General features: G+C 42.5%; 6 protein-coding genes and 1 pseudogene across 10 annotated transcripts; 4 read left to right on the top strand and 3 right to left on the bottom strand.

Annotated features, from left to right (window-relative positions):
• The first annotated feature begins 10,048 nt into the window (after positions 1 to 10,048).
• LOC106607530 (peptide YY) lies at positions 10,049 to 13,973 on the top strand. Its single transcript, XM_014204561.3, has 4 exons — positions 10,049 to 10,175; positions 11,049 to 11,236; positions 13,166 to 13,246; positions 13,531 to 13,973. Exons 2-4 carry the CDS (start codon positions 11,049 to 11,051, stop codon positions 13,553 to 13,555), a joined length of 294 nt encoding a protein of 97 aa, XP_014060036.1. The 5' UTR covers positions 10,049 to 10,175; the 3' UTR covers positions 13,556 to 13,973.
• A 1,049-nt stretch (positions 13,974 to 15,022) lies between these two features.
• On the top strand, positions 15,023 to 53,742 carry LOC106607467 (MAGUK p55 subfamily member 2). The gene is made up of 13 exons (XM_014204447.3): positions 15,023 to 15,168; positions 36,487 to 36,544; positions 39,311 to 39,414; positions 41,978 to 42,130; positions 42,333 to 42,488; positions 42,822 to 43,049; positions 46,100 to 46,231; positions 46,417 to 46,522; positions 49,735 to 49,806; positions 49,956 to 50,117; positions 50,364 to 50,566; positions 50,697 to 50,825; positions 51,908 to 53,742. Exons 2-13 carry the CDS (start codon positions 36,514 to 36,516, stop codon positions 52,082 to 52,084), a joined length of 1,653 nt encoding a protein of 550 aa, XP_014059922.1. The 5' UTR covers positions 15,023 to 15,168; positions 36,487 to 36,513; the 3' UTR covers positions 52,085 to 53,742.
• A 129-nt stretch (positions 53,743 to 53,871) lies between these two features.
• LOC106607466 (all-trans-retinol 13,14-reductase) lies at positions 53,872 to 59,985 on the top strand. Its single transcript, XM_014204446.2, has 11 exons — positions 53,872 to 54,813; positions 55,529 to 55,711; positions 56,088 to 56,329; positions 56,480 to 56,675; positions 56,966 to 57,163; positions 57,325 to 57,444; positions 57,594 to 57,732; positions 58,304 to 58,413; positions 58,765 to 58,931; positions 59,251 to 59,410; positions 59,666 to 59,985. Exons 1-11 carry the CDS (start codon positions 54,648 to 54,650, stop codon positions 59,818 to 59,820), a joined length of 1,836 nt encoding a protein of 611 aa, XP_014059921.1. The 5' UTR covers positions 53,872 to 54,647; the 3' UTR covers positions 59,821 to 59,985.
• Positions 59,986 to 64,168: 4,183 nt separating this feature from the next.
• LOC106607465 (ABI gene family member 3) lies at positions 64,169 to 80,439 on the bottom strand. Of its 5 annotated transcripts, none has more exons than XM_014204443.3 (15): positions 80,173 to 80,439; positions 79,830 to 80,045; positions 76,289 to 76,459; positions 73,301 to 73,480; positions 72,518 to 72,579; positions 71,802 to 71,900; positions 71,269 to 71,579; positions 70,658 to 70,783; positions 70,183 to 70,314; positions 69,658 to 69,753; positions 69,109 to 69,237; positions 67,064 to 68,939; positions 65,777 to 65,842; positions 65,404 to 65,632; positions 64,169 to 65,237 (listed from the first exon to the last, which is right to left on the bottom strand). In XM_014204443.3, the coding sequence occupies exons 1-12, from the start codon at positions 80,320 to 80,322 to the stop codon at positions 68,773 to 68,775; spliced, it is 1,839 nt and encodes a 612-aa protein (XP_014059918.1). In that variant the 5' UTR covers positions 80,323 to 80,439; the 3' UTR covers positions 64,169 to 65,237; positions 65,404 to 65,632; positions 65,777 to 65,842; positions 67,064 to 68,772. The 5 variants fall into 5 exon arrangements, with proteins under 5 accessions (XP_014059918.1, XP_014059917.1, XP_045576588.1 ...); XM_014204442.3 differs by having other exon boundaries at positions 71,802 to 71,903; XM_045720632.2 differs by lacking the exon at positions 80,173 to 80,439 and having other exon boundaries at positions 71,802 to 71,903; positions 79,830 to 80,161.
• A 222-nt stretch (positions 80,440 to 80,661) lies between these two features.
• Positions 80,662 to 94,371, bottom strand: LOC106607411 (uncharacterized). Its single transcript, XM_082976152.1, has 8 exons — positions 94,354 to 94,371; positions 93,792 to 93,875; positions 85,067 to 85,154; positions 84,847 to 84,938; positions 82,657 to 82,664; positions 82,056 to 82,202; positions 81,750 to 81,888; positions 80,662 to 81,379 (listed from the first exon to the last, which is right to left on the bottom strand). The coding sequence occupies exons 1-8, from the start codon at positions 94,369 to 94,371 to the stop codon at positions 81,314 to 81,316; spliced, it is 642 nt and encodes a 213-aa protein (XP_082832278.1). The 3' UTR covers positions 80,662 to 81,313.
• Positions 94,372 to 94,374: 3 nt separating this feature from the next.
• LOC106607409 (integrin alpha-3-like) lies at positions 94,375 to 113,286 on the bottom strand (annotated as a pseudogene).
• Positions 113,287 to 116,143: 2,857 nt separating this feature from the next.
• Positions 116,144 to 117,251, top strand: LOC106607408 (interferon tau-9). The gene is made up of 5 exons (XM_014204335.3): positions 116,144 to 116,287; positions 116,503 to 116,574; positions 116,663 to 116,812; positions 116,940 to 117,029; positions 117,177 to 117,251. The coding sequence occupies exons 1-5, from the start codon at positions 116,144 to 116,146 to the stop codon at positions 117,249 to 117,251; spliced, it is 531 nt and encodes a 176-aa protein (XP_014059810.3).
• Positions 117,252 to 138,518: the final 21,267 nt, after the last annotated feature.

The following is a 138,518-nucleotide window of genomic DNA, read 5'->3' on the forward strand; positions in this document are numbered from 1 at the left end:
TTACATTAAGGAAGCATGAAGTCGAGTATTTTTCTTGCTTGTAGGCCCATGCTATGATAGCTTTTTTGGTGCATTTTTACAGCACATAGAAACTTACTTTTTTGGGATTGATTAAATGAGGCAATAATAATCACATGTAAGAATGACAGCTTTTTCTTGTTATCTCCAATAGCGGAAAGGTTCTCTGCTAGTCTGTTTAATACTTCCATTTGTAATGACCTTTTACCAATGTCCCGTTTGACATCACCATGAACAGCAAGCAACCTGTCAAAACAGTCAGACGCAGCTAGACGCAGCCTATCGTCTATCACACCGTCAGCCATGCCTGACATATCCTCGGCGCTGCTAAATACTTCCAAGCGCCAGAGATGGAGAACAAATGTACTATCAAATATCATCGGGAATCAGATTGGCACTGGTCCCTCTATTAATGTATGTCATATTGTTGTCTTTACGGTCTGGTTTTGACAGGAGCGGTTCCATTCTGTCTGGCCCACTCTTTGCTCAGTGCGTGGCTAGTGTAGGGCCCAGTCGTGGCAGCCTCCGATCTGATGCCCACTGCTAGTTATCCTAATGTTGCTTTAACAGTATTTTCCCTTCCATTAGAGGGGAAGACTAAGAGGGTTACACCACCTGGCCCTGTTCACTGCTGAGCTGGCACTAGCCTGGTTATGTAATGCTGCTTCGGCTGCTGGAGGAGAGGGTGTTTGCTTAATTAAGAGTCTGTAAACCACAGGCTCCTCCACCAACCACAGGCTCCCTCTAGGAAACCCTTGGTTTGACTTGGCCCTGATTTGGACAATTATGAGTTGGAGCAGTCTGCCCAGATGGTGTACCTAAAGACTCCTTTCTGAAGGCACTTACGTACAGAACAGAGATTCTACCAACTACCCAGTTGGCTCTGCTTCCCAAATATACGTAGCAACTCTGAGAACTCCCTCCATTCCAAATTGTTCTAGAAGCTGGTAAGCACAGTCTTAAGCATGGGTCTTTTTCAAATTCGACTTATCACAACTCTATACACGACACAGTGGGGTGACAAAGATGGAAGGGTAGAAATCAAACACAAGCACACGTCAACACGACCACCACCATCATGCATACAGATTACATGCATGATGCAGTACTACCTGCCCACATCAAGTTCCCGGCTGTGATTATGAAAGTGTGGAGGTTGGAAGGTTGGGTCAGTACTGCTGGGCTGGTTAGTGCACAGGCAGCAGGTGCTAAAGGCAACTGAGACCCTTGGAGAGGGGGGAGAGCTGTCAGCTCTGATCAAAAACCAGACTGGATCCGTAGCAGTCTCATGATGCCTCTCTCTCTCTGCACCACCCCCGCTTGAAGTCTGGACAGGGCGGATAGTGGGCTCTGAACCGTCCCTCTAAGGTGAACCTTCAACGCAGTCGGCAAGGTGTGAGCTGGGGATGCCAATTCGGGCCAGCAAGTAAAGCTACTGGGAACAATCACTGAGGCGTACAAAATAAGCATTGTGCATCACTGTTTGATCCAGACAAATCATTCTTCTGGGCAATTGAATCACCATTTGAAAAAAAAAAAAAATTGTTCTGAAGTAATCCCTGTACAAGAAAACCTGGCAACTGTTTTTAGGTAAGAGGATGATTATTTAAATAATGCGTACAACCCTGTCATTTCAACCCTTCAACCTTTCAATTCATACCTCATCAATAAAAGCTATTTCAAATTACAGCAACTTATCAGTGAAAATTCACCAACTCAATACCAGCTGCAACCGAAACCAGATGTAAATAATCACTTAAAGGGATAGTTCACCCATATTACAAAATGTCATTGCTTCCTTACCCTGTAAGCAGTCTATGGACAAGGTATGACAGCAATCCATGCTTTGGTTTAGTTTCCACATGCTAACGTTTTAGCATTTGTGGCACAAATCCCATGGAAGTCATGGTACTTATTATATTACCATTTTTCACACATCATGTCCAATGTTAAAGACTGCTTACAGGGTAAGGAAACCGTTATGTTATTTAGTCATTTGGGTGAACTATCCCTTTAACATATTCAAGGCAATTTGTCTCTAATCTCCATCCTGTCTCTCTGAGGAGTCAAGTCTATATTTCACTCCAAGGCCTTTGACTACTGATTCTCTGTGGTCACTAAAGATCCCATGGCACTTATTGTAAGAGTAGAGGTGTTGACCCCGGTGTCCTGGCTAAATTCCCATCTGGCCCTCACGCCATCATCTCCACTTGATCATCCCCAGATTCCAATTGGCTCATTCATCCTCCCTCCTCTCCCCTGTAACTATTCCCCAGGTCGCTGCTGTAAATGAAACTGTGTTTTCAGTCAACCTGGTAAAATAATGGTTACATTTAAATAAATGCAATCATTGAATGGAGTTAAGTTAAATAGAAATTATTCAACACGTCATGGTTGGAATTGAGCAGTGTAGGCTAAGGGTCATCCGTATACAGAGTGACTACATATCCCATCCCATAGTGAGCATCAGACGCACCTAGAATAGCTCCGGAACATTTACTCAGCCCAAGAGTTGCTCGCTAGAAATCACAAACATCCCCCCCCTTCTCAGTGATCTCAATTGTAATTGCCCTTTCGGAAACACATTAGCTCAAGACTTGTTTGAGGAAGGAACTGAGGCGCATAGCCTTGTCCAAACAGCCTCTATACACATGTAGAGCTTCCGTACACACACACACACACACTGCGGCAGACAGGAGTGCTGTCCTGTGTTTGCTCATACATATAGATCGGAGTGGCGACATGTAATCTTGGCTTGGAAGAAGTAGGAGAGTCCTACGTGTGTTGATGATATGATGATGGGGGGGGGGGGGGGGGAGCGTATAGGTCATAGTGTTGTGGGGGGGACAGATATGGACACCCTAGCCTTGCAGCTGGCATGCAACAGAACGATCTTCACAATGAGAGTCTGTTTCAGCTGGTCTTGTGTCCGTATAGTAGAATTGTAAATTCCACACACATCTCTCTCTCTCTCTCTCTCTCTCTCTCTCTCTCTCTCTCTCTCTCTCTCTCTCTCTCTCTCTCACTCTCACTCTCTCTCTCTCTCTCTCACTCTCTCTCTCTCTCTCTCACTCTCTCTCTCTCTCACATACACACACATACATACACACACATACACACATACACACATACACACACATATCCTCTGGGAGTGTCTTGGATAATTTATTCAGGCCTGCCCTCTCTCTGATGGAAGGTGTGGTGTGGTGTGTCGCTGTACTGCCTGGGAGACCATGCAACAGTGGGCCAGGTGTGTCCGTCCGTCTGTCTGTTTGTCCCCAGGCATGCCAGGTGTGTGTGTGCTCTTGTGTGTGTGGGCCAGCCAACGGTATCTGTCTAGGGGTGTCTGTCTGCAGGCGTCCTGGCCAACAGCTGGGTCTGGCTGACTGACAGTGTGTGTCTACACAAAGCTGATTCACCACCACTCAGTGGTTTAGGGGCCACTGCTAACACACAGGTGCGCACGGACGCGCACGGACACACACACGCATGCACGCACACACACACACACACACACACACACACACACACACACACACACACACACACACACACACAGCTTAAATAAATGGAATAAAGGCCCAGTGCAGTCAAAAAAACGTGATGTCCTGTGTTTTATATATATGAGGTTGGAATAATACTGTGAAATTGTTAACATTATGATAATGCCCTTTTAGTTTAAGAGCTGTTCTGAAATTGCAGCCTGTTTTTTTGGGATGGAGTTTTGGCCTGTATTGGTATATAAGTTAATAGACCAATAAGAAAGAGAGTTCCAAACATCTCTGCCAATAACAAATAGTTTCCAGTTTTCCCCTCCCCATTCAGACCACTCCAAGACAGCCCTAGCAACATTTTTGCTTGAGAAATTGCTATTTGCTAAGAAGCTATTTTTGTTTACCATTTTAATTTAAAACAATCACAATAAGGTACTTAATCGTTATGCAGAAATGATTTGATATTGAGAGTCAGAGAGAGGCAAGGATAATGGGATTTGTATGGTGATGAGATGTCTGTATTTTCATACTCACTTTCCAGGAAAGATGGATCCCTGGTGCTGACAAAGGCCGTGTTGCCCACTAGAAAACATACCCTTACATTCTATTTTATATAGAATGATTTTCCTTTTCGAAGAATCGCATGGAAACTACCCTGCAAACAAAAATGAGTAGTTAGAACGTCCCCAGAACATCAATATTGTCATCGATTAAAGATTTTTTACACTATTTTAGCTGAACAGTGCACCACTTACCTTAATTAAGTGATAATGCCCGAGAAGCCGGTGTTTGGAGGATTTGGCACGGGTGTTGTTAGGCCCGAGACCAAGTTGAGGGCCGGCAAACCGTGCCAATATATCCTCCAAACACCGGCTTAGAGGGTCACGGCTAATTTTTGTTTGCAGGGAAGTTCCCTAGAGACTGTCACGCAACATCCTAATGACTAGTAAAATGAACATTTGAGAACGTCCTGAAAAGTCCTGACATGGTCCTCCGTGACGTCCTGGTAACTAGGGAACTAGACAAAGGTTCCCCAGAGAATGTTCCATTGGGACTATCATGCGACAACCCCTTTACCATCATGAAACGTCCCCTTGTGGTCATTGAATGTCCCACGGATAGCGTCCTTATAGGCAAGTAATTGAAAGTGGTGGAAAGAGTTGGTAAAAATGTAATTTCCTGCAAAAGCAGGGGCCATGTAACAGTTCTTTCCCTGAAGATTATTATAATAACAAATACATAAATAAATGACATTGCTGTAGAATTACTGACTAGGATACAATTGCACAATATTGCTTTATCTCATCAACTTATTCATAATTGCTTTAACATGTCTACATTTTACGCTTCATAACTGAATTCATACCTCCAATATGATATGCGAGAATTCTCTTCTCTTAATAACCAGTTAGTATCAATTTTCTAACCGTAACAAATGTACTTTATAAGAATCGAGCTCTCCTCCCTTCATCACTAATGACAATCTCATGTTCCAGCGGTAGGTTGGGTTTAGAGTTGGATTTTCTCAAGGTATTGTGTTGACTAATGTCTCTAGTAAGTAATCAGTTTGTCAACTGAGGTAAGTGTCTGATTTCACCAGATGCTGGAATTGCTGTTTTTATACACACAAGCTCAATGAAAGTTGTAGGGAAAAAATACGTTGAAATCATTGTTATTCAAGCAATTTATGTGACACGGTGGACATGCCATCTTATGTCTAGTAAGACACATTGATAACTCTTAAGGGTAGTAATATTGACTGTATGCCACTGTGAAGACTTCATAACATTTTTGACACTCCAGAGTCAGAGGTAATACTACTCTTAGGGTGACATTTCAAAGCATGGGAATTTACAGTAATCTGCGGAATACATCTGTTCTTTTAGTGTGTGTGTGTGTGCTCACTGATTAGATTATTCCCAACGTCATGATGCAGTTGTTGCTAATGGTAACGCTATGCGGATTAGATTGCTCTATAACTCTTAAAATGAGACACAGCTATATAACAGCACGTACACCAAAATCATTAACGGAATCCGTTTCGCTCGCTTTTAAGAGAGAACAACTTGACACTTGATGACTTTGAGATACAAGCAATTAGTACCTAATTGGATCTTCATTTGCAAGTCACTTGCCACATAATAAGGAAAATAAGAAGAGGCGGATTCCTTCTCTCTTTCTCTCTCGTTTCTCTATCTCGCATTCTCCTCCCGATCATATTTGGCTGCTTTCCTTCCATCTCTCATTGAGTTAAACCGTAAACAGTGGAATATTGAGACGGAGGTTAGGCTGGTGTTAGTTCTTTGGGGCCTTGTGACTAGCTCACACCACAAGGAGTTGTGAGGGACGTGGTGTGTGTGTGTGTAATGATAGATGTCCTCAGGGCGGAGGAGGATTAGTATGGATGAGAAAGCCACTGACGCCTCATGTGGAGCCACGTCAGACGCTTTGGGCGTCTTTTGGGGAGAGGGCATGAGCCCTGAAGTTATTTTGAGCCATTTGACGTCCAACGGGCTATGGCCGGGTGGGGTGAGTTGAGTGAATCAACAACAACAGAAAGGGGAGAGAACGGTCATAGTCAATCAAGAGGAAGTGTCAAATAGGGGAGCGGGGCAGAGAGCGGAAGGGAGGAAAGGAGGGTAGAGCCTCTGGGCCCTTAGAGATACAACTGCTGTTATTTGATTCAGTGTCATACACTGATTGACTAACACTCATATGGATTTTTTCACTGGAATAAAACCTGGCCTCTGGCTTATTTCAAATAGGCCAAATAATCATTCTCATTGCTAACGTGTGTATTCATTTAGTTGTGTGTTGACGGCATTTTAAATACTTAGCCCATGGTGATGATTTCACACATCTCTGCTCATATTCAGACATACCTATGCATTGTAAAAGCATTTCTTTGTACAAATATAGCCCTCTACACCTGCGATAAAATCTATGAGTTGTATAGTCCTAGTCCCCCCTTGATTCACACTGACCTGAGTAAGTTAAGGTGTGCGTCTCTTGACTGGTCCGATAATTACTCACTCGTAGTCTCAGACAGTAATTGATGGAAGACATTGATTCGGCCCGGACGGCAAACAGTCTGTGTTTTATAATCCTGTGGAAAACTGTGTTTGATTTCTGATTCACCCGACTCCCACGTCTTCTCCTCTCCAAATCACCTGCAAATCATTTAGAGAGCCATTAGTTATCGTGAACTGAGAAAAGGGAACAATAAATATCCAATTATTAACCCTCTTACAGGATGTGGAATCTAATGAAGTCTAATTATAGCTCATTGAGGATATGTTGTTATAACACGTAGCAGCTAGATTACTGTCAATAATAAAATGAACTTGATTATTTCTGTTAATAAAAGACGGATATAAAACATAGGTAGCCCTATACAAAGTGTTGCCCATATGGAAAGCGTAGCTCATATGGAAAGTGCAGCCTATTTCTCTTAATCATATCACAATCAACTTTTAACAGTTGAATGTCGGCACATATATACAAATATATGTATATTAACTTTTTTTCTGAAATATGTTATCAAAATATGCAAATTATGCAATGGCTTGTTAAATGTGCACATACAGTGGCAAGAAAAAGTATGTGAACCCTTTGGAATTATCTGGATTTCTACATGAATTGGTCATAAAATTAGATCTGATCTTCATCAACAGACAAACAGAGTGTGCTTAAACTAATAACACACATTTTATTTTATTTTACTCGTCTATATTGAATACATCATTTAAACATTCACAGTGTAGGTTGGAAGAAGTATGTGAACCCCTAGGCTAATGACTTCTCCAAAACCTAATTGGAGTCAGGAGTCAGCGAATGTGGAGTCCAATTAATAAGACGAGATTGGAGATGTTGGTTAGAGTTTCCCTGCCCTTTAGAAAAACACTCACAAAATGTGAGTTTGCTATTCACAAGAAGCATTGCCTGATGTGAACCACACCTCGAACAAATGAGATCTCAGAAGACCCAAGATTAAGAAATGTTGACTTGCATAAAGCTGGAAAGGGTTACAAAAGTATCTCTAAAAGCCTTGATGTTTATCAGTCCACGGTAAGATAAATTGTCTATAAATGGAGAAAGTTCAGCACTGTTGCTACTCTCCCTAGGAGTGGCCGTCCTGCAAAGATGACTGCAAGAGCACAGCGCAGAATGCTCAATGAGGTTAAGAAGAATCCTAGAGTGTCAGCTAAAGACTTACAGAAATCTCTGGAACATGCTAACATCTCTGTTGACGAGTCTATGATACGTAAAACACTAAACAAGAATGGTGTTCATGGGAGGACACCACGGGAAAAAAACACTGCTGTCCAAAAAAACAGTGCTGCACGTCTGAAGTTCACAAAAGAGAATCTGAATGTTCCACAGCACTACTGGCAAAATATTATGTGGACAGATTAAACTAAAGTTGAGTTGTTTAGAAGGAACACACAACACTATGTGTGGAGAAAAAAAGGCACAGCACACCAACATCAAAACCTCACCCCAACTGTAAAATACGGTGGAGGGAGCATCATGGTTTGGAGCTGCTTTGCTGCCTCAGGGCCTGGATAGCTTACTATCATCAACGGAAAAATGAATTCCCAAGTTTATCAAGACATTTTGCAGGAGAATGTAAGGCTATCTGTCCGCCAATTGACGCTCAACAGAAGTTGGGTGATGCAACAGGACAACGACCCAAAACACAGAAGTAAACCAACAACAGAATGGCTTCAACAGAAGAAAATACACCTTCTGTAATGGCCCAGTCAGAGTCCTGACCTCAACCCGATTGAGATGCTGTGGCATGATCTCAAGAGAGCGGTTCACACCAGACATCCCAAGAATATTGCTGAACTGAAACAGTTTTGTAAAGAGGAATGGTCCATAATTCCTCCTGACAGTTGTGCAAGTCTGATCCGCAACTACAGAAAACATTTGGTTGAGGTTATTGCTGCCAAAGGACGGTCAACCAGTTATTAAATCCAAGGGTTCACATACTTTTCCCACACTGCACTGTGAATGTTTAAACGGTGTGTTCAATAAAGACATGAAAATAATTGTTTGTGTGTTATTATTTTAAGCAGACCGTGTTTGCCTATTGTTGTGACTTAGATGAAGACCAGATCAAATTTGATGACCAATTTATGCAGAAGTACAGGTAATTCCAAAGGGTTCACATACTTTTTCTTGCCACTGTATTTGCAAACTGCGCAAATACAATTTTCTGGACACCGAATGAAGTCAGCCTAAATATTTTTGTTTCATTTTGTTAAGACACTACAGGACCAGACTTGTCCAGAGCAGATTGTGGATAAATACTTTTACAATTTTTCCATCTGTAAAATACTAAAGATATATATTGAAAATGCAGTTTTGGCATTTTTTTTTCACATAAAATGTTGTCTGGAATAAAAAATGTACAAGTCTCTCTGGGCCAGTCTGAGGAATATATCGAAGGATAACCACATACAATTTGGTGAAGGCAGATGCTTCTGAAACTGAGAAAATGTGTTGGCCTGTGGGAAGAGTCTGACTTTCAAGAAATGGCATTTAAAGACAAGTACACACCACTGAATTAAGACTACCAAAGGCCAAAAGCCTATTTAGACACAACCACCATTTCTTCAAAGTTACTAAACGTAGTCCATTTTGTAACATTCTCTATGAAATGGGCTTAGCAATGATGTGCAATTCAATGTAGTTAGCCTCGAAATTATTGACACATGCCCATTTTATGTGGTTAAAATTCATTCAAATGTGAATGGCAGTAGTATGATAAACTATAGAAAAGATACATTTTCATCAAGTTTTTTTACATTTTAAATTTTACTTTTTGAAAATACTAATATTAATGAACCAAAATACCAACAAATCTCAAAATTGACAGGTAGATGCAACATTTTCATTTCAGCCTGTGGTGCTTGGCTTTAAGGGCATTACCGTACCAATAGGAATTTGACCGCCACCTGGTGGTTATTGGATTAGGCTACTCCACCACACACTCTAATTGGTACATTTCACTTTCTGACCTATAGGGAGTTTTATCCCATGTAAATAATACTAATAGGCAATATTAATTTAGCCTACTGATCAGTGTAATCTTTATATGTCGAGGAACGGCCCTATATGTTGCTGCTGTTTTAACCAAGATATCCATTGGAAATTGTGAAAGAATGAGTAAAGGCCTAATGATGATCGATATTTAGCCTGTTTGTAGCTTATTACCATTTAACTATGTTTGACATCGTCCATCCAAATTGTTTGACAGCATTCCATTGGTTTGTCAATGTCAATAGGACAGGTGTGATCCAAATTGCCCCAATGTCCTTATAGCATACGTCAGCGATTCCAATTGCGTTTCCCCACATAGGAACATTCGACTAGGGTGATGGATTAATAACAAATTATGTTAATCATCAGTTGACGTCGGTATTATGCCCCCATCCTCCTAACCATCACATCACAGCCACCCGTCCCACCTCGTTGACGAGGCGACGATGGGTATATAAACCCCCTTGTGTTGGAGTGAAACAAAAGACCAGCGATTTGCTGCAAAGACACCAGTTCAAAAAGGAACATTGCGGAAGCCAAGCAATAGAATCCACACTGCTGGACGCAGACACCACCTGTCTTAACTACCTGTAGCTCACGTCAAGTCTTCTCAAAGTAAGTAGAACTTCTAGTCTTGTGCATTTGAAATGTTTGCTAGTTTGCTAGTTTGGCTTGTATTACCTTTAAGATTACATTTATTTTTATATTTGGACATTAAAAAAATGAGAAGTTATTTGTGCAGTTCGTAATTTAAAAAATGTGAATGGTCCGATCACCTACAGCATTGATCTGCATGTTGCAACCTACAGTTAGAATTGTTTCCCCAACTGGAGTTGTTTGAAAATGCTAGAAAATACTAGAAAAGGCTTTTCAGAACCATGGACAGCTACGGGGCGAAAGTTGCGCAAATGAAATTTGGATAAAGTCGTGATTTCTGAAGGCACAACATGCATTCCTATAACAGTTGCAAATATTTGACAGTAGCATAATAAATCATGGTCATGTTGAATAGCCTACTATTTTGCCAATGATTGGTGAATTATAGCGAAAACATGCTTCAAAGGGGAAATATAATATAATTGGTAAGCTTTTATCAATTCTTTCTGCTGTTTTAATGGCTGCTTGTTCCCTTTCAAACTCATTCCTATTACTTTATCGATAATTATTTAGATGTGAGTTCGAATTAGTCATCAAACATGGAGAATTAGCTTGTACTGTAACTTCCTCTCAATACGCATTCAGTAGCCTACAAAAAAATCAGATTTCATTCAAGAATAATGCAGGATCGAAATGATCTATTACTAACAGGTGGACATCATTGCGCCCGATGTTAGCCTTCTAAAACATGTTTTTATTAGGATGCCTGCTCATCTATGAAATTGGTGTAATATTGATTGGTAGGCTATTTTGGCTATATTATTGAGCTCGGTTGAGGCTTTGTTAAATGTTAAAATCGCGTGCTCCCTAACCCCATTCTCCTGACCACAGATGGCCGTTATGCTGAAACCCTGGACCGTCTTGGTCGCCTTGGTGTTGTGCGTGCTGGTGTGTCTCGGGACTTTCGTGGACGCTTACCCACCTAAACCTGAGAACCCCGGAGAAGACGCGCCTCCCGAAGAGCTGGCCAAATACTACACCGCGCTCAGACACTACATCAATCTCATCACGAGACAGAGGTAAGCAGACCGTGCGCGTGCCACACGGCAGCTTTTGCTTTTTAAATGATATTTCTTCCTGGTCCTAACATCATGGGAAATGTTATCTATTAAGTTATAAACCACATACCTCGTTTTTTTTATGGCAAATGGAGCTGTTTTTCATTTTATTCCAGTCTAGGTTATGTCGTCTACTGTGACAGTGGCCCCTAATTCTTCTGCTCTTATATTTGCCTCAAGCTCTCAATGTTCCATACACCATGATATATATTTTCAACATTTTATTACAGGGCACTCTCAAAAAGCTTTAGGCCCTCCATATAAATAATGTCATAGCAATAAAACCGGTGAAGACAGACCCATGTGAAGTCTCCAAATCGAGTTATGGACCTCTGTGTGCTGGCAGGTTCCCTATAACATATTCTATATTGATATGGTGATGTCTGGGTTGAATAGGTGGTCTCTGTCTTATGCTGATATGGCACTGAATCAGGCACACCTGATATTATTCATGATATTCAAATAGGCCATTGATCTTTGAGAAAATATATCCAACCCTCTAACATTCAATTTAGAGGGGAAAATGTTTACTCTTTTGTAATCCATTATCATACAGCATCCACATTTAAGTTTTCATAATATCACAATGGCCTGGATGATAACCAATAATATAGTGGAATAGTGTAGATCAGAACTACATAGTCCAAGAGGATGACACTTAGTGGAGAATGTTCTTCTTGTCTCTCATAATAACACATTGAACTACATTTGACATTTTAGTCATTTAGCAGACACTCTTTTCAGAGTGACTTCCAGGTGCAATTCGGGTTAAGTGCCTTGCTCAAGAGCACACAGGCAGATTTTTTACCTAGCCCGCTTGGGGGTTCAAACTAGTGACCTTTCAGTTACTGGCCCAACTCCCTTAACCGTTATGCTACCTGCCGCCAAATATGAATGATCAATGGGAAATGCTAATTTGGACATTAGAGAAGCTTTGCCTGCTGCAAGAGCACTGATTTTCCTGCAATCAGAAATATATAACAGTAATATTGTCTTCTGCATCCTCACAAAGTGGTTTCTAAGTGGAGAGATGAGTGCATGGTCTGATGATGACGATTCTCTTTTACACCTTGTTACATCTGGCTGTCTATGGAGCAGGTGTGATTGCCTCGGTCGCTTTCTTAGAAGGCTGGCTGATCATGCTTACCTCCGCTTCACTGGTATCGCTGTGGAGTGCCTAGTGGGGTGGAATTGGAGTGTAAAATTGCACAGCCATTATGAATGCCAGGTTAGGTGGCATGATGGGAATGTGAACATCTTCCACTCAAAAAGTTTTCCCCACAGAGGAAGCAATTCCAGCCAAATCCCGCTGAGATATTCAACTTCCAATTTACATTTCAAAGAGAAATTGATCATTTGTACAGACATTATCTGCGCAGGGAGTGCTCATACAAACAACAGACAAACACACAGGAAAGGAAAACTATTCGATTTTGCCTGAATAATCCAAGCATAGTTTCTCAGTCTATTACCTACCTTACGACAGAGAACTACATTATCATGCCATTTAAAACCCTCAATATCTTTGGTAGTTGAGCAAGAAAGGCCTCGAACAGCCTCTTTTCAGAGGAAAGGAGCTCTGACTCACTATAGGTTCTAATTGGCCGTGTCTGGCGACTCCAGTGTCTGTAGCAGTTTGTGGGCTGACATGCTCAAGTTTCACACATACGCATAATTACATCACCCCTCTCCCATTACACACACCTCGGACAGCTACCTTGGCACCTTTAGACACAATCAGACAGCAAAATGTTCTACCTGTCATTGAGAAGTAGGATCCTCCCGCAGTATGCTTAGAGTGGAGTGGAAGTTTGACGGTCTCTCTCTCTCTCTCTCTCTTTCTCTCTCTCTCTCTCTCCCTCTCGTTCTTTCTTCCTTTATTTTTTCTAGGTATGGAAAGAGGTCCACCCAGGAGGGAGTGATGTCAGAGTTGCTGTTCGGCAACAATGCAGAGAGAGACCAGAGATCAAGGTCAGTCCATCAAAGATATAAAAAATGGACAATGCCATTTCAACGGAAGGTGCAAATACTGATATCTCTTTGTTTCTGGGGTTATTTCAATAGGGTAGTGTCAAAGAATGGCCACTTTATCAGCTACAGCCACCTACTGTACAGAAAAAGACTGGCATGCACAACTTTTAGTAGGTCTGTCTTTGGGTAGCCCAGGAGTAAACCAAAGGTTAATTTCCACAGGACTCATTGTTCTCGCCTCTCTCTGTCTCCCTCGCTCCCTCTTTCCTCTGTTCCATCTCCAGATATGACGACTCCTACATGTGGTGATTCCTCTTCCTCATTGGGCATTCTCTCCAGGTGTCCACCAATACCTGGAGAGGCCGACCAGTGCCTCCCACAACCGCCACCCCCTCTGACCCCTGACCCCTGACCACAACCAATGACCATCACAGGACCTTAAGACAACGTAAAATCAACCTTATATACCTAACCCTCCTTTCCCCTCTTACTCTCTCTCTCAGACTTCTCTCTCTCTCTCACTCGAAGTCTCTGCCTCACTTCTTCACACGAAGACAATTGTACATAATGAATAATTGAATTAAGATATAAAATTAAAAATATATAATGATTTGATGAAATCATATGTGTAACCACTGCTGTATGTCTTAACAGAGAATGATCTTTTATGGTTGGTACTGTATAAATGCTTTGTGTGTGATTAAAGTTTGATGGATGACTATGGCAAGAGAGATTATTGTGTCTCATTCGTTCTTACAGTCAAAATGATTGTGGCGTTTTAAAAGGATCTCTTGGAGTAAAATAATGTATTGATGAGCAGAAGACATTCATTCTAGTTGAAAATGGATAACATCCTCGGTGAGGACTTTCCCAACCATGTCACTATAAGGCTATGGGTGACTTCTACTAGACGGCCTGAAAATCAGACATCTGTTGTGTCTGGTGCAAGTACTGGACATCAGGCTATGTAAATGCTGCCTTACCATGATGTCTCCTCTTGATAAATATGCAGTGGTAATACTTCTCTTCGTCCAGTAGATGTCACTCCTGTAAGGCAGGTACTTGACAGGAACAGGAGTGTGGAGTGAATACGATGTGAACGCTGATTGAATGAGCAAACACAGATTTTCTGAAATACATATATTATAATGGAGTACATATAGTTTAATCAGCCCACATATTATATTCTTGTATACATAATATAAGTATAATCATCTACTTAGTATAATTGAATGAGTTGCATGAGTCAAGGGGCATATGGAATTCTAGCATTTTTGATAGATTGACATCTTGACGATTCAGTTCCATTAAAGCAACAATATGTAAGATTTCCATTTGCTCATTTGCCTTTTCAACGAATGGAATAGCCATGATTTCAGAGGAATGTGACTCATAGATGCCCTGTCTTACCTTATCATAACCAAAGCAATATGGACCCATTACGCCATTCTATATGATACTTTTATGCTCTGCACAACTTAAGAGTGTGGCTTTAACCCAAACAAATGTGTATTTGTTCCTAAATGTGAATAGGAATATTCCTTGGAAGAATTAAGGACCACACACAGATCATGTGATGAAAATCATGTAAATCCATGACATGTAATGGTAGTCAATTATTTGTATGAAGAATATTTGTGTGTTCTCGACTTGTAGGCCTAACTATATTTCTTTGTTATTGTAAAAACATGAAATGGGTGTGCAGTAATTATTTGTTTACTAGCTTAGAAAGACTGTTAAAAAGACATGGACAGGATTTCTATTCTACACAACCGCCATATGTAGTTGGTGGGGCACACATTGAGTTAAGAAGTGCGTTGCCCGTTTAAATCTCCATCGCGACGACTTGGTTTGACAATCCGTAGAGGTTCAGAGATCTCAAATTAAACGGAGACAACGACGCGACCACCGAAACGGAACAGGTTAGTGCAGTCCGGTTATGTAGAATTGCGGTTTTATTTTTTTAAATCATACGATATATTTTCAGTGGAATGCATGACAGATGGTCTATTTGATTTTAGGTGTTTTTCGTTGTGCTTTGTGCTTTGTATGCATGTGTGGGCATCATGCTGTCAAGCAGTAGATGATTCCGATAATGTAGATACAGAGTCAGGCAAATACTCAAATGGTGCCATCAAGACATAGCCTAACCGAACCCAATTTCTATTAATACCTACATAATTGTGTTTCGCATTGATTTTATTTTATTAAATTATGTATGCGTGTCTCTGTGTCTCGGTTGCAGACACCCAGCGTTAGATGTGCACATGTGGTCGTGAGCTATCGGCTACGCACCAAAGATAACGTTTCTCTTCAGTAATTTAATTCAATCTAAATACACACTAATATGAAGACTGTCTTTTCGGTAGTGGAGAAATATCATTCGTGAATAGTGTGGTATAGTGGTGCATGCTGCAAGCAAAACAATACAATGCGCCCCCTACACTCACTCAAACACTTACGCACGCACACCACCTGCACACGCAGACTTTTGGCAAGGTACAGTAGGATCCTAATATCACACATGTCATGTAGGCTATAAGACGCACCTAACCATACTCTCTCTCTTTCTCTCCATCTGGGGTGTGGAGGAGATTGCTCAGGTGTAAGAATCAGACCTTTGGAACATTGCGTTTTCTGGTTTGTATCCTGTAGGTTGAAGCACAAAAGTGAAAGTGGACTGTCCTGATTATAAAGTTATTACACTATTATAGAACTCAAAATTCAAAAGGAACTCGCACATCTGAGCAATCTTTTTTTTTTGCAGGTGCATGGTAACAGTTGAACAAGATGAAGGAGAAAGGAAACCGCACACTGCTCTTGATAGTATCACAGATATTTAATAAGCTTACGTATCGGTCTCACCGCCTTCGTCAGAGCTTTATTGAGTTTGAAAAAAATCACTATTATAGACTTGCCATGACATAAATCCAATTTCACTTTCCCGATTAAAGTAAAACCATGTGATTAGCTCAAAGCCAATCATATAATTGTGTGGTGGCAGTGAAAAATTATATTTCTTTTGAAAATATGTCGGCGAGCAATTGATAGTAAAGACTTATTAGTAATTTGAATAATGGAATTGAAGAGATCAATCTCTTAAAATGAAACATCCCTTTTTCTATAGCTTCCTCTCTCACAACTGAGTCTTTGGAACAAACCACAAAATGCAAAGTGACTGGCTAACACACTGTGTTGATAGGAGCCAAACACACACCACAGTCTTTAGAGAGAGGGAGACAGATATTGTGACACAAGCAGATGGGGCATGTAGCCTATCTCTTAGGGGGTGGGGGTGGGGGTGGATGAGAGTGGGGCAGGGAGGGATGGGGGGGGGGGGGGGGCACAATGAGGGGAGCAGATGGAGTTCACATCAGCGTGTGATCTCGTTAGTGCCTGGACATGGTGTCTTTAGCACAATAGGCCACAGCATGACGTGTGTATGTAGTAGGGGAGAGAGGGAGGGAAAGAGGAAGGAGAGAGGGATGGAGAGAGAGAAGAGAGAGGGATAATGAGATGGATGGAGAGAGGGAGAGAGAGAGGGGGGATGGGAGAGAGGTAGGGAGAGAAGTGGAGAGGGATGGGAGAGAGATGGGAGGAAGAAAAGGATGGAGAGAGGAATGGGAGGGTGTGAGGAGGTGGGGGGATGAGAGAGAAGGATGGAGAGAGAAGAGAGAATATGCACTACCCATTATGAGGTAGGAGAAAGGGATAGAGAAAGGCAAAGGGATGGCGGGATGGAGAAGAATGGAAAGAGGATATTAACTACCCAAGTGGACTGCCTGCCCTATGGTTCGTAACCCCCCAATATGAGTCAACATGAGGAGGGAGGTGATGAAGGAAACCTCCCTAGGGATCTGTGTGTTATTGCTGAGCTTGCATATTATCTACCACCGGCTAGGAGCACTGTGGCAGGTGATGTGGTAGCAAGGTTACAATTTAGTAGTAGAGCTACTGAGCTGGTTTAGTAGGGGAATAATGTACAGTAAGCAGGATCTCTTTATGCCAAGAGATAAAATAGGTACAATAGTAGAAAAAGCAAGTGGATGTTTTGGGTGCTCTCTAAAGTTTTTTTAGGTTATTTTCCATCCAATTGATGATAGCACAGGGGGAAAACGAAATCAGTTCAACGCAGATGAACAGTGGAGAGAGAAACGGCTTCGTTACACCATGCTGACTGGCAGAGAATCAACCTCAGAGTGCAGGCTCTGCTGCTATCATTGATTCTATGGGCATTTTCTGCCCCAGATATCCTCCAGACACCACAACTTCCTAACTACTGTCTGTCTCAAGACAAGAGGATGAGTGGAACTAGCTATAGCATTAGCCTGTAATAAGCTAATTATGGCTCCTTCGTTCATTTGTATTTTATTTTAGGTCGTAGATCAGCTTTAATATTGCCGATAGATTGTGGCTTCCACCAATGTAAATGTCTGCATCATTTCCAATCACCCATATTTTTGTTAGTAAATATATATAGTGTATATAAATGATACATACATATACAGTATATACATTTTTATATATTTTAATGTATTATTTTCCCATAACTCTACCATCCCTCCCCTAATTGGAGTAAACTAATGGACAATTAGGCTTCTACTTCCAGCTTATACATACTATATACATTTTACAGATACAGTACATTTTACAATAGTTATCTTTTGTTTGTTTTTAGTCCCATCCTTCAGCTCCACTCAACCCCACCCATTTATCTCTGAACAACATCCAGTTTCTATTTACCAAAAAGTTCTGAACCTTTCTATTCTCATGGATTCTACATATTGTAAATTAAAGATATACATTTCTGCTAAGAGTTTTACAGATAGAGTACATTTTACAATAGTTATCTTTTTATAGTTACTTTTTACACATAACCTTTATTTAACTAGGCAAGTCAGTTAAGAACAAATTATTATTTATAACAACGGCCTAGGAACAGTGGGTTAACTGCCTTGTTCAGGGGCAGAACGACAGATTTTTTCCTTGTCAGCTGGGGGATTCAATCTAGCAACCTTTTGGTCACTGGCCCAACACTCTAACCACTAGGCTACCTGCCGCCCCAAAAGTGCTGTACTATTTGCAGAGTTAGCGCCAGGTAAATGTTGCAATTCTTCAGCCATTCAGCCATTCCTGAAACTGCGACCAAAAACTAGCTACATATGGACAGTACCAAAACAAATTAGCTAATTACTCTGTCTCTTCACAGCAATATATCTATCTATCTATCTATCTATCTATCTATCTATCTATCTATCTATCTATCTATCTATCTATCTATCTATCTATCTATCTATCTATCTATCTATCTATCTATCTATCTATCTATCTATCTATCTATCTATCTATCTATCTATCTATCTATCTATCTATCTATCTATCTATCTATCTATCTATATATACATTCTATTAGTTGCAAGAATTTTGTATAATAATTTATATTGAAAAAAGTTTTGAATCCAGCGCTGTTTTGTGTATCAGTTCATAAACCATGTGCCATGGAACTGGTAGATCGAAAATCTCTTCCCAAGTATTTTGCAATCTATATGGCACCTTCATTAGCCATAGCCATTTGGGAGGATATGTTACATTAGAAAACAAAAAATATATTGTTACTGGCCTGCACCCATGTTCAAATAAGCTACATCTCTTCTAGTTATTGTTTGTCTAATTAATGTAACGGTTACTGCTTTGCTAAGGGCTCAAATACATGATTAAAATATAAAAGCTACACTTTTTATATTATTTCATACTGTTTGGCAGAATCATAATTCAGCATACAAGTCATCAATATTAGATGCCATTGTATCTGCCAAGTTATGGTACAAAATCATGTAAAGGGCATTCTGCCATGGAAATTGCTGACTACACATAATAATCTAATGCAAATGCAGAAGAAATATCCGCACACACAGACTTGCTCCTAAAAAGGGACATTTTATTTAAATAATTTGAGCATGGCTTAGGTCAGACATTCCAACCGTTGCTTAATTTTTGTGTTAGATTCATCTTCCCCCATGTATACACTCTTCGGTGACATTTTGTGCATAAAAGCCAAACAAGCCACCACATCTATAAGCGGCTTTATGGATTGATTAACCATATTGCCCCTAGATGTCTCTAGATGTACTCTCTCTCTATCTCCACCTTCTCCTTCTTACACAATGCCTAGCCTCGCAGCAGAGTGAATGTGCATTAAAGGGGAGGGGTACAAAGCGGTACATCCCATTGGTTGCCTACCTCTCTGTAGGTATCCAGGGACGTATAGTGGCTTGCAAAAGTATTCATCCCCCTTGGCATTTTTCCTATTTTGTTGCCTTACAACCTGGAATAAAAAAAATATATTTTTTTGTGGGTTTGCCTCATTTGATTTACACAACATGCATATCACTTTGAAGATGCTAAATATTTTTTATTGTGAAACAAACAAAAAACAAGACCAAAAAAATGAAAACTTGAGCGTGCATAAGTATTTACCCCCCCAAAGTCAATACTTTGTAGAGCCACCTTTTGCAGCAAATACAGCTGCAAGTCTCTTGGAATATGTCTCTATAATCTTGGCACATCTAGCCACTGGGATTTTTGCCCATTCTTCAAAGCAAAATTATTTTTGGATTGGATCAATTGGATTGAAGTCTGGGATTTGACTAGGCCATTCCAAGACAATTAAATGTTTCCCCTTTAACCACTCGAGTGTTGCTTTAGCAGTATGCTCAGGGTCATTGTCCTGCTGGAAGGTGAACCTTCGTCCCAGTCTCAAATCTCTGGAAAACTGAAACAGATTTCACTCAAGAATTTCTCTTTATTTAGCGCCATCCATCATTCCTTCAATTCTGACCAGTTTCCCAGTCCCTGCCGATGAAAAACATCCCCACAGCACGATGCTGCCACCACCATGCTTCACTGTGGGGATGGTGTTCTCGGGGTTATGGGAGGTGTTGGGTTTGTGCCAGACATAGCGTTTTCCTTGATGGCCAAAAAGCTCAATTTTAGTCTCATCTGACCAGAGTACCTTCTTCCATATGTTTGGGGAGTCTCCCACATGCCTTTTGGCGAACACCAAACGTGTTTGCTTATTTTTTTCTTTAAGCAATGGCTTTTTTCTGGCCTCTCTTCTGTAAAGCCCAGCTCTGTGGAGTGTACAGCTGAAAGTGGTCCTATGGACAGATACTCCAATCTCCGCTGTGGAGCTTTGCAGCTCCTTCAGGGTTATCTTTCGTCTCTTTGTTGCCTCTCTGATTAATGCCCTCCTTGCCTGGTCCGTGAGTTTTGGTGGGCGGCCCTCTCTTGGCAGGTTTGTTGTGGTGCCATATTCTTTCCATTTTTTAATAATGGATTTAATGGTGCTCCGTGGGATGTTCAAAGTTTTGGATATTTTTTTTATAACCCAACCTTGATCTGCTCTTCTTCAAAACTTTGTCTCTGACCTGTTTGGAGAGCTCCTTGGTCTTCATAGTGCCCCTTGCTTAGTTGTGTTGCAGACTCTGGGGCCTTTCAGAACAGGTGTATATATACTGAGATCATGTAACAGATCATGTGACACTTAAATTGCACACAGGTGGACTTTATTTAACAAATTATGTGACTTCTGAAGGTAATTGGTTGCACCAGATCTTATTTAGGGGCTTCATAGCAAAGGGGGTGAATACATATGCACGCACCACTTTTCCGTTGAAATGTTTGTATAATTTTGTGAAACAAGTAATTTTTTTCATTTCACTTCACCAATTTGGACTATTTTGTGTATGTCCATTACATGAAATACAAATAAAAATCTATGAAATTGCAGGTTGTAATGCAACAAAATAGGAAAAACGCCAAGGGGGGTGAATACTTTTGCAAGGCACTGTATGAGATGGACTGCCTCCTTTCTTCCGCGTCAGCCAGTTGCTATGACAATGTGCTAGTACAGTCTGCAGCCGCCATAGTGACCAGTAATGATGCTTAGGGAAAGGGATCGGGATTAATCTAAGCTCCCACACACACACACACACACACACACACACACACACACACACACACACACACACACACACACACACACACACACACACACACACACACACACACACCACACACACACACACACACACACACACACTGTTCCATCATTCCACCACTCATGCCAATGTTATAGGTGGGGAAACAAAGCAGCCTTCCAGCCTCCTCAGCTGGCCGCCCATAAAAAGGAAAAGGTGATTATGCCCTAACGGGAGCTAGGACTGTCTGACCACAGATCTATCGGTCGATAGCCTTAGGAGATGTGTTATACAGCAGCTCTGTCTATCAGTCAGAGTGTGTGCAAATAAAGCCGACCAGATCGACCACACTCAGACCTTGGTGTGAGAATAGCATCATGGGGGACCTGTGGTTTCTGGCATACTGTATATTTTATTGGACTGGACCTCTGTGTGTATGTCTGTGTGTGTGTGCATGTGTGTGTGTGTATGCTTGCGTGCATGTGTGTGTGTGTATGCTTGCGTGCATATGTACACTGTACATACATGCATGCATCTGTGTGTGTGTCTGCTGTGGCTCTGCCTACAGTGGGGCTATTTTCAACCCTAGCTTATTAGAAAAGACCAGCGGACAGAGAGGAAAGGAGAGCTGCTGTCTTACTATGGGATGGATGTAAGGTAGCCATCGCCATCGGCAGCCAAGCTCACACATGGAAGTTGGATCACCATTACATCTAATGAAATATTTCACAGGACAGATACTGTATGGCTGGATTCACTGATACAGGACATATATGTCTTCTTACCATTTTACAGATACAGTATATTTTCTTTTATGACTGTTTTGACAAATCATACATTTCTTCTGAAATGAAATGTTATTTGAAGATGAGCAATGACAATTTCACTCCTTATCACATTCATTAGTTGTGTCCATCTAATCAAATGTAATTGGTGTCACTGTCTATTTTAAATCAAACCAACTGTCTATTTTAAATCAAACCAACTGTCAACTGTCATTACTTTGGGAAAATATGCCTCAACAAAGTTTTGTGGGGGTAATAGGTAGGCCTAAAGCCACTCGTCACCGGTGTTGTGTAATGGGTCTGCTGTTGGTCAGTGTGTTGTTGTTGACCACATGACTGCCCTCTGACAAGACCTGTAACGCAAAGGGACTGGGACATGTGGATTTGCAGGCTGGGATGTGTTAACAGGCTACCTGAGTTCAAGGGTCACTAATTAAAAATGTTTCAGCAGCAATGGTTCTCTATTTTGACTTTAGATCAGCAGTACGAGAGAAGAAACATTTGTGGTCAGGAGAGTTTGTGGTCGTCATACCGATTCCTTTGTTTGTCGCTAAATCTTTTGCTTGCGGCTACACACATTTTATGCTTTCCCTTATGTTCAAAGTAGCCTGAATCCTAACTACAGGGATTTTGTCACAATTAACTTGAAAGTTAAGCTAATGTAAATCCTTACTTTGTTTGTCCTTGACTGTAATTGTAGAGGGGTCCTTAGGGTTTCCTGGTCGGCGATTGTGAGAGACAAACGGGTCTGAGTTCCAGAGCTTTTAAACTGTGTTGTGGTTCATGCCGTTTCAATGGCTTGAATGAAAAAGTAAATGTTGCCAAAGTGAAGTGATGCACATAACAATTATGAAAACAACAGCGACAAGAATAAGAGTAGTATCTATAATAGTAAAGAAAAATTATATATATATAATTTTTATATATATATATATATATATATATATAATTTTTTATATATATATACATTTTTTGTTTGTTTTGTAAATTAAACAAATACATATCCAATACAGAAGTGTAATAACTGTAATAATGGTAGAAGCAGGTGTAATCTATGTGAGTCATTCAAGAGTCACTCCTCATGTCTTACTGCCTGTCTTGTTGCCTCAGAAGAGTCTGTCAATGAGGGGAATCTGGCCGATATCTTTCTAGCAGACGTTATCAAAACACTTTGAAGCAGCAAAATGGCTTCTTACAGCAAGTGTGTTGGTAGAGTACATTCGTCTGCCTGATTTGTCTGTCTGCCGCCTCAGGCTCGTATTATTGTTTGCTTAAGTAGGATTTTCTGCTCTTTATTCTGCTCCTTTAATTTTACTCTCGCTCCCTTTAATTTTACTCTCTCATGCACTCTCTCCTCTTGCTGTATGTATGTCTCACTCTCACCCTCTCTGTCTCTATTTCTCGCTCTATCTGTCTTCCCTCCCTCTCTGTCTCCTTTTTGTCTCTTTCACTCTGTCTCCCTCTCCTTCCTTGTCTTGTTTCTTCTTAATGTCCCACTCTTTTCTCTCTCTCTCTCTCTCTCTCTCTCTCTCTCTCTCTCTCTGTCTCTCTCTCTCTCTCTCTCTCTCCTAAAACATTTCCTTTCAGAATTCAACATATACAGGAACTCTGTGCATGGTTTTCTCCTCTTCGGGAGGTGAGACAGTGTTTTGGTGGGGTGGTGCTGAAGTGGGGTGGGGCCGCTGCTCTCTCTTTTTGTTCTCCTTTATTGCCCCTACCTCTCCATTCTTACCATACATTGAGCCTGTTGTCATGGATACCATGAATTAGCTACACCAGAAGCCCACTCTGTCTGTGACGGCGCAGGCCTTCTCTCTTGTTCATGTCTCCTTATATTGTCTTGTGAGAATAGATACCCGCACGCCATCGAAGGGTTAGAAGAAATCCAAAACAAAGGCTGAGATTAGAGATCTTCACGTTCCAAAATGGAACTGGGGCTTTCCCACCGAGCCTGGCATGCATAAATAAAACCTGTTTATATACAGATCCATTCTGAACGGACCCAAGGACTATTAGGCCCGTTTCGTATAGACCTGGTTGGATCCAGACCCGGTCCGATTTGATCCGAGGAAAGCTACTTAATTAACCAGAGCTGATAAAGCACGTGGGAGAGGAGGGAGAGAGAGGTGCTACTCTAGCAGGCGGGAGAGAGGGCGTACTGTGTGAGCAAGTGGAACGGGAGCAGGGAGGGAGAGAGAGACAGCAACCAACCAAACCGACTCGCGCTATAGTAGACTAATAGCTGCCATAACTAGGTTATTTATCATCAAATATGATTACGTAGTACCTGTCTTGACTGCATCAAACCGGGAGAAGTTAGTTAAGCTAGCTAACGTTAAGCTAGCTATCTCCTAATTTTTGCTCCACATGGAGGCTATGACTGTAGCCTATTGCTGCTTTGATGACTTATGATTGGCCAACAACAACAACAAGCTACCTGCTCGGTTCCTGGATCAGGCCTCGGGTATTCAGGTACAAGTAGATTCATGAAGACCTTTAGCTAATATGCAAAAATATGGACAAGACAAAAGATTTAAGTGCTTTTGAACGGGGTATGGTAGTAGGTGCCAGAACTGCAACACTGCTGGATTTTTTACTCTCAGCAGTTTACCGTGTGTGTCAAGAATGGTCCACCACCCAAAGGACATCCAGCCAACTTGACACAACTGTGGGAAGCGTTGGAGTCAGCATCGGCCAGCATCCCTGTGGAACGCTTTCGACACCTTGTAGAGTCCATGCCCAACGAATTGATGCTGTTCTGAGGGCAAAACAGGGTGCAACTCAATGTTAGGAAGGTGCTCCTAATGTTTTGTACACTCAGTGTATATAAGTCAAGGAAACATCAGTGCTTATTGGTCGTCCATCGTTCAAACTTGAATATAATCTGCTGATGGGAAAACAGCGCTCCCTGCTGGTGAATATTATACTAAGAAAAATGCCCAAATGCACCTGTTGGATTCTATGCTGGTATAAATGTGTATCGTTACTGTACATTAGAGGTCTTTATGGATCCCCCTATACCCGAAAACCTGAGACCCGATCTGGGACCGAGCGGGTTCGGATCCAGAATTCTAAATAATGTCCCGGGTCTGGGTCGGATCTGATATGATTGTCGGGTCTCGGTTATGTGTAATTTTAACTGACTTGTCCAGAAGGACCCATACAGATCCGAACACAACTACTGTAGTAAAGACAAAGAGAAATTGCGTAATTTATGCTGCTGCGCTTTGCTTTTCATGAGAGTGGCGCATGTTGCTTGTGGTTGTTGGCCAATCATAAGTCATCAAAGCGTCAATAGGCTACAGTCATGGAGTCTTTATGTGGGGCAAAAGTCAGGAGATACCTAATCAATGGAAGATGGAATTAAAATTACGGAGTTAAAGGAGCAGGATAGGCTACAACGACCAAGAGCCAACAGATAGGCTGCTACTTTACAGTGGCTTGCGAAAGTATTCACCCCCCTTGGCATTTTTCCTATTTTGTTGCCTTACAACCTGGAATTAAAATAGATTTTGGGGGGTTTGTATCATTTGATGTGCACAACATGCCTACCCCTTTGAAGATGCAAAATATGTTTTATTGTGAAACAAACAAGAAATAAGACCAAAAAAATGGAAAACTTGAGCGTGCATAACTAATTCACCCCCCCAAAGTCAATACTTTGTTGAGCCACCTTTTGCAGCAATTACAGCTGCAAGTCTCTTGGAATCTGTCTCTATAATCTTGGCACATCTAGCCACTGGGATTTTTGCCCATTCTTCAAGGCAAAACTGCACCAGCTCCTTCAAGTTAGATGGGTTCCTGCTGATGTACAGCAATCTTTAAGTCATACCACAGATTCTCAATTGGATTAAGGTCTGGGATTTGACTAGGCCATTCCAAGACATTTAAATATTTCCCCTTAAACCACTCGAGTGTTGCTTTAGCAGTATGCTTAGGGTCATTGTCCTGCTGGATGGTGAACCTCCGTCCCAGTCTCAAATCTCTGGAAAACTGAAACAGGTTTCCCTCAAGAATTTCTCTTTATTTAGCGCCATCCATCATTCCTTCAATTATGACCAGTTTCCCAGTCCCTGCCGATGAAAAACATCCCCACAGCATGATGCTGCCACCACCATGCTTCACTGTGGGGATGGTGTTCTCGGGGTGATGGGAGGTGTTGGGTTTTTGCCAGACATAGCGTTTTCCTTGATGGCCAAAAAGCTCAATTTTAGTCTCATCTGACCAGAGTACCTTCTTCCATATGTTTGGGGGGTCTCCCACATGCCTTTTGGCGAACACCAAACGTGTTTGCTTATTTTTTTCTTTAAGCAATGGCTTTTTTCTGGCCACTCTTTTGTAAAGCCCAGCTCTGTGGAGTGTACAGCTTAAAGTGGTCCTATGGACAGATACTCCAATCTCCGCTGTGGAGCTTTGCAGCTCCTTCAGGGTTATCTTTGGTCTCTTTGTTGCCTCTCTGATTAATGTCCTCCTTGCCTGGTCCATGAGTTTTGGTGGGTGGCCCTCTCTTGGCAGGTTTGTTGTGGTGCCTTATTCTTTACATTTTTTAATAATGGATTTAATGGTGCTCCATGCTCCGTGTTCAAAGTTTCGGATATTTTTTTATAACCCAACCCTTTTTATTTTTTTTATTTCACATTTATTTAACCAGGTAGGCCAGTTGAGAACAAGTTCTCATTTACAACTGCAACCTGGCCAAGATTAAACATGGAATAAACAAACGTACAGTCAATAACACAATAGACAAAGTCTATATACAGTGTGTGCAAATGGCGTGAGGAGGTAAGGCAACAAATAGGCCATAGTAGTGAAGTAATTACAATTTAGCAAATTAACACTTGAGTGATAGATGTGAAGATGATGATGTCCAAGTAGAAATACTGGTGTGCAAAAGAGCAAAAAAGTAAATAAAAACAAAATGGGGATGAGGTAGGTAGATTGGATGGGCTATTTACAGATGGGCTGTGTACAGCTGCAGCGATCGGTTAGCTCCTCAGAAAGCTGATGCTTAAAGTTAGTGAGGGAGATATAAGTCTTCAATTTCAGCGATTTTTACAATTCGTTCCAGTCATTGGCAGCAGAAAACTGGAAGGAAAGGCGGCCAAAGGAGGTGTTGGCTTTGGGGATGACCAGTGAAATATACCTGCTGGAGCGCCTGCTACGGGTGGGTGTTGTTATGGTGACCAGTGAGCTGAGATAAGGCGGAGATTTACCTAGCAAAGACTTATAGATGACCTGGAGCCAGTGGGTCTGGCGACGAATATGTAGCGAGGGCCAGCAGACGAGAGCATACAGGTCGCAGTGGTGGGTGTTATGGGGCTTTGGTGACAAAACGGATGGCACTGTGATAGACTACATCCAATTTGCTTAGTAGTGTTGGAGGCTATTTTGTAAATGACATTGCCGAAGTCGAGGATCGGTAGGATAGTCAGTTTTACGAGGGTATGTTTGGCAGCATGAGTGAAGGAGGCTTTGTTGTGAAATAGGAAGCCGATTCTAGATTTAATTTTGGATTGGAGATGTTTAATATGAGTCTGGAAGGAGAGTTTCCAGTCTTGCCAGACACCTACGTATTTGTAGTTGTCCACATATTCTAAGTCAGAACCGTCCAGGGTAGTGATGCTAGTCGGGCGGGCGGATGCGGGCAGCGATCGGTTGAAAAGCATGCATTTAGTTTTACTAGAGTTTAAGAGCAGTTGGAGGCCACGGAAGGAGTGTTGTATGGCATTGAAGCTCGTCTAGAGGTTAGTTAACACAGTGTCCAAAGAAGGGCCAGATGTATACAGAATGGTGTCGTCTGCGTAGAGGTGGATCAGGGAGTCACCCACAGCAAGAGCGACATCATTGATATATACAGAGTACAGAGTCAGCCCGAGAATTGCACCCTGTGGTACCCCCATAGAGACTGCCAGAGGTCCTGACAACAGGCCCTCCGATTTGACATACTGAACTCTATCTGAGAAGTAGTAGGTGAACCAGGCTAGGCAGTCATTTGAGAAAGCAAGGCTGTTGAGTCTGCCAATAAGAATGTGGTGATTGACTTCCGGAAATGGCGAAGCTCTAACAAGACGCATCTGCGTAGCATCCTCGAACTTTCGAACAATTTTAAGCCATTTTGACACGGTTTACCTGTTCGTTCATAGTGAGTTAGAAGTTAAAACATCTATTGTGTCGCCAAAGCAAAGGATGCCCAATATGTCAAAGCCTCAGACAAAGCATGGAAAAATGCTCCTCTCTGACAGCCCTTCTTCGGCCTCGGCAGATGATAGCTCGGAAGAAGCACCAGCCTGGTTCAGAATGGAGATGGAGAAGGGTATAACAAAAATCCAAGAGACACTTTCTGAACGCCTCAGCAAAATTGATGTACTGGTCGATTAACTCCACGAAGACCAGAAAGTCACAAAGGGACGAGTGACAAAGTTAGAAAAAGACCATGCTGACCACCAGGCTGCCATCCTGGACGTCCATGTGGAAGTGGACCAAAAATACAAGAAGTTGGAAGATGCCATCTCTAAACTCGAGGACATATTTATTACAAAAATGTCCAATGGCGCTCGAATTTGAGACTTCAAGGTTTCCAGGAGGCCATGGAGGGAAAAGACGCGATCTCCTTTCTACAGGAATGAATTCCCAAAATTCTGGATCTACCCCCTCCCACCCACCCACTGGAGATCGAGATGGCCCATCGGAGGCGGCTGCCTGGCCATGTTGCACCCAGGGCATTTGTCATTAAATTTCTACAGTACCAGGACACTGTTCGCATCCTCTCTGCTGCCCGAGCAAAGGGAGAGCTCAAGTACGGAGATGCCAGAATCATGATCTTTCTGGATCTTTCTCCAATACTACACAAGAGTTCTGCATCAGGCTGGCTTGGCATACGGCCTGCGCTAGCCAGCGACTTTGAGGATCGAAACCAAGAATGATGAGCGCACATTTGACTCTGTGAAAATGGTTGAAACATACATGAGGAAAGAACTTCCAGACTTGTTCACGTCTACTACACCCCGAGGAACTCTCTTTTGAACTTGGATACAATGGATAGTGAACTGTTAGCACATGAAGAAACAACAAAATGACTCATATGATCGACTGGCTGGCTGGCTGGCCAGATGGCTAGCGTGATAATGACTGGCGAGGTAAAGTTGGATCATAGCTAATGTTGGCTGTGCTATTTAGCCAGCACGCTAAGTTTACAAGGGTGTAGCTATAGCTACTATACATCCACACTATACCAGGTAGTTACATTTTTGCTGTATACTTTTATTTTACGCAGAGAGGTCCAGTCAGGTTTGGTTAAATAGTTATGTGGGTTTTGACTGGGTTTCAAGTCAGATGGCTAGCGACATATGTTGTTAATATTACTTCAGGGAATTTTAGCTACTATTACATTTGCTGGCTTGTTTATTGTTAGAGATGTATGCTAGCGTTAATGATACCGAGGCAGGGATAAGCTGCACACTGGCTGGCCGCCTAATTGCCAGCTAGCTGATAGCTTTACAGTTGTGTATGTGCGTACATGTGTGTATATATAATATTATTGGGGGGGAGGGTGAACTCAGGAGGATGGTGATTGTTTAACTACTTGTCCCAGTTTTATATTTGAGAGATGATAGTTATCGTCTGGTAAAGGTTTTCATTTATAGCTGTACTGTACATTTATAGCTTGATGTCTTTTTTCCTGACCTGCTGTGGTCATCGCTTTTGTCGCCGCGCGGCACAGGTTTCAGGGCGCATTGGGGAATGCCGATTGGTTGACATTTGGGTGTGCGGGTAGGCTCTGTTGGTGACTATGAACGCACCTGAGGTTTTTGTTGTTGTTGTTGTTGAGACATGCTCAAGTGGGGCTAAATAGTCCGGTCATTATTGTTGTAATCAAATTGTATTTTGTTACTTGACTAACAATATTTGTCATGCTACAAGGAACAGTCAATGTATTTCTAATTCCATATGCATATCATTTAGAATTAACCTAATTTGAGCGATGCTATGCATAGCAGGTACATCTAGCTTAAAGACTAGCGTCTAAGGATATGGGTTCTTTAACTCCCTCAGTTGGGGAGGGGGTTGGGTGGGTTTGTGGTAGGGTCAGGGTATTAGCTCACAAGATGTTAACTACTTTATACTTTCATAATTTCATTTTGTACAAGTTGTATACACTCAATGCAATTTTGTTTCTTTCCTTTTCCCTATTTCTTATTTTCTTTAAAGATGTCGGCACCTAAGAACTATACATTTATGACACTTAACATTAGGGGTTCTAAATGCCCAGTCAAGCGCAAACGCATTCTGAATTATCTAAAGCAGCATAAGGTTGATATAGCTCTTCTTTAGGAGACACACCTGACTGACTCTGAGCATGATAAACTGAAGAGAGAGTGGGTGGGTCAAGTGTACTATTCATCTTTCACCTCTCGGGCAAGAGGGGTGGCCATACTCATAAATAAGTATTGCCCCTTTCAGATACAATCTCATATTAAAGACAAAGGGGGTAGGTTTGTGATCATTCAAGGTTTCATTAACACTGAGCTTATTACCATTGTGAATGTGTATGGGCCTAACCATGATGATCCTAAATTTTACGAAGACATCCTTTTGAAGTTAACGTGCCCATCAGAGATCATAATGGCAGGGGATTTTAACTTGGTACTGGACCCTTCCAGTGATAGATCTTCCTCTAATAGTATCAACCTCACACAGGCAGCTAAAATGTTAAAGGCAGAAATGAAACATTTTGGACTTGTAGACTTATGAAGATTTCACAACCAAAAGGTTAAAGAATACTCATTTTACTCCCCTGTCCATAACAGTTACTTTAGAATTGACTTATTTCTTATTCCTGCAGCCAAGGGAAGTTTAACTACTGGGTGTAAGTACTTACGAAGATGTATATCAGATCATTCTGCCCTGCTGGCTTCAGTACCAGTCAGTAGAGCACAGCCAAGAAGATGGAGGTTTGGCACATACTTACTAAATAATCCCACATTTGTAACATTTCTGAACACTCATATAGACATGTTTTTTAGCACCAATAACAACTCTGCCTCCCCCCTAATTTTATGGGATGTATAAGATGTATAAGGCTCGAGTAGATTCGTTAGAGAATGAAATTAGAGATCTGGAAAATGAACATGTTGTAACATTTGACGACTCAACTCTTGTCACAAGTATCTTCGTCTTCTGACGATAATGCGAAATCGTCATCAGAAAAGGTAGACCAATACGCAGCAGGTGTGCAGTTGTTCATTTTGAACATTTAATTAAATCAACACGAATACAAAAACAACAAACAAGAAAATGAACGATAAACTGACAGTCTGCAAAGCATAGGCTCAACACAGAACAATCACCCACAAAAAAACACAAAAAACACACCCTAATATATGGGACTCTCAATCAAAGGCAGATAGACAACACCTGCCTTCAACTGAGAGTCCCAACCCCAATTAACCAAACATAGAAACACACACACCAGACTAACCATAGAATACAAACACATAGACCATCAACCAAAAACCCGGAAATACTAAATCAAACACCCTTTACACAAACACACCACCCCGAACCACATAAAACAAATACCCTCTGCCACGTCCTGACCAAACTACAAAACAATTAACCTTATACTGCCCAGGACGTGACAACTCTACAAAAATTAGACTCAAAGCGATTGGAATATAACACCCTGATGACCCATAAAGCGGAAAATGCTCTTAGGAGAACAAAACAAAACTACTACGAACATGGAGATAAAGCAGGAAAGTTGCTTGCTTGGCAGATAAGACGAGAGGATGCTAGTAGAGTTATTAGCTCTATTAAGCTACCCAATAACACAGTTGTTCACAGTCCTGAGGAAATTCATCTAGTCTTCAGGGAGTTTTATGAAACATTATACAAGTCTGAAGGGGATGTCCCTGCCACAATGCATGAGTTTTTGAACAAACTCAATTTACAAACTTTAACTGATGAGGATAGAGAGCACTTGGAGAAAGAGATTACCTCAGAGGAAATTAGGGAATCCATTTTCAACACTGCTGGTGTAAAAAATCACCAGGGTTAGACGGATTCCCTATTGAATTCTATCGATCCTTTTTACCCAAACTAATTGAGCCTCTTTGCAGTATGTTTAATTATGCCATAGAGACAGAAAAGCTCCCAGACACACTTGAACAGGCACTGATCACAGTTTTGTTAAAACCTGGGAAAGATCCTCTGCTTTGTGGGTCGTACAGACCAATATCTCTATTGAAAACTTCATACAAGAATCTTGCGAAACTCATAGCTCTTAGACTGGATAAGGTTCTTCCGGACATGGTTGATATGGACCAAACAGGCTTTGTAAGAAACCTCTCATCTCCTGATAATATCAGAAGATTATTTAATATTATGCATTATTTAGAGAATGACCAAGAATCTGTAGTGGCGGCTTCATTAGATGCGGAAAAAGCTTTTGACCGTATAGACTTGAACAACCTGTTTGAAGTTTTACAGAGGATGAATATTGGATCTCAGTGTGTTGGTCTGATTAGATTCCTGTACAAATGTCCGGTAGCTCAGATCCTGACTAATGAAAACATTTCCTCACAGTTCTCCCTATCACGTGGCACAAGACAGGGTTGTCCCGCTAGTCCGCTCCTTTTTTCTTTGGCTATAGAGCCACTGGCAGAAGCTTTAAGATCTCGTCCATCCATCCATGGTGTTCGTATAGGTGGGCGTGAACATCTGGTCTCGCTATATGCCGATGACATTTCGCTTTACCTTGCTAAACCAGAAATTTCACTCCGAACATTAGTTGACATCCTGAAAGAATATGGGATCTTTTCAGGATATAAAATAAACCTATCGAAGAGTATAATTATGCCTTTTAACGGGGCAGCTATGCAGAACCCAATGTTAGACCAGCCGTTTTCTTGGAAACCACAGAAAATGATATCTTGGATTGCAAATTCCTTCTGAAATTATTAAGACATATCAACTGAACTATACTCCACTTCTCAAAAAGGTTGGGGAAGAATTGGATAGATGGCGGGATTTACCAATTTCCCTTATTGGGCAGGTAAATTGTGTAAAGATGAATATATTACCAACATTCTTGTACCTTTTGTCACGATCACTGTCTTCAAACTCCCTATCGTAAATAAGCGCAGCGTGCATGGAATTCCACATCCTTTAATGAAGTGAAACCAAACAACAATACAGAAGGGAAACGAAACATGACGTACTGGGCTGCTCACTGGCAGCTACACAAAAACAAGATCCCACAATCACAGGTGGGAAAAGGGCCTAACTATGATCCCCAATCAGAGACAATGATAGACAGCTGCCTCTGATTGGGGACCATACCCGGCCAAACAAAGAAATAAGAAAACTAGATTGCCCACCCAAATCACACCCTGACCTGACCAAATAGAGAAATAGAAAGGCTCTCTATGGTCAGGGCGTGACACCTTTTTCAAACCTTGCCCTTTCCTATTCCCAAAGTTTTTTTCAAACAACTTAATAGGAAGGTTTCTTCATTTCTGTGGAAAGGGAAACCCCCCCAGAGTGAAACTCACAACTTTATGCAAACCATACTCAGAAGGAGGACATACTCTACCTGACTTCCTGTCGTATTACTGGGCATCTCAGTTAAAGGCTGTGTGGGTATGGCAAGATACAAGTTCACCCTCTTGGAGACAGATAGAGGAGGAGTGTCTGACCCCTGCTACATTGGCATCTATACCTTATATTAGCCCACCTAAAGCTTTGCTAGGTCTCATAAACAAGCTTTTCATTAAAAACACTTTAAATATATGGATTGAAGTCTGTAAACAAACAGAAGGGCTTAGATCTATATATGAACAAACACCTTTCTATAATAACCCCATCTTACCTAAAGCCCTGAGAGATGGTATTACATTTTCTTGGTTCAACAAAGGAATTAAAACATTTGGTAATCTCTAAAGAGAAGGTGAACACTATCCTTTCAACAACGGGCATCTCATTTTCAATTACCTCAAACTCATTTCTTCAAGTACCTACAGGTTAGGCGTTATATTGCCACTCAGAAGGGAGGTAGGATTCAGCCCATGAGTAAACCTGTAACTGATAAACTGTGGCTGGAAAGGAAAGGGGTAAAAGGTTTAATTTCTTACATGTACTCTGGGCTTCAAGCTCTGTTGGGGAATGATGAACCTCTGAAAGCTTGCATGAAGTGACATGATGACCTTGGTCTCATTGTTGAGGATGAGAAATGGGGAAAGCTCTTTTTAGATGCTCAGCGTCTTTCACTTAACACAAGGCACAAGTTGATGCAATTCAATATTTTACATAGGGTCTATTTTATACCAGAGAGAATGTAAAAGATCAATTCTAAATATTCAACATTTTGCCCAAGGTGTAAAATGGGAGTGGGCACACTTATGCATATGTTTTTGTCCTGCCCTGAACTAAGCAATTATTGGAAAGACATTATTCAGATCTTATCACAGGTCACTAATATGACGGTACCACTAGATCCTTCCCATATTCTTCTTGGAGATGATTCTGTTATACCAGTTAATATTTGTAGCAAAACCAGATTAATTAAATTGGCAGCCATTGCAGCCAATAAATACACAGCTATTATATGGAAGAGTGACACTGCGCCAAGCAAGCAGATGTGGCTAAAATAACTAACTTCCTATATTCTATCTGAAAAAATAACATACAATTTACGTAATAAACCATTTGAATTTACTGATGTCTGGGGGGACTTTCAGCAGTTTCTAGCTGCCTCATTACTACCTTCTTCATTAATTTATTATTATTATTTGTTTTTGTGTTGAATAATTTATTTTCTAGCATGGAATGTGAAAGTCATTCTGTTTCTTTTTTTGTTGTTAATCAGTGAAGCGATTACCGGTAGAGGGGAGGGAGGGGGGTGTTCCTGTGTTGGGGAGGGAAGGGTTTTGCACGATGTGCCCCCATGTAGCATGGTGTTTTGTGTAGGTGGAAGGAATAACGGGGCTTTATCTGTGTCATATTTTTCTGATTGTTAAATTGTAAAAAAAGAAATGCCAATAAATATATTGTACAAAAATAATAATAATAATAATAATACGGTGTCGAACGCCTTGGCCAGGTCGATGAAGACGGCTGCACAGTACTGTCTTTTATTGATGGCGGTTATGATATCGTTTAGTACCTTGAGCGTGGCTGAGATGCACCCGTTACCAGCTCGGAAACCGGATTGCAAAGCGGAGAAGGTACGGTGGGATTCGAAATGGCCAGTCATCTGTTTGTTAACTTGGCTATCGAAGACTTTAGAAAGGCAGTTCTCCACAACTTTGTCCCTGACTTGTTTGGAGAGCTCCTTGGTCTTCATGGTGCCCCTTGCTTAGTGTTGCAGACTCTGGGGCCTTTTAAAACAGGTGTAAATATACTGAGATCATGTGACAGATCATGTGACACTTAGATTGCACACAGGTGGACTTTATTTAACAAATGATGTTACTTCTGAAGGTAATTGGTTGCACCAGATCTTATTTAGGGGCTTCATAGCAAAGGGGTGAATACATATGCACGCACCACTTTTCCATTTGTAATTTTTTCGAATTTTTTGAAACAAGTTATTTTTTTCATTTCACTTCACCAATTTGGACTTTTTTGTGTATGTCCATTACATGAAATCCAAATAAAAATCTATTTAAATTGCAGGTTGTAATGCAACAAAATACGAAAAATGCCAAGGGGGCTGAATAGTGTGCCAAGGCACTGTATATTCTGAATGGACTTGTTGTTGTTTGTAACTGTGTAGGACGAGAAAGGGCATGCAGCCACCTCAATTAGCCTAGCTAGTTAACTAGCTTAACTAGCTTCTCCCGGTTTGATGCAGCCAAAACCGGTACTAAATAATCATGTTGGATGATAAATAACCGAGCTATGGCAGCTATTAGTCTACTATAGCGCCAGTCGGCTTGGTTGGTCTCTCGTCTACCCCCCTCCTCCCTGTTCAATATGTCACTCGCTCGTAACCTACACACACAGCACAGCCCCTGCTCCTCTCTCTACCTTCTCTCCCTCATGTTTTATCAGCTCCGGTTAATTAAGTACCTTAAAAATAGATTTTTCTGCTGCTTCCCTCATTCGGACCGGGTCTGGAACCGACCAGGTCTATACGGAAAGGGTCTAGTTGTCCTCGGGTCTGTTCGGGATGGGTTTTATATTTTTTTAATGAATTTATGCATATCGGGTCCGGACGGGAAAACCCGAGGTCCATTTCTGAAAAGGTCAAAAAATTTTGACCTGTGAAGGCCTCGACCATACATTTTAGCTCTGATGACCTCATTCAAAATGGATGTTTGTTCTGGCTCACATGCATGCACACATGAGGGAACACTCTCAATACAAATACATTTTTTATTAAACTAAATGTTTATTAATGTCCCCCCCTCTATCTTTGTCTTTCTGTCGCTCTCTCTTTCTCTCTCTCTCTCTTCTTTCTCCTCTCTGCCGGCAGCTGACACAGTTTGACTAAAGCCTCGACATGCCTGTGGCGTCGACTGGCACCGAGCATGGTGAGTTTTGTTTTCCTCTCCCTTCCTTTCCTTTCCTCCCTCCATCCCTCCTTTCCTTCCTCCAGCCCCTCAACCTCCTCCTCCCTTACCCAACCCATCTCCTGTCTCTGTAGCTCTGATAAATGGGGCCGCCCCATGTTCTATATGACACCCACATCTATAAACACACCACACAGCCATTAAGACCCACAGTTTCTCAATGCCGCAGCCAGAAAATGACTACTTTAATGAAGCCATATAATGTGTCCCCTAAATGGAGATTGAACTGACACTGTTACTTCCTAGAAGTAGACCCATTTTTCACTGCTTGTCCATCTTTTCCTGCATAAGTTTTGGGATTTGGTGGAGGGAGTCTTGGGTCACACTTGACATTAAAGGGCAATCTGCAGTTGCTACATCCATTTGTTTACTTATAAATAAATTATATGTACCCATGGATTCTTGAAGAATATAACTTAGAAATGCCTCATGAGCTTAGTTCAACTGCCGTGCCCCATCACAACCCAAAATATGCCTGTTTTACTCCAATGTTTTTAAACAAAATAAATGTAAACAAACACTGTTTAACCTCAAAACATGGTTAACACTATAATTGTGATATCATGGATGGTCAGTCCTTGCATCCATAGCTCTGTCTATGAATGGGAGAGTGGTAACATTTCTCCAGCCTCCTCCCCTCAGCTTTTTACTGAAACAGTGGTTGGTAAACACTTTTTTTAACTGTTGATTGCCCCTTTAAGATACACGGATGTTACCCAGCAGTGATTTAGAGAGAAGATACTGTATGAGCACTTGTATTTTCTCTGTGACAAAGCTACCACAAAATTGACTGTTTTTAATCAACAGCAGAAGATGGGCAACTTGGGCAAACCACGTATGAGATACTATGACATTATAGGATACGGCCATTGATTGTGACTAACTAACTATATGTATATCTATTTTCACAGTCCTTATATCCTGTACTGGAGAGGGACATGCTAACGACATGTTGATGTCATATAGATGTATGACATTGTTAGTCACTCATAGCTTAGTCACTCATAGCTTAGTCTCATAGCTGGGTGCAGAAATGCAGAGACAGCATACAGTTACAAATCTTGTTTAATGGGGAGCTTGATGACTGGGCTGTAAATTGAGTTGGAAGTCTGTAAAACAAAGGTTTGCTTTATACATTTAGCTGCATGCTGAAGGTTTTATGAGATACAGATAAAACGGATGATCCATTCAAGGTTGTCCGGAAAACCTGAACCTTGGCAGTAGAAATGTGATAACTCCTCCAAAACTTTAACTTCAAGTTTAACTTGCCTTCGCAAAAGGGCAAGTCTTTCCTCTTTCCAAGGGTCAGTCATGAATTAGTCCTATTTCTCTGTGTGAAGCTGGGTGTAACTCATTCCTCTGAATCCGTATCTGTGTTTTTGTGTCACTGTATGAAGCTGGGTGTAACTCGTTCCTTTGAATCTGTATCTGTGTTTCTGTGTCTCTTTGTGAAGCTGGGTGTAACTAATTTGTCTGAATCTGTATCTGTGTTTCTGTGTCTCCGTGTGAAGCTGGGTGTAACTCGTTCCTCTGAATCTGTGTCTTTGTTTCTGTGTCTCTGTGTGAAGCTGGGTGTAACTCGTTCCTTTGTATCTGTGTTTCTGTGTCTCTGTGTGAAGCTGGGTGTAACTCGTTCCTTTGAATCTGTATCTGTGTTTCTATGTCTCTGTGTGAAGCTGGGTGTAACTCATTCCTCTGAATCTGTATCTGTGTTTCTGTGTCTCTTTTTGAAGCTGGGTCTAACTCGTTCCTCTGAATCTGTGTTTCTGTGTCTCTGTGTGAAGCTGGGTGTAACTCATTCCTCAGAATTTGTATCTGTGTTACTGTGTCTCTAAGTGAAGCTGGGTGTAACTGTCACGACTCCCGCCGAAGTCGGTCCCTCTCCGTGTTCGGCGGCATTCGACGTCACCGATCTTCTAGCCATCGCCGCTCCACCTGTCATTTTCCATTTGTTTTGTCTTGTTTTCCCACACACCTGGTTTACATCCCCTCATTACTCTACATGTATATTATCCTCTGTTCCCCCCATGTCTGTGAGTAGTTTTGTTTTTTCGTTACGTGTGTGTCGCTTCAGGCTGGTTTTGCGCCGTGTATTGTTATAACCCGTGGGTTGGTTATTTGTACTATTTTGTGTATTTGTGCGCTATCGCTTTGTTCCTTGGGCCAGAGTGTTGTGACGCAGTTGCGTCTGGCTGTTTTACCTCTGCCTGAATAAAGTGTGCCTGTGCACTCATCTCTGCTCTCCTGCACCTGCCTTCTTTCGACCAGTTGCGCACACTCTGACAGTAACTCATTCCTCTGAATCTGTATCTGTGTTTCTGTGTCTCTGTGTGAAGCTGGGTGTAACTAATTTGTCTGAATCCGTATCTGTGTTTCTGTGTCTCTGTGTGAAGCTGGGTGTAACTAATTTGTCTGAATCCGTATCTGTGTTTCTGTGTCTCTGTGTGAAGCTGGGTGTAACTAATTTGTCTGAATCCGTATCTGTGTTTCTGTGTCTCTGTGTGAAGCTGGGTGTAACTAATTTGTCTGTATCTGTATCTGTGTTTCTGTGTCTCTGTGTGAAGCTGAGTGTAACTCCTTCCTCTGAATCTGTATCTGTGTTTCTGTGTCTCTGTGTGAAGCTGGGTGTAACTTCTTCCTCTGAATCTGTGTCTGTGTTTCTGTGTCTCTGTGTGAAGCTGGGTGTAACTCCTTCCTCTGAATCTGTTTCTGTGTCTCTGTGTATAGTGGTACCCCCTCAGGTCCTGGATACCCTGAGTGACAGCAACAGCTCCACCACCGCCAATGACCTGGACCTCATCTTCCTCAAAGGCATCATAGACAGCCCCGTGGTAAGTCAGAGAGAAAGAGACCTATTCACACACAGGCCTACACAGAGCCTTGTAGTGAGTCAGAGAAAGGTGAAATATGTAGGCCTAGTATGTAGGATCACACACACACATACACACACTCACACACACGCACATATACACACACACGCATGTACACTCGCTCGCACGCACGCACACACACACACACACACACACACACACACACACACACACACACACACACACACACACACACACACACACACACACACACACACACACACACACACACACACCAGAGAGAGTGATTGAATAAGGCCCACAGTCCTAAAACCAAGAAATTCCAGCTCCAAAAATACATTGCACGTTCCCAGAAGCTATAACTCATTCAAGCCTTTACAAACTCACAACCCTGTATGTCAACAGAGACAATGCCATGTAAACGTTTTACAAAAGGTGAGAGGCATCACAGCATGTAATTGCAACTGATATCCCCCTTCTGTTGACATGCATTTAAAAAAAAGGTGGGACGCATCAACCTTTGCAAATCCGTTAGATGATTTACTACCAAATGAAAATAGCAGTGAAAGCTGTAAGTCATTACAATCTCTCCATGTCTGAGGGGAAAAGGAAACCACAGCTGTAAACAAAGGAGACAGAAAGGGGAATCATTCAATTGCTTAGGAAATAAATTGGGTGTTTAGCCTTTTGTTCAATTAATGGTACCCAAGGAGAAGGGTTTTGCACCTTTTAATTGAAGTCTTGCTCAGTGATTAAAGGGGAATTATCTGGGTACTGTTGCTGGAAATACAGAGGGTTGGTTTGGAACAAAGGCTACTAAGTCTTGCTCAGTGATTAAAGGGGAAGTATCTGGGTACTCTTGCTGGAAATGTAGGGGGTTGGTTTGGAACAAAGGCTACTAAGTCTTGCTCAGTGATTGAAGGGGAAGTATCTGGGTACTCTTGCTGGAAATGCAGGGGGTTGGTATGGAACAAAGGCTACTAAGTCTTGCTCAGTGATTAAAGGGGAAGTATCTGGGTACTCTTGCTGGAAATGCAGGGGGTTAGTTTGGAACAAAGGCTACTAAGTCTTGCTCAGTGATTAAAGGGGAAGTATCTGGGTACTGTTGCTGGAAATGGTTTGGAACAAAGGCTAGATCTTTTTAAGAGCACAACGGGTCTTTATCATTTTGTTATTCATTTATTCATGATTAGTTGGGGCAAGTAAATTAAATGATTTAGATTAGGTAGTCTCTTGAAGAGGGTAATATGATCTCAAACTATGTCGACATCTGAGGATGTGGAACTGTCATGCCCCAGCACTACTGACTGCTGCTGGACCGCTTTGATGTCAGATGATGAGAGGAGTTTTTTTCTCTCTCTCTCTCTCTCTCTCTCTCTCTCTCTCACACACACACACACACACACACACACAGGCTCTCCCCTACAGGGGAAATGAGAAGTGACAGCCCAGACTAAAATTAGCACTTCTAAGGGAGGCCTGACATATTGATTTGCCTTGAACCACAGCTTGTCAATGAACCAGATTTAAGGTGTAGGTGCACTACTAGTCCACCAGGTGGCATGATTCCAAAAAAAGTTTAAATTAAATTGGTCTGGCAGTGAGGCCCATATACTCTGTGTAGGTGGGTCACTTTGCCTTTAAGTGTTGATCCCAGTACAGATTTGCTAAATCCCTCTTCATGGTAAGTTTACGTTAAAGAAGGATAGATTGATCCTAAATCTGCTCTTATGACAACCACTGGGCTGGAAGCCTAAATTCCAGGCTCGTGCCAGATGCCACTCAGTCCCAGAACCCAGGGTCGTGTCTGGCCCGTCCCTTCAGTTGTTAATGTCCACTAATTCTCTCAATAATTACTTTCAAGCATCTGCTTTTACATTAAAGACATGATCAGCTGACTTTGAACTCATTTCCCTCTGTGAATGAACTTCAAAGGGAAAGTCAGCCAGCCAGTAAGGACATTTTGGGCGGATCTTGGAGACTCTGTGAAATATTAATGGCTTCCACTCTACTTTTATGAAAAATACTTAATTAATCAGATAAAAGTCTATGAGAGCAAAAAAAGTTTCAATGATTTTGAAAGATTTTTATATATATTTTAAGGTGCAAAGTATGTGTACTTACTATTTTTAAAGAACTGAAAGCCATTCTGAAATATATTTATTTACATCTTAAAGAGATTCTCCAGTACTTTTGTATACTTTTTAGCCAGTAGTTCTGAAAGTGGCGCTTACGAGCCAAAAGTGGTCCTGAAAAGTGTGTGCATTTTGTTAGCTGTCACTCACATGGCAAGGGGCAGACTCACGTGGGAAAATGTTGCAGCACAGCTTACAGAAAAATAGTCGCTTTCAAACTAGGGATTTCGTAGCTTATTGAGGTGAAACAGTAATTCTGCTCATAGATTATGCATGTATGAACTACACATTGACACACCCAGCCTAAAGCGGGAGATTTCAAATAGAAAATGTTCCAGAGCATGTCTTTAATATGTATACATTTGTATTTCAAATATGTATTCAAATAAAATAATAAGTGTGTGTGTGTGTTTTCTTATGTCCCGTAGGAGCCAGAGAGTCTGGAGGAGACCAGGTTGGAGGCGGTGAGGGACAACAATGTAGAGCTGGTCGAGGAGATCCTCAGAGAGCTGAGTCCCTTCACACACCAAAGCAACACCGCAGCAGAGCTCACGCGCATCCTCAACGAACCCCACTTTCAGGTACACACACAGACGCACACATAGTGTGCACACGCATACCCATTAAACCACACACTCATGTGGACATCAATGTACACATACACCTAAGTGGACGTGCAGAGAATAAATATCCTTCATCACAAAATCCACTATTTAGTCTTAAGAAAGTATTGCCTCGGTCTGCTGTCAATCTAATGTTCTCTCTTTGCCGACTGGTTCCCAGTCTCTGCTGGAGACCCATGACTCGGTGGCGTCCCAGGTGTGTGACACTCCTCCCCCCAGCCCCTGTGCCTACATGGAGCCCCCCGTCAGCAACCAGCCCGTGCCCCCAGATGCCGTCCGGATGGTGGGCATCCGCAAAGTGGCTGGTGAACACCTGGTTAGTACCGCTTGCTCTTTGTCTATCACCTATCTGTTATAGATAGCATGGCACCCAGAGTTTAGGTGTTTTAGTCAACTCTTACTCCTTTGGCTGAATAACAAACAGGCTAGTGGTTTTAACCATAGTGTAAAATTGTAACCATATTGTATCCTCATTCATGTCCTTTTTTCAGGAGAGGGAATTCCCATTATTTTGTCATTTTGAGATCTTTTATTGAACATATTGGACATTGTAGGAGGACAATGATGAGAGGACAGAGTTTGTGCCAAAGTAGCAACATCCCGCTCCACCCATCCTCATTGGTTTTCTATGTTTTGAACCTGTGTCCAGGGCGTGACATTCCGTGTGGAGGCGGGGCAGCTGGTGATTGCCAGGATCCTCCACGGAGGGATGATTGACCAGCAGGGTCTCCTCCACGCGGGTGACATCATCAAGGAGGTGAACGGGAAGGAGGTGGGTGAGGACCCGAGGGTGCTGCAGGAGATGCTGCAGGATGCCAGCGGCGGCGTGGTGCTCAAGATCCTCCCCAGCTATCAGGAGGGCCATGCGCCAGGACAGGTACAAGCAATAAAGTACCAAGGCCCCAGACAAAGTGCGAGTTAATAACATTTACATTTACATAATAACAAACGATAACACTTTTTTGGGGGGGGGGGGGGGGGGTAGATCTGTAGATGCTCAACAGATGATCAGTAACATTTCAACTAACTATCTACTAACCCTAGCGTAAACCCTTGTCCTAACCCTAACTTAACCCTTACCTTAAGCCTTACCCTAACCTTAAGCCTTACCTTAACCCTTATTCTAAACCTAACCCTAACCGTAACCTTAGCAAGGAGTTGCTTATCAACAGATAGTTTGTTGATTGTAGAGAATCTACAGATGGACCATCCCGACTATCAAAATAAAGTGTGACCTAACAAACTACCAGTGGACAGGTAAGGTTTAACATACGCAACACTTACTGTAACAGCATGCAACCAGCCCAACAGACAGGTAAACGTTCAAAACAAACAAGAGCCTCATGCCTCCAGACAGACGAGCCATAAGCCCCACAGACAGGTCCCCACTATTGTACCCAAATACTCATCTAGAGCCCTGCGGTAGGTAAGTGCACTAATCTGCCCCTGCCAATGAACTTCAATCTACTCCACAGTTTGTACATCATTTACTGGCTCTAAGAATATACTTTGAGGGGTGGATTATGACAGTGTCACATTGTCTGCTAGTGTTCATCGCCTCTGGTTGTCATGGATACCACCAGGCAGAGGGGGCAGAGTAACCCCTTACATCTTTTTGGGGGATTTCTTCCCTTTTTATCTTCACTCGTTCTGTGGTTGGTGGGCTGTGGGAAAAAAGGGGGATGGAAAGTTAGTCTGAAAGTACAAACAAGTCGTCAGCAGAAGGGTGTTATGGCTGCTGAGGAAGTGTTGATATTTACAGTAGGCCTGATGTAGTTCATCTGAGGATTGTAGAAAGTGGTTTGTTTTTATGCATTCTTGTTGATAATGGCTTGCAGTGATCAGCTGGAATACTGTATACAGCTCTATACTGTATACAGTAAAACTTCCACTTCGATAAAAAATATATATATCTTTTTTATTTCACCTTTATTTAACCAGGTAGGCTAGTTGTGAACAAGTTCTCATTTACAACTGTGACCTGGCCAAGATAAAGCAAAGCAGTGCAACACAAACAACAACACAGAGTTACACATGGAATAAACAAACATACAGTCAATAACACAATAGAAAAGGTCTATATACAGTGGGTGCAAATGAGGTAGGATAACGGAGATAAGGCAATAGGCCATAGTGGCGAAATAATTACAATATAGCAATTAAACACTGGAGTGATAGATGTGCAGATGTATTTATGTTTAAATGTACACTGCTCAAAAAATAAAGGGAACACTTAAACAACACAATGTAACTCTAAGTCAATCACACTTCTGTGAAATCAAACTGTCCACTTAGGAAGCAACACTGATTGACAATACATTTCACATGCTGTTGTGCAAATGGATAGACAACAGGTGGAAATTATAGGCAGTTAGCAAGACACCCCCAATAAAGGAGTGGTTCTGCAGGTGGGGACCACAGACCACTTCTCAGTTCCTATGCTTCCTGGCTGATGTTTTGGTCACTTTTGAATGCTGGGGGTGCTTTCACTCTAGTGGTAGCATGAGACGGAGTCTACAGCCCACACAAGTGGCTCAGGTAGTGCAGCTCATCCAGGATGGCACATCAATGCGAGCTGTGGCAAGAAGGTTTGCTGTGTCTGTCAGCGTAGTGTCCAGAGCATGGAGGTGCTACCAGGAGACAGGCCAGTACATCAGGAGATGTGGAGGAGGCCATAGGAGGGCAACAACCCAGCAGCAGGACCGCTACCTCCGCCTTTGTGCAAGGAGGAGCAGGAGAAGCACTGCCAGAGCCCTGCAAAATGACCTCCAGCAGGCCACAAATGTGCATGTGTCTGCTCAAACAGTCAGAAACAGACTCCATGAGGGTGGGGGTTGTGGGGGTTGTGCTTACAGCCCAACACCATGCAGGACGTTTGGCATTTGCCAGAGAACACCAAGATTGGCAAATTCGCCACTGGCGCCTTGTGCTCTTCACAAATGAAAGCAGGTTCACACTGAGCACATGTGACTGAGCACATGTGACAGACGTGACAGAGCCTGGAGACGCCGTGGAGAACGTTCTGCTGCCTGCAACATCCTCCAGCATGACCGGTTTGGCGGTGGGTCAGTCATGGTGTGGGGTGGCATTTCCATGTGCTCGCCAGAGGTAGCCTGACTGCCATTAGGTACCGAGATGAGATCCTCATATCCCTTGTGAGACCATATGCTGGTGCGGTTGGCCCTGGGTTCCTCCTAATGCAAGACAATGCTAGACCTCATGTGGCTGGAGTGTGTCAGCAGTTCCTGCAAGAGGAAGGCATTGATGCTATGGACTGGCCCGCCCGTTCCCCAGACCTGAATCCAATTGAGCACATCTGGGACATCATGTCTCGCTCCATCCACCAACGCCACGTTGCACCACAGACTGTCCAGGAGTTGGCGGATGCTTTAGTCCAGGTCTGGGAGGAGATCCCTCAGGAGACCATCCGCCACCTCATCAGGAGCATGCCCAGGCATTGTAGGGAGGTCATACAGGCACGTGGAGGCCACACACACTACTGAGCCTCATTTGGACTTGTTTTAAGGACATTACATCAAAGTAGGATCAGCCTGTAGTGTGGTTTTCCACTTTAATTTTGAGTGTGATTCCAAATCCAGACCTCCCCTCCATGGGTTGATAAATTGGATTTCCATTGATTATTTTTGTGTGATTTTGTTGTCAGCACATTCAACTATGTAAAGAAAAAAGTATTTAATAAGATTTTTTCTTTCATTCAGATCTAGGATATGTTGTTTAAGTGTTCCCTTTATTTTTTTGAGCAGTATATTTAAGTTTAAATGTATTTAAGTTTAAATGTAAACTTTGCAAGTTAGACATGTGCACGACTCAAGCTTCTCCTTTTGAATTTGGTACGAAATGTTCAACACTATCCAACAGCAACAGACTCGTAACCATCTGGACGTATCGACTTCCTGTTCCACACAGGTGTTTGTGAAGTGTCACTATGACTACGACCCGGCCAATGACAACCTGATCCCGTGTAAAGAGGCGGGGCTTAAATTCTATACCGGTGACATCCTGCAGATCGTCAATCAGGATGACCTCAACTGGTGGCAGGTGGGTCCATTGGGATTACTTTGCCATGTACTGTACTCTACTGTATGTAACACACGTTGTTTTGTGTATTGCTTCTGCTGTCAATACTATCACCTCTATATTTGGCTACTTGTGCCTATCGGGAAACGGTGTGCGTGCTGGTGGGTCTAAGTATTGACGAGAGTATCATCCTGTGGGTCTGTCAGGCTCGTCGTTGTGTGGAGGGAGGAAGTGCTGGGCTGATCCCCAGTCAGCTGCTGGAGGAGAAGAGAAAAGCCTTTGTCAAGAGAGACGTGGAGCTAGCCCCCCCAGGTAGGACCAGTGCGCAGGGCTGTGGCAGTCACGAAATTTTGTCATACGGTTATTGTCATGCAAAAGACTGCCGGTCTCACGCATCTCCAGGCCTCCATGCATACAAGCCACCGATGCGCGCCTTTTGGAACGTCTACATTTAAAAAAGTATACTACATTTATTTAATATACACCATCACAATAAATCCATTAGAAACATGATCATATATCATGTATTCATGTATTATCATGTATTTCAGAAGAACAGAATATGAATTGTCCTACTGTATGTTATCTGGCTATGCTCCATGCCATAGGCTGTTCGCTTGTTCATTTAGCTGACAAGATATGGTTATTATTTTATTTTTATTAGATGTTATAGTAAGAAGAACATAATAGAATTTAGCTAAATAAAATAGAAAGGATATTTTTCACATTACAGAGCGAGTACGGCATAAAAGTGATCATTTGAAACAGGTCCTATATGCTAGATTGAGAGTTATTTTGCAACTTTAGTTGTGAATGATACGAACCTTAGAATGTCTTAGAAATCCCCAAAATGTTATGGGCTGCAGGATGCGACTATAGAATATTGATGATTTGAGAAAGTAACAAAAAAAGCTTGCGCTCTGCTCCTTGCCTCTGGCTGCGCAGCTGTTCCCTCATCAAGTGATCATATTATCACCCATCAGACTATTCTCAATTTAATCTGGTCTTTACTAAAACAAGATTGTCTTTATCTTGACTTGACTACTGTAAAAGTAGTTTCGATTTAGAATGGCCCATGCATGTCATCTGTATGCCCTCACATAGCGAATGGAGGCCGTGCTTCCCGCGTGTCCGTTTTGTCGGCTACTTCGGTTTTTATTGCGGAGCATGTGCTTAATGTGAGCAGCTGAGAAATAACTATAAGAACACTTATTTCACGACACGCGTCAACCGCTGTTTGAGGAGCATGCTTTCTCTGCCCGACACGTGATATTCCGCCCAAACTACTAGCATGGGCTCTCAAACCTTGTTCCTGCAGCTACCCAGTGCTTAATTTGGGAAAGCAAGTGAAATCTGTTAGGGAACATCAATAGTAAAAAAAAAATCCCAACAAAACATATTTCGCTAAACTGCTCACAGCCCGCCTGCAAACTCAAGAAAGGAATTAGGAGAGAGCGGTGGAGATGGTGAGGTATTCTTTATAGTTGAAGGTAATGTGACACTCAATTAATTATGAAAAAAAAAAAAATATATATATATATATATAAAAAATTATAAAATTATAAAAAACTATTACTAGGCTATTCAAAATCGAATACAAATTCACTAATTGTAGACTAACTGTAAGCCGCCCTGCACAATCAATGAGCTAACAGCATCGTCTAGGACTGGCTATACGTCCTCTCCCAGACGCATGGATAGACATTTTGCAGCATAGCGTAAGGTAACTACTGTAGTCCATCCAGTATGCATGATAATACAGTCCACACTCCAAGGCGATCACTCAAATTTGTTTAATTTTGGAGCATAGGCTATAACAATTATGTCCCACAGACATCTTAAATCAGTTTTGTTTCATTTGTTTTCTGCCATGCAAAATATGCAGTAGGCTATGTATTGGGGCGGCAGGTAGCCAGTTTACCCACTGTTCCCCGGTAGGCCGTCATTGTAAATAAGAATTTCTTCTTAATTGTCTAGTTAAATAAAAGTGCATTTTTTAAAAATTGTATAACTGCACAATCGTGTTGGGTACAACCAAAGCGTGTCTAAAGTGCATTAAAGGAGATTACCATCACTCAATGGTCAAATGGAATTTTACTGCGGTCATGACTCATAGCTGCTGGTGTGGCAGTCATACAGTCACCCAACAGCCCTACTAGTGGAGCCCACCTTATTAACTCTTCATAACTCTTACCCTCTGTCTGTCTGTCTGTCTGTCTGTCTGTCTGTCTGTCTGTCTGTCTGTCTGTCTGTCTGTCTGTCTGTCTGTCTGTCTGTCTGTCTGTCTGTCTGTCACTCATCACTAATGAACAGACAGCATTTAATATGAGCCATATCGTCAGATCCTAGATGTGTAGCTTATTATGTAGAGGGGAATGACGGGTGAGGTACAGAATACAGAGACCCGATCTGGGACCCGAGTGGGTCCGGATCCAGAATGATAAATAATGTCAGGGGTCTGGGTCGGATCTGATATGATTGTCAGGGGTCTCGGGTATGGTTCATTTTAACTGACTTGTCCGAAGGGACCTGTACATATCTGAAATGTGACTGCTGCAGTAGAGAGAGATAAATTGAATAATTTATGCTGCTGTTCTTTTCACGATAGTGGCACTTGTAGCTTGTTGTTGGCCAATCATAATTCATCAAAGCGTCATAGAGCCTCCATGGCAAAAGTTATGAGATATCTAATCAGTGGAAGATGGAATTAAAATCACAGAATTAAAAGTTTAAGGAGCAAAATAGGCTACAACGACCATGAGCCAACAGTTAGGCTGCTACTTAATTTTCTGAATGCAGTTGTTTTTATTTGTAACTGTAGGACGAGAAAGCTCATGCACTGCAGCCTCAATTAGCCTAGCTAGCTAGCTTAACTAGCTTCTCCTGGTTTGATGCAGTCAAGACAGGTACTACATAATTATATCGGAGGATAAATAACCTAGCGATGGCAGCTATTAGTTTGCTATAGCGCGAGTCGGTTTGGTTGGTTGATGTCTCTCGTCTCTCCCTCCCTCCACCCCATGTCACTCGCTCACATTAACACACTCCGTCCCCCACCTGCTAGAGCGACACCTCTCTCTCCTCTCCCTCGTAGTAGATTTCAAAACTTCACTTTTCTGCTGCTTCCCATACTCGGATCAAGTCAGGAACCAGGTCTATACTGAATGGGTCTAGTTGTCCTCGGGTCCGTTCAGAACGGGTCTCTTTATTTAAAAAATATATATATTTATGCATATCGGGTCCGGGTGGGAAAGGTCCATTTCGCGACCTGTTGTTTCCAACTTTTTGGACCCATGATCTCTACTTGGCATTGTTATATACTGCCCCCTAGTGTAAAATCAAATGGATGATTAATAAGAGAACCATGTGAATACCTGTGGATGCATGTGGATAGATGAAGTTTGTATGGGATCGTGTTTGTATGGGATTATGTTTGTATGGGATTGTGTTTGTATGGGATCGTGTTTGTATGGGATTATGTTTGTATGGGATCATCGTTGCTTACATGTGTGTTATTGTGACAGGAAACCTCTGTACTGGAGTGGCGGGAAAGAACAAGAAAAAAAAGATGATGTATCTAACTACTAAGAATGCAGGTGGGAATTTTTTGAATTCTGAGAATTTCTGGAAGTTACATTGAAAGGTTGACAAATAAACAAAGCTATCAATTTGTCACTGTATTTATCTGTCTTTATCTGTCATTGTTTTTATTCACCCTCTCTCTCTCTATTTCTCTATCTCTTAGAGTTTGACAGGCATGAGTTACTGATCTATGAGGATGTTGCCAAGGTGCCTCCGTTCCGCAGGAAGACGTTGGTTCTGATTGGTGCTTTGGGAGTGGGCCGACGCAGCCTGAAGAACAAACTGCTGCTGTCTGACCCACAACACTACGGCACCACCATCCCCCGTGAGTGTTGCTAGCACTAACTTTCCAACTAATTAACAACAACAAAAATGCTAACATGCTAAAGCTAGCTTTTGATGTGGAGTTCTAACAATCCAAGAATGTTCTTTGGATTTTGGATTGAATCCATTGTGTTAGGACACCTTCATACAGTAACTAGTGATTGTTGAAACAGTTTCCAGCAAGTCGCTCTGGATAAGATTGTCTGCTAAATAACTAAAATGTAGATAATATTCTTGCCTCCTCCAGACACCTCCAGAAAGCCAAAGTCAGGGGAGCGGGAAGGCCAGATGTATGCCTTCACCTCGCGGAGCAAGATGGAGGCAGACATCAAGAACGGTCACTACCTGGAGCATGGCGAGTACGACGGCAATCTCTACGGCACCAAGATGGACTCCATCCATGAGGTGGTGGAGGCCGGTCGCATCTGTGTACTGGACGCCAATCCTCAGGTAGGAGCGATTGGCCACATTGTGACCTCGCACACCACAATCTGGAGCCCTATATGGGTGAATTCAGGGTTCTAACAGTTCTAGACATTGGTACCTCTTACAGACATTGTATTCCTTGCACTATTTCCAGGCCTTGAAGGTACTGCGGACGTCTGAGTTCCTGCCTTACGTGGTGTTCATCGAGGCCCCTGATTTTGAGGTCCTCAAGGCCATGAACCAGTCGGCCATCGAGACTGGAGTCGTCACCAAGCAGTTGACGGTAAGCACCCGGGTGAAGTCAAACAGAGGATAATGACTGAATGGAAAAATCAATGACAGCTACTGTCTATGTCTTTCATTCAGGAAGACCAACATGCCTCACTTTGTTTAGCCATTATACACTGAGTATACAAAACATTAAAGGACACCTGCTCTTTCCATGGCATAGTCTGACCAGGAGAAAGCTATGATCCCTTATTGATGTCACTTGTTAATTCCACATCAATCAGTGTAGATGAAGGGGCGGAGACAGGTTAAATAAGGATTTTTCAGCCTTGAGACATGGATTGTGTACGTGTGCCATTCAGAGGGTGAATGGGAAAGACAAAACATTTAAGTGCCGTTGAACGGGGTATGGTAGTAGGTGCCAGGCACATCGGTTTGTGTCAAGAACTGCAATGCTGCTGGGTTTTTCCATGCTGTTTCCCGTGTGTATCAAGAATGGTCCACCACCTAAAGGACATCCATCCAACTTCACACAACACATTTAATAGATCTTCAGATGGTTCTTCATACTGTACGTCTGTGAAGTTAGATTTTTGAAAAAGTAAAAGTGGGGGAAAAATATGTCAAAACTAGAAAGTTCGAACTGCATAAACCCATTTGAACTTGGAGCTATCCAATCACAAGCCAGAACAAATACAGACGGACGAATCAGGGCGTGTCTTTGCCGACAACACTGTCAGAAATCTCAAAGTAAACGATGTCCCATCGTCGTTCAGCGACGACAGTAATTTGTCTGATGATCATAATACGTTTCTTGATGTATTTGAGGGTGTATTCTGAATTTATCTGGGTACAATAGTGTTATTCTATCATTTATATATTCAAATAGCAACAGTGAATATGACTAGTTCAGAAGTGTCACGTAGAACTATGCTTTGCACAGATAGAACCTTATAGTCCCAAGGTCACAACTTGCTGTAAACCTGAAAGGCCCTAACTTTGCTCAGTAGCTACATGTCTGAGCCTCCAGGTTCGTAGCTATTGGCGCCTCATAAACATAACTAATTAGCTTGTGCAGGGCCTCTTCCCTTCCTGTTACTCTTAAGTTCTAACAACCACCGTCTTTGTTCTCTGTAGGACTCAGAGCTGAAGAGAACAGTGGACGAGAGCGCCCGCATCCAGACGGCCTACGGACACTACTTTGACCTCACCATCGTCAACGACAACCTGGACGAGAGCTACAGGAACCTGAAGGCAGCTCTGGAGAAGGTCTCTGCTACCCAGCAGTGGGTCCCAGTCACCTGGGTCTTCTAGTGGGAGACAGAAGGACAAGAGGGTGGTGTTGAACACTTGTTCTCTCATTCATCAACACAAGACATCCGATGATACTGTCTGGCTCATCATCACAGTGACCTCTGGACCTCTGACCTTTGGACCCCATACATAAGACTGAACTGACAGCATTCTTTTTGCTGTGTACATATTGCTTTTGGAAATTTGTCGACAAAACGTCAAGGATTTTCTTGTTTGGGCATTATGTGATTCTGGTGTGTGTGTGTGCGTGTGTGTGTCTGTGTGTGTGTGTGCATTCGTGTGGTTGCAGAGTGTCTTTACCATAATCATGTTCATAACATCGATTCTTTAGGTTGGCAATGTTTCATCAATATTTATATGAATCATTAGATGGACATTCAGAATATTAAATAGATAATCTTACATGTAAACAGTGGTAGATGGCCTTCTACTGTTTATGTCTTCACTACAGGTCTGACATGCAGACAGGCAGGCAGGCAGGCAGACAGACAGACCCAGCTGTCTTATTCCCCAAATTCTATTTTTATTACCACATTCTATTCTTATTACCACATTCTATTTTTTTGTATGGGGAGTTCAAGTTGAAACCCTTTTTGACACCTACTATTGGGTATTTCTTTTTTCTATCATTTCAAAAAGGCAAGACACTGAGGTGTGAACATAAAACATTCAAATCATTTGAAGATAGCATGTAGATACATAGAGAGATGTGTATGATAGATAGACTGTAAGTGCAACCGTTATTTATGTGACTACACAGACACTTTTTATATTTCTTTTTGACGTGTCAAAAGCCCTCTTAATATTTTATTTCATAAAAATACTATTTCCACCCAGGTCTGCTGTAAAGTACAGTACACACCAATTTGACAAATAAACGGCTCTAGAATTTTACACGATGGGTTCCTTGCTGTTGGTTTCAAAGAAGGCCTTCTGGAGCCATTTACCACGTAACCAACAGCAAGGAACCCATCAAGTAAAATTCTGGAGCCATTTACTTGTTAAACTGGGCAGACCTTTTTATTACGCTTTCGTAACAGAGGATCTTGTGATGCAGTAGTACAGGATGCGTGGTCTATTGAGTCAGTTGAAATCGATGCACCCCAGGCTTTGGGAAATTTGGTGATCATTTGTTTGGGAAGAGAAAGCTAAAGGCAGATGACCCCAGCGTTCTGGGTCGTATTCACTAGACACGAAACAGAAGATAACAGACTTCCTATAGAAGACGCTTGTTTTTGTTTTCTGTTGCGAAACATTTAGCTTTAATGTGCCCTAATGAATATGACCCTGGAAACTCCAGAGGAATGACACACAACAATGACAAGTTTGTGTACTCCCGATGAGTATAAGGTCATAGTTTCTTCCTTTTAGTATGGTTTCTACATTCCATGATGCTCACATGTATCCATGGCATTTTCAAATACAAAGAATATGAGTTTGGAGATTTCAATTAGATTAATTCATGATTGAATGATTTCAAGATGCTTCTGTATTTGACTGTGTATCAGTCACAGTTTCTAGACGTACTGTAAATGACAGACTGTGAATGTAGATATACAGTAGACTAGAGGCAAACGCTAACTACAGTGACAGTGTGTTGTTTATAGGAAAATGAACTATACATTTGATGATGTCCACAATTAAATGCATAAAATCAATGAGACCAAATTGACGTCTGATTCCGTGGAAGGATCACATTTTTATTTAACCTTTATTTAACTAGGCACGTCAGATAAGAACAAATTCTTATTTACAATGACAGTCTAGGAACAGTGGGTTAACTGCCTTGTCCAGGGACAGAACAGATTTATTTTAACCTTGTCACCTCGGGATTCCATCTAGCAAACTTTCAGTTACTGGCCCAACGTTCTAACTGCTAGGCTACCTGCCACCCCATAGCATCCCAGTAAAGCTACATTTATTAGGGGGTTTAGGAAACAGCAGAAACTCTCCCACTTTTTAGGCCCACATACAAACGGTTTTCCAGTGTTTAGAACACGTGTGGTGGCCCAAGCACATGATAGGCCTATCAATAGTAAGTTATCAGGATGATATGCATTCCAAGCCATAAAGACCTCATCTGACTCCATTTTCCACTGTCACTAAAAATAATGGATTGTTCCAACTGATATTCAATAGCATCAAATATTAGATTATCAATGCCTCATCAGATCATATTGATAGAAACAGTTCCCCTGTGTTTCTAAGAGCCCTGCCCATTGTCACTCCTCATCCCCAAAGGCCAAAGCACAAATAGTGGGTGTTTTAGATGATTTACTTATCTGTTTTATATATATATCCTTCTCTTCTTTCTTTCCATCCCTCAGTTCCCCCCACTGCTTCAACCTTCAGTCTCTTCCGCAACAGACAGGGATTCTCTTTGCCTTTGTAGGTCAAAGAAGGCCAGGTATCTTTAGGTTATTTTCCAGCTCAGGACATTCGACCATCTACCAACCAACAAACACAATACTAAAAACAGATCCAACAAGCGTAGGTGTTTCCTTCAGGACGTGACAGATAACTGTGCTCTCTGTGCCTTTAACCTCCTGCCGAACTGTCCAGGATGTGGCCAGTGCTGTTTGGTGTGTTCACTGCTTTGGTGGTGGCCTGGGTGACCGTCTACATTCTAAATTATTCCAAGAGAAAGAGGGTCTTTTCCCAGGAGTGCCTGCGACCACCGGGGCCATTGGTGACAGACAAGAAGCAGAGAGATGAGGTGTTGAAGAAAGGTGAGTCATGGTTGTCAATGGTACAGGACTCAATGTTATGATGCTATGTTTGCTGACATTTTTACTAAGTAAGATGGGGGAAGAGTTAGCTGTGTTTTTGAACTGCTGTTGAAAATGACGCCATGCTATGAATAGAAGAGACATGAATATATCCATATCTGGATTGGGTTACTGTGTACAATGTCAAATTTGATCTGTTACTGTTGTGTTGATGTCTGAAAAGGCCATATCTAAAATAATGTAGGCTTCAACATTATGTGCTTAAACAATGAATGGTTACTTGATAGCAATACCTTAACTTGACAAGGGTACAAATATGACTAAGCATTTGAATTACATATTAAAACAACAGGTGGGAGGCATGTGCATGGTGTGACAAACTTAGCAGCTCTTGGTAATATCACATTTGAGTTCACCATTCCTTAAATACCTTTTTTTGTGAGTGGATGACGAAAAAGGAAAAAGTGCATTCATGTTGCGTGAAGTTTCTGCCAGTCTTGTCAATTAGATGGTTGATTCCCCGGTGATTGTCCGTCTAAATCACTTTGATGTTATTCTGAACGATTGTTTTTAGAATCGACTTCAACACCAACGTGTGAAAATGACCGAGCAGAAAGTACACAAACACACTTCACTTTTATGAATAGGATATCCTCTTTCTGCCTATTTCTATGATGATACTAACTCACCCCCCTCCCCCTATCAACATTTCCAGGTTTCAGAATGGACCGTGTCCCGGAGAACCTTGACGCTATAGTGATTGGCAGCGGTATCGGGGGGCTGACAGCAGCGGCGGTTCTAGCCAAAGCAGGGAAGAGGGTTGTGGTTCTAGAGCAGCATGACCAGGCTGGAGGGTGCACTCACACCTTTGAGAACCAGGGCTTTGAGTTTGACGTAGGTAAGAGCCACTGTGACAGAACCGACCATGGACTACACTCAATAAGGCCTTAAAGTGTATGTACTCAAGTTGTTCGGTCTAGTAAGGTTATTCATGTTTGTTAATCTCAGTGAAAAAGCAGAACTTGTTTCATTGAGAACTTACAAAGCGAAAACTAGTCTCTGGTGAATGGTGACAGACGGCCAGAGGCCAGTGCTCACGCAAGAGTTGGTTCGGGGTTGCAGAGATTAAGCAAAATGAAATGGCGAGTGGTGTTTGATAAACTCAATCTAAGCACAATCATGAGGGAGGATCATTGGGCAGGATAAGCTTCTAATACATACACAAATGATCCAGCAAATATTCTCTCACCGCCTCTACCCCCTCCCTCTGTCAGGGATCCACTACCTGGGCCAGCTCCATGAGAACAGCATGTTTCGTGTGGCCCTGGACCAGATCAGTGAGGGCCAGATCCAGTTCACCAGGTTGGAGCAGCACTTTGACACACTGATCCTAGGTCAGGGTGAAGACCGCAGGGACTACCACATCCTCTCTGGGAAGACGGAGATGGCAGAGAGCCTGAAGAGGCAGTTTCCTGATGATGTGGAGGCCTTGAATGAATATTTCAAGTATATGAAGGTACTGTGTGTGTGTGTGCATGCGTGTGTGTGTGCGTGTGTGTGCATGCGTGTGCGTGCGTGTGCGTGCGTGTGTGTGTGTGTGCGCGCGTGCATGTGTGTGTGCGCGCATGTGTGATCATAACCCCTCTCATGTCTCCCCATGCTGCAGAAGGCAGCTCGTCGTATCAATCTCCTGGCCGGCCTCAAGATGATGCCCATATGGCTGGTAAACTTCTTGGCTCGGACCGGCCTATTAGAGCGCATCTCCTCAGTGTTCCGCATGGCCATCACCAAACACACAGAGAAGATGGCCACTCTGACCAAGAACAAAGACCTGCACGCCCTCTCCGCATACCTCTTCTATGGTCAGTCCCTCTACACATCCGCTCCCAGGGTGAATTCCAATACTTTTTCATTGGACAACTATTTTCCGAACTGAACTGACACACTCGTGCTAGTTTACAACATAGTCCTAGAACATACAATTGAGTGCTCTTCTGTCCTTCTTGAATGTAGAGCATGTGGTTACATGCTCTACATGACAAATGTAGAGAAATAGGGACCACTATTTCAAATGTGAAATAGTGGTCCCTGGGGGAAAAAGGTTGGGAACCCCTGCTCTAATGTGAAATGTAACTGTTTCCCCTGCTGGTAGGTGTTCCCCCTAAGGAATCCAGTTTCCTAATGAATACTCTACTGCTGCAGCACTATAAGAGGGGAGCCTACTACCCCATTGGAGGGGCCAGTGAGATCGCCTTCCACATCATCCCAGTCATCCGGAAGGCAGGTGGCGCTGTGCTGGTCAGAGCCCCTGTACAGACGGTCCTTCTGAATGAGGAGGGCTCAGCGTATGGTCAGTATCTAGTTCAGGGGGGAAAGCACTAAATCATTGTACTATTAGATATGCTTACTGTTGACCGTCTTCTATGGGAATCTTTGGCGTTACATTAGACTCGTTGCAAAGTGAGTTGTTGGTCTATGTCCACTGACCTCTGGTTGACCTCTGGTTGTCAGGTGTGACGGTGAGGAAAGGTCAGGAGGAGGTGGAGGTGTTGGCTCCAGTGGTCATCTCCAACGCTGGCATCTTCAACACCTTTGAGAAGTTCCTGCCCCCAGAAATACAGGCCAAGCCGGGTGAGTGGTGGTGGTCATGAATTGTACTGAACTCTAGCCATGCTGAACTTTTACTGAAACATCAGGAAACAGGTTGAAACATGAGAAAACGTGATGAGTAGACAGTGTTTGACTAATTTGGACTAATCAGATGTGTTCTATGTTCCCAGACATCCAGGCCCTGCTGGGGAGGATGCAGCATGGAATGGGCAACTTCCTGGTGTTTGTGGGTCTGGACGGCACGAAGGAGGAGCTGGGCATCACCTCTATGAACTACTGGATGTACAAAGATAACGACCTGGACACACTGTTAGTACAGTAGTGGGTCTCTTGAATTGTATTCTCTTTGATTCTTTCATTTGCTCATTCATTTGGTCTTTGTTCATTCTGTAGCGAAATATAATATAACATTTGTGTTCTATTGTGTTCTATTTAATTCAGGGATGGGCAACTCCGGTCATTGGGGGCCTGATTGGTGTCACACTTTTGCCCCAGCCAGCCCCAGCTAAAACGCCTGACTCCAGTAATCACCTAATCATGATCTTCAGTTTAGAATGCAATTCGTTTTTATGAGCTGTGTTTGCTAGGGATGGGGAAAAGGTGTGACACCCGTAGCCGTGGGAAGTAGGGGTGCTGAGGGTGCTGCAGCATCCCCTGATAAATCATAATAAAATAATATACAAATAAAATTAATTAAAATGTTTCCACACCAAATTAGTGCACTAGGCCTTAATTACTTACTCCTGTATGAGCAGAGAAAATGAAATTAACTGCGGCTGAGGTCCCTTACACTTTGAGGGCCTAACCACAGTATTACATGCCTTTATTTTGAAATCACATGTCGACTTATTTAAGCGTACGTGTAATGTTTTGATTGTAGGATGGAACGCTACAGTTCTCTGAGCCGAGAGGATGTGGTGGGGAACATCCCCATGATGTTCATTCATTCCCCCTCTGCCAAAGACCCCACCTCCAGTACCCGCCATCCAGGTAGCTGCCTCAACAACACACACCTGCACCAATAATAAATCAATCACATTTAATTTGTCACATGCTTCGTAAACAGCTGTAGACTAACAGTGAAATCCTTCCTATATAGAATATAACACAGTATTTGAATTCGTAGAGCACACATCACACCAACAGAAACACTGAAAAGACAGGGTAAAGTATAATATATCAAATAAAACATTTGAGATGAGCAGTGATGATCAGTACTTCAATGCTGCTGAAGGTAGATTTTCATACAAAAAGGCAGATAGTTTAAGATATTAATTATGAGAAAGAGTTTTTATAGCTCAAATGATTGTGTTCTAAGACTCTCTCTCCACCTCCCAACAGGGAAGTCATGTATGACTCTGTTGACCATGGCCAAGTTTGAGTGGTTTGAGGACTGGAAAGATACCAAGATAAACAAGAGAGGGTCCGATTACGAAGACCTGAAGATGAGCATGGCCAAGGAGCTCCTAGACTGGGCACTGGTTGTCTTCCCTCAGCTCAGGGATAAGGTACTTTGAAAATATAGCGTAATTTGAACATAACTTGCCAAAATACACTGTCATATTCAATTTACTGATGTATACAGTAGAGTAGAGTTTCTTGGACATTCCAAAAAGGCATTATAATTCGTTATCACACCTATTGTGCTTGGACTCAAGTCTTCTTTGAGGCAATAATGTCATCCAATTGTAATGATGTCTCATACCCGCTGGCTGTCTCTGTATCTACCAGCACAAGCTGTTGAAAATACATATTTTTAGTTGAAAGATGTTGAAAAACCGTCTTTCAACCGAGTTTTCTCACCGGGTACCTTGTATCTCTCTATAGGTGGTGTATATGGAGGCTTCCACACCCCTGACCAACATGCACTACCTGGGCGCCCCGCGTGGGGAGATGTATGGGGCCGAACACAACCTGGACCGCTTCAGCCCGGAGACGGTGGCCAGAACCCGGCCCCCCACCCCCGTCAAGGGACTCTACCTCACCGGTGAGAAAGAAATGGATCACTGTGGTAGTATTTCAGTATTTGAGTACATCGGTCACAAAGGCACAAGGTGATGCTTGACTGTGGCAGTTCTATGAGTTAGTCAGCAGAGTAACATGCAAGAACTGAAAGTCATGTTAAGGTGCTACCGTAGATAACACTGTTTCGGATCTATTCTAGATGGTTCTACACATTGTTCAAACTTACTGTCAGTAGTTTTCCTATCAGCAAACCCTTTGTGTTGTTCTGAACCCCCAGGCCAGGACGTGTTCTGTAACGGGATGGCCGGTGCTCTGCACGGAGGAATCCTGTGTGCCTCGACAGTTCTGGACCGTATTCTCTACATGGACCTCCTATCTCTGAAGAAACAGCTCAAAAAGCAGACTCGCGAAAAGCCTCGTAACAAGGCCTGAGAAACTATTTGGACACAGCACTGGCCACAGTCAAAATCATTACATAAACCAATACCATGTAGGATACTGCATACAGTATGCCACATTTCTTCACCCTGTCTATCAGTTTTATGTAACAGTGCCATGTTGTCTTATATTGAATTAAAATACGGTGTCTTTATTACCTGTTATGGTTACATGTTGCCATCTCTTTAGCTTTGTTTAATGATCGGAAAAAATGACATCACTGGATTCCTCACAGTCGTGAATGATTACTACTCTTTAGTCAGATCGCAGGCAGAAACATGGGTGTGTTTTATGTTTTGCTTCCATTGAAGTGCTTCTGTAGTATAGACACAACTCATTAAGGTGCACTTTGCCCCCCCCCTGAAAGTCTGTTAAATTCATCCTCTCCCCTGCGGGTAGTTTCAACCAGATTATGTTCAAATAATACGTGTTACAATCCATTGTAACCAAGTAATGCTGTTACTGTAATACCTATCACTGTTGCTACACTGCTGTAACTTTTGCACCTAGTACTGTAGCCAGCCACCAGGTAGGTTTCAGCTTGTCTTGTTCTATCGACTCAAATGCAGATAGGAGAAAATTAGTCACTCTCACTGCACCTCACTTCTCAGTACAAACACTATGCTGGGAACTGGACATTGAACTCCCATGCCAATTAAAACACTTAAACATTCACAACAAGTATTACTGTGCAGTCGGAAAGTATTCAGATCCCTTGACTTTTTCCACATTTTGTTACGTTACAGCCTTATTCTAAAATGGATTACATTGTTTTTCCCCTCATAAATCTACACACAATACCCCATAATGACAAAGCAAAAACAGATTTTTTTTTAAACTTTAGAAAATTTAATAAAAAAAAATATATATCTACACATTTACATAAGTATTCAGACCCTTTACTCAGTACTTTGTTGAAGCACCTTTTGCAGCAATTATAGCCTCAAGTCTTCTTGGGTATGACGCTACAAGCGTGGCACACCTGTATTTGGGGAGTGTTCATTCTTCTCTACAGATCCTCTCAAGCTCTGTCAGGTTGGACAGGGAGCGTCGCTGCACAGCTATATTCAGGTCTCGCCAGAGATGTTCGATTGGGTTCAGGTCCGGGCTCTGGCTGGGCCACTCAAGAACATTCAGAGACTTGTCTCGAAGCCACTCATGCGTTGTCTTGGCTGGAGCAGGTTTTCATCAAGTCTCCCAGTCCCTGCCTCTAAAACATCCCCACAGCATGCCACCACCATGTTTAACCATAGGGATGATCATCATCAGACCAGAGAATCTTGTTTCTCATGGTTTGAGAGTCTTTAGGTGCCTTTTGGCAAGCTCCAAGAGAGCTGTCATGTGCCTTTTACTGAGGAGTGGCGTCCGTCTGGCCACTACCATAAAGGCCTGATTGGTGGAGTGCTGCAGAGATGGTTGTCCTTCTGGAAGGTTCTCCCATCTCCACAGAGGAACTCTAGAGCTCTGTCAGAATGGCCATCAGGTTCTTGGTCACCTCCCTGAACAAGGCCCTTCTCCCCCGATTGCTCAGTTTGGCCGGGTGGCCAGCTCTAGGAAGAGTCTTGGTGGTTCCAAACTTTTTCCATTTAAAAATGATGGAGGCCACTGTGTTCTTGGGGACCTTCAATCCTGCAGAAATGTTTTGGTACCCTTCCCCAGATCTGTGACCCAACATAATCAGAACAGAACAAGGCTCCGGGCAGCCGAGCGGAAATGGAGGAAAACTCGCCTCCCTGCGGACCTGGCATCCTTTCACTCACTCCTCTCTACATTCTCCTCTTCTGTCTCTGCTGCTAAAGCCACTTTCTACCACTCTAAATTCCAAGCATCTGCCTCTAACCCTAGGAAGCTCTTTGCTACCTTCTCCTCCCTCCTGAATCCTCCTCCCCCTCCCCCCCCTCCTCCCTCTCTGCGGATGACTTCGTCAACCATTTTGAAAAGAAGGTTGACGATATCCGATCCTCGTTTGCTAAGTCAAACGACACCGCTGGTCCTGCTCACACTGCCCTACCCTGTGCTTTGACCTCTTTCTCCCCTCTCTCTCCAGATGAAATCTCGCGTCTTGTGACGGCCCAACAACCTGCCCACTTGACCCTATCCCCTCCTCTCTTCTCCAGACCATTTCCGGAGACCTTCTCCCCTTCCTCACCTCGCTCATCAACTCATCCTTGACCGCTGGCTACGTCCCTTCCGTCTTCAAGAGAGCGAGAGTTGCACCCCTTCTGAAAAAACCTACACTCGATCCCTCCGATGTCAACAACTACAGACCAGTATCCCTTCTTTCTTTTCTCTCCAAAACTCTTGAACGTGCCGTCCTTGGCCAGCTCTCCTGCTATCTCTCTCAGAATGACCTTCTTGATCCTAATCAGTCAGGTTTCAAGACTGGGCATTCAACTGAGACTGCTCTTCTCTGTGTCACGGAGGCTCTCCGCACTGCTAAAGCTAACTCTCTCTCCTCTGCTCTCATCCTTCTAGACCTATCTGCTGCCTTTGATACTGTGAACCATCAGATCCTCCTCTCCACCCTCTCCGAGTTGGGCATCTCCGGCGCGGCCCACGCTTGGATTGCGTCCTACCTGACAGGTCGCTCCTACCAGGTGGCGTGGCGAGAATCTGTCTCCGCACCATGCGCTCTCACCACTGGTGTCCCCCAGGGCTCTGTTCTAGGCCCTCTCCTATTCTCGCTATACACCAAGTCACTTGGCTCTGTCATATCCTCACATGGTCTCTCCTATCATTGCTATGCAGACGACACACAATTAATCTTCTCCTTTCCCCCTTCTGATAACCAGGCGGCGAATCGCATCTCTGCATGTCTGTCAGACATATCAGTGTGGATGACGGATCACCAGCTCAAGCTGAACCTCGGCAAGACGGAGCTGCTCTTCCTCCCGGGGAAGGACTGCCCGTTCCATGATCTCGCCATCACGGTTGACAACTCCCTTGTGTCCTCCTCCCAGAGTGCTAAGAACCTTGGCGTGATCCTGGACAACACCCTGTCGTTCTCCACTAACATCAAGGCGGTGACCCGATCCTGTAGGTTCATGCTCTACAACATTCGCAGAGTACGACCCTGCCTCACACAGGAAGCGGCGCAGGTCCTAATCCAGGCACTTGTCATCTCCCGTCTGGATTACTGCAACTCGCTGTTGGCTGGGCTCCCTGCCTGTGCCATTAAACCCCTACAACTCATCCAGAACGCCGCAGCCCGTCTGGTGTTCAACCTTCCCAAGTTCTCTCACGTCACCCCGCTCCTCCGCTCTCTCCACTGGCTTCCAGTTGAAGCTCGCATCCGCTACAAGACCATGGTGATTGCCTACGGAGCTGTGAAGGGAACGGCACCTCCATACCTTCAGGCTCTGATCAGGCCCTACACCCAAACAAGGGCACTGCGTTCATCCACCACTGGCCTGCTGGCCCCCCTACCTCTGAGGAAGCACAGTTCCCGCTCAGCCCAGTCAAAACTGTTCGCTGCTCTGGCACCCCAATGGTGGAACAAGCTCCCTCACGACGCCAGGACAGCGGAGTCAATCACCACCTTCCGGAGACACCTGAAACCCCACCTCTTTAAGGAATACCTAGGATAGGATAAAGTAATCCTTCTAACCCCCCCCCCCCCCTTAAAAGATTTAGATGCACTATTGTAAAGTGGTTGTTCCACTGGATATCATAAGGTGAATGCACCAATTTGTAAGTCGCTCTGGATAAGAGCGTCTGCTAAATGACTTAAATGTAAATGTAAATGTAAATAATCCTTTCTCGGAGCTCTACGGACAATTCCTTCGACCTCATGGCTTGGTTTTTGCTCCGACATGCACTGTCAACTGTGGTACCTTATAAAGACAGGTGTTTGCCTTTCTAAATCATGTCCAATCAATTGAATTTACCACAGGTGGACTCCAATCAAATTGTAGCCACATCTCAAGGATGACCAATGGAAACAGGATGCAGCTGTGCTCAATTTAGAGTCTCATAGCAAAAGGTCTGAATACTTATGTAAATAAGGTATTCCTGTTTTTTTATTTTTAATACATTTGCAAACATTTCTAAAAACCTGTTTCACTTTGTCATTATGGAGTATTGTGTGTAGATTGATGGGGACATTGTTTTATTTAATCCATGTTAGAATAAGGCTGTAACGTAACAAAATGTGGAAAAAGTCAAGGGGTCTGAATTCTTTCCGAATGCACTGTATACTATATAAAAGCTGATGAATCACACTCACGTGATGAGTGAGTAACTTTGCACTGACACCTGTCCTGAAGACAAATATTAGTTCCCCAAGTTAATGCCTAGGCTTTAGCTCATCGGGCTAACACAGTCCACAAGCACACTAGAGACCCATGTTTCAATCCCAGTCTGTATTTGCAAAAGGCTAGTATTATTCATGATGTTCATAAAGCAAAACAGTGTTGGGTTAGTAGCATTGAGGCATCTCAGTAACAACTGCTCAACCTCTGGTCTAATCTTAGATAATGAATGACAGAGATGGGCCATATATGTTTTGATCATAGTTTACAGTCATAGGCAAGGGGGCATTAAGTGAAGCGGTTACTATTTTACTATCACTTAATACACTATACATCATCAGCCAAAGACTTGTTCCTATTCATGTAAGGATATATGATTGGGCAACTGGAGTAAGAGGAAATAACATATTTATAACCGAGAGGAATGCCAAAAACTGTCATGTCCATGACATAGTACATTTTTATCAGTTTGTCTGTTCAATATCTTACCAGTGTTTTACAGAACAGCTTCCTGGGTAGGGCTGTTATGTAACCTATCTGGCCAAAGAGCACGGACGATGTGTTACAGGATCAGACATGACCAATATAGGACAGATTGAATCTTTGATAACGAAAACAGACACTATTTACCATTATTACACAACAAGTTCCATGACACTGATACATAATAATATTAATAAACTATTCTGAGTAACACCTTGAAAAATAAAATTTGAAAGATTTAATTAATATTTACACACTGGTATGTACAGATTGGTAGCTATAGCTACTACGCAACCCCATTCAATCTCTTGTCCCCAACTTCTGCTTTACAGTACACACTTTCATAGATGTCCAAACACTTGCTTTTCCTTATGGTCCCCAAACTTTCCACCTCACATCCCCATTCAACAATCCCAAGGACCAAGTCTCTGTGGTATACATATCCAGCTTCAGAATGCCCACTCCACATACAGTATGTCCCATATTCTGTGTAATTTATCCCCTAGTCTGTGGCCTCAGGCCTCCCCCTCGCAGGCTTCCTAAGGAGGTACGGTCCTATGGTTGGGAGTGGGGTTCAGGAGACGCCGAGACAGGTTGCAGGGGGAAAACAGGTGTGTTGGAGACCTCAGAGTAGGCTGGAGGAAGCTCTGGGTGGATAAAGTCTGGCTTCATCTCCACCTAGACAAAATGAGATTGGATGAATCGATTAGACACATTGAGATTAAAAAACACTTACAATACAGTACAGTGTTTAACCCAAAAAGTGTGAATGAAATTGTATTGTAAAGTTGTAAACCCTACTGAACGGTACAATTTGCACCTCATGTTTAGGATGGACTATTACCTCATTGTAGGCAGGAGGTGGGCTGTAGAACTCTGAGGTGCTGTAGCGAGGAGGCCTGTGGATGTCTTCGTTGTCATGAGATACTGTGGGGAAGGGAATGACATAGATGGAGGGCCTGTCTCGTCTCTCCTCCCGGTCCAGTTGCTCCTCGCGGGCCCGGTGGAAGGCCTTACAAAAGGCTGTGCAGCAGATGATGGTGATGCCAAATGTGATCAACGGCATGAAGACTCTAAGGGAAGATAATGCAATTGGTTTGTGAATTTCTCATCGCTGTAGGAGCACATGACCAGACACAGGCAAAGTCTATTTCAGTTTGTGTTTGTGCGTGTGTGTCCTAGACCGATATGAATGTGGACAGGAATGGGACTCTTACTCTAAAAAGTAAAAAGCCTCGCGTATCGGCATCTTGTGAAGTTAACACCTGCACCTCAGTAGAAACCTGCAAGAACAAACACAACACCATAGTTTGACATCCCTTTTCGTCCTCCCAATCAAATAATCAACGATGTTCGTCTGTGGACGTCGGGGCGGTAGGCGAATTGGACAGGGTCGAGTGTGTCTGGAGGGAGGAGGTGATGTGGTCTTTGAATAGCCTATCGAAGCACTTCATGATGACGGAAGTGAGTGCTAAGGGTCGATAGTCATTCAGTTCAGTTAATTTCTCATTCTTGGGCACGGGGATGATAGTGGACGTCTTGAAACAGACATAGCCTCGGGAAGTAGGGGTGCTGAGGGTGCTGTAGCACCCCCTGAAAAAAACTGAATAAAAAAATATATATACAGTTTGGACACACCTGCTCATTCAAGGGTTTTTCTTTATTTTGACAATTTTCTCCATTGTAGAATAATAGCAAAAACATCAAAACTATGAAATAACACATATGGAATCATGTAGTAACCAAAATAAAGTGTTAAAGAAATGTTCGGGGGTACAGTGTTGTTGTGCCCTCTTCACAACTGTCTTGGTGTGTTTGGACCATGATAGCTTGTTGATGATATGGACACCAATGAACTTGAAACTCTGGATACGTGAAACTTCATCTGAGATATCATCACATGTGAAATCATGTTTTTCCACAACGGTCATAAACATGACTCAGGAAATAGTACCTTTGCCACACTCAGATAGAAAAGAACCAGAACTGAGTTTTGTTGCAATGCAATCTCAACACCCCAAACCAAATCTCAGCTACCAGAGACTAGTTGCAATTTCAAACAAAGAGCGTTGCAACGAAAATGTAATATAAACTTCTGTCACCCTCAATTGGTCAGTATCAAGGTACAGTTAGTATCGACATTCTACTGTAAAGCTGTGTTATGTTTATATAATAGGTTGTTTATGGCTGTCTGTCTTTTGATCGAGAAGCACTCACAGGTGATAGTATATCATGTTAATAAGTCCACAGATTGATAAAATCACAAGTAGATAAAAACCACAAGTGGAAGTGGACTGAAAGCTTCCAAAGAATAGCATACTTAACCATATAGTCAGTGTGTACAACACAGAGTCAACACCAAGAAGAATCTATTCAATTCAGTCTGTCAGAGTAAATATGTATCATACATTCATACCAACAACGTTCTGTTGACCTATAGTCATATTATACTGTACGTAAACATATAAATCCAAATATATAAATCCAAATGAACTTCGTCTTACCTTAAAGCCAGCAGCCGCTTCAGTGAACCTGGGACTTCAACGGAAATCAATAAGGACCTGAACCTATGTGTACTGTGTGTGTGTGAATATAGAAGACCTGAGTGTATGTGTACTGTAATGTCTGTGTGAATGTGTGTCTTATCTGGCAACGGGCGTGCTATTGAACTGAGGGTTAAGGTGGCAGGTTTATAGCAACCCTTTGCTGTTTAAAAGGCACAGCACCTGAGCTGAGGTGGCCATGATGATGCCAAACACAATGGTAAAGTCACTGTATCATGTTGTCTTAGCATTAGAATAAGACCTATCGGGGCACGTTTTAGACAACAACATGATATGGACTTGGTTTTGTTACTCCTCTTAACGCTCTTCATGCACAGTAGTACAGTAGTCACCTTTTTTTCTAGATTAGCATGAGAATTTGAGAAAGTTTATTTGGAAAAGCTAAGCATTTATTGAAAGACATGTAAATGAAACATTGTTCAATCTAAAAGGATATACTAAATATCAAAATGAAACTAACTGGCAACATTAACAAGTTTAAAATCACTTTGACATTTTTCAATCTCATGACATCACTACAGTAAAATATTTTCACCTCGTAACAGAATTCATACAAATATTTTTTCCTATAATCCATATATTATTTCATCTCAGTTTGAATATTAGAAAATATATTAGTGCAAGTCTAATTAAGTGACCAATATCATCCTGCAGAGCCAAAAACTGCAGCAGCAAACAGTGGCTGGTCCCATTGACAAAAAAACGGAAGCAGCTTTACCACATCATTATGCAGCGTTCAGGGCTTGTCCTTCTGAGCACAACAGTAAGGCCAAACTAGCTCATATACTGGTACTACAGTACTTGTAAAACAATACTGAATGGGACATAGAGTTATTGTATAACTTGCAAAGCATTTTCCAAGTATTCACTACCTTCATGGTTAATAAGCAAGCTGACTTTTATATTTGATCTAGTCTTGGTTGAAAGAGAGCAGATATTAAGTCGTCCTACCTAGTGACCCTCTTGGTAATATATAACTAGCCCCTCGCACTATATAGGGGCTATATTTCAGAGTCCTGTCATCATTCCAAGTGTAAATATTGCCTTATTTTCCGTTCATATTACTATGGCCTAGAGGCAGTAGAGGTCTTTCTACAAAGCTAATAGTTGACTACATCCCCATCAAGAAACAAACCCAACAACCACCAGCCCCAAACTCGATACCAGAGAGGCAATATGATTGAAATTGCATCTGGCCTATCAAAGGGACAGGTAAAGCTACAATAGTTATTGCTTATACCAATGATGTGAATAGGTATGTTTACACCAGTCCAATTCTTTCCTGATCAACATAAAGTGCCTAGGTAGACCTAGGGTATAGGGTTAGGGGTTGTTTGTGGACAGAGCCTACTTTCCCTCTTCATATTAAAAGGTAGACTAAGCGAAACGACATTGCCACGAGCAGCACTGCAGATACTGCGATAAGCGAGACGCGCGACTCCGCTCTCACACTGTCACACACAGTATCTGCGCATGTGCACGGGTTCGCTTGACGCTTTTTCAACAGGGTAGCCACAAGACCAAAACAGAGGACAAGTTGAGCCTCGGGCTTCAAAACTCTTAGTTGTAGCGGAACTTGACCCACTATGCTGTTTACTTTCTGCATATACGTCCTATCGCTGAGTCTACCTTTAAGTGGTCTAATAAACTTAGTTGGTGAAGGAATCAACGTAGTTCCCAGGGAAGAATCCCTCTACTCCGTTGAGCAGTCCCTCACACCAGCCGTCTTCGTTCCTCTTGATCAGGTACATGACTTCTCCCTCCTGGAACACCAGGTCTCCAGGCTTCCCTGAGTTGTAGCTGTACAGCGCCACCACTGGGAGGGAAAGTGAATTGCAATGAGACAACCAAGACACAACACAAACACAGGCCAAATTTTAATGGTATTACTTGGTCAGACATTGAATAAGTACTGCACGCAATTTGGGCCATGACAGCATTTAGTAGTTTATCCATTGGTGAATATGCATGGAGCACTATCATACCTTTCTCTAAAAAGTCTGTAGGGCCAGTCGTGTCATAATCAGCAGGGGGAGGTAGGGGTGGCATGACGTCATCAAAGCCACCCACACTGTCGGTAAAAGGTGGAGGAGGCGGGGCTGGGATCACCAGATCTACAGGATTGGGCAAAAAGGCATATAAACCCAAACTGATAGGCTGCACCACTTCCCAAACAAGTAATTCTTGTTCCAAAGTGTATCAAATCTACAGTGTATAACTTGTTCCGAGGACTCTTTAAATCCATTTACAGTGCCTAGCTTCTTTGAAACTATTATCTCCACATAATGTGTTATCTGTTATAATGAAAAACATAAGCCATCTTATCGATCAAGGACAAAACAAAGACGTTACCAACCCAGTGTCTGACGGACTTTTAGAGGACAGAATCTGCCCGTGGCTTTACCTCCCAACACTGTAGACTCAACAGCAATAGCAGCAGCAGCATTAGCAGTGATGCAGTCATTTGGACAGAAGTCCACCCCCCTCCCCGTGGCCTGGAGGGTGTATTGAGGTCTCACACAGTCTCCACTTACCCAGGTGATCCAGGCGGGCGGGCAGGCTGGACAGTGGGCTCAGCGACACGGGAGGGGCGAGAGGAGGAGGGTATGAAGGGGGAGGAGGGATCATGACTGACCGGTGAGGTCACAGAGGGAGAGGTAGGAATGGGTGATGGAGAAAGGTTACATCAGATCAACCAAAATGGGTCTTCAGAGGGGACGCCACATTTATCTGAATCTATTTATTTATTGAACCTTTATTTAACTACGCAAGTCAGTTAAGAACAAATTGTTACTTACAATGACAGCCCAAATGCTAATGCTAGCACTAATATGAAAGCTAACACTATTGCTTAAGCAAGGCTTGAATTTTCATCATGCACCAAAAGACTAAACAATGGTGGTGTAATATTAAACCAGTTTCACATTAGCCATGTTCAGCTCCTCATGAACTAATGATTGGTATATTAATACTAAGTCATGAGGCCACACTGGACACCAGCTGGGGGCAGGACCTGGGCTGGGGGGGGGGGGGGGGGGGGGTTGCCAAAGTGGCCTTACGTGATTGGATGGTTGGTAGGAAGAGTGAGCGAGTGTAGAGCGAGCGAGAGCTAGGGCCCGTGCGGACCCTGAGGGACATGGAGCGCGAGCTGGGGGGGTGACGACGTACACGAGACCGCCTGGGCTGCAGAGCTGAGCCGGAGAGAGACAGGTCACAGGTCAAAGGTCAAGATGAAGCAGACAGACACAGAGAGAGAGAAAGTCTAATAACAGAGATAAGGACAGGAAAACACCAAAGATCGGCATCAGCGAGCATGCTCTGCATAGACAGACAGACAAACAAACAAACCCCAGACAGACAACTAAACTAAACAAACAGATAACAACATTTCAACAAATCAGATCCTTTGCGGCATTAGAAATGGATGTGAGGTCTCATTCAAGAGTCCTTTCACCACTTGTTGAAGGACCATTAAAAGTGCAGGGTGACACATTTAGGGCTGGGTGGTGCACCAAACCAACCCGCTCCTTTTACCTTCATCCACTTCATCACTCGGTGGAGGGGGCGGGTCAGGGAGCTCCAGGCCCTCACTGGCTGGTGGAGGGAGATGCTCGTCAGATGGTGGTGGCATTGGGGGCGGGAAGCCGTTCTCTTCAGCCACTAAGAAAAGAGTATATTAATTGAAGAATATCTGCTTCATTCATCTGATTAAGTTGATATTCATCATTTCATACCGTGTGAAATCAGTAACACAATCATGCAACTAAGTTAAAAAAAATAAGTATTTATTTCTTAGTATCACAGTGTAGGCACAAGGCTGGTTGTTCCTGGTTTCCTGCCTCTAGATGTGTCAGCATGTGCATGTCTCTGGGTGTCTGTCTGCACAAAACGTGTTCTCATTTCCTCTCCTACACTGTGCTGTGCAGTGTGCTAAAGCTGTCTCACAGTGTGGGAAACACAAAAACAAGCGATATTTTCCACCTAGATGTTTGATATTGAGTGTGATATTCAATTTAAGACATGTTAATGTACTTTCGTTACTCATACAGTACGTTTACAGTCAATTACTAATAGTATGTACACTAGTTACAAATAGTTTATTCAAATTTATAAAATTCATGATAAAGTGTTATTCAGACACTTACCAGTCTCCAGTGGGGGTGGGGCAAGGGGAGGGGGGATGCAGGCTAGGCTGGTATGGCCAGGTTCAGGGGCGCTGGTTGTGGTGGTGGGGGGCAGAGGAGGGGGAGGAGGGACATCCAGAGAGGAGGCAGGAGGCGCCAAGGGAGGAGGAGGAGGGGCCGCAGCTGTCATGGAGGCGTCACCATCCTCCATCAGAGACAGGGGCGGTGGTGGGGGCGGGGCCTCCTCCAGCAGGGTGGTGATGATGTCAGAGTCAGGTGACGCGGGCCAGCTGGGGACCACGGGGGGAGGCACGGCCTTGCCGAAGCTGGACCTGTTACAGGAGGGGGAGGGCAACGTCAAAGTAAGCTGGAGGTATATTTCCATGTCTGGGTGGAGATATTCTACAGCCTACTCTACACACAAAATATACAAATCCTGAAGCACCACACTTAACTGAGGTGTCTGAGTACTCGTATGGAATGGAGTATTTAGTAGTAAGTGTCAAAGCTTACGTGTGTACAGTAAAACAGTGTTTCCAGTAAGTGTTTTTTACCCAATGGAGCGATCATTGAGAGAGGTGAGGGACGCCCCTCGAGACAGAGAGGGGGCTATGGGACACTGGACAGGCTCTGGGGGTGCTCTGGAAGTGCTCCTGCTGAAAACACACAGACAGCCCTAAGCGTCACATAGTATTATCACAAATGCTGACACTTGGATTCACACAGACCAGCTCTATCAACTCATAAATAGTGAGAAACATGCAGAAAGCTTCAAATCGCACTCGTGCACATTGACTGAGAGATGTTGTTCGCTTCTCTCACGAAACAGTTTAAATATGCTACTCAGTGCAAATGATACCCGCACATTTGACTTCTATACTTCCTGGTTTGTTTTTGGCATAATCACAACGTGAAAGCTCTGTAATCGCTCTGTCCTGTCCACAGTAAATCTCCCTCTGGCTGAATGGCATTCAATCCCCGACTGAATGAACACAACAAACATGATTGGACAGGAGGTGTGGTTAGCCATGAATACATTCCCCGATCCTACCCACAGCTCACACAAATTATTTTAAATATTTATTTTGCTGATGTTTCTGGTCTTGAACAAAAGTTGAATAAAGGGTTTTTGTGGACCACTGAGCATAGAGGATGTGCGGAAACTAGGCTTCCTGTCTGACTGACTTTTACAGGAAGTGAAACAGTTACAGTTAGACTGGCAGTGTGAGAGCAGAGCAATCACATGGAGTCAGCAGTGTCAGCGTCATACCTGATGGTGCTGCCATGTTTGCGTTTTGATGACCCTGCTTTCAACATCAGCTTACCAGAATCCTGTGGGAATGCGGTGAGACCGAGCAATAGATAGATAGATAGAGAGAGAGAAAGAGAGAGAGAGAGACAAAGGGAGAACAGAGTGAAAAAGCAGAGGTAGTTTATGTGTGTGTGTGTGTGTGTTGTAGATGAGTGAATTGTGTTGGAGCATCAATGAAGCGGCTGAGCCTTGGCAGCACTAATTAGTGTGTCTAGCCATTTTCCCACGGTGCACAGTGGCTGGCTGGCTGCTTGTTCTGTGTGTGTGTGTGTGTGTGTGTGTGTGTGTGTGTGTGTGTGTGTGTGTGTGTGTGTGTGTGTGTGTGCGTGTGTGCTAATCGAGGTCAGCCTTACGCAACAAGCTGCTCCTCTCTAACTGGATGTGGTGTAGACTAGAGGCATGGTGGTAAAAAAAAGAATGGCTGCTGCCCAGCTGCATCTGAAAGGCTTGTCTTGAGAGCTAAGGAAACCTACAGAGCCTTTGTCTCCAACCATAGTACCCTGGTGACACAACCCAGGTTTTAAAAAGTAGTTTTCACCAAAGAGTAATTACATTTCCACATCAGTAATTTCCAACATTACTATTGAATGTTGATTGCAACATACAGTATTGTACAGTTTTGTAGCTGTATAGTAAGACACTTGCAGGGAAAGTATTTATTTGAACCTTTGACCTTTTTAATGTCATGGGAATGTTAGGTAAAACATGTAATTGCACTTGAACTTGAAAACTCAGTTTCACCTTCATGCCATGCCCCAGTGTGTCCAGGTCAGAGTAGGTGATGGGACTACGGGTGTACTTGGGTTTGGGCTCCTTGCCTGTTGCCGGGGGGATTATTTTGTGACTGCGGGGAACCCTCTTGGCTGTGGTGAAAGCCCCTATCTCTCTCCGGGCCACCTTCTCTCTGTGCATGTCCACTGTCTGCAAGACAAGAGGCAGACGATGTTGCCATCAGGGTTTGAACCAATAACAGTTAAACTGATTTTTTTTTTTTAACTACAGATAAACATGTGCTATTCTTAATTCCTTCCCTCTGGTAAAACGTACGTTTTTCCAAAATACAAAATAAACCATACAGGATGGAATAGCATGGTACCCTTTCTCTGACATCATCATTAGCTCAATATAGCTCATAAACGAAAGTGGTAATAATCTCAAACCCTCTTTCAAGTGAGCCCTATCATTTAGTATACAGTTGTTAGGGACCCTTCATGGGTGCCAGTAGACAATGGAGGACATCAATCAGAGGTTAGCAGGAAGGAACGCTCAGAACAGAGAACATTGGGGTCTTTCATGCCATCCCAGCCCCAATGATGCTCTGTGTTGAAGGTCAAATTTCACCCTGTAGTCCCTCAACCCACTCACCCCTCCACCCCCAACCCCCTCCTCAGGTGACCTGGTTCTGTATGATATTGCTGGGCGCAGAACATGCAGGAATGCCTGGGGTCTGTGCCAACTTTGGGGACAGTGGGCTACAGAGAGGGGGAGGGGAGGGGAACAGTAGAGCTACAGAGAAGTGGAGGGGGGCAGCGGGGGACAGTTGGGCTGGTGTAAGAGAGTAAGCTGGGGGGGGCACGCGTTGTACTGGGGATGGAGAATTCAGCATGGAAGAAGGCCAGGGTCCCCAAAGTCCCTGGAAACCAGCCCAGATCAGCGGAGAGGCAGACCCTGCAGCTTTCATATACTGAGCACCAGGGGTAAGGAGATGAGGGAGGAAGGAAGGGATGGTGGGATGGGTAGGGGATAGAGGGAAAGAAGAAAAAGGGGGTGTGGGCAGGGAGGGGTAGAAGGGTAGAGGATAAGGAGGGGTAGAGGATAAGGAGGGCTAGAGGAAAAGGAGGAAGAGAGGGAGGGGGAAAGGAATAAAGAAAAGTGGCACAGTGGGTCCCATTGACACTCAGAGAACCCTGCTGATCTAGGTGCAACAACGCATCAACCCGGACGGAGGGTTGACTCATGAAATCAAATTTCCTTTTTTGTGCCCCTTCAGTCCAGTCACTACCTCTGATGGGCCTCCTCATTCTAAAACCTGGGTTCAAGCAAGCAAACCTTCCTTTTTAGCAAAGTTAACTGTACATTTATGCTAACAAGTGGAGGCTCCTCAGAAGAGGAAGGGGAGGACCATCCTCCTAAGTGAATTTGATAAAAATAAAAATAGTGAAACACCAAAAAAAGTTATCCTTTTTAGATAAAACTATGCTAAATGTATTCACGTCACCAAATAATTGATTAAAACACACTGTTTTGCAATCAAGGTCTACAGTAGCCTCAACAACACTCTGTAGGGTAGCACCATGGTGTAGCCAGAGGACAGCTAGCTTCCGTCCTGCTCTGCGTACATTGACTTCAATACAAAACCTAAGAAGGCTCGTGGTTCTCACCCCCTTCAATAGACTTACACAGTAATTATGACAACTTCCAGAGGACGGCTTCCTACCTATCAGAGCTCTTGCAGCATGAACTGACATGTTATCCACCCAATCAAAGGATCAGAGAATGTCTAGTACTGAAAGCATAAGATACAGCTTGCTAACACTGCAGTGCATAAAATGTGCTGAGTAGGTGACTCAATGAGAGAAAAACAATAGTTGAACAGTTTTGAACAAATTCATTTCTTCAAAAATGAATGAGAAGCAAGAGAGAGAGAAAGAGCTAGCTATATTTAATTGTCGTTTTTTTCACTTTCACTTACTTAGCTAGCAAATGCAGCTAGCTAGTTTAGCCTACTCAAACAACCAGCTCAAACAGAGAGGGATGCTATGTTAGTTAGCTGGCTATGGCTATCCAACACTAGAACTCTTCCAAGTCAAGGTAAGCTTTTTTTTTATATAAATGTTTTGCCACCGGGGCTTGCCAGTGTAAGTGCTAAACTGCTTGCTGCTGACTGTACACTGTAGTGCATGACTGTAGCAGGTTTACTAACGTGTTAGTTCTAGTAGGTATGTTGACTATGATAATTTGGTGATGACGATGTAGGCTGTGTTTAGCGGTTAGCAGTTATGATAAGAAGGTTTGGCTTCTGATGACAGCTGATGTGTATTGCACTGAAGTCCACAAGCAAAGGGAAAATGTGAGAGGAGGAGGTTGCGTAGATGCGGGAAAGACTATACAAAGAGAGAAGTGATCATGCTGTTTGTGTGTGACTGCTATGAAAGTGAACAGTGTTTGTGTGATCAGGGGTGTAGTCATTCCGCCGATTCTGTTGAAAAACATTTCGTAAACGGAAGCAAACGTAACTAAATGGGTATAAAGATTCCTGAATTTGTCCTATAGAAACTCTTGTTTGCAACTGTTGGACTAATGATTACACCCTAGATTAGCTAGATGCAGGCAAGAGTGTGCAAGGCGGTATTGAATGTATCAATGTCTGTCACCTTGACTACTCAAATTTCTCTCGACCTGTTACGTTGTACACTTTCATTCATAGGCTAAGTTGTAGCAACCTCATGATGCGTATAGGTAGAATTCGAGTATCATGTAGTAGCCTAAACCTATCGATGTTACATTGAGCTGGGTGAATGGAATATGAATGACAGTCATCCAATATGCTGTAATAGAAATAATGCCATGCTCATAAAAAAATTAAAATAAATCGTCCTCCCTTACCTTAAACGGCACCAACCACCACTAATGCTAACATACACATGCTTGTGTTCTCTTCCTGAAACTGAATCGGGGCCTAATACACAAGTGTGTATGGAGACATTCTAGTAACCCCCTCTGCTCTACCTGTCCGATGAGGTTGACAGAAGACTCCATGTGTCTGAGCTGGGAGTTCTGTGCGTCTAGCAGCTTGAGGACGTTGGAGGCCAGGGTGCTGATCTGGTAGGCCACACTGGCCAGAGACTGGGTGGTAAAGTTCTTAGTCTCCTCCAGGGCCTTGACCGCATCCGCACCTGCCTAACGGGAGGGAGAGAAAGAAAGAAAGAGGGAGGGAGAGAAAGAGAGAGACAGAGAGCGAGAGAGAGACATGGGGAGACAGACAGTCATAGAAAAAAGGATGCTCATGTCACAAATACCAAACAATAGAGAATGATAACTTGGGGATCATAACAATCATGATAATAATAGCATCTGATTTTGACATTGACAATGTGAGATGACATTTTTCAGAGTTATATGTCATATGATTCTGTTGACGTGTCTGAGAATAGCAGTGAAATAAGACCTCTCACTTCCTCCTCACACAGTAGAATGCCTTCCTGTTCTAATTCTTCCATACAATCAAAATACACACACAGTCTTCGACAGCTCAGTGCTGAACACATTACGCTTTTTTAGATAGCCAGGGAAAGCACCTATTTACTAGCCTGGAAAAAACAGCCTGATCGCTGCGTTCACAATTCTATTTCATTTTGTGGTGAATGTACACAGCAATTTCTCCGGTGTTAAATGCTGGATCGAATCCCTGAGCTGACAAGGTAAAAATCTGTCGTCCTGAGCAAGGCAGTTAACCCACTGTTCCCTGGGTCCTGAAGATGTTGATTAAGGCAGCCCCCCGCACCTCTCTGATTCAGAGGGGTTGGGTTAAATGCAGAAGACACATTTCAGTTTAAGGCATTCAGTTGTACAACTGACTAGGTATCCCCCTTAAATTGATACAAAACTTCTACCCAAAAATAAGTCATTCTAAGCCATGACCCCAATATAATTTCTGTGTTATATCAATCAAATGTATTTATAAAGCCCTTTTTACATCAGCCGATGTAATGACTGTATTTGTTAGTGACAGAGACATGATCGTTAAATTCGTTCATTCTTAGTCCTGTGGACTTCACTGAGTTCCTACTGTTAAACTGTTTATGACAATACAGGCGCAGGTCCTAATCCAGGCACTTGTCATCTCCCGTCTGGATTACTGCAACTCGCTGTTGGCTGGGCTCCCTGCCTGTGCCATTAAACCCCTACAACTCATCCAGAACGCCGCAGCCCGTCTGGTGTTCAACCTTCCCAAGTTCTCTCACGTCACCCCGCTCCTCCGCTCTCTCCACTGGCTTCCAGTTGAAGCTCGCATCCGCTACAAGACCATGGTGATTGCCTACGGAGCTGTGAAGGGAACGGCACCTCCATACCTTCAGGCTCTGATCAGGCCCTACACCCAAACAAGGGCACTGCGTTCATCCACCTCTGGCCTGCTGGCCCCCCTACCTCTGAGGAAGCACAGTTCCCGCTCAGCCCAGTCAAAACTGTTCGCTGCTCTGGCACCCCAATGGTGGAACAAGCTCCCTCACGACGCCAGGACAGCGGAGTCAATCACCACCTTCCGGAGACACCTGAAACCCCACCTCTTTAAGGAATACCTAGGATAGGATAAAGTAATCCTTCTAAACCCCCCCCCCCCCCCTTAAAAGATTTAGATGCACTATTGTAAAGTGGTTGTTCCACTGGATATCATAAGGTGAATGCACCAATTTGTAAGTCGCTCTGGATAAGAGCGTCTGCTAAATGACTTAAATGTAAATGTAAATTAAATTCAGAATATCATAAGGACTTACTTTGATGGCCATGTTTTACCTCAAAACAGTGGTGTTATGAACCTACTGGTTTACAGGCCACATCAGGCCTGCAAGTCACATTATGCTGGCTTGCAAAGTGATATGTAATTCCTATTGGAATCCAGCCAGAGTTAGAACAGCCAACAGTTGGACTTTTTATTCACCTGCAACCTGCATTAAGAATGACTGCCAGGGTTAGGAACATTAATAAAAGGAGACTACCTAAACCATTTAAACTGGAACAACTATTTCAGTGATTGGATTAGTTTAGAAAAATGTATGCTATTTATCTTTGTGTAGCACAAGATTAATAAATCAAGAAATGAACATGCAAAAACACAGATATTAAAGGCAATCCCCCCCAAAAAAATCGAGCTGCAGCAGAGCATGCTGGGAAATCAAATCATAACTCACACTCAACACTGGTTCGTAACATCAACACTGGGGTTCTTTTACACCACCGAGAGTTCATTTCACTCCTGAATCAACCCTAGAAATGTTATACTGAGAAGTCAACACTAGGTAACACTGTCCATTTTGCTGTGTTGCGATCAGACAGGTTCCAGCAGGCTACCTACAGTATTTAGAGCATCACCTAACAACTTGGTTGACAACAGGCTGCACACGCCTGCCATAGAGCATGAGGAAGTAGAGCCTACCCTTACATGTGCACTCCTTCACACTCACATAGAAATGAGCACATATACAGTACATGCTCACTTCCAACACGCAGATGCACAGAGACTTCCTGTGTTACTTGCCGTGCTCAGATTAACACTATTTCTCTCTCAGACTCAAATGCCGATAGAGGCACACGTCACACGCAGACACAGCCAATTAGGATGCACTCAATTGTGTTTCTCTTCACCATAAAACACGCTCTTTACACTGAAATATTTGAAGGAGATGGATGTCACCGGAAGTGCACTTCTTCCTGCTCATCTTGACAATGCACAATCCAGCAGCGTAACTCTCCCAGGGTGCACACTAGATTAGAATACAAGCACAGAAATGCTCCTTGTCAATTTTGTAAGCTTTCAAAACAAGTATGAGTACTTCTGACTACGTAAACTAATCTGTTCCTCTTTCTTTGACAGGAATGTTTCTTAATGTGTGCTGAACAAAAATATAAATGCTGCATGCAACAATTTAAAAATGTTACTGAGTTACAGTTAATATAACTGGCACCTGTGGGTTTCCAATTCACAATAACAGCACTTACAGTTGACCGGGGCAGCTCTAGCAGGGCAGAAATTTGACAGAACTGACTTGTTGGAAAGGGTGCATCTTATGACAGTGCCACGTTGAAAGTCACTGAGATCTTTAGTAAGGGCATTCTACTGCCAATGTTTGTCTATGGGGATTGCATGGCTGTGTGCTCGATTTTATACACCTGTCAGCAACGGGTGTGGCTGAAATATGCGAATCCACTAATTTGAAGGGGTGTCCACATACTCTTGGATATATAGCTTATGTTGAAATGTATATTATTTTTTCATATTGGATATGCTGTGTGATAACAGTTGTGTTATGGAATGAGGTGAAAGAGAAACCATTCCCTTTCACTATTTTGACGGATCGATGTCGGCCTAGATTTGAATAGCCTACTCTCGTTGCTGTGAAGTTAACGGTACTGTAGGCTATTTGTTCTCAACTGTACAAGTAATTGATAGGCTATGGCATGTCTACTAGCTACGGTATAACTTAGGCAGTGTCCTAACACTGACCTAGTTATACATTATCTATGCGATGTCTGCACTAAACTTCCATCTCACCTGCAGGTAGTTGCTCTCGCAGTATTCAGCTACCTTCATCAGGTTGTCGTAGTTGTCCAATAGAGCTTGTCTCGCCGACGGAGCCTCTTGGAAGATTTGTGTAATTTCATCAGTACAGCTTTGGTCCTTCATGATGCCCCTTTGCGCGCAACTGCCTTCTTCGGAAACCCGTGGCGACTGAAACCTCTCCGTGAGGCACTTGTGGGAACTTGTTAGCTGAAGAAAAAATCACTTTATAAGTCCAGCACGCAGAGACATCATCACTTTGCAGAAGCAGTACCAAAAGTAGGGCTGGAGATTTTCCCGACTTGCATTACCAAAAATGAGAAGCTGGTTTACTTACCACTTGACTGTGTGTCGTGTAGCTCACTTGATCTCCCTCTTTCTGCAACGCCTTGACATTTGCAAGGCGTAGCTGCTGATGGTGTGTATAACGCAATAAAGCCTTTGATGTTGTATCTACGTGAACCTGCCGCGGAATATCAGTGCGCATAATAAATAGGCCTAATGTATGCAATTTATCCCTAAATTATCTCTTTAAAACCAGTGAGTAATGACAATCAAGCTTTTTTTTAAAGGTATGCATGTCAGTTTAGCCTACGGTAAAACATGGCTTAAAAGAAAAAGTAATAGGCTGTCAGCATCATAGGGGCCGCATTGGCATCCAGGCTAATGCACTAGTGCCACCTATTGGCTATCAAGCAAAAATACAATAGGGTAGGCAATAGCAGAAGTTTTTTGACACATATTCCTACATCATTAGCACACTTTATTAACACACTTTCTTTCTTTAGATTAAAGTTAGATCAATTGGAAGTAGAGGCAATTCTACATTTCACAAAATGATTTATTCAAAATAACTCAAAAACAAATCTCATCAAGTGTCAAGCACATCTCAACAAACAAATGATATTCAAGTTTTTGAAACCACATTAAGCTCTACAATGTATAGTAACAGTCATCGTTATTTCTGAAAACAATAAGTCCAATATGGTTTATCTAATGTTTCTTACTGAGGAGGAGAAACAGTTTGAACCCCATACAACTGCATTATACCGTTTAAAGTTTCAGTATCGGTGCTTCTTCTGGCAGCCTCACTGGTCTGTCCTGGAAACAGAGTCTCTGCCTCAGCATCTTGTGTCTCTTTAATCTCTTCCACATTACTTCCATGGACAATGACATCCCCTTCGGATCCTCTGACACTGCTATTCCCTGCTGCTGATGCTTTCCTCAGGTTCTGAAACAGCTCTCCACATGCCTCCCTCTCAGCCCGGCTCAGGAGGGACATATTGATGCCAAACCTGGGGGTATTGGACAGCCCTTCCAGGACCCCTATCACCGTGGCCTCATCCCCAGGCTGGAGACCACTGGATAGAAACACAAGGAACTCCCCCAGTAGGCCAAACCCCACCTCAGCCCTGAAGATGTCCTGAAGGCCCTCTCCACCTAGGGAGAGCAGGAGGCTGTATTTATCCTCTGGGTTTTCACTGCCGAACCTGCGCCAGTCCCGGCTGAACTCTGACGCTGTCCTGGAACTCTGACAACTGAGGCTTAAAATAACATTCGGGAGACATTGTGTGTTAATTACCAATTTAATGAGACTGTTTAATGTTCAGATTGCGTTAATATGCTTTGCATGCCTGGTTGGTAACATCCCTGCCGTGTACTATGAATACAGCTTGTCTAACGTAAAACTAGGAGTCCTTATCCAGGTTCTCCCCAGGATTTTTAACAAGGTGGTGCTGCTGAGTATGGCAATCTAGAGAAGAAAAAAAACTATTATTATGTCAAATAGAATCAAATGACATTGGCGCAGCCAGTCCACTAGGTGGCGCAGCACCCCTCTTACATTCTTTGGGTAGAACCCTGATATGAGAATGGAGAGATGTTTGTGTTGGTGTGAGGTGGCAGAAGTCTAACCTTTAGGCCTATTTCATCACAGCTAGTCTGGTTCTGCCCTTTGTCAGCGGAGGCGAGGGCATTCCAGGGCTGTTTGCAAGGAGCTTCAGCTTTATCCTTCCTGTCCAGTGGTTTCAGGTGGGATGCCAGGACTATGTCCCTGAGAGGATTGGGAAATAAGGTCAAAACAAACCATAAAACTGTCTGCTGTCTGGACTTCATTTCTAATGGGACATAATGATGAAAAAACATATGTTGTCTATTAATTTGTGCAACAACAGTGTGTAGGATGTTCAATTAAAAGAGAAATCAACCTAGCCATCTCACCTAAACGCCTCATAAGTTCCGACCTTCTGGTGTAGAGCACGAAACTTTGCATCATTTTCTCTTTGATATTTGTTGTCTGCTTCAACAGCAGACTGCAACTCCCGCTCTAGCGCTGAGAAGTTTATAACCTCAGGAGAGTCATCTATCCTGTGAGACAAGACATGACCAGTGAACCTATGGAATCTCTTTTTAGTTCTGTGACAGACACTGTACTCAGAATTGCCTGACAATCAGACTGTGATACTGTACATCTGGTTCAGTCTGAGGTTAATCCCATATCTTTGTTTGAAAAAGTTCCTATCACAAGCTCTACAAGCCAGAATGTAGAATAAAATATTTGAACTTTCTATCACCTGAAGCATGCACAGAACCATGCACCCACTGGGCACAGACATTTAGTCAATTCATCTATCCATATTGGCTCAATGTAATTTTATTGAAATGGAGTGGAAACAACAGTTGAATCAACCAGTATGAATGCGTCCGGTGCATGTATTTTCATCTTGTGCACATATTTTAGGTGATAGAAACCTGAATGCACTAATTTACCAGGGCATTGACAACTTGATTTAATTACACATTCCTGTGGATGCCTTCTTACATTCCTACCTGCAAAAGGACCAAGCGCACCGACAACCGGTAAAGTAAGTTAAATATCATTTTTATTCAACATTCTGGCATGAAAAGGTCTTGAGAGGAAATGTTCCTGACGTAAAACACGTATTTATGCTAGACGTAGAATTCAATCCAATTCCACGTCGGGTCTTCAGGCAATACGTCTCAGAACTGCTTGGAGAATAAACTCCTCCAACTATGTTGCCAGATAGGAACCTTTATAGACTACCTTTTTCTTTCATTGATTCCGCGGTGGTGAACTTACCTGAGCTTTAGGTTACCTAGCTAGTAATATTTTGATGAACAATCTTAATATCTGGACGTTGTTGTTGGTATGTTGTTTGTGCTGTAGTCTGACGCAAGTCCGTGTCCCCCTCCACAAACACACGTCGTCACCATGACAACTTGGGTAAGGAAAAACAAAAAGTACTATCTGGGGTTGTTGGGACGCTCCAACACCATTGAATTTGAAATGTAGGTAAGGGTTAGGGGTTAAGGTTAGGGTTTTAGCAAAGATGTTTATTGTTATATCTGTGGTTTTAGGGTTGGGACCTTCCAAGGATCACGGATTGCAGGATCCGTGTGAAAAGCCCATGTGTAATAACTTCAAAATAAAAGTCCCCCACGATATGTCTCATTTACTGAGACCCAGCAACTCATTTTTGTCCCCACTAATGGACATTAGTTCTTGGTCCGTATCATTGACGTCATACATTTTACTTTCTCTTACTGGTTCTTCGAATTAGCTGACAATCACAATTACCACATTTTATGGTAAGACGAAGTTGTGTGTAATAATGTTTATGAGTTTGATATTAAAATATTTTTTAGTTAGGAAACATCTCAGGAATAACTTGGGAAGTTTTCAAAAAAGTTAAATAATTTTTACACATTAAGAGCTTGTTTATTAATGTCTAATGTAGTGGACATCAGGGTGTGCCAACTATTATTTACTGTACACATTTACTGTAATGTTAGATTTTTATATTTAGTAACCAAGTCCTAACGTCCACATACCATATAATAATATATAAAGGCCTCCCGAGTGGCGCAGCAGTCTAAGGCACAACATTGCCGTGCTAGAGGCGTCACTACATACCCAGGTTCGATCCCAGGCTGTATCACAACCAGCTGTGATCGGGAGTCCCATCGGGCGGTGCACAATTAGCCCAGCGTCGTTAGGGGAGGGTTTGGCCAGGGGGGGCTTTACTTGGCTCATCGTGCGCTAGCGATTCCTTGTGGCAGGCCGGGTGCCTGCAGGCTGACCTTGGTCATCAATTCTTAATTGTAACATGTTTTATTTCACATCAAACACTTATGCGATGTAATAAAAAAAATAACTTCTTTTTTGCAGGTTCCCCTCTGGATATTTTTTTTTAATGTACAAATAAACACTTAATTATGTGTCTTACAACCCATCATTAAAATTGTAGTCTTGCATTTGTTCAACATAAAAAGGACACAACTTGATGCACAACATATACCAGTATATGCACAAGCATTTCACTACACTCGCATTAACATCTGCTAACCATGTGTATGTGACCAATACAATTTGAGATATAAGTCAAGACAACTACTGCTTTGGTTCAGTGATAGTATAGGCCTGCAACTGGGTTAGCAGAACAGCTTTTTAAAATCTGATGGTCCTTCAACATGGAATCAATTTTAAAAAGATATGAAATTGCAGAAACGTCTTCCATTGAATTAACGTAAAACAAAAAGGCAAGAATGCAATATTGAAATAGCCACTGGTTCTGGTGTTGGAGAGGCCACAATGCATTGAAATAGTCCCTGGTTTTGTTCAAGGCGGAGGAGACCTAGAGCCGGTAGGCAGAGCGCTAGTGCACTGGAGGTCACAGATGGTGAGCAGGTGGATGATGGGCACAGGGGGCCACTGATGTTGACTTGCTTTTTTGTGTGTAGTACTCCCAATGTCCATGTGTTATTCCACACACTGAGACATTCAATGGGGTGCCTTCCTCTTCCAGCTGCATGTGCCATGTCCATGCTCTCCTACGGAGCTCTCTGTGGGGCGTGCCCGTCCCCGGTAAAACTTTGCTGTTGGTCCAGGGTTGGTTATGCCAAAGTTTGGTAGTGCGGCTATGAGTTCACTGTCTGTTTTCATCTTCTTTAAGCTGGAAACGAAGGATGCTACTGCAGGCCTGAAACTCACAGGATCCTCCCTCATCCTCTTTTTGAGGTCTTCAAAGATGTCCATCCACTCTTCCTCTAACGTCACCCCCTCAGCTAGTTTTCCAGATGTACCTTGGAGAGCATTACAACCATAGTATTACAACCACCATTCAGATTACCAAATGAGTTATAGGTATACAGTCTTCAATTGGAGCCCTTCACTTAATATCAGATATATTGTTGTGACATTGTAGATTTACCTGAGCCGTTAACATCAGAAACGGGAGCACGCTCAATTTCAACGGTGTCCTCAGACGCATTGCCACGGTCTATTGTAGGAGGAGAGAACTACAACCATCAGACAGCCAGATTGTTAAGTCTTCTATATTGCCTGTCAGGGATAATGTTGCGAAATTGTGAACATTCTTCATTGCAGTTATCCAGATGCTCGTTAGAATCATCAATCTTCTTCTCCACATACGATGCAACACATGCTTCCTTGAAAAGCTTGCGGTACAATCTGTAATGCACAAATGAGGAACATACCTATAGCTAATTATTTCTGGTGATAGCATTTTAAATACACTGAATGAACCTGCAGTTCAAGTGTCAAGCTACTGACTTGTAGCAGAATTGAAGGTCGGGGCAAATGGAGCGATCCACAGAGGCATGCACATCCACCTCATATTTGATCGTTTTTAGAGCTGATGAAGGAGAGTGGTCTATTTCAAACAGCTTTGTCAATTTCTCAATGGTGTCCGCTGACATCTCTCCTCTTCAGTCCCTCAGCACTTGTCAGACTGTGGTTGGGGTTGTTCTGTAGACAGACATGAAAGAGGTATCTGGGACCTACAATAAATGGAATTAAAATAAGAGAATTTCAAGCTACTTTCTGAAAACAGGAACTTCATAACTTTTAGGCCTACTTAATAACTTTGTTTTGACTTGTTGTCTTATGATAGTGTGGGTACATTTTTTGCATTTATATTACTAATCTTGATTCTCTTGGTTGGGTATGAGTGGACCTCTTCAAGATGAGGTACTTTATTGCACCATAACAATGTGTTGTTGGTACTTCTGGCTGAACTGGACCTTGTATTATGCTGGCATCTTAGGTCCACCTGTAGAAAATGTTAATTTCAATTCATGTTTTTTTAACATGGACCAATTTACTCTTATTATGTTTCATTGTAACTTGTATAGCCCTTGGAAGCCCAGGCTTCTCATGTTTCAATAGTCAAGTGAACGAGATGGGATTTGGAAGGATGGCCACACAAGGCAACAGGGCGATTCCTCACAAAAACAGGACCATGATTTTTTTGATTTTCACAAAATTTAACCCATAGAAGGTCCTTTAGAGGAAGGATTGTTGACGTGTATTTTAAAGCATAATTGAGAAATAATTAATTCAAGTTGGAACATTTGTGACATTTTGGCCTTACCCAGGCCCCCTTTAGGGTGGCAGGTAGCCTTGAGGTTAGAGCGTTGAGCCAGTAACCAAAAGGTCGTTGGTTTGAATACCTGAGCTGTCAAGGTGAAAACTCTGTCAATGTGCCCTTGAGCAAGTCACTTAACCCTAATTTGCCAACATTTTGCTCCAGGTCGCTGTACTTTTAAAAATTGTATTTAACCAGGCAAGTAATTTAAGAACAAATTCTTATTTACAATGACGGCCTATGTCAACAAGCCCGCCAATTGTGCGCCGCCCTATGGGACTCCCAATCACGTGCCACTCGGGAGCCCACTATGACCGACTGTAAAACAACACATTTCACTGTATGTGACAATAAAAAATAAATATATATTTATTTTCTTTAAAACTCCATGTTTCATCTGTATGTGATACAAAGGAACGATTGGTGTCTTATTAAACTTTAACGCTTGCTCTGTATTATGAGTAGTTTTTTTGATTTTAAGAAAACATCTCTTACATTTTTTGAAATATCGATTTCTGGTCATTTTAAAGTTATGGGCCATTTTATATAGAGAAATTGGAAAAGTAGGCAATCACAGCCCTCATTTTACTTGTATCATTGCACATCCTGCAAATCACCGGCAGAGGGCGACACATTTTAATCCACTTTCACTGTTTGTAAAGCTTACTAATTGGAACTCTAAAACTAGCAGAGATCGAACTCGAACTTTGATTTGCCCGTAGAAGCAAGTCAAGTCTGATGTTCTCTGGAAGTCCTTCTAACCTCTTCCTCAGAGCACAGTTTCAACTTCAGCGAGGATCTGAACTGTGTTTCTCCCAGTGGTTGGTATGAGCACAAAGTGTGGTCATAGTTCTCAGGCAAGAGAGTCTGTTAGAAAAGATTGGCTAAATTTGTTATCAACCTGGTCCACGCACATGCAAGCTGCACGTACATCCAACGCATGGTCCAGAGCTAGTCGTCTACTACTATACACTCCATATACGGTCATTGGGGCATTCAGAGAAAGGTTTGCCTGCAATATAGCAACAACGTTACTTTGTTGAGTTACGAAAGTAAAGTATATTGAAACCAGTCACTAAACATCGGTAGAAAAAAGGCGACTGAGCGCTGAGGCAACGTGTTGCTGTTGTCGCGCGACAGACCAGAACTACTAGTTAGCAAACTTTAGCCATTACGCTACAGTAGCTTTAACAAGTCTGTGAATAAATCGTTTTGTACAGTGTATTGTTATATTTTTTACAAGGCCTAGATGTAACGAAGAATGTTAAAAGAGATATTGTGTTAACTAGCTACCGTTAGCTAACTCAGGCTGGCTAGGGTGGGTATAATGTAAAACCTTCCAACAGGAATCTGTTCCAAAAACGTCGTAAATAACAAGGTTGTATAGCGGCCGAGTAAGATACCGGGTAGGGAGTGGGATATTTCATTACGTTTTCACTCACCACGTTTATTCCGAAAAATGTCTGTCCTCACTCTGGTAGCCTATGGCCAAACATTAAGAATAAGCTACGTGGTGAGTTGATGCCTATTCGGCAGCTAGTTACACTGCTCAAAAAAATAAAGGGAACACTAAAATAACATCATAGATCTGAATGAATGAAATAATCTTATTAAAATACTTTTTTCTTTACATAGTTGAATGTGCTGACAACAAAACCACACAAAAATAATCAATGGAAATCCAATTTATCAACCCATGGAGGTCTGGATTTGGAGTCACACTCAAAATTAAAGTGGAAAACCACACTACAGGCTGATCCAACTTTGATGTAATGTCCTTAAAACAAGTCAAAATGAGGCTCAGTAGTGTGTGTGGCCTCCACGTGCCTGTATGACCTCTACAACACCTGGGCATGCTCCTGATGAGGTGGCGGATGGTCTCCTGAGGGATCTCCTCCCAGACCTGGACTAAAGCATCCGCCAACTCCTGGACAGTCTGTGGTGCAACGTGGCGTTGGTGGATGGAGCGAGACATGATGTCCCAGATGTGCTCAATTGGATTCAGGTCTGGGGAACGGGCGGGCCAGTCCATAGCATCAATGCCTTCCTCTTGCAGGAACTGCTGACACACTCCAGCCACATGAGGTCTAGCATTGTCTTGCATTACGAGGAACCCAGGACCAACCGCACCAGCATATGGTCTCACAAGGGCTCTGAGGATCTCATCTCGGTACCTAATGGCAGTCAGGCTACCTCTGGCGAGCACATGGAGGGCTGTGCGGCCCCCCAAAGAAATGCCACCCCACACCATGACTGACCCACCGCCAAACCGGTCATGCTGGAGGATGTTGCAGGCAGCAGAACGTTCTCCACGGCGTCTCCGGACTCTGTCACGTCTGTCACATGTGCTCAGTGTGAACCTGCTTCCATCTGTGAAGACCACAGGGCGCCAGTGGCGAATTTGCCAATCTTGGTGTTCTCTGGCAAATGCCAAACGTCCTGCACGGTGTTGGGCTGTAAGCACAACCCCCACCTGTGGACGTCGGCCCTCATACCACCCTCATGGAGTCTGTTTCTGACCGTTTGAGCAGACACATGCACATTTGTGGCCTGCTGGAGGTCATTTTGCAGGGCTCTGGCAGTGCTCCTCCTTGCACAAAGGCGGAGGTAGCGGTCCTGCTGCTGGGTTGTTGCCCTCCTACGGCCTCCTCCACGTCTCCTGATGTACTGGCCTGTCTCCTGGTAGCGCCTCCATGCTCTGGACACTACGCTGACAGACACAGCAAACCTTCTTGCCACAGCTCGCATTGATGTGCCATCCTGGATGAGCTGCACTACCTGAGCCACTTGTGTGGGTTGTAGACTCGTCTCATGCTACCACTAGAGTGAAAGCACCCCCAGCATTCAAAAGTAACCAAAACATCAGCCAGGAAGCATAGGAACTGAGAAGTGGTCTGTGGTCACCACCTGCAGAACCACTCCTTTATTGGGGGTGTCTTGCTAATTGCCTATAATTTCCACCTGTTGTCTATTCCATTTGCACAACAGCATGTGAAATTTATTGTCAATCAGTGTTGCTTCCTAAGTGGACAGTTTGATTTCACAGAAATGTGATTGACTTGGAGTTACATTGTGTTGTTTAAGTGTTCCCTTTATTTTTTTGAGCAGTGTAGTTAGGTTAATTGATCGTGCAACTTTGTATGCGTTGTTTGTTGGCAACCTTGTACTTTACGAAGTTTCTGGAACAGATACCTGTTGGAATGTTCCACAAATCATACCCACCCAGGCAAGGTCATTTCGTGACATTTTTTTTTCTCATAAACTCTCAATATTTCCTCAAAGATCATTTAAGATACCTCTCAATGTAAACAAAAGAGCTAACTTTAGCTCTAACTTCCGACTGGGGAATCACTTCCGGTAAAATGTATGTACATTGAGCCTTCAAAATAAAGGGTCCCTGTACATCAACTTGGTAGAAGTTTGGATTCCAGTGTTATAAATGATACTAGTGTAGAAAGGACATACAGCATGTAAAAATACTTTAATATAAATGAGGTACAGAGGTAGACAACAGAAAAAACAATAATGAATAGAACCATCATGGTTGAGTATACACATACAAACAAGCATCAGAGACGCTAGAAAAATAACTACAAACACAGACAACAGAACAGCATTAAACTGCACTCAGGCAATTGGCCCCCAATTCCCATGCCAAGTACCAGCTGTTAATAGCTGTCCTTTAGGGAGCTTTGTAGGTTCACACTTGACAATCGTTTTTTTTAAGCAACCCACATGAAAAAAATACCACCGTTTACTATAGATTAGTACAGTACTTACTTACTATAGAATACTACAGTACTCACAATATAATTATAGTAAACTGTAGTATATTGTAGAATACTATACACTGTAGTATCCCTTGATCATGTGTAGAACTTACTATAGAATGTTGTAGTATACTGTAAAACACTACAGTAATGTATGCAAAAACACTATTCTGCAAAAACACTACTTTTTAAACTACAGTAAATGCTACAGTATTTAATTTGCATATACCTATTCCCTTTCCACATATCACAATTTGTGCCACCCATAAATGAGAAACCTACATGCCAAATATAGACCATACAGTGGGGGATAATAGTATTTGATCCCCTGCTGATTTTGTACGTTTGCCCACAGACAAAGAATCAGTCTATAATTTTAATGGTAGGTTTATTTGAACAGTGAGAGACAGAATAACAACAAAAATATCCAGAAAAATGCATGTAAAAAATGTTATAAATTGATTTGCATTTTAACGAGGGAAATAAGTATTTGACCCCCTCTCAATCAGAAAGATTTCTGGCTCCCAGGTGTCTTTTATACAGGTAACGAGCTGAGATTAGGAGCACACTCTTAAAGGGAGTGCTCCTAACCGCAGCTTGTTACTTGTAAAAAAGACACCCGTCCACAGAAGCAATCAATCAATCAGATTCCACACTCTCCACCATGGCCAAGACCAAAGAGCTCTCCAAGGATGTCAGGGACAAGATTGTAGACCTACACAAGACCATCGCCAAGCAGCTTGGTGAGAAGGTGACAACATTTGGTGCGATTATTCGCAAATGGAAGAAACACAAAAGAACTGTCAATATCCCTCGGCCTGTGGCTCCATGCAAGATCTCACCTCGTGGAGTTGCAATGATCATGAGAACGGTGAGGAATCAGCCCAGAACTACATGGGAGGATCTTGTCAATGATCTCAAGGCAGCTGGGACCATAGTTACCAAGTAAACAATTGGTAACACACTACGCCGTGAAGGACTGAAATCCTGCAGCGCCCGCAAGGTCCCCCTGCTCAAGAATACATATACATGCCGTCTGAAGTTTGCCAATGAACATCTGAATGACTCAGAGGACAACTGGTGAAAGTGTTGTGGTCAGATGAGACCAAAATGGAGCTCTTTGGCATCAACTCAACTCGCCGTGCTTAGAGGAGGAGGAATGCTGACTATGACCCCAAGAACACAATCTCCACCGTCAAACATGGAGGTGGAAACATTATGCTTTGGGGGTGTTTTTCTGCTAAGGGGACAGGACAACTTCACCGCATCAAAGGGACGATGGACAGGGCCATGTACCATCAAATCTTGGGTGAGAACCTCCTTCCCTCAGCCAGGGCATTGAAAATGGGTCGTGGATGGGTATTCCAGCATGACAATGACCCAAAACACACGGCCAAGGCAACAAAGGAGTAGCTCAAGAAGAAGCACATTATTAAGGTCCTGGAGTGGCCTGGCCAGTCTCCAGACCTTAATCCCATAGAAAATCTGTGGAGGGAGCTGAAGGTTCGAGTTGCCAAATGTCAGCCGCAAAACCTTAATGACTTGGAGAAGATCTGCAAAGAGGAGTGGGACAAAATCCCTCCTGAGATGTGTGCAAACCTGGTGGCCAACTACAAGAAACATCTGACCTCTGTGATTGCCAACAAGGGTTTTGCCATCAAGTACTAAGTCATGTTTTGCAGAGGGGTCAAATACTTATTTCCCTCATTAAAATGCTAATCATTTTATAACATTTTTGATATGTGTTTTTTAAAATATTTTTGTTGTTATTCTGTCTCTCACTGTTCAAATAAACCCACTATTAAAATTATAGACTGATCATTTCTTTGTAAGTGGGCAAACGCACAAAATCAGCAGGGGATCAAATACTTTTTTCCCTCACTGCATGTGTTCCCTACCGGTTACTATTCATTCAGATCCCAGTCCTGCCTACCAATAGGTTATGGAAAATGTAGTAGTGCTCCAGTAGGTTCCATGATGGAGAAAGCCTCTGCATCTTTGTAAAAGATCAAATAAAAACACTATAGTCAATACTACAGTAATGCCTGCAAAAACACCACAGTAAATACTACAGTATACTAGTCTGCAAAAACACTACACGACAATGTGCAAAAACTCTACATGAACTATTATAATCTATACAACAATATTTATACTAGTTAACTGTAAATACTACAGTAAACACCACAGTGAATACTACAGTAAAGTCCTCAAAAAACACTTAAGTGAATACCATAGTATTTATAACATAGTATTTTTTCATGTGGGAATGCCTACTTTCACTATGTCACATACAAAGACATGTATACAGTTAACAGCCAAGCACAGTGCTCCCAGTCCCAAATTAATTTGGTGTACGCCCTTGATAGTTAGGAGAGAGTTCAGAAATTATAGTCCCTACTCTCCATTTTCTAGATTGTGTGTATTCTGTAAAATAATACGATCAAACAAAGCAATCAGACAGCGCCCAACCATTAGACCTATAGTTTACAATACATGTACATTGAATATTTTGAAATGACCCCAATCTCACAGTTCTCTGTGATTGAAACTTCTCCATGTTCCTTTCTTCTTGGTTGAGGAGTGGTAGTAGTGCCTTCTACTGTGTGAACCACTTCATCAGTCGATCTCTGATTCATTCCTCAGAATTAGGCCACTGGGATCAAACATACTGTACTTCCTATTGGCACATTTACATCCATCACTCAACTTGGGCTAATAAAATAAAAGCGCTTTAGTGTAATACATCAGAAAACGAATGTAAACAAATCACGTAATAGTTTAAAAGCATTGTTTTAAAATAGTTCTGAAAGCATTTATATTCAAACCACAGTACAAAATGACAGGACGTGCAAATATCAGTCTGTTCCATTTGGAAAGATCAAATTATATGAAAAATAAAGCGCTTTTTGCAAAACTATGTTTCAAATTAGTCTTTTACAATCCACATACAAAAAAAGCACTGTTTTGTATACTGTACACTTAGTATACAAAACATTAAGAATACCTGCTCTTTCCATGACAGACTGGCCAGGTGAATAAAGGTTTAAGCTATAATCCCTTATTGATGTCACTTGTTAATTCCACTTCAATCAGTGTAGATGAAGGGGAGGAGAAAGATTAAAGGATTTTTAAGCCTTGAGACAATTGAGACATGGATTGTGTATGTGTGCCATTCAGAGGGTGAATGGGCAAGACAAACTATTTAAGTGCCTCTGAACGGGGAATTAGGTGCCAGGTGCACCGGTTTGTGTCAAGAACTGCAACGCTGCTGGGTTAGTCATGCTCAACAGTTTCCCATGTGTATCAAGAATAGTCCACCCCCCAAAGGACATCCAGCCTACTTCACACAACTGTGGGAAGCATTGGAGTCAACATGGGCCAGCATCCCTGTGAAACACTGTCGACACCTTGTAGAGTCCATGCCCTGACGAATTGAGGCTGTTCTGAGGGCAAAAGGGGGGGGTGCAACTTGTTCCTAATGTTTGGTACACTCATTAAAAGTACAATTCTAGAAAATAACATTTTGGTCCAGACCATTCAATCTTGTACACTACAAGGAATGTGTCAGTCATAACACCATCAGTCCTGTTCCCGATAATGTCCACAAATCCAGACTTGCGCCCAGCCAGTGCATATTGAGATGGAGTTTGTCAAGAAGAGTAGTGGTAGTGTTGAAGGCATCAGTCAGTAGTAATGCTGCATTTCAGTCCAGTTTGTGATTCAGTGCTTCTTTTTAAATTGGGGTTTGGCTCCTCGATGAGGAATCCCTTGTTTACCTGGTAGTGCTCCTCTTTGCCAATCTTCACTCCCTGGCGTGTTGGCATCATCTTGAAGTGGTTGGGCCGCTTGAAAAAGCCACACTGTGGGACAATGGTAGACGACACAAAGTGAACATTTGAAAGCGTAGACTTTGGTGTTATCAGGTTCTTATTAGAAGTATTTCTCCATTGGTGCCACCAGTATCATTATTGTAGGCAATCTCAGTCCCGCTGTTGTTTAGATACTTGACAGCGTTCTAATGTAATGACGGGTATCATGAGATATGTGAAATAAATGACCAAATCACCACACAACCAATAGACTCAAGTTCTGCAGAGCTGGTTAGTTAGGAGAAGAGACTAAATAGTTAGCAATGGGGAAAAGGTTATAAAAAGAGTTGAATAAGCATACAAAAGTCAATCACACAAGTCACAGCCTCTGAAATGCTGTTTCCCCTGTGGATAGATACTCTTGATGAAGAGAAACCCTTAATAATTTGACAGCAAGAGAGGAAGGCTGAAGTTAAGAAAAGCCATTGCAAGCTGCAAGGAGTCACAGATGGAAGGACTATTATTTTACCCAGGAAACCCAGTGCATTGTTCCAGAGGCCCACAGGGGGACCTCCCTCCCCAGCCTCACTACTCCTCAGTCAGCCTCTCCACCTCCGACGGCTGGGTCTTCATCTCAGCTTTCTGGGCCTTGGCCTCGTACATCTCCCTGGTGCTGGCCCTCCTGAAGAAGCCACACTGAGGAGGGGAAGGCGGTCAGAATAACAAGTCAAACAGGATCCATTTTGGATCCAAAAAGGTGGACCTTTTGAACCAGTGGACAGTAGAAGTCTCGCGGTACCTGTGCCATCTAATAGTTTGTGTGGATTTGTTGTTGGAGGCGAAATTGAATCTCCATTCTCCTCTTGCTGCTAACGTCAGTGCAGGTTATTTGTTCAATTGGATCATTGTAATAACTAATGTACTGGATCGTTACCTTCCACATAAGGAGGATGATGAAGGCCAGAAGGAGGACCCCAGCGACAGCAAACACGATGATGATCTACAGGGGGACCTGGTACAGATCCTCCTTCCCCAGCTCTGGGTCTATATCCAGGGTGAACTACACAGGGGATATCAAACAGAGGACATTAACTATGTCTGCATTTAGGCTATATGTAAAAACGCATCCTCAATATCATTATGTATATTTCTCCTCTATCATGTATCAACTATCATCATCAGCATCATCATACAGTAATCATCATGGAAATGACCTTTAAATTAGTATGGATGTAGCCTAACTTTTGTTACAGTATGACTAGCATGGTGTTATTACCTCTGTGCTCTCAGTGTTCATCCTGATGGTGGGTTTGCCTGTGGCAAGTTTCAGTGTGGCTTTGCCATTCACTGTCACCCGCCACGCTTCCCTGTTGTCCTATTAAACACAACACATACAGGACTTTATTAGTACACCCAATCCATTCACGTGGATTCACACTAATGAAGCTGAGAAGAAAGTTCACATTAAGACTAGACCACTGTGCTTTGGTGTCTTTACCTCCAGCATGGTGCTGTTCCACACTCTGGCCCTGACAAGGATTGTCGCAGTGTTGTTCATGTTGTGGAGAGGGCAGATGAATTTCACACAGTGAGCAGCGCCCGTGACACAGTCCTACAGACAACAGCAGTTGAAAGGGAGTTAGCACCAGAACACCATTTGGGCATACACATTTCAGTTGAGTGCATAATGTGACCGACGGGGTTCAAATCCAGGTTTCCTGCTCGCCAGAGGAGAACATTAGCCCACTAAGCCAAATGCCTAGGCATTGGCTCAGGGAGACAATTCAATGATTCAGGTCATAGGCTTATATATAAGATGTTGGGGACTACCCTCACTAGTTTAAAGGACTTCTTGCGAGTTACCTTCAGATTGAGGGAGGCCTGGGGTTCTCTGGGGTGCACCTCCTCTGAGGAGCCCTCCTCTTGCCTCTTCGTCCTCCTGGCTTTGCTTTCTGGTAACTATGAGGAAAAGGAAAACAGAGAAAAAGACAGATCTCATAACTCACAGTGTTATAATATTGTCACTTATCTCCATCAAATTAGCTGGTATCTTAGGTGATAAATTGAAAACAACTTGATCAAATGTGGACCTGAAGTTGAGATTTCCATCTGAAACCATAACATTAGGAACACAAGGATGCTAACATACTAGCTACTGGGATTCTGAATAAACAAAACCCAACTGAAATAGCCCTGATAATACTCTAACAGGTTTACCGTGAGGTTGAGTGGGTTAACGATATCTCCAGGTGGCACACAGTGAGAGTCGGACGTCTCTTCGATCAGGATCTCCGTCAGGTACAGCAGCCATTTGCCATTGGCTACCTCCCAGGGCCAATCAAACTCCACCTCCAGGTTTCCAAGGTTACCCAGTGGCTTCCCAAGAACATTCACCTATGAGGAGAGGAAGATGTTTATTAGGATCTTCAGAGACGCTAGCAAGCAAGGATTGTTTTCTCAGTAAAAAATGTAATCATTTTTACCTTAAATGTGAACTCCACAGGACTTCCCACGTCACTGGCGGTCTTCATGCCCGATTCTCCCATGAGTGTGACCTGTGTACTGGGCACTAGAAGAGAGGCAGTAACACTGAATCAGATCCCTGTGACAAGGTAAACGATTGACCCTTTTCCCAAATAAAGTATGGTGCAACCTAATGCCTATAATCAAAACATTTAAAAATGACCAATAACTTACAGTTCAAAAGACGTCTCCAGTGTATACTCCACCACCATGAGAAGTGGCAGCGTTTGTAGATTGCTCTGTTTACTCAATCTGAGATGACAAAGTTAGAGAAGCAATTAAATGTCACAGATGATTGTAGCTAGGTATTGACCCACTCCAGAAGCAATGCTGTGTTGAGGGATGATGTATGATGTATTGACAGTTCTTTTGTGTTTCTTCCATTTGCGAATAATCGCACCAACTGTTGTCACCTCACCAAGCTGCTTGGCGATGGTCTTGTAGCCCATTCCAGCCTTGTGTAGGTCTACAATCTTGTCCCTGACATCCTTGGAGAGCTATTTGGTCTTGGACATGGTGGAGAGCTTGGAATCTGATTGATTGCTTCTGTGGACAGGTGTCTTTTATACAAGTAACAAGCTGAGATTAGGAGCACTCCCTTTAAGAGTGTGCTCTAATCTCAGCTCGTTACCTGTATAAAAGACACCTGGGAGCCAGAAATCTTTTTGATTAAGAGGGGGTCAAATACTTATTTCCCTCATTAAAATGCAAATCAATTTATAACATTTTTTACATGCATTTTTCTGGATATTTTTGTTGTTATTCTGTCTCTCACTGTTCAAATAAACCTACCATTAAAATTATAGACTGATCATGTCTTTGTCAGTGGGCAAACGTACAAAATCAGCAGGGGATCAAATACTTTTTTCCCCCTCACTGTATGAACACTTAAAAAACGAGAGTCAGGGTTAGTGCTTTGTGTATATTATTGGTTACCCTGACCTGGATGCCATGTATATAGTCTCTAAAAGGAAACATTTTACCACCGTCTCTTGCGCATGTCATTTTACTTTCATTATGCATCCTTTTAGAGAGATCATTTAAACAGCAACCAGTTTAAATTATATGAGCAAAAAATATTCCATTTTATTTGGAATGGCCAGTCAGACAAAATTAAACGGGCCTATTGTCTGACCCCATGTTCAAGAACGGCCTTTTCCCTTCATTCAGATTACAACCGCTCACTTTAGGAATAAACATCACTGAATGACAGAAATATTGGAACAAAGTAGGCTTTGATCCATGCCTGGGCCTGCAGGACGCAAAGTTCTTTATTTGTCAGACGAATCCTTGGATGGAAACTACAGAACAGTACAAAACAAGAGAACACACACGGTTAATGTTCTGAAGGGGGAAAAAAGTATATTGGTCATGTATCCCGAGTGGCACAGCGGTCTAAAGCACTGCTTCTCAGTGCAAGAGGCATCACTACAGTCCCTGGTTCGAATCCAGGCTGTATCACAACCCTGCTGTGATTGGGAGTCCCATAGTGCGGTGTACAATTGGCCCAGGGTCATCTGGGTTTTGCCGGGGTAGGCCGTCATTGTAAATAAGAATTTGTTCTTAACCGACTTGCCTAGTTAAATAAAAATAAAAATATAATATCTCTTACAGAGCCTTTCCATAAATACATTCACGTTTATTCAACTGTCCTATGACTGTGATTAGAGCGATGTTGATGTTGAGCTGTGATGCCAACAGATACCAGACTACATTTGCAGATTGCCCATCATCTTCAACCATCAGTGAGTCAATGGCTTGAATAGTCTCGCTGGAAATTGAATACAATGTAAAAACGATGACCAGCAGGGTCAAATAATATAAACAGTGGTTATAGAGGGTGCAACCGGTCAGCACCCAAGGAATAAATGTCAGTTAGCTTTTCATAGCTGAGCATTCAGAGGTCAAGACGGCAAATGCGTGAGAGAGAGAAAATATTGAAACACACAGTAACATGTGTTAATGAGCTCCCGAGAGCCAATCTGTTTTCCAACGATTAGTTTAATAGCCTGGCTACTGTAGGTGTGAAAATCCCCCCAACAAGCAATAGCCTACCCGCGTGTGGTCAACTATTTCAGCACCGTTTCGCGCTGCACTGAGACAAGCAAGACTACTTAATAAACATATACATTTTAAAACAGATTTTTTTTATTATCCCTGCATTATAATTGTATAAAAGCCCCTTAAGATATTCATTTAGAATCCTCTAAATTGAATGATATCTGGACATTATATGGATCTGCCAGTATTTTCAATTAGAGATTCCAGTAAAGAAATGTGTATGTAGAGGGGTAACTTTCTTCACCAGTTCTCTTACCATTTTGTACAATTGTGTGATTAGCCTACCAGTTGGTGTAACTGTAATGTTAATTCTCTTGAGAGGAATTTTGCTTTTCACGATCACAATATTAAAAACTTTCAAATGCATTCATGAGTTAAATCGCTTTAGCTGACATGTTGCGGTTCATCTGATGAAGGATTGACTCGATCTATAAGACCAGGACGATACTAAAACAGGCAATTAGATACACTACAAGAAAGCGAACACATATATAACTGTAGAAAACGGTTGCAGGTCGTAGGGCCATCTAACAAGTGCAGATCGAAGGGTCATCAAGTGAAACAGACCAATGAAGCATGGGTAAACGGCGGGAGTATCTATGACTCTCTGAGGACTGGGTAGGGTAGGGGGCCCACGCCCTCCACTTATCCCTTCCCTCAGCGCAGGGTTCTGGGCCGAGAGGGTCGGGAGGGTTGCTTTGGCTCTCGCCTGAGCTTGGTTCCCCGCATCTCGATATCGCCTGTGTTGCGCCCGATCGGCTCCATCCTCCCTTTCCCATTAGGCATGGCACACCCACTTTCCCCGTTAAGCACGGCTGCATGGCGCACCCCTTTTCCCCATTATGTACTTAGGCACGGCCGCGTTCGAAGGTGAACGGGGGTTGCTGGTGAACCGGCTCTTCCCGCCTCTGTCTCCAATATCAAGGTGCACATGGGCCTATTTATATAATGAATATGAAATCAGTGGGCAGAAATGATTAAATATTAAAGCATTAGACCTCTCAAAGACGTCAGTCATACAAAAGTTATACTTAAATCCGAACTGGTTGGAGATAAGAGTATATGGCCATAAAGTCTAGATAATTTTTCAAGCTGTTCATACATTCATAGATGACCAGCAGGGTCAAATAATATAATCAGTGGTTATAGAGGGTGCAACCGGTCAGCACCTTAGGAGTAAATGCCAGCTGGATTTTCATAGCCGACCATTCAGAGGTCAAGACAGCAAATGCATGTGAGAGAGAGAGGTTTGAAACACACACAGTAATGCATGGAATATAGCAATACGAATGTCAGTTTAATATGCAGTGCAGATCACCTCCTATTACCCTTCTCTGAGTTTTAAGAATTGTGTTCAATTATTTGTGATATTGTGGCAAGTAAAGTATATTTAAGAAAGAGGCAATAGGATTTGAAACAATAGCCTATTCTCGTGTGGTCAACTATTTCAGCACCGTTTCACGCTGCTCTGAGACAAGCATGGGGACTGGTCTTGATAAATCAATAAGATTTTTTATCTTCACTGAATCTCTGTTTGGGTATTGGTTAGACTACAATTAGGGTGTGGAAATGTTAGGATTATTTTTGCTCTTAGTACTGTAGCCTACTCCCGACCGGTCACGTTGTACAGCGCCATATTTTCCTACCGGAAACCCAGAGGGTTTAGTTTTTCTTGGAATAGAAACACCATTATATTAATCAAATTAATTTAGCTACATTTCTTAAAATCAATCCCATATACTATGTTCTTACTTAAATTCTCTAGTACAGCGCAGTGGTCTAAGGCACTGGCTAGCTGTGCCACTAGAGATTCTGGGTTCGAGTCCAGGCTCTGTCGCAGCCGGCCGCGACCGGGAGGCCCATAGGGCGGCGCACAATTGGCCCAGCGTCGTCCGGGTTAGGGAGGGTTTGGCTGGCAGGGATATCCTTGTCTCATCGCGCAATAGTGACTCCTGTGGCGGGCCAAGCGCAGTGCACGCTGACACGGTCGCCAGGTGTACGGTGTTTCCGCTGATACATTGGTGCGGCTGGCTTCCGGGTTGGATGGGAATTGTGTCAAGAAGCAGTGCGGCTTGGTTGGGTTGTGTTTCGAAGGACGCATGGCTCTCGACCTTCGCCTCTCCCGAGTCCGTACGGGAGTTGCAGCGATGAGACAAGACTGTAACTACTATCAATTGGATACCACGAAATTGGGGAGAAAAAAGGGGTGACTTTAAAAAAAATAATAATTCTCTAGTACAGCCAATATTTTTAAAAGGTCAAATGTTTCTCAAAGATGCCCTTTGGTGGTCAAACTAGCACTAACTAGCATTAATGTCAACAATGGCTGACACTTAAATAACGTGCCATAGAATTCTGCGGCAGCCCGCAAGGTGTGCTGCAGTACGACGCAACTTTTACAGGAAGAACCACTGTAGGGAATGACAGTAGGAAGTGTACATAGAAGAGAAGGACATTTACATGGAAAGCTGCAGAGTAGACCGGATCTCTCTGGTGTCCAGACTGATCTCAGACGTCTGAAAGATGATCAGTACCTGAGCCTGGAAAAGAGAAGGTGGTAGAAGTCCAAACCCTATATATGGCCCCATGCTCCCATCCCACTTGTATTGTATCCACTCTGGTCCAGTAGAAGTAGTGGAGAGTACCAGTTTAACTAGAACCTACCCTCTAGTTGCTGGTGAAAGGGTTCCACAGCTCACACAGTAGAACCATATCCTCTGCTGAACACTCGATGACTTGGCTGTTGCTCTGTGGAACATAAGCAACCATTTAATGAGGAGAGAGATTTTTGGGACAACAAGCAAGTAATCGTATCTATAAATCACCAATCAGAAAACCAAAAAGATGTTTGTTTACTTACCAATAGCTTAGCATTAGAGTGATAGAACTCCTGTTAGCCTTCCAGCTAATTAGCTCCGTCACACACCATAATAGAGGTACAGGTCTAGGATCAGCTTCCCCACCCTCAATCCTAACCTTACCCAATAGTAGAGAATATGCTAAACTGACCCAAGATCAGCGCCTAGGGGCAATTTCACCCTATTACACCATAGTGACACCAGAGTAGCACAGCATAGCAGGCTCACCTTTGAGTGAACGCCAAAGTAGATCAGTGACGTTGAGCATGGCGATGTGAGCGTCCTCTGCCGGTTGCCCTGGTGACTGGAAATGTTTCACGTCCACGACCAACAGAACCTTCTTGACACTGGCGCTGTACTGGAGGACCTGGTGACCGTCATGGCTGTACAGGGACATTCACAACAAACACAGAGTTAATTAATTAGATTTTCTCTTTGATTTGATGTCTTGGTCACTCTAAAAATGACTTACATTATTCAAAGTCAACCTCTATGGTTTACGTTCCTCTCAAGCCACCAATCATTTGGCCGATGACACTTTGAACTATCCATCCTATACCTCTAGTCATGACCTTCGATCCCTGACCTCTGATGACTGTACCTGGGAAAAGGTGTCTGCTCTTCATTGGCTTTGGCAAACTCTGCCTTCATCTGCAGGTTACTCTGGCACGTATTGTCCAGGCCACAGGCTTTCTGGAAGTGAATCTGTGGGAGGGAGGGAGGGAGGGAGGGAGGGAGGGAGGGAGGGAGGGAGGGAGATAGAGAAAGAGAAGTTAAAAGCAAGTGTACTTATTCTCCATAGAGCTAATATTCTTTTCATCAGCACACTATCAACAAACCCCAGTGTGCAAAGCGTGGGCAGTAACTGAAGAGGCACACACACAAATAGTACTGGAGAGGTGAACTGTCAAAACAGTATTATGAGTAGTCTCACCTTGGTATGAAACATTAACTCAGTAAACATTAGGTCTAACTTCCTTTTTGACATGGCTGGCCTTTCCCTCACTGAGCACAGGGAAGCCATCCAGGTTCTGCAGGGACTGCCAGGCTTTGGGATGCCCCTCATGGAGGGACATGTTTAGGGAGAAGACTACAGGCTCCACCTTGTATCGGATGGGATTCTACAGGACAGACAGCAAGACATGGTTAGAGTAACATGGTTAGGGTAACTCCCTTTGCTATTTTCAAACATTTATCCAACAAATCTCAACAAGCAGATCACTAGTAACCATACAGGGCTTTGACCCTGGAGGAGTAGATTAATTCAAAACCAAACTCAGTGGTCACAATAGGTTATGTCGGTGACAGTTCCTTACCACTAGTCTGAGCCTCAGCGTTTTGCATTTGGAAGATGGCATTGACAAGAAACCAGTGTAGCGGTCCTGGCCATTGTCTTGGAAACGGACCCAGTGGTTGTGCCGTGTTAGGTCGGCTTCCACAGTGTACTTCACAGCTGAGAGGACACAGGACAAAATGCTAGAATACATACTACAGGGAATTTCAGAACAATTGTTTAATCTAATTCAATTCATTTATAATTGGACATTTATTCATTCATTTAGCAGCTTTTATGCCCATTATTTGAATAAAAATGTGGCTTCAATAAATAAAAACAATAAGAGCAAGTAGGCTTTGTGTACATTTGAAGTCACACGAAACCAACAATTGTGGTTGTGTACATACTGTGTGCCAGACATAAGATTTATTTAGATAATAATATTAGGTACCGTAATTTCCGGACTATAAGCCGCTACTTTTTTCCCACGCTTTGAACCTCGCGGCTTAAACAATGACGCGGCTAAATATATGGATTTTTCCCGCTTTCAAATAAAAAAATACAACAAAAAAAAACATTCTGTGACGTGCTCAGTTTTTTGGCAGCATGAAGCTTTCATTAGACCAATGAAATTGCCGAACAGGTTAAGGTCAAACAACTTTTTTGTTTACTGTTTAGATTAAATTGAGCGCGCTCAAACTTCCCATCATTCTGATTACGGTAGTCATTTTGTCACCCTCATGGCAAAGACACGGAGAAATGCATATGATGCAGCTTTCAAGTTGAAGGCGATTGATCTGGCTGTTGGAAAAGGAAATAGAGCTGCTGCACGGGAGCTTGGTCTGGAGCAATGACTTTCTTGGTAGGCTACTGTTTACTGCTAATTTTTTATTTTTTGTTACAAGCGGTGTTTTGTTAAAGCCTATTTACTTTTGTTACAAGCCGTGTTTCGTTAAAGCCTATTTATTTTTGTTACAAGCCGTGTTTCGTTAAAGCTTATTTATTTTTGTTACAAGCCGTGTTTCGTTAAAGCCTATTTATTTTTGTTACAAGCCGTGTTTCGTTAAAGCCTGTGTAAAGTTCATTTGTTTCAATGTACCGGTAGGCACCTGCGGCTTATAGACATGTGCGGCTTATTTATGTTCAAAATAATATTTTTTGTTAAATTCAGTGGGTGCGGCTTATATTCAGGTGCGCTCAATAGTCCGGAAATTACGGTATCTGTCAGTTGATTCATGATTTTGGCTACAAAGGAGAGGGGACAAAGCCTGTGATGTCATAAAAAAAAAATTTTCTAGAGATGTTATGCGTGTGTTTCTTGACAAGCGCATAGGTTCAAGGGTAACAATGGTGGAGTTCGTTTTACATGGCCCGGTGCCCCGGGTGGGTGGAGAATGGTCTAAAATGAGCCAACGCCGCCCACCTGGGGTTCGGGAAAATGCAAAGGAACTCCAACAATGTCTTGCTAATTTACACCCTCCCCCCTTTTGATGAACAACCTGTGCTAATTGGCTGGACCGTCTTGCCAATCAATCACTTTCACCAATTGTTAATAGCTAGGCACAAATGGAACCAACAGTCACCATGTCCATTTAGGACTCATGTTAACGTGATGCATCCTTGGCTTACAATTCTACCTTGGGGATAAATAAACTATATTGAATTGAAATCAATTGAACCAAATTGAATTAAAATGGACTGAATTGAATTCCATTAGCTTAGGAAATGACATTCATACATGTTGGCAATCTTGTCATAAGATCACTTGAATGACTGTTCTACGCTAAAATAGCAGTGTTAGTGTTAGAGCAGTGGCCATCTAATAACAATATTGTAACAGAACCACACTCACTGACATTCTTCCTGAAGTCCTTGTCCCCAGTGCTCAGTGTGTAGGAGAAACAGACCTCCACCTCAACACTGCCAACATAGAAAAACATACTCAAATGGTCAGGGATTTTCTATTCAGGGTCATAACATGGTTTTAATCCCTATTGCTGAAACATTGAGTATCCTCAAGCATTGAAAAGAGATCATCATGTCCAAAATACATTTGTACAAAACAAAATCTTACCAGTTATCGCAGTCTTTTGGGTCCACGATCTCTGGCATCACTTCAAGAGTTGTGATGACACAATATACGTACACGTAAATGCAACAACAGATCCTTCTGATTAGCTACCTCAGTAAGGCTACGCGGTCGTCCAGTGAGCCGACCACCATGTCGGGGTAGCGGTTCTCATCCACATCCAGCCCCCCCCGTTGATGGGAGTAGCCAAACGTCTTGAACCCACCTCCAGCTATATCCCCCCCCTCAATCACCAGAGAAGAGGGAGCTCAATGCAACAACCAGATGTTGTAACAGAAATCGCTCATCTGTTCAGCTCTGCAGCTCTCCTCATCATAGGATGAAGTTACCTGTAGATGCTGATCTGAGGTCAGTTTTACATGTAATACCCTTCTGGCTAAGGTTAGGAGCTGCCTGTCCAGATGAACACCCTGCCTGTTGCATGGAACGGAGCGCCCACTGCAAAATCTAGGAAACGAGGGAGGGGGAGAGAGAACGAGAGAGAGAGATTATAGGCCCTTGTGTCTCCAACAAAGGTCTTCAAAAGCCTTGTTCCATCACTGAGGGTCAGCAATGTTCTATACATTTAATTTAATGTCATCACTCAGCCAATACTCAGTGAGTGTGAAATGTTGTCAAAATCCCATTCAAACAGCTTTGATTCATGTCAGAAAGGCACATGATAGATTTCTAATACCAGTGTCATCGACACTATGGTGATCCGCTGTATAGTGTTCAGGACAGCAATGCTGTAACAGGATATATGTAGCTTATTCTTAAATATTGTACTCTATTTTCTCAGAGATTAAAGGTCTAACGCAGCCGTTTTTATCTCAATATCAAGTACCTTACTGTGATTGTTTTTCATTTTGCTAGGACTGTCTACTGTAGGTGTGGTCTAAGTGGGGAAGGGAAAACTGAAAACTTGCTGTTATTGGCACCGAGGTTTGGAAGTTCTGTACTTTAACTTGGAAATATGGATGACACATGAAGTACATTTGTCCAAGGTAATGTACAGAACGGAGGTGTGTATCCCTCTTACACCACAGAATTTCTCATCTTTTGGTTAGTTCGATATTTATGGCCGCGACCCACTTGTTTGTTCTATATGTTCCGTTCTTGTACCTTGCTAGCTACTGTAGCCAACTAGCTATGGCTAACACAGTCACAACCTCTGCAGCCAGAATAACAGCAAAGTAGCTGCATTTGCGTTTGTTTAAGCTGTTTTCTATTTAAATGGATTTGGATACATCAATAACGTGGCGCTGATGATGTCCGATTTTGCCTGTTCATTACGAGGAGATCGCATTGCTTATCAAACACAAGGCTAGAAGCTAGCTAAATAGTTAGTTAGTAGCAAACCTGCCGATATGACAACCGAATTGAAAAATACCGGTTGCTGAAAACAGCCGGTCAAACTAGAAACGTGGGAGGATTTGACAGCATATCGCTACGGAACCGGAGAAATTCATGTTCACCACGTTAGGTTATCAGATGCTCAAAAAAAAGATGTCTCTGCAAAAGCAAATCAATGCTAGCTAGCTAAGTTCTTCCTCGTTGGGTCTGCATTTACAATGTATCCAATTTAAATTTGTGTGGTTGTTGGTTTATCTTTCTGTAACTTTGTAGCAAGTACGGTCTGCATGTGTAGGCGTATATTGCGTCATGATTGCAAGGTGTCCGATATTTTCCAACTGTCCCGATACCTGGTTTTAATTTCCATTTCTAGAATGCCCTTCTAACCAATCAGAAACGAGTATTCACCAACGCTGTTGTATAATGGTCTATTAAGAAATGTACAGCCTGTTGATGTCACCAGGCAGTTCAAAACTCCATCCCACCAAAACAGGCTGAAATTTCAGGCAGTCTTTTCAAACAGCTCCTACACTAAAAGTTCATTATCATAATTTTCACTGTATTACTCCAACCTCAGAGTGGAAGTATATATAAATCACGTTATTGACTGCACCGGGCCTTTAACTACTTTCTATCCTTGGTTCTTTATATAAGTGTGAGAAATGTGTTGTTTAATTACATTTTTACCTTGAAAGCCATCTTGGTTGACATCTCCAATGGCAGCCACAGCCATTCCAAACGCAGAGTCTCTAGGGACTCGGAGTATGATGCTGGAAATGAAATGAAATGTATGAATTCAGTACTGTATGTCGCTCTGGATAAGAGCGTCTGCTAAATGACTAAAATGTAAAAATGTGGAGTTCTGCCGGACGGAGCCGTTCTCGTTCATATAGACGTACACCGCTCCACCAAGCTCCTTCTTCCGATCAATATAGAACGGGGCTCCGACGATCAGATGATTCCAACTACGAAAATGTGCAAACAAACAGTGTGGTTTCATTGACAGGGTTCGGTCAATAATTTTTCAATTAAGTCAATTCAGGAAGAATTGATATGGCAGTTAAATGAATTCCAAAATAAGCTATTTCAATTATTTAAAACAAGTGACTTATGGCCCATTGGGATTAAGAGGAGTAAGTAAGTATGACAAAGTTACAATCCATACTGTACCCATCATTGTTGAGGTCTGCCACGGCTAGGGCGTTCCCAAAGTATGACCCCATCTGCTCGCCTCTCAGGGTGAGGTAGGGTTTCAGCTGGTCCCCATCCCCTGACGTCGACTTCTTCTTCACAGTCAGAATGACCGAGCCTTTGGCGTCATCCTTGTTAGCCTTAGGAGCCCCTGTCACCACTGTGTTCTGGTCCTGGCTGAGGAGGCCTCGACCCTCTGCCACCGAACCGAGTAGCCTGGGACAGAACAACAACAAACAACATGCTATTCTTAACTTAAAAAAGTCTAATTTACGTGATCTGATCTTAATCTTAAGAAATTGTTCGTAAAGTATAGAATCTTGCACATGCGTAGAAGGTACAGTTGTTTAGCTATTGGGAAGAGGCATCTAGAAAATCTGGCCATGTTGCCACTCTGTTCTAACGACTACATACTGACATACTAACAACATAGGTTAACTGACAACAGAAAACGCACATAGCATATTCATTATTTACCGGAGTATTGAAAACTGGAGTATTGAAAACACGGGTGCCAATAAGTTTGTACCCCTATGTGAGAGAAAAAAGATTACTTGTTAATTGAGGGCAGCCTAGCCAACATCCAATGAAACAGCAGGGCGCGAAATACAAAACATCAACAATCGAATAACTTCAATTTCTCAAACATACGACTATTTTACACCATTTTAAAGATACACTTCTCCTTAATGTAACAAACATTGTCCGATTTCAAAAAGGCTTTACAGCGAAAGCAAAACATTAGATTATGTTAGGAGAGTACATAGACAAAAATAACCACACAGCCATTTTCCAAGCAAGGACATGTGTCACAAAAACCCAAAACACAGCTAAATGAAGCACTAACCTTTGACGATCTTCATCAGATGACACTCCCAGGACATCATGTTACACAATACATGTATGTTTTGTTCGATAAAGTTCATATTTATATCCAAAAACAGCATTTTACATTGGCACTTGATGTTCAGAAAATGTATTCCCACCAAAAACTTCTGGTGAATGAGCACATCAATTTACAAAAATACTCATCATAAATGTTGACAAAATACATAACAATTATTTTAAGAATTACAGATACAGTACTCCTTGATGCAACCGCTGTGTCAGATTTTAAAATAGCTTTTTGGCGAAAGCACATTTTTCAATATTCTGAGTACATAGCTCGCCATCAAAGCAAGCTATACAGACACCCACCAAGTTCTGGGGTCACCTAAACATAGAATTAGTATTATAAATATTCTCTTACCTTTGCTGATCTTCATCAGAATGCACTCCCAGGACTGCTACTTCCACAAGAAATGTTGTTTTTGTTCGAAATAATCCATATTTATGTCCAAATACCTCCGTTTTGTTCGTGCGTTCATGTCACTATCCAAAGGAATAATGCGTGAGCATAATTCGAGACACAAAAAGTCAAAATGTTCCATTACCGTTCGAAGAAGCATGTCAAACGTTGTTTACAATCAATCTTTATGGTATTTTTAACGGAAAAATGCGATAATATTCCAACCGGACAATAGCGTATTCATTCCAGAAGAAAGAAAAAATTTCTCAGATCTTCCACTTCCTGGGTGGATTTTTCTCAGGTTTTTGCCTGCCATATGAGTTCTGTTATACTCACAGACATCATTCAAACAGTTTTAGAAACTTCAGAGTGTTTTCTATCCAAATCGACTAATAATATGCATATTCTAGTTTCTGGGCCAGAGTAGTAACCAGTTTAATTTGGGTAAGTTTTTCATCCGGACGTGAAAATACTGCCCCCTACACCTTTTAAGATGAAAGGCCTGAAAACTGTTGCTTCTGAAAGGACATCCAACCTACAGAAAAATGGCACATTAGCCTCTACATTTCCCTAATGCGCTTAATGACGCAGTGACTTAAAATAGGCCAACTATCCTTCAGATCAATAACTTCTCAATAATCAAATGTATGTACAAATGCACACTCACACACATACAGTGCATTTGGAATGTATTCAGACTCCTTGACTTTGTCGACATTGTGTTACGTTACGTTTTTTCCCCTCATCAATCTACACACAATACACCATAATGAGATTTTTTTTATTTTACAAAACTGAAATATCACATTTACATGAGTATTCAGACCATTTACTCAGAACTTTGTTGAAGCACCTTTGGCAGCGATTACAGCCTTGAGTCGTTTTGGGTATGACGCTACAAGCTTGGCACACCTATTCTTCTCTGCAGATCCTCTCAAGCACTGTCAGGTTGGATGGGGAGTGTCACTGCACAGGTATTTTCAGGTCTCTCCAGAGACGTTCAATCGAGTTCAAGTCCGGGCTCTGCCTGGGCCACTCAAGGACATTCAGAGATTTGTCCCGAAGCCATTCCTGTCTTGTCTTGGCTGTGTGCTTAGGGTCTGAGGTCAAATCAAATAAAATTAAGTTGTATTGGTTACACATACATGGTCTGCAGATGTTATTGCGAGTGTAGCGAAATGCTTGTGCTTCTTGTTCCGACAGCACAGCAATATCTAACAAGTAATATCTAACAATTCTACAACAGATACCTAATACACACAAATCTAAGTAAAGGAATGGAATAAGAATATATAAATACAACACATGGATGGGAAATGACAGAGCGGCATAGGCTAAGATGCAATAGATAGTTTAGAATACAGTATATGAGATGAGTAATGCAAGATATGTAAACATCATAAAAGTGGCATTATTAAAGTCACTAGTGTTCCATTTATCTAGACTTAGCCTATTGATAATTAGCAGGCAGCGTGTGTTAAGTTAAATCTAGACTTGGTTTCCTCTATCGTAATCACCCCTCATTCACCCCAGCTGCCAAACTAACCCTGATTCAGATGACCATCCTACCCATGCTAGATTACGGAGATATAATTATATAGATCGGCAGATAAGGGTGCTCTCGAGCGGCTACATGTTCTTTACCATTCGGCCATCAGATTTGCTGCAGCTAGCGACTGGAACGAGCTGCAACAAACACTCAAACTAGACAGTTACATTTTTTTGATGACAAAATTTGCCCACGAAGGACCTCCGCGCCACCTTCCTGTTCAAGTGAGCACAGCACAACAAGGTGAGTCCAAAAATGTATGGTATGCTGCTGCATAAATTATGCAATATGCCAGGGAGATATGTATTTATTTTATTGTCTTTATTTAACTAGGCAAGTCAGTTAAGAACTAATTCTTAATTTCAATGATGGCCTAGGAGCAGTGGGTTAACTGCCTGTTCAGGGGCAGAACAACAGATTTGTACCTTGTCAGCTTGGTGATTTGAGCTTGCAACCTTTCGGTTACTAGCCCAACACTCTAACCACTAGGCTACCCTACTGTAGCTAAGAAAGTAAAACTAAGTGTGTGTTGTGTAGGAAGCTGTTAGAAGCCTATGTTCCTCACCCTAATAATTTGGTCTATTTACCCTTCTTAATTTCTCCTATTGTTATGACTTCTTGGTGCACTTGTAGCCTATAACCTTTTTTAGAGAAACGTAATCATTGAATATTGTAAGAGCTTTCATTGTCTGCTTACATGACCCCTTTATTTATCCTACGGTTATGACTTGGTGTACAGGGAGAACACTGTAAGAACGGCCCATGTTATGAATTCTGTCGCTGTACGTTTCAAAAGTGCTAAACAAATAGTTATATTGACTAAGTCTGTCCTAGCTTGCTCAATAATGTCTTAATTGAAATGACGGATTGCCTCTTATCCGCTTGTCGTCCCCTTATGCCATGGTTTGTACATCTCAATTGTCATTAGAAACCACATTTGTTTAAGCAAGTCAGCCATATCAGCTATGTTTTTAAAAAAGGCAGTAAATGAGGCTGAATTAACATTTCCGCTGCCAGACAATGCTCCGCTGATAGTGTATCAGTGGTGAGATGTTGGGACTGCTGTTGGGACAGTTTTATGTAGGCCCTAACAGTTTGTGGGCACCGTTTGTCACCGTTATAGTGCAATTAATGTATTGTTTAGTGTTGTGTAGTGGCTTTGTTGGCATGCATCCAACTTTTTTGTTTTGCCCCATTAAGATTTACATGCTGAATCATCATTCCCTTATGCCATATTTGTATATCTCAATTGTCAGTTGAACCCATATTTGTTTAAGCAAGTCAGCCTTATCAGCTACAGTATGTTCTTTTAAAAGGCAGTAAATTAAGCTGAATTCACTGTTTCGGTGCCGAACAACGCTCCTCTGATAGCCAGGTGTAGCGGTGGTAAGGATTCACTCCATTGTGCTGAACAGCTTTATGTAGGCCCTAACAGTTTGTGGGCACCGTTTGTCACCGTTATAGAATAATTAATGTATTGGAGGACAGACAGCTCTGGAGGACCCACGTTTCATCCCGTCGACCCAAGACGACCAAATCCATATGGTGAGGTACTGTGTCATGACGTGGCCCTTTCTGGGTATAAATCGTGGCTTCCCCCTCTCTCACAATCTCCTACACCCAGGTTCTGTTATCTCAGGTCGTAAATTCCTGGCGGAAACTCTCTCACCCTGGTCATGCAGTATGGAGAGAGAGAGAGAGTTTCACAGTAGAACAAAGGAACTCCCGCCAAATTCTACTACATTCCAGAATTTGAGAACTGAACAATATCCATATTTTGGAGAATGTGTAAACGGTCGGTGGAGTGCCAGCTACGACCCGGTACGTTTCGTTTCATGTTTGTGACCTCATGAAAAACAATACAGCCACATTACCCTAACTCTGTTTATACAGGTGCCTCAGTTTTGAGGTTTGCATGTAATTCTTGTATAAAATGAATGAGTAAAGATGAAACTATTTGTGAAATGATGTAATATGATGGTAAACCTTTAATGTGAGAGAATTGTATTCACTTTAAAGTTTAACCAAGTCATTGGCCCACCCCCCGTGAGCACAGACATGATCAGGCATCATAGAACCTCCTTTTCTACTGTTGCGAATAAAAGCCCCTCCTATGAAAATCCTCTTCAGCCTGAGCAAACCCACAGGACCAGCTGCCTCTAATTGGAGATCATCCCAAACAAACCAACATAGAAATACAAAAACTAGAACCTAAGAACGTAGAAATAGAACACATAGAATAACCCCCCTGTCACGCCCTGACCTACTCTACCATAGAAAATAACAGCTTACCATGGTCAGGAAGTGACAGTCCCCCCCCAAAGGTGCAGACACCGAATGCAACTAAAAAACAAAACAAAAAAACAAAAGAGAGTGTAGGGAGGGTAACCAGTGTCTATGGCGACTCTGGTGCAGTACCCAGAACCTTATCATCCAGCAAATCCTTTAGTAGAGGAGGAGGCCCCGCTGATCCCCCTGCTTCTGTGCCACCGGACCGTGGATCATCGCCGGAGGCTCTGTACTGCAGACTGCCGCTGGAGGTTCCGGGCTGCGGGCCGCCGCTGGAGGTTCCGGGCTGCGGGCCGCCTCAGGAGGTTCCGGGCTGCGGGCCGCCTCAGGAGGTTCCGGGCTGCGGGCCGCCTCAGGAGGTTCCGGACTGGGGGCCGTCTCAGGAGGTTCCGGACTGGGGACCGTCTCAGGAAGCTCTGGACTGGGAATGCGCATTGGAGGCCTGATGCGTGGAGCCGGGACAGGTGGTACCAGACTGGTGACACGCATTTCAGGGCGAATGCGAGGAGCAGGCACAGGACGTACCGGGCTGTTGAGACGTACTGGAGACCTGGTGTGTATAGCCGGTATCAATTGTTCCGGAACTTCCACACACTTCTCAGGACAAGTACGGGGAGCTGACTCAGGTGGCACCAAACTGACAACATGTTCCTTTGGGAAAAACTTGTGCATCTTCCACCAACTCAACAACTCTCCCATTTCTCTCTTCTCCAAATTCTCCCTCTTCTCCCGGATTGGCTCTGGTTCACTCCTCGGCTCCGCCGACTGCTCCATGTGCCCCCCCCCCCCCAAAGATTTTCTTGGGGTTTCTGTAGCCTTCCTTCCCGACTTTGTAGCTGTCCCTCCTTCGCTGCTTCCGCCTGCTTCCCTGGCAGGATCTTTTCTCCTGCCACTATTTTATCCCAAGGCCCGGATATACTCCTCCTGATCTCCTCATAAGACCAGGATGCCATTACCTCCTGGGTACACTGCTTGGTCCTGTGTTGGTGGGTGATTCTGTCATGGCTGTCAAAAGGAGAGGACCAAGGTGCAGCGTGTGTGTAGTTCCACATTTTATTTACTCTGTGAAACTATGCAATACATCAAATAACTGAATAGACAAAACAACAAACCTGACGCAGAGGAGAAACAAACACTACTCAAAAAATAATCACCCACAAATTCCATTCTAACCACGAAAGATTTTGATCTTCAGGGAAACAGAAAGAGAGAGAGAGAGAGAGACTCCGATGAACTGACTCTCCAGCAGACGGACTGATGATTCCAACAGAAATCACAACGACACATGGGCGTAAATATATATTGATTGCAATTATTCACGAATGAGTGAGCGTTCATGTACAAAGGATTAGCAATTCAATTAATATAATTATCAACTGTGTGTAGTGATCCCTTTTGTCTTTCCCGCTCTCGCTCAGTCCACACCCCCTTCCCTTTGTCCACCAAGCCGTCATATCGGCTTAGCCAACTAGGGAATCTTCCCTATCCTTGTTAGTAACATATTGACTGTTCGTTTGTTTTTTTCTGTGATTATTTAGTGACTTAGTAAATAATCACAGAAATAAACAAACAGTTGATGATTAAGCCAATTGGTGTATGGATGATTTATAGTAAAGGCTTGGTTCGTGCAGATAACCAACAATTTACGACATTTGGAATGAGACTGACGTGAGGTAAAGAATAATTCATTAATAGAAGACTAATTGATCAGATACTAAAATACCCGAAGAGATATGTTCGGAAAATTTTAACTTTGTAATCTGAAGAATTTCCGTGGTGCCCCAACTTCCTAGTTAATTACATTTACATGATTAGTTTAATCACGTAATAATAATCACAGAGAATTGATTTGATAAAATAACAGTCTTCACTTTTAATGATACCAAGGACACGACAACTGTATATATATTTTTTTTAATTGTTGAAGAGGAAAGGATGAGCTTTATTAATCACATTCATGAAAATAAGTTGTTTGAATGATTTGTATGCCATAGATGTAGGACATTGCGACATGAGTCAGTTTCCTTTTAAAAGGCAATATGGAGGATGCACTTCATTTTGTAAAAACATCCTGCCAATGTCAGGGCAAAAGAGTAAATCCTTCATTTACAATGAGTCCACAGAAAAGTGGATGGGGGAAGGGGTTTCAGAATGGCCTGCACAATGACATTGTAATGGGTTACAGTACGTGTACTGCCCTGAAAGCAAACAGAACTAAAACCAGGTGTGTATCTGCCATATTTGACCAAAATAAGACAGTATTGTACTTTCAACCAGGTGAATGTGGAGAGTTGACGTAGCCAACAGATGAGTTCATTATTACATATTGCTTATACAGGCAATAAGCATGTAATAATGTGGTAGAGTGAGCTAGCGTACTATGTAAGGTTTTCACTCCACTTTTTATACATTCTGTAAACTCTGTATGTGACAATTACAATTTAATCTCCCAATGTATTCAAATTATATTTTATAGCATAGAGTTGAGAATGGCATTCAAGCGATTAATACAGCAATTGAAGAAGTCTAAGCATCCATATCTTGTCTTTTCTAGCACTAACTACTATAGTATATGTCCTCATTCATCCTCTCTAAAACACAAGTGCACCCCCTGCTGGCCTGTTGACATCACTTCAAGCAGATCAGAAAATGTCTTTGTTTATGGGGTTGTCTCAATCAGATTACACACTTACTGAAATATGACAGGCAGAGTTCTTAGAAAATAGCGAGTATTGTAGCAGTTTTAGACAGTTTTATTTTTGTGGACTATAGCCAATAAAAGATCCATTTGGTATGAATCGTATTTATATTAAGGTTTAGTTAGTTTATTGTCATGGTGTAGAACATTGGCAGCTAAGCGCTGAATTGCATTGTACAGTTCATTGAAAGAAATAAACGAATAATTACATAAACAAATCAATCATGTGAAATCATGTGATATATTCATAAAAATATATAAAAGTAATGTTCAAAACCATATGAGAACATGGCTACAAAAGACAATTCACAACAACTGAGCGAACCATCTCAAAACGTGACGTGTAACGTTCTACGATAGATGACGAAATGCAATGGTATGTAAAAACTGTGGTTTTCGAAAGCGAAAGCGATTTGTGGTTTGTATTCACCGATGGCATCACCCCCCGCGACAGAGGCTGTCCCACGTTCATGGCTAGAAGGGTTCCTAATTGTCAAAGAAATTATTCATTTATTTGCATTTTTGCTAAGCCTAAACCCTTTCCCTAAACTTAACCTAATTCTCCCAACATGCTTCGTTAATCATTACATTTTATCTAGCTGTAAATAAGAAATTAGGTCCAAAAGAAATCGTTTTAATTACAACTATTATCATCATGTTTTTCTGTAACAGAGTAGCTAGACGATTAGTTACACTTTCCATCCCTTGGGAGAGAGGATATAAAAAGTATGCCTTTAAATGCTTATACTGTAGGCTATCATGCCTACTTAATAAAGATAAAATGTAACAACAAAACATACATAGGCTACTGTATTAAAAATAAATTGCAGTGAAAAGCAATGTGTGCCTGCCATTATATTATTCTCTGTTTTGATGATGTATTGGTTCAAATAAGTATTTCCATAGCCTATGATTTGAGCAGCATTCTTGCGCACACCTGCACACTGAAGACCAGAACGCAACATTTCGTCAACAGCTCTGCAAGGTGAATAAATGGAATGTACAATTCTCTTTCATTTTCCTCGCTTGAAATTTCCTTCCTTTTTTCCCCGTAGGGAATTACATATTACCTCATCCATTGTATTTCAATGAGGGAGACTATAAAGCAAGGTAGCCCAACATTTAGAAGTAGTGTTCAGGGATTTATCATCTGACTGGACACATGGCTACTCTTAACGTGTCCTTTGTGGTACATCTTCTGTGTATAATTGTTCTTAACCCGGTTGTGTATGCCAAATGCAGTGACCGAAACGAGCAAATATATTATCTTTCTCGAACTCGCCAGACCCTCAATCATCTTGCCATGGTAGGTAAATGTCTTTAACCTATTACAAATTAAGCATATAGGCAGAGACGTGTATGGCGGAGACGTATATGGAAATATGCCTCTGAATATAGGCTGTAGCATATATATTGGGTTATCACAAGTTATTTATTCTAGTTGCAAAGTAGATTATTGGAGCTTCATTCATATATTCAGTTGTTTTTATTGAGATATGGTTTATTTTGTGTGCGGTGTAGGAGAGGATGCCAAGCGGCTGTATCCAAGAGGCAGAAAGGATAATGGTCCAACGTCCAACGCTTTCAATAGAGGTGATGCTCAGGAGATCATGAGTGTCTACAATTTTAGTGTATGTCTAGTTCAATTGCATGGTTACAAGTGGTGTTTTTCTGATTACAGGAGGGGGAAAAGCTTTGGACACGGAAACTTGCGTTTCAACTAGCCAGCGAGCTCTTCAAACAAAACCCAACACCTGTGAAATGGGATACCATCAAACTCAGGGTGCTCCAAGACCTTCTTGCTCGACAAAACATGACCTATTCAAAATGTGTACGTTCCGAATGTTTAATTCGTTTACTCTAGCTTTTTACACAAATATTATTATTGTTATTATTATTATTATTCATGTAATCGCATGGATATTTATATTAATGTTGTTTGTTCGTTATTATTTCAGGTCAGAGACATGAGTGTGCGTCTAAACCTTCCAATTGAAAATATGGTTAAGAACTACTTCAAACAGCTGGGCGACTTTCTTTTACATGAGGTAAAACATCTCATGGGTTGCATTTTTTTGTCAATTGTGTTTCAAATCTAAACTATTGAGAGGAGTGGAGTAGGCCTACCCTATACCTATGATGTATGATGTATTATTTTCACCTAAAAGATATTTGTTTCACGTTTTTTCTTTCAGCGTTTCAGCTCCTGCTCGTGGGAGGTCGTGAGAGATGAAATGGGGAGGATCCTGAGAGATTTTTACAAGAAATAAAAAATGTCAAGAAAAGACGTGTGAGAGTAGCATTACTTGTAGTTCAATTCTGCGTAAAACAATTATTTTGTTTAATTTATTAATTATGCCACTGTAAGCGTTATATATTTATGTTATTTATCCGTGTTGCAAATAATTGCCATGTAAGTTATAATATTTAAATAAAAATACAAACACGCTTTATGTTGGAGTAAGTTGTGCTAGCAATTTTGTAAAATTGTGTGGTGTGATGCAACCAACGAGTTTTTCCTTGAAATGTTATCCTATATAATTAAAAAATGTTTTTCCTCCTGGCAATTGCATACTGTATCAACATCGTCTTCGATGAAAAACAAACTCCTTTACAATACTCTGAATTCCTGAACTCCAGCCATATTTCCCTGCACTTTAAGACATTATCTTATCCCTGTAAAACATTGTTGAGTTGTATAGTTATTCATAATATCAAGTACACATATATATATACTGGATATCATGCAACATAATTATAATTCCGAATGTTATTTCAATGGAGAATAGCAATCGCTCTTAAAACCAAGCTGTTACTCTTCAGTCCCTACAGTGGAAAGATAATAGATATCTGGATATCACATATCTGGATAAATAAATCAAATATTTATTTATAAGTCCAATAAAAACACACGAATATGCAAAACTTTGACATATGATCTACGTGATAGACCTGTATTTTACGCACACATGCCTGTAGGCCCAATTTCCAAAGTACCCGAAATATAGGCTTCAATTTAAGCAGTATTGCCAAGGTCTATACTGCCTGTGCATTGTATAGGCTACCAGTGTCTTATTCTGAAAACTGGGAGCATATAGGAGGGGGTCTACCAAAATATTTCAGACCCCCCCCCCCCCCCACCAAACCAGTTTCTAAAACGAAATAAAGTAATGTTGAGTGTGTAATAGATAGAACCCATACAAGGTTGATCTGTATCTTTAAATAGGCAGTTGGGGTCCACAAGCATAAATTACCATCCATATCGGTTAAATTGTTTAGAAATTACAGCACTTGTTATACACCCCCCCCCCCCCCCTTACTACTTTAATACACTTATGTGTATTAAAGTAGTAAAAATGACTACAACTTTGTTGGATGCGTTTGCTGTTCATTTTGGTTGTGTTTCAGATTATTTTGTGCACAATATATATGAATGGTAAATAATGTATTGTGTCATTTTGGAGTCACTTTTATTGTAAATAAGAATTAATTTTAAAGCAGCAGAATGTGACAACTTTGCATAGGTGTGCACTGTAAAAGCGATCACCAGTGTCCTCGGACTCTCCTTTTCGTGTTTCCACCCTATGGACGTGATTCAGCCCACACTGAAGATAGTGCGTCTGGAGGACTGGTCATTGATCCTTGTGGCTCCCCATTGGCCCAAACTACCATTCTATTTACAATAAAAGTGGTTCGCGTAGATCATTTTACGTAGATCATTTGCGTTGGTCATTTGCAGAGATTTGGAATAAGTGAGCTTGGCCCCTGAAAGGTCCAAACTGATGGCAAGGATGTATTGCTACTGTACAGTCCGCAATGGCACGCTCCACGAGAGGATTGTATGGATTTCGTGGCGGGCTTTGAACTTTGGTGCCAAAATAAAGTAATTGTTCCTCTCTGGTGGACATTTTTTCGAGCAGGGCCGTTCATTCTCCACCCTGAAGGTGTATATGGCAGCTATTTCAGCGTGTCATGTGGGAATTGATGGTGCCACTCCAGGAGCTCATTGTGCGCCATCTCAGACCAGTCATCGAAATTGTTAGAAGTTTGTAAAAACTATTCTAATAAATGTAACTGCGGTACAATGGATGAAGATACTCTAAACTATTAGATGTTTTGTTACCCATCAGATGTTGACTGAATTATAGCACACAGACAAATAATTTGACATTTTTCTCTTGCACTTGATTCTTGCACTCATATATACATTTTCTTAGTATATCAGGTATTTTTTAAAAATGTTTTGTGATAAAATAAAGAAAATGGTGTGTGCTTAATTGACAAATATACACTAGGTGTATTTGCATAAATTAATACATTATTATAAAGACATGGAACAGGGCCGCATCCACCAAGAAGTTCCCTTGTCTGATAAAGATTTATATGGTTATCAAAACGGCACGCCAGGGTAAGCCTACACGAAACACAGACCTTATTTAAGCGTTTCTATAATCCCCTATGGGAAAACTGAATGGTGGAAAAACGATTGGAACCATTTTCCTGTTTGACCGCTAGGTTTTCTGGGTATTATGACACCTGCACTCTGGGGCTCTATCTCCCTGGACAAATTAGCTAGCAACATCAAGCTAGCTAAACGTTTATTAACGTTTCATGTGTGTTTCCACCTGTCCCCAAATTAATATATACTGAACGAAAATATAAAAGCACCATGTGAAATGTTGGTCCCATGTTTCATAAACTGAAATAAAAGATCCCAGAAATGTTCCATACGCAGCAAAAAGCAAGGCAACGCAGGAGTGGCTTCGGGACAATTCTCTGAATGTTCTTGAGTGGCCCAGCCAGAGCTCGGACTTCAACACGATCGAACATCTCTAGAGAGACCTGACAGAGCTTGAGAGGTTCGGCAGAGAAGAATGGGAGAAACTCCCCATATAATGGCAGGTACACAGTGTTCTTCACGCAATGTTTTTTTAATACAGTAGCCTATGCTTGCCTACGGAGCTGTGAGGGGAACGGCACCTCCGTACCTTCAGGCTCTGATCAGACCCTACACCCAAACAAGGGCACTGCGTTCATCCACCTCTGGCCTGCTCGCCTCCCTACCTCTGAGGAAGCACAGTTCCCGCTCAGCCCAGTCAAAACTGTTCGCTGCTCTGGCACCCCAATGGTGGAACAAGCTCCCTCACGACGCCAGGACAGCGGAGTCAATCACCACTTTCCGGAGACACCTGAAACCCCACCTCTTTAAGGAATACCTAGGATAGGATAAAGTAATCCTTCTAACCCCCCCCCCCCCCCTCCTTAAAAGATTTAGATGCACTATTGTAAAGTGGTTGTTCCACTGGATATCATAAGGTGAATCCACCAATTTGTAAGTCGCTCTGGATAAGAGCGTCTGCTAAATGACTTAAAATGTAATGTAAATGTCTATGTATTCTTTTGTAGTTCAATTTGACCTTTATTAAGTAGGCATGATAGCCTACAGTATAAGCATTTAATGGCATACTTTTTATATCACCTCTCCCAAGGGATGGAAAGTGTAACTAATTGTATGGCTACTCTGTTACAGAAAGAAACATATAATGATAATAGGACTCGACACAGCTGCTCCATTGCAGTTGTCGAAATGTATTACTTGTAGCCTACATGGCATTTCATTATTTCGTTGTAAAACAAATTGACATTGGCATATGAAAAGGCTAATTCAAACGACTTATTGTGGACCTGATTTCTTATTAACAGCTAGATACAATGTTATTATTAACGTAGCAAGTTAGGAGAATTAGGTTAAGTTTAGGAAAAGGGTTAGGGTTAGCTAAAATGCAAACCATTTATAACAGTTTGACAATTAGGAAACATTCTAGCCATGAAAGTGGGACAGCCTCTGTCGCGGGGGATGATGACATCGTTGAATAAACCATAAATCGCTTTCACTTTCACGACAGCATTTTGTCATCTATAGGTAGAACATAACACGTCGCCTTTTAAGATGGCTAGCTCAATTGTCATGAATTCTCATATGGTTTTGAACATAACCGAAAAGTTCGAATCCCTGAGCTGACAAGGTAAAAATCTGTCGTTCTGCCCCTGAACAAGGCAGTTAACCCACTGTTCCTAGGCTGTCATTGAAAATAAGAATTTGTTCTTAACTGACTTTCCTAGTTAAATAAATAAAGGTATAAAAAAATATATCATTTGTATGAATATTTCACGATTTCACAGTATTTGTTTTTGTAATTATTTGTTTATTAATTTAAATGAACAGAACAATGCAATTCAGCGCTTAGCTACAATACTCGCTATTCTTTGAGAATTTCGCCTGTCATATTTCAGTAAGAGTGTAATCTGATTGAGACAACCCCATAAACAAAGAAATGTTCTGATCTGCTTGAAGTGATGTCAACCGACCAGCAGGAGGCATTTATTCCCCCTTTTGGTGCTCTTGTGAGGACAACAGTTTAGAGAGGTCCGATGCTTAAAATTCATGTATGAGGACATATATACTGCTCAAAAAAATAAAGGGAACACTAAAATAACACATCCTAGATCTGAATGAATGAAATAATCTTATTAAATACTTTTTCTTTACATAGTTGAATGTGCTGACAACAAAATCACACAAAAATAATCAATGGAAATCCAATTTATCAACCCATGGAGGTCTGGATTTGGAGTCACACTCAAAATTAAAGTGGAAACCACACTACAGGCTGATCCAACTTTGATGTAATGTCCTTAAAACAAGTCAAAATGAGGCTCAGTAGTGTGTGTGGCCTCCACGTGCCTGTATGACCTCCCTACAACGCCTCGGCATGCTCCTGATGAGGTGGCAGATGGTCTCCTGAGGGATCTCCTCCCAGACCTGTACTAAAGCATCCGCCAACTCCTGGACAGTCTGTGGTGCAACGTGGCGTTGGTGGATGGAGCGAGACATGATGTCCCAGATGTGCTCAATTGGATTCAGGTCTGGGGAACGGGTGGGCCAGTCCATAGCATCAATGCCTTCCTCTTGCAGGAACTGCTGACACACTCCAGCCACATGAGGTCTAGCATTGTCTTGCATTACGAGGAACCCAGGGCCAACCGCACCAGCATATGGTCTCACAAGGGGTCTGAGGATCTCATCTCGGTACCTAATGGCAGTCAGGCTACCTCTGGCGAGCACATGGAGGGCTGTGCGGCCCCCCAAAGAAATGCCACCCCACACCATGACTGACCCACCGCCAAACCGGTCATGCTGGAGGATGTTGCAGGCAGCAGAATGTTCTCCACGGCGTCTCCAGACTCTGTCACGTCTGTCACATGTGCTCAGTGCGAACCTGCTTCATCTGTGAAGAGCACAGGGCGCCAGTGGCGAATTTGCCAATCTTGGTGTTCTCTGGCAAATGCCAAACGTCCTGCACGGTGTTGGGTTGTAAGCACAGCCCCCACCTGTGGACGTCGGGCCCTCATACCACCCTCATGGAGTCTGTTTCTGACCGTTTGAGCAGACACATGCACATTTGTGGCCTGCTGGAGGTCATTTTGCAGGGCTCTGGCAGTGCTGCTCCTGCTCCTCCTTGCACAAAGGCGGAGGTAGCGGTCTTGCTGCTGGGTTGTTGCCCTCCTACGGCCTCCTCCACGTCTCCTGATGTACTGGCCTGTCTCCTGGTAGCGCCTCCATGCTCTGGACACTACACTGACAGACACAGCAAACCTTCTTGCCACAGCTCGCATTGATGTGCCATCCTGGATGAGCTGCACTACCTGAGCCACTTGTGTGGGTTGTAGACTCCGTCTCATGCTACCACTAGAGTGAAAGCACCGCCAGCATTCAAAAGTATCCGCTCCTCCGCTCTCTCCACTGGCTTCCAGTTGAAGCTCGCATCCGCTACAAGACCATGGTGATTGCCTACGGAGCTGTGAAGGGAACGGCACCTCCATACCTTCAGGCTCTGATCAGGCCCTACACCCAAACAAGGGCACTGCGTTCATCCACCTCTGGCCTGCTGGCCCCCCTACCTCTGAGGAAGCACAGTTCCCGTTCAGCCCAGTCAAAACTGTTCGCTGCTCTGGCACCCTAATGGTGGAACAAGCTCCCTCACGACGCCAGGACAGCGGAGTCAATCACCACCTTCCGGAGACACCTGAAACCCCACCTCTTTAAGGAATACCTAGGATAGGATAAAGTAATCCTTCTAACCCCCCCCCCCCTTAAAAGATTTAGATGCACTATTGTAAAGTGGTTGTTCCACAGGATATCATAAGGTGAATGCACCAATTTGTAAGTCGCTCTGGATAAGAGCGTCTGCTAAATGACTTAAATGTAAATGTAAATGTAAAAGTGACCAAAACATCAGCCAGGAAGCAAGAACTGAGAAGTGGTCTGTGGTCACCACCTGCCGAACCACTCCTTTATTGGGGGCGTCTTGCTAATTGCCTATAATTTCCACCTGTTGTCTATTCCATTTGCACAACAGCATGTGAAATGTATTGTCAATCAGTGTTGCTTCCTAAGTGGACAGTTTGATTTCACAGAAGTGTGATTGACTTGGAGTTGCATTGTGTTGTTTAAGTGTTCCCTTTATTTTTTTGAGCAGTGTACTATAGTAGTTAGTGCTAGCCAAGAGAAGATATGGATGCTTAGAATTTATCATTTACAGTATTAAACGCTTAAATGCCATTCTCAACCAGATGCGTTAAAATATATTTTCAAAAGATTGGGAGATTAAATAGAATCAAATTGTACTTGTCACACACATAGTGAACATCATGTATAAAAAGTGCAGTGAAATACTTGTATGCTAGGCTAGCTCACTCAACATTATTATTATATGCTTATTGCCTGTATAAGCAATATGTAATAATGAACTTGTCTGTTGGCTACGTCATCTATCCTCATTCTCCAGGCCATCCAGACTGTTAAACAGCCATCACTAGCACAGAGAGGCTGCTGCCTACATACAGACTTGAAATCATTGGCCACTTTAATAAATAGAACACTAGCCACTTTAATAATGTTTACATATATTGCATTACTCATCTCATATGTAGATTCTGTATTCTATACTATCTATAGCATCTTAGCCTATGCGCTCTGACATTGCTCATCCATATATTTATATATTCTTATTCCATTCCTTTACTTAGATTTGTGTGTATTAGGTATTTGTTTTGGAATTGTTAGATATTACTTGTTAGATATTGCTGCACTGTCGGAACTAGAAGCGCAAGCATTACACTACACTCGCAATAACATCTACTAACCATGGGTATGTGACCAATACATTTTATTTGTTCTGTTTGCTTTTCAGGGCAGTACATGTAACCCATTACAATGTGATTGTGCAGGCTATTTTGAACCCCCTTCCCGCATCCACTTTTCTGTGGGCTCATTGTAATGAAGGATTTACTCTTTTGCCCTGACATTGGCAGGATGTTTTTACACAAGGAAGTGCATCCTCCATATTGCCCTTTAAAAGGAAACTGACTCATGTCACAATGTCCTACATCTATCTATGAATCATTCAAACAACTTGTATTCACGAGTGTGCTTAATAAAGCTCATCCTATGTTTGGACGTCTTGGGTCGATGAATGGGTCTTCCAGAGGTGCCTGTCCTCCATTGCAGACTCAATCTCCTCCTCCTCCAGTTGCTCCTTAGCTGGTCCGTTTACGTGTTTTCTGGCCTTCCCCTTCTGCTGGTACCATGCTGTGGTTACCAGATGATTAGTTCACTAAAGTTGTTGTTTTTAGTTAGGCTATGGAATACATTTCTTTTCATTTCGCAGTATTTCATGCACCATAACTGTCCACCAGAGGGTAGGATAGCACTGTTTCTCATTTTAGTATGAATCCCACTAAAGTGTAAAGCTCTAAATCAAAACGTCACCTTGGACATTGGTTAAATAAGTAGTGACACAACACAAACATTATGGAAAATGGTAAAATATTTATTTCAAGAAAAGAACATTTAAAAAAAAGAATAAAACAATTATAATATACTAATACTATTGTGTTATATTTCTTTGACATATTTATTCATTCTTTCCCCCCCCCCTCACAGTAATCAACATGCAAAATTGATAGGCTACAGAATGAAATATAAGATAGAACATTTTTAACATGTTCTTATAAGTTAAAAACTATCAATGGTGACCCTGGCCGTGACCCCACTCCCTGCGGGTGTCTCAGGAGGAGTTGGGATATGCAAGAAACACATTTCCATTACACATTTGTACAAGAAACACCCACAGGTGACAAATATAAGCACCCCCCCAAATTATTGTTATTATTATATATTAACCCAATCAACCTCAGTAAAACTATACCTAAACTTAACCTAACCCTCATTCCTAAACCTAACCATAACTTCAATATATATTTTTTTTACCGCTTTGACAAAATTAAGTTTTTCTTCTTCCGGTCGAATATCCACTTCCTGGTATTATACATTGGGACAAACTTCAGCATAGTTTTTAATGACCCCTGAGAAGTGAATAACTTGGCCTTGAAGTCCTGCATATTGCATATTTCCCATCACCTAATGAACAACCACAATACCAGTCTGGTATTAAGCGTAGGCTACCTCTTGTATAGATGTTCTATCTGGACACTGCGGCCAATAACAAAGCGGCAACTGCTTTTGGATAGTTTATGGATGGAGTCGGCAGAAATGGATGGCCTTCAAGGTAAATATAGATATAGTAGAATGAAAAAAATAATTACTTGTATTATGCATATTCATCCTAACCACTAATGTATTGTAACATCTTGTGAGGAGTTACTTTCTGTATAAAAACCCTTGACATCTTCCTCATCAAACCTCCTAAGATTGCTTTCTGTGCTGTATTGACGTGTCCTGAAAATGACATCTGCTGTTTTAGATTGAACGGTCATATCTCAGTTATTGTTTTCATATCTACAAACAATGATCTATTTTCTTTACTTTCAGAGTGCGAGCTGATCAAGGGGTCGAAAATGTAGATATTGCCAGCCAGATGTATGTTCACTGTCCGAGGAAGCATTTTTGCTGGCAAAAGTGTCCATAACCAGAGGTAATTAAACTGTTCTGTGTTCTTTTTCTCTCTTCCTCTCTGCCTGTCATGTTGTACATGGAACCTGTCTCACATGCATTATTTAAAAAAAAAAAACACTTAAGATGTCAGCTGCTAATTTTAAGATTTACGCCACATAAACACTCAGCCATTTTAACTGGACTATCAAGCCCCTGATGTTGCAAAGTCATGATTTCCCTGGGGGTTAGCCTTGCGATAACCAAGTGGTGAGACACATAGCTCTCTATATTTAAATGTTTCAGGTACACTCAGATAGGTGTCTGCATCACATACAGTCAGTAACCACTCACAGAGGCACACACAACTTGCATTTCTATAACCTCGAACCCACCTCAGTGTTCACTATTCATGGAGGAAGACCACAGGTCCACAGAGATAAGCCCCCCCCCCCCCCTCAAAATAAAATGTTTTTCTTTCTCTCTGTTAGAGTGGAATGCTTGGGAGAGATGTTTGGAGTGCTGAGACATGTTAGTACTACAACTTGCTGCACAGTTTGGAGGAAGAAGGCTACCTTCACCTGTCGAATTCTATCCACCTCTTCTGTGTGGGATATGTGTTCCTACCTCGTCTGCGAGCAGATCTGCAGCATTCCACAGAGAGTTGGAATAGTCACCCATTAAGTAGAGAGGCGTATCTGACACCTCACCAGCTGTGGCATGTCGGAATGCTCCAAACACCTGTGTCTGAACCAGACTATGCAGAGGTACAGTATGTGCTAATATGATAAAAGTTCTACTTACCCCACCAAGACACTGGGCTGCTTGTACAATAGCCTGGGAGAACAAAATCTAGTTGTATTAATTGCTTCATTGTAATGAAGAGATGGGCTGATGTTGGTAGTAATAGATAGACTGACCTGTAATAGACTGACCTGTAATAGTTGGACTACTACATAACATATACATTAATAGAACTACTGCCCCAACAACCTTGCTATAAAGTAAACACATACAGTATCCCATCACCAATTCATGCAGTGAATCAAACATGACATTGATGTACATTTCTATGACATAAAAGGACCACTAATCTGATTGATTGTCAGTCCTTTTTGGGAAGATTCATCATCAAATTTGACCATTAGCGGAGAGGAAGAGGCGAAGCGAGCGGTGAAAAGAGAGGCTTGACTCCGCCCCAAAATGTGTAGCACGAAAATACAGCGAGAAGCAGACAAAGTGGAGATTGTTTTGTAAAGAGGTCAATAAGAGTGTCAAATTTGGTCAACGTGAAATTGAATTGCTAATTTGCTATCCGAGGCTTATTTAATTGAACATACTGTACGTTTTGAGATGTTTAGGTTGTTACTAATGTACTGATGTAAGTGGACATACGTGATATTCGGGGCAACTTAGATTTTTTTTTTAATATCGGACCTGTGCCTGTTGTTCACATGTGTATCTGCTCTCTCATTGGCTAGAATGTTCCTACCTGATCCAGCCTCCTCCTGCCTGTCTTCCTCCTTTGCAGACATGTATACTCACTGTTAGAGCGGTCAGTCCATTATCTTGTCAGTATGTAGATAATCTTTAGCAATAGCGCCACCAACTTGTCTGGAGCAGCCATCTTGGAACGCAACGACTATTCCTTCACAAATCATATTTAGACTAGTATAGACTATACAGATTATATAGAGACTAGACTATACATCCAAAATCTGAAGTGAATTGCAGTTCACAGCAGTTTTGATTCCCTCTGACTTCTACAGTATATTGTTTGTGATATTAACACCAATGGCCTTCAGGGTGGTGTCATAGACCCCCATGCAGTGCCAAATGTTTTAATCGGGAGGTGACGCGGAACAAAAAGTGTGAACGCGAGGGGGGGTGGGAGCTCTGAGGTACCAGAAAGCATGAGACAAAAAAAAGCCCTTAATAATAAAGCATTGCATACATATCATCGCATTTGAGTAGTGGCATAGAGCAGTAGAGTAGAGTCACTTACACAAGTTGCACACATGGGAAGTTGTTTTGTAGCCTAGGGTCCTGGAAAAAAATGTACCTTGTATAAAAGCAGTCATTTGAGAAACCAAGGCCGTTGATTCTGCCGATAAGAATGTGGTGATTGACAGAGTCGAAAGCCTTGGCCAGGTTGATGAATACAGCTGCACAGTATTGTCTCTTATTGATGGCGGTTATGATATCATTTAGGACCTTGAGCGTGGCTGAGGTGCACCCGTGACTAGCTCGGAAACCAGATTGCATAGCGGAGAAGGTACGGTGGGATTCGAAATGGTCGGTGATCTGTTTGTTAATAACTTGGCTTTCTTAGACCTTAGAAAGGCAGGGTAGGATAGATATAGGTCTGTAGCAGTTTGGGTCTAGAGTGTCTCCCCCTTTGAAGAAGGGGATGACCGCGGCAGCTTTCCAATCTTTGGGGATCTCAGACGATACAAAAGAGAGGTTGAACAAGCTAGTAATAGGGATTGCAACATTTTCGGCGGATAATTTTAGGAAGAGGGTCCAGAATGTCTAGCCCTGCTGATTTGTAGGGGTCCAGGTTTTGCAGCTCTTTCAGAACATCAGCTATCTGGATTTGGGTGAAGGAGAAATGGGGGAGGCTTGGGCAAGTTACAGTGAGGGGTGCAGGGCTGTTGACCGGGGTCGGGGTAGCCAGGTGGAAAGCATGGCCAGCCGTAGAAAAATGCTTATTGAAATTCTCAATTAGCGCGGATTTATCAGTGGTGACAGTGTTTCCTAGCCTCAGTGCAGTGGGCAGCTGGGAGGAGGTGCTCTTATTCTCCATGGACTTTACAGTGTCCCAGAACTTTTTGCACTTAGTGCTACAGGATGCAAATTTCTGTTTGAAAAAGCTAGCCTTTGCTTTCCTAACTGCCTGTGTATATTGGTTCCTAACTTCCCTGAAAAGTTGCATATCGCGGGGGCTAGTCGATGCTAATGCAGTACGCCACAGGATATTTTTGTGTTGGTCAAGGGCAGTCAGGTCTGGAGTGAACCAAGGGCTATATCTGTTCCTGGTTCTACATTTTTTGAATGGGGCATGTTTATTTAAGATGGTGAGGAAAGCACTTTTAAAGAACAACCAGGCATCCTCTACTGACGGAATGAGGTCAATATCCTTCCAGGATACCCAGGCCAGGTCGATTAGAAAGGCCTGCTCGCTGAAGTGTTTTAGGGAGCATTTGACAGTGATGAGGGGTGGTCGCTTGACCGCAGACATTACGGACACAGGCAATGATCTCTGAGATCCTGGTTGAAGACAGCAGAGGTGTATTTGGAGGGCAGGTTGGTTAGGATGATATCTATGAGGGTGCCCGTGTTTACGGATTTGGGGTTGTACCTGGTGGGTTCATTGATAATTTGTGTGAGGTTGAGGGCATCAAGCTTAGATTGTAGGATGGCCGGGGTGTTAAGCATGTCCCAGTTTAGGTCACCTAACAGCACGAGCTCTGAAGATAGATGGGGGGTAATCAATTCGCATATGGTATCCAGGGCACAGCTGGGGGCAGGTGGTGGTCTATAGCAAGCGACAACGGTAAGAGACTTGTTTCTGGAGAGGTGGATTTTTAAAAGTAGAAGCTCAAATTGCTTGGGCACAGACCTGGATAGTAAGACATAACTCTGCAGGCTATCCCTGCAGTAGATTGCAACTCCGCCCAAACATTGAACTCCGTTCAATGATGATTCCATTTTTTGATCAGACTTTGACTCACGTTGGTTGAGCACTCTCCACTTCTTTCCATTATCAATATTTATTTAGTAAGCTATTTAAGTCAACAGTCACGTGATTCTCCACCCGTGTAGGTAGCCTTCTCTATTTCAATGAGACTGCACATACTAGGTGCACTTGAACTCTCACGCCCAACTAGGAGACGTAGGCTACTGAAGTTGAAGCAGCGACTTCTGAGTGTTTGAATAACGTGAAACAGATGTGTTTTTAATACAATAGCTAGGCTAAAACATGCAAAGCAGAAAGAGGACCATTTCTAAATAATCTGAGGTACAACAGAAGTACAATATTTTCATCTGTCGGAACCTGCTGAGTGACTCTAGTGCAGAGTCAGTACACAACACAGTGCTCAGGTGAATTTTGCAGTATATTAACAATATCAGTGAATGATACAAAGCTCCATCTTGAATTGATGGGTAGACCTACAGTAGCCATAGTACAGCAGTTTAAGCTTGAAGCTACATGTCTGGGATCTGGGAATAATGGTCATTTCAATTATTGAACCATTGATTCTATTCTAGGATAATGTCATGTATAAATGTACACCAAAGTCATATTTTGTCATGCCTCTTCTTAGGAGGATCAGATGGTGACAGGGGTCTCAGCAGGGTCAGTTAGCCACGGAAGAGCAGTCTGTGACGGAGCTGAGGGGAATTTTTGCAGATACAACGCTTTCTCTCTGTGCTGCAAACACTGGACAAGCGGGATGCTATTCTAAGGCAGTCTGACAAACCTCCAAAGTTGATTTACAAACTGTATCAAGGGTTGATAGAAGCTTTTCCCGATGACACAAAATATGTAAAACAAAAATGTGAGGACCTGGTAGAAACTATTGATGAATAGATACAGATATGTTTGAATGCCCAGTCATGATCATATCATCTCAGACATAAATCACTGCGGTTTAAACCATCCATAAAGCATACTATATGCCAGTGAAACTGAATTATATGCATTCAGAAATGTAATTCCTCTGCTGGAGGTGTAAAACATCTCACCCACCTACCCACTGCCTCATCATCCTCTCCCTTCCCTCATCCTCCCCAGGTAAAGTAATGACCTACCTAAAGTACAGAGAGATCCTCATGAGAGAGCTGCTGGAGGAGCACCACACCCCTCTGCGCCGATCCACTGGGGGTCGTCCTGCTGCGGACAATCCCCTACGCATCACTGTACGGCCTTTTCCCTGCAAAGTCCCTCAAACTACTTCTCAAGGTAGTCACACACGGAGGCACTGCAAAGTCTGCCTGTCTGGCACCAGGAGAAGGAAGCAGAGGAGGTTGACAAAGTACATGTGGGTTACAAGCTAAACACCTCTGTGTTTCACCATGCTTCGGGGAGTATCATATGCTCAAGCACTATTGAGCACATCTGCAGCAATTACTGACTGACCTGACAGGTGGATTGACAGGTGACCTGCCATGATACTATGCCTTTAGAGGTGGGGGGGGGGGGGGGGGGGGGGGTTGAAATGCAGTTGTTCAATCACTGCATGAATATGAAATATGGGTTATGCATATTCCGTTTTTTTCTTCTAGTAAAATAAGTTTTTGTTGTTCAACCATCACCAATACTTCAATAAAATAGACGACTATTACCTATTGGCCTCTGTTTTCTTGCTGTGTTTTCATCCAGCAAAACTGTTAAGGAGTGTACGCTAGCTTACAAAAGCTGGCCTCAATCTTCAGCTCGTAAGATGTCCAGTTCCAGTTATGATATTGGCAAATTCTGTTTGTGTGTGGTTTCTGAATTAATAGTAATTAGAATACAATATCAGGATATAACAACATTACAAAGAAGTAACATAATAACACTGCTATAAAAATAATATATTGCAATGACAAAATCACAAATATGAGTTATATCAGCAACTGTTGAGCTCCACAAGGGGACAGGGCAGAACAGAGCTGTGTTAAATAGGCCAAATGAAAACAAACCATGGGTAGCTTCAAAAGACAACACAAGCTAATCATTTTCTGACGCAATTAGCATTGTTTTACAGAGCTTATAGAAGAATGTAGCTAGCTACATAAGCACGATTGAAAATAACATCATAAAGGTTATGAAATTAGTAACATTGTAGCGGTGTTGTAGCCTAGTGGTTAGAGTGTTGGACTAGTAACTGAAAGGTTGCAAGATCAAATCCCCAAGCTGTTAAGGTAAAAATCTGTTGTTCTGCCCCTGAACAAGGCAGTTAAACCCACTGTTCCTAGGCCGTCATTGAAAATAAGAATTTGTTCTTAACTGACTTGCCTAGTTAAATTAAAAAAAATACCAATTGTTAGAGAGGGGTAAAGATAAAGCTTTTGTTCGGGTGCCAGGCAGGTACTAATCCTACAGAAAGGAAAACAGTAGGATAGAGAGAGTACTACTACTAGACCCACACACACGGCACAAGACAGATTCAGGATATTTTCCTGTAGTTTTCCTTACGTCCACCAACAGCAGTTAAGGACCGTCAACATAGTGACAAATCAAATTTTTCTAATTTCAATAGCTCTTTAACCATTTCTCTGAAATCTTTTCAAAATTGGTCCTAGCTAACCCGATGTCATAGACATATTCCACACACTTTTTTTGTCGATTTACATCTCAAACTATTTTAAATTATTTATTTAAATGTTTGAATTTCAATAGCTCCTTGGTCATGTGATCTGCTGACTTCAAACACATTGCACACCCTTTTGTTTGTCCATTTTCATCTCATGCAATTTTACATGAATTTTCAATGTTTCTCATTTCAATAGCTCCTTAGTAATGTGACCTACTCACTTCAAACAAGGTTCAGAATGTCCACTGACGACCCTTCTATATTGCACACCTTTAAGTTTGTCCATTTACATCATGCTATTTTACATGGATTTTCCAATTTCAATAGCTCCTTGGTCATGTGGCCTACTGACTTCAAACAAGGTTCAGAATGTACACTCAATGGGCCTACACATTGCATACCCTTTAGTTTGTCCATTTTCATTGCACATTTTTACATACATTTTTCAAACTTTCAGATTTCAATAGCTCCTTGGTCATGTGACCTAATGACTTCAAACAAGGTTCAGAATGTCCACTGACTACCGTTCTACATTGCACACCCTTTAGTTTGTCAATTTTCATCTCACACGTTTTTACATGATTTTTTTAACTTTCTAATTTCAATAGCTCCTTGGTCATGTGACCTACTGACTTCAGACAAGGTTCAGAATATCCACTGTTTAACCTTCTATATTGCTCACCCTTTAGTTTGTACATTTTCATCTCACATGTTTTTACATGAATATTACAAAATTAAAAATGTCAACAGCTCCAGCTCCATGTGACCTACTGACTTCAAACAAGGTTCAGAATGTACACTCAGTGGAGCTTTTGTAATTTCAAAGTTTGAAAAATTCATGTAAAAACATGTGAGATGAAAATGGACAAACTAAAGTCTTAGGTCGCCTTGGCAAAAGCACCTTCAAAATTTTACACTTGCCATTAGGCCAGGGTTTCCCCCAAACAACATCTTATCCACTTTAAAAGTATATTTCAGTTCTTTGGGATTGCTTAGCTTGTGTTGTGGAAAGAACAGCTGCTTTCCCCAGTAAAATGGACTCTTTACAACATGATTAAACGTTGTTGCTCCTTGTTTTAAAAAGGTGTTGCAGCAAAAAAGTATCAAAACAAAAATAGGACACCCAAAACAAAAATAGAACACACTGACTTGACTACAGAAATATCAGCAAAAGTTAACACAGAACAGCATACTGATACAGTCCATGATTTGAGTCTTCGGTTGCCTTGGTAAAAGCTGCACCTTCAATGTTATATCCTTGCCATTTAGGCCAGCGTTTTCCAAACACCAGAGTGTACTACTGGGCCTTGGCTTAACAAGTAAAGTAAAAAAATCCCCAAGCACATGGGGTTGGAGCGTCTGGATAAGAGCGTCTGCTAAATGACTAAAATGTAAAATGTAGATGGTTTTGGGAACACCCAATTTAGGCGAGTAACTTGGTCCTCAGAGTACAAAACTTGTGGGAGGCTTTCAATGTATTGATTTCCAAGAAGACTTTCTGGAACATCTCAAAGGTGTTTTTCAGTTTTTAGGGGTAGCTTAGGTTTAAGCAATAGATAAGGCCCATAAGCAAGATACAGTACATGCCTGTGTAACAATGGGAATACCAGCCAGGACCTCGACTCCTTCAATGCAGATCCCACGCTCTGGATCCTGATGCAGATCACTCACAACGAATACCTTCAGCACATGCTGAGCGAGGTCCTCTTGGATTATGTTGTCGTCAGCATCCTGAGAAGTTAAAAACATACACATAGACAACGTCACCTAGACCCATGAAATCAAGCGGTGCAACTTGAGGGAGGCAGGAGATAAGGAAGAGATGAAAAAAGGGACATACTTAAATAAATAAAGCAATGAAATAGAACATTTAAAAAACCTTTACCTTGTATTCCTTGACAAGGACCTCGACCATTTCGCCAAGGTATATGATTAGGCCACGCATAATAACAATTGTTGCATTTACCACAGGCAACTAAATAAATGTCACCAAATGTAATTATTGACTGTACTGTGAATGTTGAGTGCCTACGATATACTGTGCTTCCAGGATGCCCTGCAACTCCTCCTGTTCAGCACCTCCTTTTGACTTGAACAAGGACAACAGCCATGGGGGGGTATTGGTACAGGTTCCCCATGAAGGTGGACTCCTCCTCAATCCGCGTGTGTGTGTGTGTGTGTGTGAGTGAGTGAGTGAGTGAGTGAGTGAGTGAGTGAGTGAGTGAGTGAGTGAGTGAGTGAGTGAGTGAGTGAGTGAGTGAGTGAGTGAGTGAGTGAGTGAGTGAAAAAAAGAGAGAGACTTGTTACTGATGCATGACCAAAAGTATGTGGACACCTACTCGAACATCTCATTCCAAAATGGTCATTACTATGGAGTTGATCCCCCTTTGCTGCTATAACAGCATCGACTCTTCTAGGAAGGCTTTCCACTAGATGTTGGAACATTGCTGCAGGGACTTGCTTCCATTCAGCCACAAGAGCATTACCTAGGTCGGGCACTGATGTTGTGCGATTAGGGATTAATGTTGTGCGGACGGTGAAGCGTGATTCATCACAACAGAGAACGCATTTCCACTGCTCCAGATTCCAATGACAGCGAGCTTTACACCACTCCAGCCGACGCTTAGCATTGTGCATGGTGATCTTAGGCTTGTGTGCAGCTGCTCGGCCATGGAAACCCATTTTATGAAGCTCCCGACGAACAGTTCTTGTGCTGACCTTGCTTCCAGAGGCAGCTTGGAACTCGGTATTGATTATTGCAACCGAGTACAGGTGATTTTTACACGCTACGCACTTCAGCACTCAGCGGTCCCGTTCTGAGCTTTTGTGACCTACCACTTTGCGGCTGAGCCGTTGTTGCTCCTATACGTTTCCACTTCACAATAACAACACTTACAGTTGACTGGCGAAGCTCTAGCAGGGCAGAAATTTGACAAACTGACATGATGGAAAGGTGGCATCCTATGACTGTGCCAAGTTGAAATTCACTGAGCTCTTCAGTACAGGCCATTCTAGTGCCAATGTTTGTCTGTGGAGATTTCATGCCTGTGTGCTCAAATGTATACATGTGGCTGAAATAGCCAAATCTAATCATTTTGGCCATGTAGCGTAGCATATGGTAGAAAGAGTATGTGCCCTTTTCTGTTGGCTACGGGCTGGAGATAAAATATGTCAATGTAATGAGGTGGACACTTTTTTACATCATGTAGCTTTCTCCGATCAAATTGCCTAACCTAAATGGCTCCCAATCCATAACAAAAAATGTGCAGTTATGTTAACAAACATCATATCTTGAAAACAGGATAGGTCAAAGTAAAATGGACAATATGGAATGGACATTCACAACTGTTGTCCAGGAGTTTCACCCCATTGTCATGATCAGTGGTTTCAAGTTTGTATCCATCAATTTTTGACAAGCTGATCATGGCAAAAAAAGAAACTCTTCTGCATTTCCCACTGTGTAAACACATTGCAAATAGTCTCACGATAACTAATGATGAAATCGTGTAGCTGATATTCAGAGCTTAAATAGACAAATTGATATGTCACAGGAATCAGGACTAATAAAGCCAATGCAACTGCTTGTTTTACAAGTGGTGGGCCTACCACATGGATGGGCATTAATAAAATTAATTTGTGGGCTGACATGGTAGGCTATAACCCAGTAAGCACAAGCCAACATCTTTTGGACGTCTTTTTTTGGTCCTGTCCAGATATATTTTTTGGTGTGTTTTATAAACGGTAGACTTACAAAGTAAAATTACTGTTTTAAAAAAAATAAAAATAATAATTCAGGCAACACTGTCGGCTACACCTCCGTAAGCACGGACCCGACGCCAAAGCCTATGGAGATCTTTTTCTGGTGCAGTCCGGACCAGCCTTGATTTCCACATTCACAGACATTCGTTTTTGGACGTCTATGTTTGGTTCAGATTTGGTGCGATCCAGACCTGCCTTGATTTGGCCCAAACATAGACGTCTATAAATCACATACATTCAACTTTTGTTCATGTTAAGATGGCGCTCATTTGTGTTAAGATGGCGCCGGTAGACATGGCAGCTCTGCTTCTAGCTCCTAAGCAAATTTGCAGTATTTTTTGGTGTGTTATTTCTTACATTATTAGCCTAGAAAGTTTTTTGTGTCATTACATACAGCCGTAAATAACTTTTGGATATCAGAGCACCGGCAACTCACCAGCATTCCGACCAGAAATACGACTTCCCCAAATTGGATCCTTTGTTCATACCCCCCAGGCTGCTCCAAGACATCTCTGGCGGAGAAGAGGTATTTGTAGTGAACTTCTAGTCCGACTCAGGAGGCATGCACACCATCCACTGCTTCCAAGTATATTACTCGCTAATGTTCAGTCCCTGAACAATAAAGTAGACGAGCTCAGGGCGAGGATCTCATTCCAGAGAGACATCAGGGACTGTAATATACTCTGTTTCACGGAATCATGGCTCTCTCCGAGAATACTATCCCCTTCCATACAGCCAGCTGGGTTTTCAGTACATCTCGCAGACAGAAATAAAGAACTCTGGGAAGAAGAAAGTCGGAGAATTATGTTTCATGGTGGGATTGTGAGAACGTACTGGGACTCAACTCCTTTTGTTCTCCCGACCTAGAATACCTCACAATAGTCACAGCCGTGTATATTCCCCTTCAAGCCGATACCACGACGGCTCTCTGGGCTTTTTGCAAACAACATATCCTGAGGCTGCATTTATAGTAGCTGGGGACTTTAACAAAGCAAATCTTAGGAAAACACTACTGAAGTTCTATAAACACATTGCCTGTAATACTCGCGCTTCAAAAACTCTCAACCATTGTTACTCTCCCATCCGGGATGGCAACAAGGGCCTCCCCATCTCCCTTTGGAAAATCAGATCACAACTCCATTCTGCTCCACCCTTCTTATAGGCAGAAACTCAAACAGGAAGTACCCGTGCTAAGGTATATTCAATGCTGGCCTGACCAATCAGAATCCATGCTTCAAGATAGTGTTGATAATGTGGACTGGGATATGTTCCGGGTTGCTTCTGAGAATAACATTGACGTATACACTGACACAGTGACTGAGTTAATCAATAAGTGTATAGGGGATGTTGTTCCCACTGTGACTATTCCTACCCAAACCAAAAAACGTGGATAGAAAACTGAAAGCACGAACCACCACATTTAACCAAGGCAAGGTGACTGGGAATATGGTTGAATACAAACAGTGCAGTTATGCCTTCCGTAAGGCAATCAAACAAGCAACATGTCAGTACAGAGATAAAATGGACTCGAAATTCAATGGCTTTGACATGAGACATGTGGCAGAGACTCCAGACTATCACAGATTACAAAGGGAAAAATCAGCCACATTGCGGACACCGACGTCTTGCTCCCAGACAAGCTAAACACCTTCTTTGCCAACTCTGAGGATAACACTGTGCCACCGGCGTGGGTCGCTCCCGTGGACTGTTGGCTCTCATTCTCTGTGGCCGATGTGAGTAAGACATTTAAGCGTGTTAACCCTCGCAAGGCTGCCGGCCCAGAAAGCATCACTAGCCGCATCCTGAGAGTATGCACAGACCAGCTTGCTGGAGCGTTTACGGACATATTAAATCTCTCCCTATCCCAGTCTGCTGTCCCCACCTCAAGATGTCCACCATTGTTCCTGTATCCAAGAAAGCAAAGGTAACTGAACAAAATGACTATCGCCCCGTAGCACTCACTTCTGTCATCATGAAGTGCTTTGAGAGGCTAGTTAAGGATCATGTCACCCGCACCTTACACCCTAGACCCACTTCAATTTGCATACTGCCCCAATAGATCCACAGACGATGCAATCAACATCGCTCTGCACACTTCCCTATCCCATCTGGAGAAGAGGAATACCTATGTAAGAATGGTGTTTACTGACTACAGCTCAGCCTTCAACACCATAGTACCCTCCAAGCTCATCATTAAGTTTGAGCCATAGGTCTGAACCCTGCTCTGTTCAACTGGGACCTGGACTTCCTGACGTGCCGCACCCAGGTGGTGAAGGTAGGAAACAACACCTCCACTATGCTGATCCTCAACACAAGGGCCCCACAAGGGTGCACGCTCTGCCTCCTCCTGTATTCCCTGGCCACACACACACCTCTAATTCAATCATCAAGTTTGCAGATGACACAACAGTTGTATGCCTGATTACCAACTAGACAGCCTACAGGAAGGAGGTGAGCGCCATGATAGAGTGGTGCCAGGAAAATAACCTCTCCCTCAACGTCAACAAAACAAAAGGAGCCAA

This window comes from Salmo salar, chromosome 06 (assembly GCF_965601325.2).
Source record: "Salmo salar chromosome 06, fSalSal1, whole genome shotgun sequence".
Lineage (NCBI taxonomy): Eukaryota > Metazoa > Chordata > Actinopteri > Salmoniformes > Salmonidae > Salmo > Salmo salar.

What these genes read in the sequence shown, in the direction of transcription:
- LOC106607467 (XM_014204447.3), top strand. Translation starts at nt 36,514, where the DNA reads ATGCCTGTGGCGTCGACTGGCACCGAGCATG. An exon ending in GTCGACTGGCACCGAGCATG is followed by an intron (nt 36,545 to 39,310) that starts GTGAGTTTTGTT and finishes CTCTGTGTATAG; the next exon opens with TGGTACCCCCTCAGGTCCTG. An exon ending in GCATCATAGACAGCCCCGTG is followed by an intron (nt 39,415 to 41,977) that starts GTAAGTCAGAGA and finishes TATGTCCCGTAG; the next exon opens with GAGCCAGAGAGTCTGGAGGA.
- LOC106607465 (XM_014204442.3), bottom strand. Translation starts at nt 80,322, where the DNA reads ATGCGCACTGATATTCCGCGGCAGGTTCACGTAGATACAACATCAAAG. An exon ending in ACACGACACACAGTCAAGTG is followed by an intron (nt 80,046 to 80,172) that starts GTAAGTAAACCA and finishes TTTTTTCTTCAG; the next exon opens with CTAACAAGTTCCCACAAGTG. An exon ending in CCCACCCCCACTGGAGACTG is followed by an intron (nt 70,784 to 71,268) that starts GTAAGTGTCTGA and finishes CTCTTTTCTTAG; the next exon opens with TGGCTGAAGAGAACGGCTTC.
- LOC106607466 (XM_014204446.2), top strand. Translation starts at nt 54,648, where the DNA reads ATGTGGCCAGTGCTGTTTGGTGTGTTCACTGCTTTGGTGGTGGCCTGG. An exon ending in AATATTTCAAGTATATGAAG is followed by an intron (nt 56,330 to 56,479) that starts GTACTGTGTGTG and finishes CCCATGCTGCAG; the next exon opens with AAGGCAGCTCGTCGTATCAA. An exon ending in CTCCAGTACCCGCCATCCAG is followed by an intron (nt 58,414 to 58,764) that starts GTAGCTGCCTCA and finishes ACCTCCCAACAG; the next exon opens with GGAAGTCATGTATGACTCTG.
- LOC106607530 (XM_014204561.3), top strand. Translation starts at nt 11,049, where the DNA reads ATGGCCGTTATGCTGAAACCCTGGACCGTCTTGGTCGCCTTGGTGTTG. An exon ending in AATCTCATCACGAGACAGAG is followed by an intron (nt 11,237 to 13,165) that starts GTAAGCAGACCG and finishes TATTTTTTCTAG; the next exon opens with GTATGGAAAGAGGTCCACCC. An exon ending in GAGAGAGACCAGAGATCAAG is followed by an intron (nt 13,247 to 13,530) that starts GTCAGTCCATCA and finishes TTCCATCTCCAG; the next exon opens with ATATGACGACTCCTACATGT.
- LOC106607411 (XM_082976152.1), bottom strand. An exon ending in GCAAAGAGGAGCACTACCAG is followed by an intron (nt 85,155 to 93,791) that starts GTAAACAAGGGA and finishes TGATGGTTGTAG; the next exon opens with TTCTCTCCTCCTACAATAGA. An exon ending in GGAACTTATGAGGCGTTTAG is followed by an intron (nt 81,889 to 82,055) that starts GTGAGATGGCTA and finishes CAATCCTCTCAG; the next exon opens with GGACATAGTCCTGGCATCCC.
- LOC106607408 (XM_014204335.3), top strand. Translation starts at nt 116,144, where the DNA reads ATGGCTACTCTTAACGTGTCCTTTGTGGTACATCTTCTGTGTATAATT. An exon ending in GTCCAACGCTTTCAATAGAG is followed by an intron (nt 116,575 to 116,662) that starts GTGATGCTCAGG and finishes TTCTGATTACAG; the next exon opens with GAGGGGGAAAAGCTTTGGAC. An exon ending in GCGACTTTCTTTTACATGAG is followed by an intron (nt 117,030 to 117,176) that starts GTAAAACATCTC and finishes TTTTTCTTTCAG; the next exon opens with CGTTTCAGCTCCTGCTCGTG.